Genomic DNA, 121,896 nt, shown 5'->3' with positions numbered 1-121,896 from the left:
ACTTCTGTGGAGTGTGCTTGTTACTGATCCTGCTGTCAGTGTGAGTGCCCTGCACCCTGGTGTTCCTGAGGTAAGAGAGTAAAATCTTTATTCCTTCTCCCTCCTCTGCTGTGTCTACAAGTTGTTTGTTCTTGAACTAATGGTCCTGCTCGGAATCTTTGCTGGTGAACAGGCTTCTTCTGGTTTATCTACTGCCTCTTAAAAAATGTATTTTATTATTTGGTATCAGCACAAATGTCTGAGCTTTAAAGCATCTTTGTAAAGTGATCACACCAAGCTAGACTGAGCATACCAGAAACCTTCTGTGTGAAGGACAGAGTAACATCCACCAGCAAAGCCCAAGTGAATGGTTTGTTTTTTCTCCAAAGGATTTCCTAACAGGAGTCTCCTCCTTTGAGCTTTTATCACAGCATTCAAATGGAAATGATTTAGATGCTTTTGCAAGTTGTAGAATCACCTGTTCTCTGACAGATCTCTTTCAAGAGGTTTGAAAAGTCAAAAAACCTTGGAGAAAAAGGCAATCTAGCTTTGGTAAGCTGTGTGGGTTTTTGCAGAGATTGCTCAGTGAGCAATAATCACTGCTGCTTGCACTTATCAGGACTCTATTACAGAACTCAAGGGCCGAGCCTGGACACAGAATTTTGTGCGTTTGAAAACCTGAGAGCAGGACACGAGGAGATGATCACAGGGCTCTCCTGTGTGACTGCCTCCTGCAGCGCTGGCCCCGCTGGTACCGAGCCCTTGCACAAATGTCAAGGATTTCCATCCGGCAACAGAAACGTCCTGAGGTTTCCTCCCCGAGCCTCTCTGAACACACAAATCACCCAATGAGCTGAGTCTCTACCCTGCTCAGGAGGAGCCTCCGCATGCACACACCACCTCCAGAAACCCGGAGAGGCTCAGGGAAAAAGGACAAAAGGACGAAAAGGGGGAAAAGGACATTGATGGCCTGAGCACGCAGCGAAGCCCATCAGGACCATTTACATCAGGGTACATTGAGTTCTTTGGGATGACTTTTCTCTCCTCTATCCCGTATTCATCGTTTGTGAAAGGTGTCTTTTACCGAAGTCCTGATATTTTTGGTTTCTTATGACTCGCCGCCTCTCTGATGCAGTGCCTTGCTGCAGCACAGAACTGCAGAAGGGCATCAGAGACGTGGGAATTATTTCAGCTCCTGCCGGTCCTGGCTGAATCAGAGGATGGGTTCTATTTGAAACATCACACCTCGTGTTTAATTAGAGCAGCGACTGCAACACCCGCCCGGGAGCCGCACGCCTTCCCAGCAGAGAGCCAAGCACGGCCAGGCTGGGACCAGGAGCAAAGGCACGAACTCAGGGACACAAACTCAAACTCAGGGACACCAACTCAGGGACACCAACTCAAACTCAGGGACACAAACTCAAACTCAGGGACACCAACTCAGGGACTCAAACTCAAACTCAGGGACACCAACTCAGGGACACAAACTCAAACTCAGGGACACAAACTCAAACTCAGGGACACCAACTCAGGGACACCAACTCAAACTCAGGGACACAAACTCAAACTCAGGGACACCAACTCAGGGACTCAAACTCAAACTCAGGGACACCAACTCAGGGACACAAACTCAAACTCAGGGACACCAACTCAGGGACTCAAACTCAAACTCAGGGACACAAACTCAAACTCAGGGACACCAACTCAGGGACACAAACTCAAACTCAGGGACACAAACCGAGGGACACAAACTCAAACTCAGGGACACCAACTCAGGGCACAAACTCAAATTCAGGGACACAAACTCAAACTCAGGCGCACAAGCCCAGGCTTTAGGGACTGTCCAGGTGCAGTTAGGAGACCTGCAATACACATCTTGCACAGATGAGAAATAGCATTGCAGCTGTTCTTGTCCTTTTTCCCCCCTGTTTTTTTTGGTTTTTTTTTTTTTTTTAAGCATTCTTAGCATTTGCACTTTCTAGCTGAGGCTGGCTTCAAGAAATCTGAGGAGTTATCATCACTTTTTCACTGTTGTTGGTTTCCAAAATTTGCTTATGCTCCTCTGCAGGCTAAATATGTTATTTCAAAGATTAATTCAATGTTGAGTCCCCAGCCCCTGTTGCCATTTCGGTGCCTATTCTGATGCTGCTCCACCACGGCTTGTTCTTGCTGCTGCTCACAGCTACATCTGTTGATGGGCTGGCAGCCATCTCCAGCTATGCAAATAACTTTGGAGCACCTTCTCCAGATTTTAATCCTGTTCAGTTAGCTTCTCCTGGAATCCAGGATCTCTGTGGACATGCCAGATGTGCCTGCTGTAACTCGGGTTGGTGATGTTCTTCCTCACCAGGCACAATTCTTTTCTGGACTGAGTTGTGCTTCTGCGTCTTGTAGTTTGTTTTTAAACTTAACTACTGTGGCTTCATGATTTTTGTTTCAAATGTGACAAGCTCTGTAAGCATTGCCTAAAGACTGACAGATGTCAGATATTTAAAATTCACATGGAATAGCGTTTTATTACCTTTCATTTATTTACCTTAGATTGAATAGCTTTCAATCTCATCTCTCCAATAATTTGTCAAACTACCTGATTTTACCTCTGTGTTCAGGTTCCACCTTTCTGTTCTACTGCAAATACCCATCCTATGTTCTTTATAGTAAACTTTATCCCATTTTACATGATCACTAAATGATCTTAATTTTAACTCAGTTCTGAAAGCTTCTATGTGATTAACAGCCATCCTGTTGAGATTTCACCTTTCCCCCTTTATACATCCATAAGTTTAGATTGGGTCTTAGGAAGAAATTCTTCCCTGTGAGGGTGGCAGGCTCTGGCACAGGGTGCCCGGAGCAGCTGTGGCTGCCCCTGGATCCCCAGCAGTGCCCAAGCCCAGATTGGATGGGGCTTGGAGCAGCCTGGGATAGTGCAAAGTGTCCCTGCCATGGCAGAGAATTGGAACTGGATGATCTCAAGGTTCCTTCCAATCCAAGCCGTTCTGTGATATTCCACAGTCCCCGCTGGTCACACAGCTTTTCCTCGGGAGCCAGGAAATCTCTTAATGGAGGTTTAAGGCCAGTTTGTTCTGGTTTATTCTCCTTCCTCACTGGAGGGAGAGTGGCCGCTTTATCCACTCGTTTTTGTCAGTGGCGCAGGAACCCTTTTCCCGGTGTTTCTCCCGTTTTTCCCGGTGTTTCCCCCCTTTTTCCCGGTGTTTTCTCCCCCTTTTCCCGGTGTTTCCCCCCTTTTCCCGGTGTTTCCCCCCTCTTTCCCGGTGTTTTCCCCCCTTTTTCTCGGTGTTTTCCCCCCTTTTTCCCGGTGTTTTCCCCCCTCTTTCCCGGTGTTTTCCCCCCTCTTTCCCGGTGTTTTCCCCCCTCTTTCCCGGTGTTTTCCCCCTTTTTCCCGGTGTTTTCCCCCCTCTTTCCCGGTGTTTTCCCCCTCTGTGGCACTGCTGCCCTCCCGGTTCCCGCAGCCCTTCCCGAGGCGCTGGGCTCTCCCACTCCGTGCGCTCCGTGTCCCGTGTCCCGCCTCCCCAGCCCGCTCCCGTGGGAATGAATGCCCGCAGTGCCCGGTGCCACCGGAGCGATCCCGGCCCCGCCTGAGCCACCCTGCTCCGGCAGCGCCAGCCGGGAGCGGACAGCCGGGATTTGCCCCGGAGCGAGCCGGGGGGACCGGGAGCGCACCCCCGCTATCCGTGGAGCCGCGGGCTGGCATCACGGCATGCCACAGGGCGCCGGGATGCCCGGGGGATCCCAGCCGAGATCCTTGGAGAATTCCAGCCTGGATCCCTGTGGGATTCACAGTGGGATGCCCGGCAGACCCAAGCCGCGATCCCGCCGCCCGACACCGTCCCTTCGCGCGGGGGGCGGTGGCCGCCGCCGCTCCGCCCTCTTCCCCGCGTTGTTTGTCCCCGGGCGCGCTCCGTAGCGCGTGCGGCGGCGGCGGCACGAGCCGGGCCCCGCCCCTCCCCGCCGGTGCGGGTGCGCGAGGAGGGCGAAGGGAAAGGGGGGGGGGGGTGTGGGCCGCGGGAGCGCGCACCGGCCGCGCGGGCGCGCACGGGCCGCGCGCGCACGCCCCCGCCGTGCGCACGCCCCCGCCGTGCGCACGCCCGCGGCCGGCCCCGCGCGCGCGGCAGCGACTCGCAGGCGCCATGGCGGCCGCTCGCTGCAGCGACATGGCGGAGCCCCAGCGGCGCCTTCCCGGGCAGGCGGCGCCCGCCGAGGAGGAGGAGGAGGCGGAGGTGGCGGCCGCCGGCGGGGCCGGATCCTCCTCGTCGTCGTCGCCGCCTTCGTCCGCGGCGGAGCCCGAGCCGCTGCTGCTGCTGAACGGCGAGGCGGAGAGCATGTCGGAGCCGAGCCCGGAGAGCGCCAGCCAGGCCGGGGACGGGGAGGACGAGGACGAGGAGGAGGAAGAGGAGGAGGAGGAGGAGGAGGAGGAAGAGGAGGAGGAGGAGGAGGAGGAGGGCGGCGAGGAGGAGGAGAGCAGCCTGGTGGGCAGCAGCAGCAGCAGCACGAGCAGCGGCTGCTGCAGCGACGAGACCCGCTCGCCGAGCCCCGGCGGCGGCAGCGAGGCCGACGCCAAGGAGGAGCCCAAGGGCCCCCGGGGCAGCCAGGAGGAAGGGCCCGGCCGCGGCGGCGGCGGGGGCGGCAGCAGCTCCAGCAGCGTGTCCAGCGGCGGCGACGAGGGATACGGCACCGGCCCCGGCACGGGCGGCGGCAGCAGCTGCGGCAGCGCCACGTCGGGGGGCCGGCGGGGCAGCCTGGAGATGTCCTCGGACGGGGAGCCCCTCAGCCGCATGGACTCGGAGGACAGGTCAGTCAGCGTCCGGGGGCCCTGCCCGGCCTCGGCAGCCCCGCTCCGGGCCGCGGGGCCGGCACGGCAGCCACAGGTTCCTGCGGCCAACTTGTGCCGGGCCCCCGCCCTGCCGCTCGGCCCGGCCCTGCCTGCGGAGGAGGGGGCGCTCCCCGGGCAGCGCCGGTCCGGGAGAGCCCCGAGCGGCCCCGCCGGGCGCTGCCTCCTCCTCCTCCTCCTGCGGGGCCTCTTTCCTCGGAAGCCGCGGATTTTTCTCAGATGGTGCTCTCGGGGTTCTTCAGGGCCGCGTCTTGTACTGAAGCTTCGGGATGGGAAATGAATCCCTGGATGCGGTTTTACCTGCCCCCGCAACACGGTCTGTGCTCTAGAGGGAGAAAACAGAGTGAAAACCTCTTAAAACATGCGGGGGAAAAAGCCCGAGTTTACTAAAATGAAAAGGAAACCGGCCTTTCCTGCAGTACGTGTGCACAAGTAGTAATCATTCACAGTGTAAAGTGAGGCTCAGAGTCGTCTTCGAGTGAGTTCTGTAATTGTCAATTGCAGGATCTGTAAGGATGGGTTCTTGAGCTTTTGTACGGTAGAGCCACACGTTTCGTTTTAGCAGCTCGGTTCCGGTGAAAAGGCATAACCGAGTTCTCACGCGTGGTTCGGTTCTACCGTTCGGGTCTGTTTCAGCCTACTAAGTCAAGCATTTCAAAGAACGTGGCTTATGTAGTGGCTCTCTTGGATGTTGTATGCGACAGTTTACTCGAAAAACTGAAAATAGGATGGAAAGAGGACGTAAAAACCGTGTGAAAGTGCTGCGTGCCCCATACTAATTAGTCTTTTGAAATAGTTTAAGAAACTTGTACAATTTTTCTGTACGTTTAACAGAAAAAGTATCAGTCTTTCCTGCTAGAGTAGTTCCAGTTAAGTACCAATTAGAATTCTATTTGTATTTTCTTCAGGTAGTTTCACTGTTAAGTGTGGAGAATTACGTGGTTTGGTCCAGAAATGTGCTGTGAATGTATGTTAGATTAAAATCTTTGTAACTATACAAATACCCATATTTCAGAATGAAAATGGGGCATGACTAGACCTAACCTCGAAGATTAAAGCTAGCCCAGCAAACCCTTCGTGAGTCAGAGTTCCCCAAAGCCATGTAATTGGCCTAAAAGTCTTAAGAAAACAGAAAAAAAAAATCAAGTCTTTGGTTTCCATCAGACTTTTGAGACTAATAGAAGTCACATTTTCTTTCTTCTAAACTTATGCAAGTGTAAGGGGGGGGGGTGTGGATGCTGGGGTTTGTTTGTAGGTTTTGTTTGTTTTTTGCTTTTTTCAAAAGCTGAGATTTTATGTGCAGTTGACCAAGTATGGTAGTAGACTTCTGGAAGGACACCAGGTACATAAAGGAGCTTTAAGATAAGAGTTTCTTGTTTCATTCACAGAATGAAAGTCTAAGTCTGATCCTGATCTTATCCGAGTGCGTGTCTGGCTTGAGGAAATAACACAAATAACTTGCAGGGGTTTTCTGGAAGTAACATGGTTCTGCCTTGCCCTGTGCACTTCAGAGCTGGTTGTTACTTTCTTTCTCTGTCATTGTTCTCCTGTCCTGTGGCTGTACATGTTTAAATCCACGTGTGTGGGTCCTTGCTCCTTCCCCCTACCACCAGCACAGGCTCTCTTGCAGGAATGGGACTCTTTGTGTTTAGTGGTTTAAATAAGGACTGTGCCTTGTTTTTAATCTTTGCTAAGTTTTATGGTGACCTTCCAGGATGAAAACTTGGGGTGTTGAGGGTGCATTTTGTGCCGTGATTCTAAGGCCTGCTTGTTGAGTTTGTGGGAGAAGAGCAATGCTACCAAGAGTGCCGTTTGTTACTCCTGGTGTTGGAAAATTTTGTTTGGTGTGCACTTTGCTGCAGCGTGTTAGAATGCTTCATTATTTTTGTCACACGTAGTCCAGCATGTTGCTTGCTTGACATTGTGGTCCAAATGATTGCTGCTGCTTGGAAGGCAGCCACAGCAGAATCCTGTGCCTTTCAGATGATCACACAGACAAGCAGAGTGTTGGAAAAGGTAGGGGATGTGCTGAAGGGCTGGAGTGTGTAAATTGGAATAGTGAAGTACCAAGGAAGAGCTGGAAACAGTTTAGGCTTAAGGGTGGAGGTGCAGGTATACAGTAGTGTATTGAAATCCTGAGAGTATTCATCATTCATTGATTTGGTTACCTCTGAATTAAAACTTAGGTTCCGTGACTATTAGAGAGCAATATTTTGTCTGTGAAGTGTTGTTTTATATGGGATAGTTTATTGTACAGTACTTGATGACCTTTGCTGACTCCCCGTGTCTCCAGCATCCCGAGGAACTCGGTGTCTGACTCTGTGTTGTAAAGCAAGATTCCCTGGGGAGTGAATAGAGAGGAGAGGGAAGAGATGGAGCTAACAGGCTTGACTTTACAGACCTTGGGTTTAGCCAGAGGAAGCTGCTAGGAGAGTACCTGGTAAAGACTCTACTGCTGTCAGCGGGTTTGGTAACATTCAGATCATGCCCCTGGGCTTGGGATTCTTTTTCTTGCTTCCTCTTTAGAAAATTTGAATGAAAAAAGGGTGTGGTAAGAGGGCCTGAATTCCATGAGTGATCAAATTCCCATTTCCTTGTGCATGTTTTTTTTATCATTCTCCACGTTGTGTTATCTCTGATTTTTCCTTTTGTGATATCAATTACAAACGAAGCAGATGAAGGTCTTGTATATGGTCAAAGTAGAGCTACTGTTCAGCAACTTCTGTTTTTAACATTTTATTGTATTTTGAGAGTACCTGCTGACAGAAAAAAATAATTTGTAGGAAATCTGTCAGTATTTATAACAACACGAGAAATGAAAACAGTGGTGACTATCAATGCCCTGAAATTTGGGGTGAATTTTAACCCTCTATTTCCATGCACGGGGATAGATTTTATACTTTGTTACAACATCCTTATCTTCCCTCCCAAGAAACCCAGAAGGGAAAAAGCAAACCCGACTGATACCTAGGATAAGTAACCAAGGTGGCATTGTGAGCTCAGCAGGAGAGTTCAGTGCAGTAGTTCTAGGACTATCCCCTTGACCTGTAGTAGTTCCATTTTTTCCCTGGGAATTGTGCTGAGTTGCCACTGCTGTGCAGGAGTTTGTGTGTGACTTTGTGAGCAGGCTCAGATCAGCTGGCTGGGTAATAATAGTCCGCATTGAAACGCGGTGATCCTCTGGATTTACAGTTGGAACAAAGACTGATATCAGCACGTGAATGCTGCTCATTTTCTTGTGCCTTTCCCTGACTCGAGACCTGTGCTGAAAGGATGGCTGTGTTCCTCCAGAGTCCTCTGGAGCTGCTGGTCTTGCTGTGATGCTGAGAAACGTTCGACAGGACTTGAAGAGAAAAAACGATGGTTCAGTTAACTGTAAGCACTGAAGCTGGACCTAAGCAGATACATGGATTTGGGTATAATAAACCAGCTGAGCTGAGTGCAGTGGAGATGCATCTGCAGCTCCCTGGTGTTGGTATTGCTGAATTATGATATTTTCTTACAAACACTTAGTTTACTGAAATAATTTAAATATGGTTTACTGGAACAATTATTACGGAAATATATTTAAATCTGAAATAGTTTCATCATCAGATTTTGCTGGATTTAGAAAAGAGTGGTAGGTCATGCAGTTTTAAGAAGTTGTTGAGCAGAAATTTGAGTAGTAGATCTGTATGAAGAGCTTTTTTGTTCATTCTTGTGAATTTGTCTGGTGTCTTTGTATCATCACCTAGAAGTTACCCCTGGCATTTATTGTTGTTACATTACCTTTACCCCTCTTAGGAGTTTATCCTTTGCTCCCTCCTCCTCCTGGCTGGGCAAGGAGCATGGAAAAGGTGCATTTCAGCTGTTCTGAGTGACCTGTGAGTGCTGATGGATGTGCTAGTAGGCCAAGTGTAACAGGTTGTCTTTGGACCTGTGTAGTAATCTTTCCCTTAGGCACAGCACTAAATAATGTCCACCTTACTCACAGGCAACTTTCACAGAGCTTGTAAGAATTAATTTTTATTTATTTATTTATTTATTTATTGTTTTGGGATTTTTTTGAGGGGTGGGAATAACCTTTTCATGTTTTTTTGTTATTGAGAGGCCCCGACTCAAGGAATAGTCAATGACAATTTGTGTTCCTAACCACGTAAGACTTGCAAAATACTTCTAGAAATGTTTGTGTTATTATTCTGTTCCTGTTTAATAGATGAGTGGTTTTGAAAACACATTTCAGGTAAGTTTTCAGTGGTAAACTTTTTCGTGCCTCAGATTGTGAAATTTTTTCGTTTTACTGAGTGAAATGGCAGTGTGGAGCTAATGGGTTGAAAGATAAGAGGTTTAGACATGAAAATTCCAGGCTCTAGTCTGAGTTTTTTTAAATCTCATGTGAAATGAAGGCCTTGTCAACCTTTAAGACATATGCTGATTTTAAAATACTAGTTTTAATTATAATAAGTCTTTATTTTGTCTATCTTATTTTAAAATCTTAAAAGGGAAGAACTTTCAAGATTGACTTGGCAGTGGCACATAAGTTGTATGAGTAACATTTATGAAGGCAGAGCAATAAATTTGAAATATAATACGGAGGACATGTGGTACTAATAGGTGTGTTTCATGGATCCGTGTGACCAGATTAAAAAGTGCTTCAGGCCTCTCTTTGCTGCATAGTCTCGCTTGTTCCTATGCAGGAAGTGAAGAATTGTTCATTAGCACTTATGGCAAGGTGGTTAAGTCGTTAATGTGTTTTTTTTGAGTGTGTGTAATATTGCCATGTCACAGTGAGCTATGCAGAAGTTTGCCCAAGTTTCAGAAATTCTCCTGAAAAATTTGTATTTGTAGTATTTCTAACTGCATTTATTGTTGCTGCAGTTATTTGCTTTCAAATTGCAAAATAAACCCCTTGTTCTGGTAATGGTTATGTTCAGGCCTTTCTGGCACAGGAGTAAATGGCTTTTGATGGGAAAACAAAACAGCCCAGATATTTTGTATGGTGAGTATCTTTATTACTAAAGCTGTTGGTTGGTATAATTGAGTGGTTAACATGAGGTCTTTTTGTGAACTAGATGAAAGAGCTTGGTATAATGAGCTGTTATAGTTATTGTAGTAAGATGTAAATATACTTCACAGAATTTGAGAAAAACATTTTCCTATTCAGGCTAAGACAGAAGTAGTTTTTTCTTTTATGTAGGATTTGAACATCCACACTGGTCTGTGTGTGTTTTGTGTAAGCTTGTGACATCATCGAGTCTGGTAACTTCTAAATACAAGGTTTAATAGGTGGGTTTTTTCAGGGAATTTCCTAGGCAGTAATGGAAAAAAACTGCCCTGGTTTTTCAGTTCCTCCCCCCCCCCCTTTTTTTCCCCTTTCCCTGTTTCACTTTCCAGCGAAGTTAAACAGGGTGTTATGTGTAACAGCCATTTGGCAGAGATGTGCCATCACATTCCTGGAGCTGGTCACAGCTAAAACCAACTCTTGGATGATGCAGTGGAAGTGTTCCACCACACCAGATCTGTCCACAGCTTTCTAGAACCCTTCACGTGTTTACATATTTATTTAAAACCCGTGCCCATGTGGAGGAGAGCAGTGGGGGAATGAGCAGTGTGGAAGTACACCTCGGAGCCCTTGCCTTGGGGTGCTTGTAGAACAGTCTGCTGCTGCCTGGGAAAGTGGAATGGAAGGGAGATGAGAAGCAGATGGAGCTTTCGAGACAGGAATAGAGGTTTCTGGCAAGGGGATGATGTGAGATACACACAGAAAACTTCTGGGACGACAGGGAGTGAGATATGTCTGATAGCCTGAGGGGAAAAAGAGAACTTCACCCAAAGGAAGTGAAAAATTGCTCTCTGCTGTAAAGTAGCCAAGTAATTGTGGGGAGTCCTTGAAACAAGTGGGAGTGTGATCTCCAGTGAAGTTGTGCAGGAGAGGGTAAGGAACTTCTTGTATGAACAGTGAGTTTCAGCTGCTCTCCCAGTTGCTGTTAAAAATACAATGGCATGACTTGCAAAAATACAATTTTGTAAGATTCCCTGAGGTAGAGATTTTTTTGGTTATCTGTCCATGTAGCTGATTCTTTTTTATAACTTGCTTTCTGTCTGGGGTTCATTGAAATATGAACATGTTCAAAAAGTATTTGCTTTAGAAAATAAAATACAAATATTCTATGTTTGGCTTGTTGCTTAGCATTGGTTTTGTGATACATGAAGATAGTGATTCCAGTTGTGGGTTTGCAGCATTCAAAACCAGCAAAGAACTGGGGGAAAATTCTGAAGCCTTTTGAGATGCTGAAGTACTTTTTTTTCCCCCCTTAACAATGGTAAAATGCAAAGCAAGAAAGACCTGGGATTTCTTTTCCCATATCTAATTTTCTTCTCCATACTAGAATTTATATTCTTAAATAAATTTTGCTCAACTTCTGTTGTTAATGTTTAATGGACACTTTCTTTCTTTGATAGAGCTTACTTAAGGTATATGCCAAGACATTTTCCAGGGGAAAGCAGAAGATTTGTTATGGTTTTGAAAGTCCTGTTGTCGTCCTGGTGCACCACAGAGGAGTGCTGTAATTCAAGCAGCTTGTGTAATGTCAGAGGGAGAAAACTGCACCTTGGTGGTTTGAGTTGAGACTTGTAAAAAACCATTGGCTCATACAGCAATATTATAATGTATTAAATATGCCTAAATAAGAACCCAGCATAAAGAATTTCCACTTAATATTAATGTAATTCCATGTAGCCTTGTGTATAAAATACTAGCTCCCCTGTAAAATTGCAGTAAAGTCCTTATTTTGATCATTTTACTTTATTGTGCGGTAGTAATGACTTAGATTCCAAATGAAAAAGCAGTATCTTAAAAGTGCAAAGAAAATATTTCCAATATATGCAGACAGAGAAATGTAAATATTTCTTTTTCCTTTGAAATAAAACTTTTTGGCATGTCTTTAAGTAGACTTCCTTAGGTTGACTTGGATGCTAAGTCACAGCTTAGACAGTTGGTACAAGTAGAAGTCAATTCAGTGTCCCAGAGAACAGGAGTCAAACCTTAACTTACGACCTTTTCATTATGAATTAAGCCAGTTAGTGGAGTTGTGCTTTGCTGCTTTCTTTGCTTTTGGTGCCTGGTTAATAGTTGAAGGAGCAAGTATTCACTGAGGTGGGAGTAGGCAAGGCTGCTGCTTCATACACTGCTCTCCTAGCTCTGTATTTTTTTCTGTATTAAGTTGAACTTAACGTGATGTTAACAGAAACTGGAAGGATTTTCTAGATCTCCTCAGTGAGTTTGCATCTTTCTTCAGTCATTTTGTGTTCCACTTGTTTTCTGTGTTTCATGTTCTTGGGTGAGGGGAGGTATCCTGATGTTGGGAGGCTGGGAGGGTAATACCTACAGCAGATGAAATTTCCTTGACGCCACCATCTTCCAGTGCTGATCAGGCATTCGTAGTGATTATGGTTCTCAAAGTGGGAAGCACTGTTTAAAAAATAAGTTCTTTCTGGTGGTTCTGTAGTGAGTGGTTTCCTTCTCTGTTTCTCCTAACCTGTGCTAGTAAATACACTCCTTTATCAGTAAAGACTGAAAATTGTGAACCATTTGTTACTGTTCTCTGACTTTTCAGGGAGATTATCAAGTTGAAGATAACATGGTTCCCAGAAATGAAAGGCAGTTTTATTTGTATCTTTAAGGCAGAATCGAGTACAGTTTCTTGATTTGTGTAATCCTTCAGCAGAATGTCATCTTTGTGCTGTCATACCACAAGGCACATATGTTTAACCTGCTCTGTTTTTGCACTGCTCCTCAGATATTTTGGCATTCCACATTTCTTCATTGTGTTTCCAGTTGCTCTGTGTGCTGCAAATCCTATGATAACCTGGGTTTGTGTTATGCAAATATTATGAGCCCAAATATTCTAGGGCTAACAATCTAAATAATCAAATTAAATGATCCAGGAGAGTGGAAACATCTCTAGAGGTGGTGAATCATAACACACTTTGTCAGTCTTGTTTTGTTTCCTGTGCATGTTTGTTATTTTAAGTTCCTTCAATTCCTCTATCTCAAAGAGCTTTCCTGTCTTCCCTGTTTTTTTTATTATCAGGCTGAAGTGTTTGCAGTGTTGTTCCTTTTCTTAGGTGTTTTTACATTGTCTAGACTCAGCTTTACTCTGAAATAAGCTGCTGCTTCAAAAAGAATTTAAAAACAAGTTTTTAAATGCACTTGCAGTGCTGCATAAAATTCTCTTTCATGGCTGTTTTATTTTTCTCTGTGTTGCTTGCTCAGTAGTCATATAACAATACAAAATAAAGAATTTTGCAGTCTTGTTTTTAAGATTGATTTATGAACACTTTTAAAATCTGCTCATTTTGAGGAGTTTTTGTTAGAATAATGTAATCAGTGTAAAGCATAGCTTTGATAGGTTTGATTTCCAGAAAAATGCTTGTGTGATTCAGAAGCACAAGTGCTTCCAAGTGAGTGGATGCTTTCTTCAAATCGTGCAGTCTTGGAAACGATGGTCTCTTTTATTTTTATATTGCCTTAATGTTGCTTTGACTTATTTTTGCCTATGCTCCTTTGCCCCCCCTTGCCTCTGGAGGGCTGTGGAGTGGTTGTTCTGTCTGTCTGTCTGTCTATCAGGGGTCTTTGTGGATGTCCTGTGCCAGAGCAGATGTGAACAGAAGGTGCTGCCTTCCAAACACAGTGGTGGGCTTTCACTTCATGTACTCCTGGCTTATTGTTCTCATCCAGGTACTCTGAGTTCTTGCTGCCCTGTGAGTAATCTTTCTCTTGGGCAGCCATTTAGTCTTCTGCAGTCTCTCTTTGCTCTTTTGTTTTGTTGATTTGTTTGGTTTTTTTTTTCCGTGGTGGTTTATCCACATACATTGTTTTTTTTTTTCTTAATGGGGGTAGGTTTTCCTGAACTCAGAAAATAATCATTATCAGCCATGAAATTATTTTTGATACTTTCTATTTAAAGGTTTAAATGTAAATGGTTTTCTCAGCAAAATCAGTGAAAAAAACCCCCTTAGATATGCAGGTAGCTGAAGTTGCTTTCTGTCTCCTTTGAAGATTCTCTCTGGGCTGGTTGCTGGTTCAATGAAAAGGAACTGTAAGAACTCTAAAGCATTTTGGTATCTTCATGCCACAGTCTAACTACATGCATTAACTGTTTTGCTTGTAAAACATAAACGTTTGCTTTAGGAAATTAAATTGATAAATTACTGAAATTTAGTAGGAGAAGTTTGTCTGTCACCAATCTAGATGCATCATAAAATACCAAATTTACCTGAGATGGGCAGAGGAGCAAAACCAGATCAGGCAAATCTCAAACTTTTCTGCTCTGTTGCTGGCTCATGGTGATTGCTCATGCTTTGGGAGCTCTGTTTTGCTTAGGACCTGTTTTAATCTTGGTTTTAAATGGGCATGATCATTTGGAGAGCATAAAGCAAGAAGATGAACTGAAATCTCCATGGCCACCTGTGTATGGTTGTCTTGAGCCCTGCATTTCATTGTGTACTGGTAGCCCCATGCAGGTCTTCTGATAGTGACTGCAGAAAGATGTTGGCATTCCAGTTTGCTTAATACTCATTGCATGTCAGCAAAAATTAAACCCTAGTACAAAAACATAGGAATGTATTCTTTCTCTGCTTCTGTTTATGAGCCAGTAGAACAATTTCTGTTATTAACATGTTGTATCCGTGGCTCCTCTGTTTGGAATTGATGGAGATATTTTAAAATGGGACAGGTGGAAGATCCTCCTCTCAGTGGTGGGAGCTGAGGGTTAGTAATTTGATCATTTTGGAGTTTTGTGAGGACTTATCTTCTCTTGATCTTTAATTGCATTGGGAAGTAGCGAGTGCAAATTGCTTTGAGTTTGGTGGTGTTGAAAAGTGTTGTTTTTCTGTAAGTTGTCCATTGGCCAGAGCTGTGCTCCACAATTTTCCACCTCTTATCTTGGAAAATAATAGGAGTAGTGGGGAAAACAGTGAAGTTTTTGATTTCACTCGAGTTTTCGTAGTAAAATGAAAATAAAGAGGTGCTGGGACATGTCACTAAGCATGTCGTTATTCTTTCCTTTCAGTGTTTCTGTTTTGACTCGGTGTTTGTAGTTGAATGCTTGCAGTTGGTGCTGTTTGTTTTCTTTTGGGATTACTACCTAGTTGTGATTTAGTCTTTCAGGTGGTAAAAGCTAATTCTGTTATTTCTAGCTTTTGACCCTTGAAGTTGCTGTGAGATGTGACTGACTGTCCTTGACAGTGTTCCCGTTATTCTGAGGTTGTTTTATCTGCCTGTAACAGCTCGGATTTCTCTCTTAAGCTCCTCTCCTGGGTTGGAGCAATGTAGCAGCAGCTGTAAGGGGAAACGAATGAGTACTCACTGACTAGTAAAAGAGCAAGAAACTGGCGGGGCATTGATTCGGGATTTTAATCCTGAACGTGCTTGCTTCGTTCCAGGAAGGAGTGTAGCATTTGGTTTCAGAGGCAGGGTGCTGGGGGATGTTTCAGGGCTGGATTATCGCTGCGTTTCGGCAGAGCTGTTCTCAGACCCGCCGCGCTGTGTTGTGCAGGTTGATGCTGCTCCCTAGCGCTGCTTTCAGCCGCCCCGCAGCGCTGAGGTTGCTGGAATTGTTAATTCGCTGCTCTCCGAGGGGAGCGGTTCGTGTCGGGGTGGTTTGGTGTAATTCAGCGGGCTGTTGTGGCCAGCCCCGGCCGCATGTGGCCGCTGCGAGGGGCGGAGGCGCTCTGAGGCCGGCTCAGCTCCTGTTGATCCGGCAGCGGGGCTGACCCCGGGGCACGCTCCAAGGCCCATCTGTCAGGGCTGGCTTTGCCTCAGGGAAGGTTACTCCGGTTGGGGTCTGCGGGGACCGTGTTTAGCACACATTAAAAGTATAATAGCAAATTGATTGGGCTTTTGTGCATGTGTTCAGTGCCTGGCTCTGCTCCTGCTTCAAGTGGACAGTTGCTAATGGGACTTGGTGGAAACTGAAAATGCAATTATTTTGCTGTTCTTTCAGCTTTTTTGGTGATATTCCTCCTCGACTCTTACTCCCTGTTGTTCTGCAAGATAACGAAATCAGGGAAAGAATAAATTTCGTGGATTTCATTAATTAAATTTGACAGAAGGTATTACTTGCAGTAGTGAAGAAAACAATCTCCTTGGAGAGTGTGTGTCGGCAGTGATGTGCAGTATACCATTTTATTTAATGCATTAAATCATAGTCCGATTATAGTTTTATTCACAATTAAATGTGCACTAAAATTAGGGCCCAGGTGTGCAATATGTAGTTTAGAATTTGTACATTTTAAATTGTGAATAATTTGGATTTCATTTTTTTCCTTATAGAAAATATCCATATTTATGTGACTCCAGTTAATGGCTTAATTTGGCTCAGATCCTTAAAGGAACAGAATAATCCAGAATTCAAAGTCCTTGAAAAATGCTTTTTGTTTTCTACGAAGTGAAAATGACTGGCAGCTTCTTACAAGTTTTTAGGTATTATTTTTTTGTTTCAGGATTGTTTTTAAATAGAGTTTGAACTAAATTAACCAGCTAGACGTATGTGATTGTGCAAGCACTAATCTTTAACATGAAAGTGCTGCTAAAAATACCTGAATGTCCTTGATAATGAAGATTGTGCTATTTCTAGCCACAGGTAAAATAAGTACAGGTAAAAATAAGACCTGAAACAATGCCTTTGAGGTAATGATTCCTCTAGTTAAGCTTGCATGTTTTTGCTTACTGAACTCGTTTTAAATGTCAGTATCATTTCAAAGCTGTTGATCTCTTGGTAGCAGGAAAATTTGTAGGAGGAGAGAAAAATGTCTGACCCCTGTGAGAAGATTGTGTGTTTTCAGTTCTGCCTTGGTGCCTTTGGCAGACACTGCCAGCGTTTGCAGACTGGGTGAGATGAGGTCTGGCTGTAGTAAGGCATTTCAGTACTTGCCTCTAGACCTGTGATTTTTACATCAGGTTGCTTCAGGTGCTTGGTTAGGTTGGAAATAGGGGCAGCATAAGCTCGAAGATCGTGTTGTGCTTGCTGTAACAGTTCTAAATTTTAGTAATTAGTCAGTCTTTTGAATGGTGCTTCTTAAAAACTGCTATTGTGTATGCAGGCTCTCTCCAGCAGTGACTGTTTTTGATGCTCTATTGTTTGGGATGACCCCTGAGCTGAACTCTCTGAAACTCAAATGTCTAATGTTCTTCATCAGGCCATGGTCTATAGATCCATTACAATGGAGCTGGAGCCTGCCTACAGCTTGGGAGCAAACCCAGACCTGTCTGTCACTGGCAGGAGGGAATGCCACAAGCCTTCAGCTCTGCTCGTGTCATTCTGCTTTGATAGTGGCAGGCAGGCTTTAAACAGATCTGCCTGTGAGAAAGGGGCTTAGCAAAAGGCAGAAAAACTTGCTTTAACTTGGCGAGCTAGAAATCTGTTTCAGTGTCTCTGTTCTATTACCAGGGTGTCTGTGTTTTTCTTGCTCTTTCTCCTCTCATGTACATTATTACTTTCCCACTTTAAGCTTTATGGATTTGGAGTGAGATAGCAGAAAGATGTGATTTCCATTACTACCTTCCCTTTGTTAAGGAACCTTTCCCTCTCTGTCAGATGTCCCAAGCAGATAGAAAGTCCTATGTGATTGAAAAGCCCCATTTCTAGACTGAAACGATACACACACTACTTCTGTAGTCCAGCCCATGGGCTGAGTGTTTGTGCACACATCTCTCTTGTGTGTCCTGTCCTCAGGCCCTTTCTGAAATCCTGAGAAACAGAGAAGTGGGTGAATTGGCAGCTCTCACAGACACAGTGTTGCAGTTAAATCCTCACAGACTTAGTAGCAGGCGCAGCTCTGACTGTAAAACTTATCTTTGTGCTTCATCTCCAAATGGGCAGGTCAAGAGACCGCCCAAGTCAGGCTTTGATGTTACATACACTGCAGACTGTTCTCTGAAAAGCTTCCTGGTATTTTTCTCAGTGCATGAAAGACAAGAGAAAACTACACACACTTGAGCTGTTCTGGGCACTGGTCTCTCACAGATTCTCTTTACCTCTTCAGTGAGGGAGAGAACTTGCTGAGTGAGACACAAACTCATTCTAGATTTCTTAGTACTGGGAGACACCTGATCATCTGAAATCTACTGGATCTGGAGGCACAGAAGAGGAAACAAAAAATATATGTTACATTTTTATTTAACAGATTGTTACTAGAGAGGGAATGGCAGGGCATTGAGTTTCTTGCATTAGAGTCTAGCAAGAATCTATCAAGAAAGTGCATCCAAACCCAGTGATCTCTTGTTGTGTGACTCCTGGTCATTTTGTTTTATAGACCATTGAGTTATTTCTCTAGTTGCTTCTGTTACAGCAATATTTGTCTGTGCTCTTTAATGTCATACTCAAAGTTCTTCAAACTAGAAGAACGGGGGGTCTTCTGTCTTAAATACTAAGTGGTTATTGCTCAACTAGATTTGAGGTTTTTTTTCCCCTTTTTTAGACAGGATTTTGAATAGCTTATATAATCAGAGTCCAATGTAGCACTTCATTCCCAGTATCCAAATTCTATATGATACTACTTGGTTTAAGTGCTATGGGCAGCCTTTTTTTACTCTGGTTCCTCTGATAGAAAGTTTTGATACCGTGTTAATCTGTTAGCCCTTAGCAAACACTTAGGCTATTAAACCTGAACCCAGCAAACATTCAAACAAGAATAGCTAAATCAGCTTGCCAAGCATTACTGGTTTCTTATGTCATTAATAACCCTACTTGTCATGATAGCTTTTGCTGGGATCAGTTGACTTCTACATATTTTCCTCCAGAAGAAGGTAGGATAGCTTATAAAAAAAACCCCACAAAACCTAAGCATTTGCATTCCTTAGGTTGTAAAATTAGAGACCTGTGATTTTGTGTCAAGGTATTTTGCACTGCACCGGCAATGTGAACTGAACTCTCATGCTTTGGTTTGATAATTTTCAGGGATTTTTTTTTTCTCTCTTCTTAAAGGAATTAAGCAGATTTCATGCCTGTGGAACGGAGAAACCACACACACACCTGCACGAGGGTGCACTTCTCCCCTGCCCCAAAGTGCTTTCACAGAACTTGTCCAAGGTCGTGTTTCTCATTCCTTGCCCACCTCAGACCAGACCGTAAACCCAGGGAGCTGTGTTTAATACCCCTCATGCTCTGCCCTGTGGCCAGCACTGCACATCCTGTCACTCACAAGTCTTGTACTGCTTGTGGGGTGTGTGAGACTGGACCTAATGCTGTCTGTGGCTGTAAAACTCCTGACTGCAATAGCTTTGGAGCTTGAACTCCTCCTTGAGAGTCTCTGGGAAGCAGTTTCCTTTGGTACTTTGAGCTGTGGGAAAGGCAGGGTTATTTAGTGACCTGAGCTGGTGTGAGGCAGCTGCTGCACGAGCAAAGGGCTTTGCCATCCTTGGCTAAGCAGCTTCCTGTCAGGACCAGTGATCCGTGTAACTGCACTGTCTGTGGCACCAGTGCTTGGCCTTTGTGCCGTTCTGGGTGTCCAAACCCACTTCTAAGGGTGATTTTGAGAAAGCTGTATTTGGATAGCTTAAACTGAGGGGGAGGTGGGGCAGCAGCACAGTTAAATATAATTAATTATTCAGTTTTTTTAATCATAGTGAATAAATTTTGCTTTCACAGTGCAGTTTTATAGAGGTTATTTTTGGGGATTGTTTTTGGCCTAGACATCAGTTGAGGAAGGACAAAATAGTGCATGTGTTGTGAGCCTGGCACAGTGGAAAAGTTAGAATTACTTGCAACAGGTTTTGCAGATAAAGCTTCTGACAATTTCCTAAAATGCTGGTGCAGCACGTGTGGTTAGGGGCTGGGAGCTTCAGCTCAGTGGAATACTATTTTACTTGCTAGTGATGGATTGGGAGGTTGTATGTCATAAAAGGAATCAAAGTTATTGGGAAGGGAAGGGAGACATGGGGCAGGATCATGGAAAGCTCTGTGTATTCAGGGTGTAAAAAAGGGAAGAAAATAAAAGTAATGGACACATGGAAATTTGCTGTGTAGTAGCAAATAACGTGCATGACTTCAGGGATAGGAGCTATGCCTTCTACTTTGTTAGACCTTGTTTGAAATTGGGAGGGGGTGGAAGAAAGGCATGTGGTGTTTGTGTAGCATTTGGAACTGTGAGTTTGATATGCTTCCATTAAAGCAAAAAGGTGCTAAAAGGTATCTGAAACTTTATTTTTAATTTGGAAAACAAAGGCCTAAAAATAGTTGGTCAGTTTTAAGAACAGATGGAAGCAAATGAATTGGAAGATGGTAAGAGTTCTGTGGTTGGGGTGTGTTGTGTTGCTGGTATCTCTTGAGATAAGAGTTTGTTCATGAAACCAAATTACTCAGCTTGTAACTGGGAGCACTGCTAAAAAGAATCTGTTATTTAGATGATGGCAAGTCACTTTTTATTCATAAATGCACTGGAATCTACATGGTGGGTGAGAATGGGAAATCTAAAGAAAGCAAATATCTGTGATTATTTCAAAATCTGTCACGGAAAACCACCTGCTAGCCTGGTAGTGATCCAGAAAGATAGAGATAACGTGAGAAATCACTTCTAGAGACTCTTAGAGCAGAAGAGCAAGCATGCCAGTGTACCTTCAGATAATGGTGTGTTTTCTTTCATTCATCTCAGTGTGTAATAGAGCAATACTGGGCACGTAAACAGTGATGGTAAAAATAGGGACCAGCACCTGTGCCTTAAAAGCAGAATGGTTTAACAAATGGCAGTTACACATGTCTGGAGAGGATCTGGTGGAGGCTCTCAGAAGTGCTGAGGGTGCTGAAGCAAGTCCAGGGCATGGAGAGGCTGAGTGCCTGTGTTCCTTCAGCTCTGGGAGGAGGAGGGCAGGGTTTTCTGTGCTCAGTGATCTGATAGGGACGTTTAACAATGGAGGAGGCAGAGTCATCTCAACGCTGCAGCTGCCAAGGATGAGAGAAAAGAGACAGAAGTTGCAGCACTGGAAATTCTGATGAGATGTTGGGAAACTTCCCCCTTCCACCACAACAAGGTTAGCCAGCCACTGAGAAAATTGTTCAGAAAGGTAGCAGAAATCCCAGCCTTTGAACACACCCTTTAGCAACTCCACTGGACCAGGACCACAGGCAATCTGATCTCACTCGTTCCTGTTTAAGCAAATTTGACCATCTGGTCTTTGAGGTTCTGTCAAAGATGAGCTGTTCTGTAATGCTGTGGCTTTGTGGAAGAGAAAAGCTTAAAGCCCTCATGGCAGCTGAGCAGGTTAACAAGATTAAAGAAGGTGTATCAGTAGCTCTTTAATGAGGAAGAGCATCCATCTCCATACTTTCAGCTTGTCAATGAAAAGCACGTACTCTCAGCAAGTTTTTTGTGATCGTTTGATGCTTGTCTCTGTATCTGCCGAGGCACAGAGCAGAAGGGCTGATAAAAGTGACCCCTGCTGGCCACAGATTCCCTCTGCTGCTCCTGCCTTCTCTGGAAACGTTCTGCTAAGCCAAAACAAGCAGCGTTCGTTTGGACCACGCACACGATGGGTGCTGTGCTGAGGCCACGTGGGAGCACCTTAAACCCCGTGTGGAACTGAAGTGCTTGTTCTTTTTGAGGCTCTAGTGTTGGCAGGGATGCTGGGCTCCGTTTATTGAGGGTTTTCCATTCTTCCCTTTTGTTCCCAGCGTCCAGAAGAAGTTACACCGTTGAGTTGCAGTAGCTGTTTCCTAACTGTACGTTTATTAATAAACTGATGAGGTACAATAAATAGTCCATTTGTGTCAGGTTCTCTTTTCACCCTGTCTAAATACGTCTGAAACAAAAGAGCTGCAGTTTTGATTTGCTGTGTTAACGTGCAACAAATACAAGCCTGGATTTAGCTGTGCTGTTGTTGTGTCTTGCAGCATAAGCAGCACTATCATGGACGTAGACAGCACAATTTCCAGCGGGCGTTCCACACCGGTCATGATGAACGGGCAGGGAGTGGCTGCCTCCTCTGCCAAGAGCATTGCCTACAACTGTTGTTGGGATCACTGCCACGCCTGCTTCAGCTCCAGCCCGGATCTGGCCGATCACATTCGCTCCATACACGTGGATGGTCAGCGAGGAGGGGTTCGTGTTAACTTTTGGGCTTGCCTTCTTTCTTACCTGCCTATATTTTGCTCTTGAATGACAGTAGCAAATTGTCTGTTTCAAAATTGCAGTTTCGTGACTAGTGGCAGCAAAGTTAGTGGCCTAACTTTAAGAGTGTGGTCAGGTTTTTTCAATGAATTATTTGATACTACCAGGGTTTTGGTAGTGTGCTGGCTTCTCAACATCCTGGAGCTACTGGTGTGTCTTGAAGTGCTTACACTTGGAATTAATTTTCTTAAAACTCTTAGTGTACGTGTTCCTGCATGTGAGCTCGGGTGAAGTCACATCTTAATTACTGTTACCAAAGGAATCTCACTAAGGGTAGAATCTATCCAGAACGTATAATAGAGAGATATAAGACTGACTCAATAGTACAAAGTCTTAACAAAGCAGCTCTGTGTGTAATACTGATGGCAGGTTTACCTTCTATATAATTGCATCTTTTTTTTTTTTTTAAATTGAGTTGCATATATAAGCATGTAAATTCTAGTCTAATCCCTGGTCAAATGATAATTGGTCTCAATTTTAATGTTTAAAAACGTCGTCTAGTAGAGTAATTTCAACTTTGTACTTAACTACCTCCCATCTTCAAGCTCCCAAATTACCTCTGATGCCTGGAATATATCATGTAAACTACTTTTACACCCAGCACAAGCAATCTGCTTGGTTTAGCACTGTGTGTTGCAGCTCTTCAATTTCTGGGAGAGATAATAGCAGTTCTTGAAGTACAATAGTTGTTATCTTTTGACTTTTTGTCTTGTCACTTCTTCAGAAGGAAAATGTTAGGCTGTTGCACTGTATCTTCAGTGAATAAGAAACTTAAATAAAGTGCTGATTTGCATAATTTTAAATAATTTATTATGTAGATATGTCACTGAGACAGCTGTGATTCTGTCTGTATTTAGCTAATATTTTTTTGTCATGATTGAACTTTTCAGCTTCATATTTGATAGCTTTTTTCAGTCCAGTATCTAAGCAGAATCATCCATCCAGTGTAGTGGCTTTTAGGCCACCCATGAGATGATTTCTGAGTTCTGTCCACGGGTGTGTAGAAGTGTTACATGAAACCTGCATGAAACAATGAAATTAATGTGTGTTTGGATCTTGGTTAGCCCATCCACGACTCCTTTACGTTCTTAAAAAGGGGCTGGAAGATTTTGGTTTGGGTTGTTTTTTCCCACCCCTGTATTTTATTTCTTGTCACTTACATTTCATGTGACATGAATTGTAGATATTTTTGTTTGGAAAACGTTGTGTTTGTATATTTGAGAGAGGAGGTTGTTGGAAGCACAAAATGCCTAATAACTGTTGTATTCAGTTCCCACTTTTGAACGCCCTGCTGGAGGTTTTTTTGGGAAGTTGCAGAGTGGTGCTGTGGCATGGGGATGTGTCCTGGGGATGTTCAGGGATTTGTCTGCCACCTGCCGGTGAGGTGTTCCAGCGTCTTGGAAGTTGTCTAGTGCTTTTGATGGCATTTGAGATCTTACTGAACCGTTCTAAATTTGAACGGAAGTGGGGGTTAAGTAGTTGCTTATTGAGAATGGAAAGGACTAGGATAAACATCTTTGCATGGTAAAATGAATTTTTTTCCAGTTAATACCAAGGTCGTGGCTCCAGTCCAAACCAGATGCATCCATGAAGAGCCTGGGAAGCTTTTTGACAAAACAGTTTTGCTTCCGAAAGATGTTATTCCAGAAATATTTTGTGTTCAGCTCTTTGACGGGGATTCCCAAGAAGCCTTGTCTGGAGTTCTGGCAGGTGGTGCAAACCCAAGTGCCTGTATTTCCCTGTCTGTGAGTTCACAGTGACACACCTGAACACACAGTGACACACCTTTGCCACGTGCCCTGCAGGCTGCAGCTGCTGGTGGAAAAGCCAGCACGCTTAGGGACCTGTTGCAGAGCCAGAAATGCCAGAAATTCCAACGGAGTGCTTTTGAGGGGATCTCAGGACTGAGGAGGGGCAGACCCCAGAGGTTCAGGGGCCTGGGCCCTGTGTCAGCAGGTCTGGCTCAGCCACACAGGCACTGAGGGGTTTTGTCTGACTAAAGCTGGGTTATATGTCCATTATCCAGCAAGAACGTAGAACTCCCGTGGCTGCTTTTTCATTTTGAAAATAAAATCTTTTGAGGGTTGAGGGGTTTTATTCTCCAAAAGAGAACAAGAAACTGAAATCCAATTAGTTTCCTGCATTTCTGAAAACCTGTGTTATGAACAGTGCTGTTCCTGGGAACTTTCTTTTGCTGTGACAAATTAAGGCTTTACCTCCCTTCACCCGCAGACCTGTTGAGGAAATTCTAGTGAAAGGCAAGTTCATTGAGCTTTTTTATTCCCTCAGTTACAGATAAACACAATGAGAGGAGAGAGAAAAGCAGCATGAGTAAGTTCTGCTGCTCTTAATGCACTATTGTGCATGTGATTGTTCTGTACACTGGAATCACAAAACACCCATAGATTTTGAATCCCATGAGAAATGGTGGCTTCCTTCAGCAGGAATTGAATATAAGGCCCTAACTAGAGGCATATGGTATTCCAGAACACAAAACTCCAATCTATAAACTACATTGGAATTGAGAGTTTTTTACTTTTTCATGCTCAAGGAATAAAATTAATTGCGTAAGAGAGTAAATTATTTTATTTCTATAACTACTACCCAGAAAATGCAAAGTTTTCATTTAAAATGTTCTGTCTCCATATCTGGTGGATACAGATATTGAGTACAAACACAAATACAGCAGATCCCGTTGCTCTAGGTTGTGCTTATCTGCAGGAGCATCAGTCTGTTGGTATTTTCTTCCAGTGACCTGTTTTTACTCAATAGTTGGGGTTGTAATTATTTTTTTCCTCAGTGAGATAAGAGAAGTGCGTTTCAAAATAAATGGTAATTGTTGAGAATTCTTTGAAGTGTTGTGAAATGTTGTAGAAACAGACTTCTTTTCTAACGTGATGTTTTATTTACTGCTCTCTCTGACTCGTGTAAACTTACCACGTTTTTACTCTATTAGGTGTTTGTTTGCTTGTGGAAAGGTTGCAAAGTATATAATACACCTTCAACAAGTCAAAGCTGGTTGCAGAGGCACATGCTGACACACAGTGGGGACAAACCTTTCAAGGTAAGGCTTATTGTAACATACACCATCTCTTATTTTTAGAAAAATTCTCTTTATTTTTCCTAATATGTCACTTGAAAAATACCATCACAGGAGGATTTTGTAAAAAGTGAGCTGAGCCTTCTTTGCAGTAATAGTGCCCAAAGTTCTGTTCTTTTACAAAAGCAGGTGAAGATACTGTTATTGCTTCTCTATCCCTGTTTCTTTTAATCTGTAAATGGCAGGGAGTGCAAAACTACGCAGTGCTAGAGTTCAGGGGTTTGTGCAGTTTGCAGTTGAGCTGTTCACACTGTAGCAGTGAGATATTTTCTCTCATACTTTGCACTGCCACGTTGAATTTTGGACCATGGCTGATGGTGCACATTCTGTGCCTGAGTAAAAGCTGCTTTTGTTAAATTCAGTAGAAGCACTGGCAGTGACTATTTATGGTTCACTTCTCTGAAAAGAGCAAGTCAGGAATGCAGGACCATTGAGCTAACTGTATTTCCTGCACAGTATTTTCTAACTTTCTCTTTCTTTCTCCCCTTAATGTGTACCTGCAATTCTAGGTATAGTAGTGTTTATCATTCCCATATCCACCAATCCGTTATTAATGAGTTGCTTCATCCTCTTATGGATACAGTTGGGGCAGTTCATAGCTGTCAGTCCTGGATCACTTGATGGTAAGTCCCACCCACACTACTTCAGACTGAAGTTCTTCCATGTAGGATATGAAAATGAAATAGGTTTTGGGTTATTGTTTTTTTGTTGGTGGTGTTTCTTTTTTTGTTGTTGTTGTTTTGTTGGTTTTTTGGTTGGTTGGTTTTGTTTTTTTTTTTTAGTTTAGGTAACATTTTATCCCTCCTTCTCCCTAACTCCACAAAGTTGTAGTCTCTGTCTTCCCTCTCTTCTCTTTCTCCTCAGGTTAATATCTTCCACTTTTTAATAATTTCATTTTAAGGCAGCTTTATTACTAAAAATACTTTTCTGTTATGGGGTGTCCTTCCATAGTTACATTTTCTGTATAGGTTTTAATAATAGTTATGACAGAAAACAAAACTAAAATAAACTTAGAACCAAGAGACTAAAAATAGTGCATTGCATATGAAACAGATCTTTTTTTCCATGCTGAACTGTGTAGTTTAGACTGAAAATTTCTGACTCAGAAAGTAACCACAGGAAAATGAGTTTTAAGGTTTTCATAGCCTGTGTTTAAAGGAATGAGTTTAGCATGCTCCTGGAAGGATAGCTCAAGGATCCTAGATCCCTGCAAGTTTGCAGGTACAAGTTGTTCCAGGAAGTGTTCTAATCTGAAATCCTAATCTCTGATTATTAATAGTAATAGCAGTAGTAGTAGTAAAGGTGGCAACCACCAGTTACCAGAGGAAACTTGTACCTTAGGTTTTTTTTAGTTTGGAATTAAATATTTTGTCTACCTCAAAGTTATGATGGCAAGCTTTGTTCTTGGGTGAAAGTCTTTTCATAGCTAAATCTGGGTTCTTACTTGGTCTAGATCAAAGGAACTCAGTTTTTGAGATGTTGGGGTGAGGAGGTAGGCAGTGATTCTGTCAGGCTTACCTAGCAAAGGCACTTGCAGTTGGTACCCAAGGCTGGTTGCAGCTAGAGCCCTAAATTTGTCAGGGGTTGTTTCTGAGAATAGCAATCTTGTGTTCGGTATCTCTGTACCAGCTGATTTTCTGTACTTTCTGGTCCTACTGAGGAGAGAAGAAAACATTTGAGGGTTGCAGTAGTTAATCATCCTGCCTCGATGTGTGTCACTGCAGCATTTTCTCATACTGTTGTCTCGAGTCCCTCTGTTTGTTTTTTATCCCTGTATTTTTCAATCTGTTCCTGGGAGCTTTGAATGGAGGATAATTGTGGTCTGAGTAGAATATTGTAACATCTTTTGTTCCCCTGTCATTTATGCTGAAATAGGCTTCAGGGCTCACATGAGGTAGCCAAGTATGTGAGTGTCTGTCAGGGCTGAGCATGGCAATCTATTAATTAACTGGCTCCTTTCCTTCATGTGCTGCTGCTTTTTTTTTATCCTAACTTTAGAAATCCGCTCTCTGAGATGAAAAACACTTGAAGTGTTGGATATTAGTCTTGACCAGTCCAAGAAAAGCCTTTTATTAATTGTTTTGTGGCAGTCAGTCAAAAATGGAGCCAATGTATCCATTTAGTGCATTTAACCTCTCTCATAAACCTTAGTTGCTCACCTCACAGGGAAAGCCAGATTTTTTTGAAGTCAGAGTTGGTTTAAAGACCTGTTCTTGATAATTACTGCAGAAAAAATATCTCCCAAAACCTAAATTGCAAATGAAACTTCACTTGCCTCATGAGAATATACTTGAATCCTAACATGAAAAGGAAGGAATCTGTCATTTTAGAGAACTTGCAGAAAGCAAGTCATTCAGTGTTTTAGTTAAAAAATAATGTTGGGGTTTTTGAGGGAAGCTGTAATGGAAATAGTACAACTCTGTGCTGTTGTCTGAACAACTGCTATTTTGGATGTTTTAAAGAAAAACAGTCTTAGCTAGGAAAATGACAGCTAAGAGCATGGAAATCTTACTTTTGTAAAGGTAAAAGAACATTACAATCATAGAGTGACCAGAAGAGAGTAATAAGTATATCAGAGATTGATATGTTCTTACATTTCTAGTGGAAAGAAGAAAGAAATGCATTTTCTGAAATTGAAAAGCACTGGGGACTGTCTCAAACATAACTCTTTTGCCTCAAAGGATACATCCCTGCTCAGTTCCCTTTTACTTGCAAATGGACTCATTTAATGTAGTTGCACATTTTGGGTTTAATTAACCCTTTTCGTGGTACACATGGTGTCCTTTGACTGGAAGCTCTGGTGAGCTCTAAATGAGCTGCTCTGCTTTCCTATTGAAAGGTCTTTGTGGGTTTTACCTGCCCTTTCCATTCATTCCTATCAGCCATGTGACTGTGCACTTCATTTGTCACAGACATGAACCTGCTTCTAAATGGCAAAGGCAAAATGGTTCATATTTTCCTAAGTTCATAAGTTTATCCTGTTTTTTCCTGGTTGTGTGGCTTAGTGTGTCCCTCTCATCATGAACATTGCAGTACCTGTCACAGAAAAGGTAGATTTCCTTATGGGTGCCTGTTTTCGAGACCATTGTTATGCTAGCTCCCTTCTTCTGAGGGGCAGTATCTTGGTAGTATACATCCAGCTCCTCTCTGGGTCATTTCCTTTACAGTCTGATTTTAGCCAGTCCTTGCCATATTTTTCTTGTCATTATGGACATTCATTGAGTATCTGCATTCAATGACACATGACTCCAAAGACACACAGCGTGTTCATCTTTGCGTATGATTTTACGGAGTTGATTAAGAAAACCCTCGACATTATTCTTTTTTAGATCTCTTATTGCCCCATTTTTGCAGCTTCTTAGAATCCAGTGGAATATTGTGGAGTGTCATCAGCATGCAGGGCTGGTCCTGCTGAGAGTTCAGCAACTTGGCTTTCAGACCTATGGACAGGATCTGATGTAGAGGATCTGCTGAGTTAGAAAACATCCTGGTTTCAACAAACTCTCCTTAGCAAGTTGAACAGAAGTGAATGAAAATACTCTTTCTTGCCCTAAACTTGGCTGTTACAAGTAATAAGTATTGGAATAGTTAAAGGTTGTGACAACCTGCATTTTCCAGCACGGTTTCTGTTGTGCAGGGGCAAAAATAAATTAATCAAGTATTACTTGGCACTGAAAGTTACTTGAAGACACATCAAATGAACTCTTAGATGTTGAGCACAATGAAAGGACAAATGGTAGATGAGCACAAAATAGTGGGAGATTTTATGCAAAATAATTGCATAAAATAATAAATAATAAAATAGTAATTGCGTATAGCATTAGGGCTGATGATCTCAAAGGTCTCTTCCAACCCAAATGAACCTGTAAGGTGCCTGTGGGAATGCTAGCAGCTGCTTTCACCTGTGGATTCCAGTGGCTGTGCTCTTCATCTTCAAGAACAGTCATGCAGGGTTTGTTCCTGTGGGGGAAATGTTTTTAGTGACAATGAATGGTAGTGCACAGGTTCGTTGCAGGCTTCTCCTTAAAACAGGGCAAGAAAGTAATCTTAAAAATGAAGTATGGTGCTGCCTGTAACGTCCAGAGTTCAGGAAGGGGTGACTGCATTTGGAAGAACTCTCAGTAGAGTAAAGCTGGTGAAATGTAGAAAATAGTCTTCTTTGGGAATTCGTGTCTGTTACTCTCTTGGCAGAATATTTTCTGTCCATTAGAGCACTGCAGATGCAAAATGTAAAGGTGCTCTGCCCAAGCACTCAGATGTTGAGACAATAAGAAAGTTTACCTAGATCTCTAAACTATTACTGTTAGATTTACTAGAAAAAAATATTTGTTGAATAACCCAAATAGGAGATTCAGTTATTTTGAATTTAGAAGAGAAACCTGCATTGCCAGATTCTTTTATATCCTGTTTGTTAAAGTCACTGGTCATTACTGCCCATTAATAATGGTGGGTATGGGTACACTGGAGAAATTAAACTTCTTACATGTTTACTTACTTTCTCTTGAAGTAACATATCCACCAATCCGGACCCAATCTCTTGTATTGCAAAGTCAATGCAAAATTTTGAGATTTAGGTTTTGGGGGAAAAATGGAAAGATTGGTTTAAAGTTGTGCATAATAGTTGAATTTGATTTATTAGAAGCCCTCTAGAGGTATATAATGATCTGGTGGGAAGCTGATTTGGTGTGACTTACCGTCCAGAGATCCTGAAGTGACAGCCTGAACTGCTCCTTTATCTTTGGAGAGAAGAGACTTTACCCATTAGTAACGGATTGCTGGATATATTATTTTAGAGAAAAAAAAGAACAAACAGGTAAGATTTTTTCATTCTCCTCTTCTACTGTTTCCTGTCCACTGCAAAGGCATTCTCTGTCATCTTTGATCTGTCAGTTGTTGATTGCTTGAAGGCATGATCAGGTAGTCTCAAAGTACACAAAATCTGAATGTAATCATTTCTGCAAATATTTTGTGCTGTGGCTGTAGACTATTAATATGCTTTCTGGAAAAAGACAGTTTCTAGTTGCAGGTTGCAGCTATTGAAGATCTAAGGATGTTGGTTTGGGAATTTTGAAAGTTAAACTTGGGTAGAGCAAGAAAAGTTAGCATTAGCTTCTGTACGTAATCCATACAGAATATTTATGATTTCTGCTCTGTACATGACAAGAAAAAAGTTAAACTATGACATCGTGAGTCAACCTGCAGTTTGTCACAAAACAATGTTTCCCATCTGACAAGAAGCAGCACAGATATGGTCTGAAAAGTTTTAGACACACAGTTTTTGCTTTTCTCCCAAAGGTGTTGCCTTTTTGATACCATATTTAGCTTGGAATATGGCAAAGCATGCACTGTACCAAGGCTTTAGGTTATTTTGGACCTCTAGCAACCATTGGTAAAAGTAAAATTTTAATTTCTCAGTGAATTTCAGGATATGGGCTTTTTTTGAGCTATTTTTTTTTTCTGACAGTGTTTGGTATGATCAGAAAGAGCTGGAATCCGAAGTCAGGACCACATTAGTGAGAGTTAATCCTAAATTTAGATTTTGTAGCTCAGTTTCATGAAGCTGCTTTTGTGGGCAAGACAGCTGTTTCAAGGACAAAACAGAGGAGAGCAAAAAACGTTTAAACTAATGCACACAAGCATTGTGCACATATCTGTTGGTTGTGAGTTAAATCATCTTCCATAAAAATAAGTGGTTTGGGTTTTAGGTCAGCTTGAGGGACTTAGCGATCTAATGTAGTAGATGCTGGCCTTACCCACAGCAGGGGGATTGGAGCTAAATGACTTCCAAAGGGTTTTAATGTTCAGTGTGGATTCAAAGCAGTGCAAATCGTGTTGGAGTTAGCGTAGTGTAAATGAGATCAGCATGCAGGCTGTGCTGGGGTTTCTTCCACTCTGAGTCACTACCATCTAATCAGGCAATTTTGCTGCTCTTTGAATGGGGGAAGTCTTAGGGCAAAGTAAACAGGCACAGGGGGGATTTTGGTAGAAATCTTCACAAGTCCTAAGACGTTTATTAGTGGGGGAGACAGGAGGAGCAAATATAGTGTGAAGGTTCCTCAAGCTTTTTGTCAGGGAATTTTATGTTTGAGTTAGTCCAGTACTTAGAGAACTTTATCTAACTCCCTCTAAGAATTCTTCCCTTTAAAAATCCAGAACAAACACATAAAAAAAAAAAAGGTGAAAAATATCCTTTAATTTTTTTGCCTTTTACTGCCTTGAAATGTATGTAGGTATTTTTAGTCCTATAGCAGGTGATAGCACAGGGGACAGCAGTTTTTTCTCTTCATGGACACTGACTTTTACTGCTGATCATGGAAAACCATTTGCCAAGTCTGAGGCAGAAGTACTTTTCAGTTCTGCAGCCACTGTTAGAAAACACAGTTGGTGTGTAGGGGCAAGAAGTGGGGCATGTGGAGTCCTAAAGCTATTTTCTTATAACTTCCAATCAATTTAACTTCCAATCAAACGTGCAGACATGGGGCAGGTTACAGTAAGCTGGGAAATTCATCCTGAGCCTTCAAAATGATGCAGCACCGTGGCCATGGCTGCAGCAGCATTATTTATTGCCAAGCTCCTGTTGGAGCTGCCTCCTTACTGTGCTGCGAAGGGAGGTGTTAGCAAGAGAGGCAGGTGGAAGGGATGAGCAGCAGGGGAAGGAAAGGGAGCAGCCAGGCAGATGTGGAAGGAGGAGAACTTCCCAGTGGTTCAGACTGGTGATTGGTTTTTGCTACTGGCTGATTTCTCCTGCTGCTATTGTCTGAATCCAAAGAAAAATCAATCATATGGATACACAGCTAATTGCAGCCAGTGATGAAATGCATATTCTAAAATCACTTTTCTGGTACTCGTGTAAGCTCAGAGCACAATAGAAAAGGGCTGTGCTTCCCTCTCCAGTGGTATAATTTAAATACTTACTTTTCAAATGAAATAATTGTAAATATTAACCAGATACTTACAAAAATACAGTAATTGTAACCAGTACTAGCTTAGCTGCTGCTAAAATTCAGTTTGTGTGTTTCTGCTTGATTATTGTTGGGTTTAATTTTTCTGTTTCATTTTCCTTTAAATGAGAGCTACCTTAAATGCTCCTGAAGCATAGCAGCATCCCAAAAATGAATGTATAAGTAATTGTGAATCCAACTTTACCGAAGTTAGTTTTAGACAGAACTGTAAGGCAGCTAGCTGTTCATTGACTTTTTATATCGTTTACAAAGAGCTTCAAGCTGTTACAACTTTCATGTGGGCAAGGATGTACTTGTTACTTCTGCCTTGTCACAAGAAAAGGGGAAGTTGGAGAATGTTACTGTTCCCAAGTGAACACCATTGGAGAGGTGCTGAGAAACAGCAGCAGAGCAGTGTTTTGAAAGGCAAAGGAATGTTGGTCTGTGCAGAGGGAAGTTCTTCAGAAGCCTTTTTTCTATGGAAACTTTCCCAGTACATTGTTTGCGATTAATCTTAATGTATACAATATAAAATACAGTATGGCACAAAAGATACTGTATAATGAAATAATTATTGAGAGTTAAATGCTTCAAACAACTGTGTTTCAGAATACGTTTTTGTTTTTCTTTTTAAGGTTTGCATGGTTTTGCTTTAGTGTGCTGGGAGTCGAGCCAGAAAAGTCAGAGCAAGGTTTGTGAGGTTCCTGTGCCACACAGCCACTGATGCAGTTGTGTTTTTTCTCACTAGTGTGTGGTTGGTGGCTGCAATGCCAGCTTTGCATCTCAGGGAGGACTTGCCCGTCATGTGCCCACACACTTCAGCCAGCAGAACTCTTCAAAAGTTGCCAGCCAGCCAAAGGCCAAAGAGGAATCTCCATCTAAAGCTGGAATGAATAAAAGAAGAAAGTTGAAGAACAAGAGACGACGATCACTACGTAAGTGTTTCACAGAAGCAGGAATTCCTGAGAAGTTTGTCCCAGAGTGGAAGTTGCTCCTTGCTCTGGTGGTTTCTGTGTGTATTTGAATCTGGTAGAGTTGGCATTCCTTGTGACGGGAAGAAAACAATTCCAGATTCTGTCTCTGTTCCTTTTCAGGGTAAATCTCTGTGTGTCAGAGGACACACAGGGCAAAAAACATCATTTCCTGTGAGCAACAACTGGAGTTGCCAGTTGAAAGAAGCTTTTCATTTCAGAGTCACTTTTTGTTTACTGACTGTATTGCTGTTGCAAAGTGTTCTCCTTAGTGCTGATGAGACTGCAGATTAATATAAATTAGAGATAAATGCATGTTATATAAGCTCCTTTTTGAGCACAACATTTCATTATGTTAATGACAATTTTAAGAGCATAACCAACATCTAATTTTGGGCAGAACTGACTTGTTAAGTTTTTTTAAATTTGTCTCCACACAGTTGATGTTCATTAATTGTATATGATGCAATGTGCTGAGAGGTGTTATTTGTCAGTTGAAGTGAGAACTGTTTCCTCTAGCAAGAAATAACCACTTAGCCAGTACCTCTTCTAGTCTTTTTGGATTTGGTAGTTCCTGATGTTCTAATGTCCTAGCATTAGACTAATAAAACATCAAATTTCTGTAGAGATTCTAATCTACGGGAATAGTTAGGAGAGATTAAGCAATAGTTAAAATATTTCACTTTGGGTTATAATAGCTTTGGATGCAACTCTCCAGTACCAAACTGGTCTTTTGCTAATACTAAAATGTTACTCTGACACCTGCATTTTGGAGGAGACAAGAAAAGACACATTTACATTTTTTTCTGCTGGTATATCAACAGCTGAAGAAAAAAAAATGACATGATGTTTTACTTCAAAATCTGGTTTACAGTATTGGAAAGTAGCACAAGATACTTTTTTTGTGTGAACCACTGGGCATTTTCAATCTCATACTGTGCACAATTTTATTTCTCCAAAACTCTTATGTAGCAGAACATCTAACTGTATCCATCTTTTTGTTCCTGTGAAGAAATACAGTTAGCAGTTATCCAAATGGTACTGCAACCATGAATTCACATACTGGTGGTCTTAGGTGATTACTCTTTATCACATTGTTATGATTTATTCTTAAAACCTCACCTGTGTTTTAAGGAACTTCATGGAAATTTGTGAAGCAGTGGTCATGTTTCTGCCTTGCATGCAGACAAGCATGTCCTGGGAAGTTACATTATCCTCTGGAACTCTGAATTTCCTGAGCCTCTGGGAATGCCTGGATAGTCTCAAAATAAATATGAGCAAATTGCATTGTGAAACACATCTTAAAAGTAGAGATTTCTAATTTCAGTTAGATTTCCTCTAATTTTGATTCAACATTTAAAGAAATTGGAAAACTGTTCCTGTCCTTTTCAGAATTTGATTTCCAAAAAGCTTTCCCTTTCACTCTGGAAATGTGTGTAAATGAGAAGGTTGCAGAAGGGAAGCTGATCTGTGAATGGTTTTGGACTCACTTTGCAGTATCTTTTTACATCTTAGGTATAATGGAAGAGACATCTTGAGATAATTGCAACTTCCTGAGGGATCATCGTGATTTGTTGACTGTTTTACTCAAACTATGAATGTCCAAGATTGGTCCCTTCAAAATTTCAATTTTCAGAGGTTGCTGAGCTGCATGTTAGCTTGTTTTTCCACACTGATTTTAAGTGGCTGACTTAATGCATCTTAACTAATTTTAGCCCCAACTATATGTAGAAGTAGTTTTTCAGGTTGGCATTTTATTAGTAATTGATATACATCATATTATATTATTTGACTTAGAGATTTCAAATCAGAGGTTCACAATTAAAACTTCAAATCACTTTAGTTGTAATAAGAATTTGCTGCAGAAGTTATGAGTGAATTTATGGCAAAAATGTAAATAATGATTATTGTGGGAATGTTAAAGACCAGAGTGCAGTATTTGAATGGTGTGCTGTCTTGATCAAGTGTTGCACAGGAGGAAAAATGACAGCTGCTTGAGCAATTTCTTATCTTCTTGCCTCTTGAGACAAATGCAGTGCTGGCTGTAGACTTCTGCCTTAAGGCAGAAATCATCTCTAACTGAATTGGGAACTGACTGCTGTAATGCATTTCTCAAGAGGGTTTGTGACCCAGAAACGTATCCAAAGTTGATGGCATTTTCTGAAAATGTTAAGTATTGGCAGCTTTCCTTTCAAACTTTCTGTGGATTATTGTTGGTGTCGTGAGCCTGACAAAGGGCTGATACGATTTTGCTTGACTTTCTGTTTCTTAGCTTGGTTTTAGTTACAGAATGAAGTGTGAAAGTTCGTGTATTTGTCTTTACAAGGGGAATGGGGAAAGGCAAAACCCTTACCTAAAAAGCCAAAATAACACAATTAACATCATTGAGTGTTTTCAGTCTAGAGTATATAAAGCCAAGAACCTGGATTTATAATTAGTTATTTTTAAGTGCCCAGAAGGAGAGGTGTTTAACACAGGGTTTAAAACCAGGTTCTCTGCAGGTAGGGTTACAAGGACTTAATGACCTGGATGTAAAACAAAATGCCATTATGATAGTGGAAAATCTGTTTCAATCACTTGCAGATTGGACAAAAGATGGTAGTTTTTCAGCACAAAGCAATTTGTCTCTGGAAAAAAATGTTACCAGCATGTTCTTTGTACTTCATGGGTTTATTAGACCCAGGCTTTTTTGAAAGGTGCAAGTGCATTGCTAAATATTTGACAATTAATGGCCAATTTATGCTGTTACTGAAGTACCCTCACGTGTAAATTCTTAGTAGTTTCAGTACAGCAGGTTTATACATTTGCTTCCTCAGTTTTATATCTGCAGGGAACACCCTTCTGTGAGAGAATGTGCAATGAAAAAAGAGACTTTACTGTGGGTGTATGTGATGAGAGCACAATCTTCTAACTTTGACTGTAGAGAGACTTTTTACTGTTACTTAATAGGTTTTTTTAACATCTAGCCATTTTAAAGTGTTTACTTTTCTTTTGTCCTGCCTGTAAATAAGGCATGTTCTTCTAAGTTTGAAGATCAGCCTTTTATGATAAAAGCTTGTTTTACTGGTGGTACCCTTTTGGCTGGTCACATCCATGGTGCTACAGAGATCTTACCTGCCTTAGAAATTCAGATGTGGAATAATTCAGGGTTAGAGTCCCTGGCTTGCTTTCTCCTGTGGATGGCCTTTTCCATGTTCCCTCATTCATACAGAACCAAACTACATTTGAACCAAATCTCTTGAAAGTGGCACCTCTAAAATAGTCACAGTATTGCTGTTCTGAGCTGCCTTTAATCCAGTACTGTCACTTGTTTTTTCATTGCAAAGGTGGCACTGCAGTTATTAACAAGCATGATAATTGAGTTCACAGGAGGAACATGAGAGAGATAAGGAAGATTACTGTTCATGAAGTTTACAGTAGGACTGTTACTTATGTAGGGCTTGTATTTTCATTTGGTGGATTAGTGATGTCGTGATGTAATTTATTTGACTTAAGGAATTGAGGTGTACTTGGAACTTGGATTATTAAGCAGGAAGTGAGATATTTAAATCCATTTCCTCAAAATCATTTTCAGGGTTAAGATGCAGAGAAAATAAAACACTAACACTTAAGAATAAATTAAATCATTCCTACACTTTTGAAAAATTGCACCCTTTCTTCTCAGTCTGCTGAATGTTTTCCACAGTAAATCCTGGAGAGATGTGCTGCATGAAACTGAAAGCAAAAATTTGGGTTTGTTGGGTTTTTTTTTTTCCCCCTTTCTTTCCACCCTCCCTCCTTTCTTCCCTCATATTTCTTTATCAAATATTTAGGTGCTTGCATCACTGACCACCTGCAGCACGAGCTGTGGTCCTGCACTGCCCCTTAGAGTGAGAAAACGTTGCAGGGAGGTGATTGCCTCATTGCAGTGTCCAGCTGGGATGGAGCAGGGACAGAACAGAATGTACCAGTGAATTCTTACCAACAGTCAGCCCCAGGAGTGCTGCAAGCTCCAGCTCCAAGTGCAGTCGGGATTAATTTTGAAATAACAGATACAGGAGTAGAGAAGCTGTTTGAAATGAAGACAGCAGAAGTTTGAATCAGTTTGTGTAGATTTCAGGGTAATACATAGCTGATAATCTAATACCAGTTCCTATTTTTAATTTTTATTTCAATGTGTTATTTAATAAAATAATACTCTCAAGTGAGGCTTAAAAATGTCAGTGTTTTCATTCAGACTTCTTTGCTAATGTAATGTTACTAGAGTTTTATATGGTATATTTAAAAACTTTTCTGTGAAATACTTCTAATACCATGCAAATAGGTTCTTAACAGCAATTATATTTTAGTGTAAGTACTTTTAGTGTAGAATTGGTGAACTTTTTTTTACACCCTAAATTAAAATTCAATAATCTTTCCACTGTTCAAGAAACACTTAACTGTAAAAATCCTTTTCTAAAAGGAAAAGGTCTTTCTAATGCCTGCTGTTTTAATACTGGCTGTAAAAACTCAGAGGGGTATTAGTTGTGCTTTTCTGAATTAAAGGGTAATGTGGGATGCATGCAGTTGGTAGGTGAGGTTCTCAGGTAGGAAATGTTTCCTGCTAGTCCAAGAAGATGGAATGGACAACTTGTACCTAGGAAGAAGTGTGTAATAGTGTGGAGTTTTTCACCTATGTATTCAGCACTATTGAAACTGAAGTGAGTGGATGTGGTTACATTTTTGGGAATAGCTGATTCATCCACAGGGAGTGTGTTTAGACCGAACTTGAATTGTGCTTCTCTAGGAGTAATTTCTCCCTCTCAGTGAAATTAATGCTTGCAGCTCTCTGACAGGGTGCTACTACTGACATAATGGTAAATGATTTCCTGGTCACACTTCACACCTATTTACATGCTTCAGTGTGTTTGAATGCTTCCAGTGTGTAGAACACTAAGGATCTCTTTTCCTTTTTTTCCAGCAAGACCTCATGACTTCTTTGATGCACAAACACTGGATGCTATAAGACATCGAGCCATCTGCTTTAATCTCTCAGCACATATAGAAAGTTTAGGAAAAGGCCACAGTGTTGTATTTCATAGTACTGTAAGTATTATATGATGCATCCTGTTTGTTTAGCTGTGTGTCTAAAACAATCTAATCTTGCAGAAAGATTTCTGCTTTCCTCTTACTGCTGTGGATGTGTAATCAGAAACAAGCAATTAGTGGCTCTTTTATATTGTTGAGTTGTCCACTGCTATTAGTAAATGACGTTTTTAAGAAGTATTGGTGGTAGTTGTTGTAGCTCACAGATTGAATGGAATGCAACATTTCCTGTCTGATCCAGTTGGGGAATGTCTAACAGCAATTTTGTGTTGCAGAAGAAAATTGATTCTGTCTTCTAAATAAGAATGCAGTTCAGATGGCATTACCATGGTCACGAGTGACAGTGCTAATTTATCACAAGAAATATTTTTGGTATATAATTGAATATGTAAAGATGCTGATCTGAAATATGCATTTATTCCCTTTTTTCTCCAGTTTAAAAAATATAATCCTGAATAAATTTATTTTATTCCTGTCCCCGTTACTTTCTTTTAATAAGCTTACCACCAAAATATTGGTGAATTGCTGGAAGGAGGCAAGAACCGAATGGGGAACTTGTGTTTGGATAGGAAAGCCATCAGTATTAATTTAGGAGAGTTCAAAGCAGGAATAAAGTGTACTGAATTGGGGTAGAAGGATCAGAAGTTTAAAAAGTTGAATAATCTCAGGTTTTCTTTAGCATGTTGGGAGATGAGGGCATGTGAAAGGTGGGGACTTGGCTGAAGAAAAGAAGTAGGAGATGTGGGACACCATGGGGAGGGATGGTTTGAAATTGGTGGAATAGTCCAAACAAGGAGTGCTGGCTGACTTGTCTGCAGCTACAGCTTAATCTTAGTATGGGACTCAAACTCTTGAGCTGTCAGTCTCTTTCCATAAAGCAAAGATGATTTTGTGTGCATGAAGCTTACTTCACCTTGTTCTGCACGTCTGATGATTGTTCTGAGTACCTGTGGCCTGTACTGGAAATGTTTTCCACGTTATTTCTGTACTTTGTGTACCTTTTGCACCAGCTGCAGCTGGAGATTGCAGGTGGGTCAGCTGTTGCTGTGTGTAAATCTCATGCTGGTTTCCTTGGCAAGTGTGGGTTTTACAGTGCTCTGAGTAAAGCAGGTTCTCTTCCATTCACAGCCTGCTTTAATCTGCAAGGTTATCCAGGCACTCTGCTCACTTGTGGAAGGGCAGCTCTGGCCATTGGAATAATTAATAAGGAGGTGGAATTGGAGGGAGGAATCTGCTCTAAAAGCACTTGGCATTAACTTGAAGGAAGTGGTGAAAATCCTTTTAGCTCATCCATGCATGTGTCACTTGTCATGGCTGGAGCTTGATGAGATCTGAAACTGCTTAGACCTCCCTTGTGGGAGAGGGGGGGTAGCAGTGGGAGAACTGCTCTGGGATTCCAGCCCCACTCTGCACTTGGCTGCTCTGATTTGGTGTGCTGGACATCAGCTTTGTTGATGAGACTCGGCCTAAAATCAGCTTTAAAAAGAAAAGGTAGGCTAGGAGCTGTTTTGTGGCCGTGCACTGTTATGAGCTAGTGATGCAAACACCCATTTTGTATCACTTAAAGCACGTGGGATTTGAATGGTGACTGCCTAAATGGCATCATAACTTTGTGTGGTCCATCTTCAGATGAAGAAAAAATGTGTAATTATCAGAGACGTTAATTTGAGAGGTGGAAAATAGGAAGATGAATTTGCCATGCTGTCTGAAAACAGACATAAATTATGTGACTTTATTGTTTTACACATCATAAGAGTAATGTCAGCATGATGCAGTATATTTTAGGGCAGATATTCTAATATGAAGAATTTCTAAGCAGTCACTGTAGGTACCTTGCATGTTCTCTGAAAAGGCACATCCTTTCATTTATATATACTTTTTAAAACAACCTTTTCTTGGTAAATAGGGAGAGATTTAGAATGCAGTCATTAATAAAGCCTTTTTGGAGAAATGTGCTTACCATTCAGAATACACCTTTGACTTGATTATGATTTTTTTTCTGCTTGCTTTTTTTCATTGAGTCAAATTCTTTGTATTTTAATTCTCTGAATTGTTAGGTGGAGAAAGCCAAGCACGTCTGGTTAAAGTAAGGAACAGATGTTACACTGATTTAGAAATGTGACTTATGGGTTAGACTGTCATGCCACCCCAAGGCTTTGAAGTGGCTTGGATTAATTCTGTAAAACATTTGAACACTGAACTGTTACTTGGTTTTAGCTTTTTTAGGTATTTCAGTTCAGTGGCCCTGTGTATTTTAAGTAGTTATGTTGTTTCAGTGTGTTGAAACTTTGTAGGCAGTGGATGAATTCTGTGAGATGCCTGCCAGTTTACAGTGTGAAATTGTTTTCTTTTTCCAGAAGAGGTCAGCAAAACTCCATGTCTGGTTTGAGAGAACTTTGATGCAGGTTTCTTTTGCATTTCCTTTTTGTTTCTGGAACAGTGCAGGAAATGTGGATAGTATAGGAAGAATATTTCCAAATAAAGCTGTGTTAAGTGTACATCTTCTGGCTGAATTGTGGTTTTCACTTAAAAACTTAACGGGGCCTCAAGTTCTTTGCAAAACGATTTTAAGTCTTTAGAGCATATTTATTGCAGACACAGCTTTCAAGGAGTGAAACAGTTTGCTTTCTCTGAATGTCTAGTGGGACATGAAGAACCTTTGAGTTAAAAATCTGTGATTTGGTTTTAATTACGATTTTGTCATGATTATAGGTAATAGCTAAAAGAAAAGAAGATTCTGGCAAAATAAAGCTCTTGCTTCACTGGACACCAGAGGACATGTGAGTATATTGCTAGTGATATGTCTTAAATGGGGAAGGATTTACAGTGGGATCAATGAACTGTTGCTAAATTATTTTGTGCCTTTGAATATTTGAGTTAAAGTTAATATTTTAAAAATGCTTTTCAAAAAGTATTTTAGAAGTTTAGAAATTAATAAACAGTTTGAGTTTCACTTTCAAGTCTTTAGTTTCTAATACCAGTTCAGTTAAATTTGCTTCTGTATTTTTATTGCATTTTGTCACAAATTTCAATTCATCTTGAGAGATGAAAACTAAAATATTCTTATAAAATTGGCAGTTTTTTTGATTCCTTTTAGGACAGGTGGTAGTACTATATCTAACAGCATTCAGAAATTACTCTCTTTAAAAGTGTTACAGATAAAGACAGTTGGTTTTATATTAAGATAAGCATTAAGAAGTATGCAACACTGGGAGCATGAAAAATAAAGAAAATAGTAATTTTTTTGTTTTAATACAGAGTCGAATGAGTGTTTTGCTCTTGCAGATATTTCAGTATTAGAATTGGAGAAGACAGGTTGTTCAGTAATGTTAAGACATTCCCAAAGGAATTCAGATTTGGTTGGGTAGGTCAGAGGAATAATGTGTTGTAAATTGTGTTGTTGCATCCTGGTTGGCTTAGGTTAGCTAGAGTGTGTATTCCAGGCACTGAATGATGGAACTTTGAATTACTGAGTGTTCAGTTCATCCTGGTTTTTCTGTGTAAGCAGGGGTGTCCTGGCACACATCCTGGCTGACACTCATTTAAAATCTGCACTGAGTCTTGAGAAATGGAGAAGTTCTCCAGGATATCTATGTGGTTAGGACTTTGGTCAGGAAAAGTTAAAACAAGTGCTCTGCAAGAGGGAAATCACTTCTGGTGGGCTGGAGGGGTGGGGGTTGTTCTCTTGGATTTGGTTTTTGTTAAGAGCAGGAATTTATTTTTGTTGCCAGTAAATCAGCTTACTGAGTTTTGTCTCTCTGTGTATTTGAAATCTCTGCACGGGACAGGTTTTCATTTTTGCTTTGTTTGTATCTTGAGCATACATTTGCTACTGAAAATGTCTTCCCAGTGTTGGTTGTCCAAAAACTGCTTCTTAGCTTTATTTAAAACACTTGTATGATGTTTTTCCACCTTTCGTGATCCATAAGACTTAGTGAATAAGTGGATTGCCTGCTGGGTTGTTCTCCCTACCCCTCTACCCTGTTGTGTTTTTTTTTATTTCCTCCTTCATCTGAAAGGTTTAGTTGGAGAAACTCCTTTTCCTGCTGGGTTAGAGGTTCTGGGTTTCATTTTGTGTTTTAAATGGCTTACCAAAAAAAATTGAATTTGAGTTGCAGCTGACTTTCATACAAAATGAAATCTGCAAAATACAGATTCAGTGAAATAATTTGCAAAAGCCTGTGAAATTTGGTTTTGCAGAGAAAAACCCATTACATTTAGTTTTAAGTGTTTAGCTTCTCAATTTGAAACCTGTTTCAAAAACTTAAGACAAATTACAAACCTAATTACAAACTCATCCCCCAACCTGAAGTTAATTTTTGGCTTCTAGGACATGTAGACAATTTTTAAAACCCCACCAAAAACCCAGAGAAGAGGATAATAAAATAATTAACTTCAGCAATGTTTGGAGCATTTTGTCTTGGAAACCTTTGAGCTTGGAGCAAGCAGATTAGTGTAACTCAAAGCTCAGTGCCTGCAGTGTAGCCTGTCCTTTAATTGAACAGAATCAAAGAATCTCTACCTAGTAAAGTAAATTACTTTCAACAGTCTGGTTGTTCTTTCTGTTGCCCATTTTCACATTAAATTGTTACAGTGGAGAAGGTAGTGCCATTATGATTGAACACCTGGAATATCCTTCTGGAATAATCTAAATTCTGTTCAGTGTCTTTTCAAACTGAGAACCTGAAAAACTTGGAAGTATAAGGTGTAAAGATTGGCTGCCTTTCCTCACTCCAGTGAAGATGCATTTTAACCAGGGAAATGTGAAAATTGCTTCATATGTACTAGTTTACCACATAATTTCATGGTAAGAAAAACAGTTGATCTTTTTTGAATATTTTTATTTTATTTATTTATTCATAGTCTGCCTGATGTGTGGGTAAATGAAAGTGAACGACATCAGTTAAAAACTAAAGTAGTTCATTTATCAAAACTACCAAAAGATACTGCCTTGCTTCTGGACCCAAACATTTACAGGTAACTTCTTACTTTTGAAACTTTCTTTCCTTGAATGTAATCTTAAGCCTCACTTAACTTTTTGACGTTGGAAAATCAGGATTGCTAATGTATTATACACCAGATCAGGGAGCCTTGGTACTGTACACGTCCAGGAGTTAAGTTCTGAGGTCTTAAGTTATTTCAGAGTTACTTCTTGAACTAAACTCTAGTGACTGAGAAACGGGGAATGTGTGTATTTACCAAGTGTATTTTACTTTTTTGTGCTTGGTGTACAGAAATTCTAGTAAAGGAGGTACATACAGTGGAATCCTGAAAGATCACTTCTGTTAAGATCACATACTGGTTTGTATACCAATTTTTTTAAAGTCCAAATTTATCTTTCCATATTATATTCAGCTGTAATACACGCAGTATTACCTTGAAACTTGTACTTGTATTCAAGTACTGGGTTTTTTTTATTATTATTACAAGATTCTTCATAGGGGGACAAAAGGGAACAATCCATGTTACTTATCCTTAAGCTACTTTCACATTTCTGTTTTTAGGCCCTCAGATTGGCTTCTAATCCATCTGGTTTCTAATAATTTCCTGATTCTCCCCCACCCCTTTATTACTGCTCTCCCATGATTGTCAGTACCCACGGTTTTGTGTGTACAGTTTTTAAAGGTAATCTGAAATGCTTCATTCATTCTGAAATTCTGAGCATCCATAGAGACATTTATGTGATTATGTTAAAAATCCACGAAAATGGCTTGTGGAAAGAAAGCTTATCATAACAGAAGTTCAGCGTTCCGATGTTTCTTCCTTAACATCCAGTGAGCAAGAGTCTCAAGGAGTAAATAAAACACTAATCTGAGGTCTTTCAAATAAAGAAATAAAATGCAATAAGCCTTTCAGTTCACCTTTAACATTCCGTGTATTTCACTAATCACATTAATGAAAACTTGCTTTATGATGTGAAAACCAATCCTGCTGCATTTGCTGTCTTTGTAAATGTGTTTTAAATACTTACCTTAGTCTATGAATCATTGCTATTAATGGTAAAATCATAATAATGTTATGGCAAGATTGGATTGTGTGTTTTAAAACTGCTTAACACAATGACTTATATAATCTAATTGAGGTGTTAATAATTCTATATTGATTACCTCTGCTGAGCTTGCTAGATTAGTTTGCTTTGAAAAGAAAAATACAGCTTTTTAAAATAAAAATTTAATGATCTCTGGATTAAGCCCTTGGAGAAGAATTAGCAAACCTTTCTACCTCTCCCAAATGAAATGAAGGTCCCCACATGTAATGTTGTATTCTATTTTTAGCAGTATGGATCAGTCTGTGATTGAAATGAGCTTTTGGGACCAGCTGAGGGAGCTTAATGATAAAAATTTGAAAACCAAAACTTTGCAGGAGATAAAAGGTAGTTAAAGAAATTCAGAGGCAGCTATTATTATCATCATGCTAAAATGTCATGCTTTAATAGAAAGTTTGAAATAATTATCTGGAATGTACACTTTTATGAGATTATCTGAACTGGCTTTTGGCTTTAATCAAATGAAAGCAGATTTTGTATAGTCATGATTTCATAATGCATTCAGCTGACTGATGTGCACATCACAGGGCCTTAATGTAAAGCTGTACCATCTTCTTTTACAGAACAATGCCCCAGAAGAGGTTGAAGAGGTAAATACCAAGCAAGTGGGGACACCTGCAGTCTTAGTCACTGACAATGGATTTAGAAATAAAGTTGCACATTAGTCAAATCCCATCTTTTTTTTTTCTTTTTCTTTTTTTTTTCTTTTTTTTATGTTAGAGAAATATTTATGCTTAGTGTAAACATTCTGTGAATGAAGTTGATGCTTCTGTGGAATATATTAATATATTACTGTATATCCACATTTTCATGGAATGGTACAGTGGGAGACTGAGCAAACACTCTTCTGGCAACTTAGTGGAACAGCTAAAAGGCTTTGCATGCTTGCTTCTTGAAGCTGCTTTTTTCTTTAGTGAATACAGTAGTCTATATTTGATGAAAAGAAAAAGTAACCATCACCATTTCCTCCCGATTCCCAGGAGAACTTGTTGGGCTTCCTGTCCAAGACCCCTGAATGTCCCACAGGGCAGCCAGTAGAGCAGCTGCCCAGGGATTCTCCTCTTGCCCTTTGAGTATGGTGGATAGTAATCATTGGTCATTGTAACCTCGTGTCCTTTTGCAGATCCCTCAGATATGTTGGATTATGATGTTGAAACAGATGTTGATGGAATGCTTGTCTTTTCCAGCCAGCCTGAGTACAGATAGTGCAGTGGCAGGATGTTCAGAGTGTTGCAGTCTGTCTGAGCCCTTTGCAGGAGTCGTGTAGTGTGTTAATCAGATCTGCTTTGATGTGATTCCTATCAGTGGGGGGGTTTGGAAAACCTCCTTGTAAGCAGTCAGTGTTACTGGTGATTTATTTTGCTTTTTTGGCCCTCTAGGATCCCCATTCAATTGTAAAGTATACTTTATTTGGCCTAATGTTTTCTAGATGTAAAGAAAATGGTATTTTTTAAAGAAAGTTAATCTAGAAATTCAATCCTTTATGCACCAAAGTTGGCTTTGAAAAGGAAAGTAAAATCATTTTCTTGCTTAATAAGCAAGGAGCCGTGGATTTTTTTTAACTGACAAATAGAGATGCGTCTAACCTGTTAGTCTTTGTATGGAGACAAAAATGTTGCATATAGATAATAGGACATTGCTTGTAAATATTTCAGCAGATTTGTAATATATTTTTATATTATGAAATGTACTGTAGATGTTTTTCTAGAGGCATGAAAGTTAAAATGTATATATTACGGTAGAAATAATATTGAAGGATATTGTAATTCACTAGTGCTGCCAGAAGAATTGTTTAAAAAAAGCACCTTCCTTAACAGTAAAAAAACCCCTTCTTTTACATACCTGAGGGACTATATACTACTGTTAGTATCTGTTGTAAGAACAAAAATACATTGAACATCCTTCCCAGAAATCTTAGAGGGATGAATAGTACCCATAATTAATTCATGGCACTCCTTTCTAATTATAGTGAACACAGAATTAGTTTTTTCCTTGCTGTCGGAAGGAACTAATATGTAAAATTTGTATGGATATATGCAGTCAAACTGCAGAGTTAGTCCTCCTTATTGGGGAGGAATTTACTACAGTGAAACTAATAACCAGCAGTTTTTACACTAAATTTTTATTAAATAGATTAAAACTTAAAGTAACCCTTTGGTTGCAGAAGTGAGCATATCCTAATGTAATACAAATGCATTCTGCATTGGTACTGACACGTGTCTTGCTTAGCTCCAGTGGGTTAAAAATGTTACTTATATACACAAAAAAATAATCTTATCAACGATATGAAGTGCAGATGAAAAGCACCACTAATATAAGATGTTCTGGAATGGTTGTTTAATAAGGGTATTATTCATAAAATCTGTAGTGACGTGACTTTATTTTTGGAAAAAATGCAGTGTTTTGGTTTTTTATTTTTTTTGCTTGAGCACTTCACCTACTGCTTTTTCTGTACCTATAAAGTAATCCGTAATCTTTGTTTCTTTTTTTTTTTTAATTTGTTATAAAATTGCCAAATAGAAGTGTTTCAGATATAGTTTGTATTTGTATTTTTTTAATTTTATTGCTTCATGAGTTTCTTGTAAGTCATTTATAATTGACAGATGATTGTAGACATTGCCTGAGTATTTTTTCTAATAAAACAAAGCAAACAAACCTCATAAGCTTCAAAATTGTAAGATTTCAATGGAGTTTTCAACAACAAATGCAAAACTGATACCATTTCCTCTGTAAGTTTTATAACACACCTTTACAGAAGGGGGAGTTCATGGATTCAAGTAATGTGGCGTTCATGTAAAATGTGACTTTTCCTGGGTTTCAAAAAACTATTATCTGGTGTTCTCATGGCAGAATTTCTGCTTTGGAAGGAAAAAGCAGTTTAAATAAAAAACATCTGTGAAGACATGGATACATTGGAGTTAATTAAACTTTCCATAATAGTCACAAGGTAAGTGGACATTTGACTGGTTTTTACCTCGTAGTTGTCAGAGTGAATTGCTAAAGCTATTTATGCTTGAGAGTTACTTGCATTGTACAAGTTCTGGAATTCTTGGAGGCGTTTTGTTTCGAATGGCAGTCCTGTTCTCTGAAGCTGTGCTGCAGTTTGTGTGTGCCCCTGGGTGGATTTCCCTTTTGTTGGAACTGCAGGTACGTGGAGCTGCCGTGGTGTGCTGGGGGGTGCTGACCCCTTTGTTCTGGAAATCATCTTCTTCCTACTCTTGAAAAGGTTTTCTGAAATCCTTGGCCTCTCCCCTTTTAAGTAATTCCATGTGCTTTGTTTTGGGATGTTTGGGATGTAACATTTCAAGGTTTCTCCCTGTCTTTCTTGAGAACATTTTTTTAATGTTAGGTTTTCCAGACATCTACAGATTTCATTCCCTCCCAGCTTGAGTGTTTGTTTTCTTTGTAGAGAAATGTCAGCTCCTTGAAAGTCACACTCTTTGGGAGTTGCAGCACACACAGATATGTGTTCAAAATCCCATTCTTTTGAAATGTGTTGGCTTGAATGGTGCAGTTTTCTAAAATGGAATAACAGGATTTTGGAGTGAGGGATTGTGTTCTGGGCTCAAAGAGCAGCTCTGCCTGTTGCTTAAGTGGATGGAAATTCCTGTGTGGGAAAACTTGCTGGCGTTTGGGCACAGCACCCAGCTGATTGTTTGATACTACATCTCACTGTTTGCTAAAGCACATTAATAATCTGTTTATTAAAGACAGAGCGGAAACAAATTGTTTCTTTTTCCTGTTTTGAATGCAATTTTCTTCTTACTTTGAATATAATTTCTGAAATTACTGTGGGTCTCTCGGATTTTGGCCAAAATGTGCAATGGGTTGCACTATATTTTTCCTCTATGGTCCTTGAAGTAATTATATCAGTCATTTCAAATTGAGTTGTGCATTAATTCTGGACTAGCTTCATTTGGAACAAACAGGTGGATTGTGTTCAAACCTGCATTGTTTTTAATGATAAAAATTCAAGTGGTTGATTTCTGTTTCCCTTTAGCTTTTCAGTACTGTGTGTGTACTAATTAATGCAGAAGACTGGTCTTGTTTCATACTTCAGTCTGAAATTGGTGATTTATTCTCAGTTAATGCTTTCTTGCCTCGACATTTTAAATTTGTGAGTGAACCTGTCCTAAGTGTTCCTCTTGTCATATTAATGTATGACAAGTGCAACAGAAGAAAACCATGTGATAGCAAAGTTGGCTATGAAAGAAGCAGCTGAATATATGGCTTCTTTCAGCCATTGATGTTTATTTATTCCAGGCAAAGAATATTCTGGTAAACTTTGTTGAGTCAACTTTTATTAAACATTCTGTATTATATTTTGGGGGAGGGGGAGATAAGCACCACCTGCACTACTGTTGCGAGCAACACAAAAACTTGAACTGCAACCTCAAAGCAGTTTAATTTGTAGTTTCTGGAATTACTTAAAAATAGAAAGCAGTTCTGATGTCTAGCAGCTTGCTGTCCTTGGAGGGGTGATGGCAGAGCTGGGTGCTGGCTCCTGGTGCTGAGCTGAGCTCGTGGGGTGTTCTCTGTTATCAGGGGATGTTATCTGGGCTGCAGACTTGGATAGAGAAGGGAAGGAGGAGATGCTGCTCTTGTGGTTTGGTGGCTGTTGGAAGGTTCAGAGCCCAGCTCTAGACTGGGAGGAACTGGGGTCCAGAGATCTAAGGCTCATTTCCCTCCTCTCCCACATAAACCCATTGCACTTATCTCTGGCTCCTGTCCAGAGAATAGTTAAAATCAGGACGTGTCTGTACCGTGGGGTAAGGAGAGGTAGTTCAAAGAGTAAAGAGAATAAAATCGTGTTGATTGCATACAAAAAGTGGGCTCTTGGTTGTCAGCTGGTTTTGGATAAATTCAAGTCCTGCAGTTGTTTGTGAAGATTAATGTGCTGTGATTGATGCTGCATTATTTGTTTTTCCTAATTCTAAAACTGGCCCTTTGAACTTTTGTTAATCCTCCTCAGTAGTAAAGCAACAAATACTAAGTAATGTGATAAATCTGTTTATTTCTTCCCAAATGAGAGATAATTGCTGATAACATCCCCTTGGCTTGGCTTGTGTACAGGAGATTTGAGTCCTGTCTGTTGGATGCTGTTCAAAAGAATTGTCAGATTGAATATCGTTTAGTCTTGGTGTTTTGCCTGTGTTTGTAGCCTCAGTGGAGGATGAGAGATCCCCCCAGATTTACTGTGAAGAAGTGCCTCTGACAGAGATCCAGTAGCCCTTCTGGCTAATCAAGGGCTACCGACTGTCTCCAAGGGTGAGGCTTGGAGAAGAGGATGAACTTGTGAAATGCTAAAGGAATATCCCTTGGGTCAGCTGCCCTGGCTCTGTCAGGGGCACCCCCAGCCCCTCCCTGGCTGGGCAGAATGAGAAGCTGACAAGTCCTTGACTGAGTGTGAGCTCTGCTCAGCAAAAAGAAAAAGATCAGTGTGATACCAGCACAATCACAGAATTCACAGAATCACCAGGGTGGAAGAGACCTTCAAATCATCAAGTCCATCTCAACTAGACCATGGCACCCAGTGCCACATCCAGTGTGTTTTTTAAACACAGCCAGGGAAGGTGACTCCACCACCTCCCCGGGCAGACCATTCCAGTACTTTATCACTATTCCTGTGAAAATCTTCTTCCTAACACCCAACCTCTGTCTCCCCTGGCACAGCTTGGGGCTGTGTCCTCTGGTTCAGTCAGTGCTGCCTGGAGAAGAGACCAACCCCACCTGAGCACAGGCACCTTTCAGGGAGCTGTGGAGGGTGAGAAGGTCACCCCTGAGTCTCCTTTTCTGCAGGCTGAACATTTGTCATCCCAAATCCAAACCGGCCCTGTACTAGCTGCTAGGAAGGCAATGAACCCCATCCCAGCTGAAAGTAGGACATAGGAGTAGGAATTGAATGCCCCATCCAGATGGTGAGATCTCCTTTTTCTCAGTGTCTTTGCTCAGTCATGTTCCCTGCCTTGTTTCATCGTGGGATGTGGTGCCTGAGCTCGTGTGGCTCAGTGGGATTTGCAGACATACGGAGTCTGACCAATGCCTCGTTGACTTTAGGACGTCGTTCTGGAGGTTTGACTTGTCTGCCTCTGTTCAGATCTCTTGTCTGAAACACACATTGTGAAATCAGGGGGAATGGAACATGATGTTGCATGTGATTCCTTTAAGGCAGAATGCTCAACGTGAGCCACTTAAACATGTCTAGGCACTGAAATAGATGGTTGCATTTACATAATTTCAAGGCCAAAAAATCAGTGAATGTATTTTGGGAGCAAAGCCTTGGAATGTGGGATTCAAGACTGCCCCTAAGCAAAAAAAGTATTTTAAACAGTTCTAACTTTAAACACTTTGCAGCTTTTACTTTCTGGTGAATACAAGGCAGGGGCTTGGACCCTGCTTGCTTTTTCTTTCGTGTCATAAATATTCTTTCCTAGAGCATGGAAAATGAGTCAATTACACTTAAAACTGCTCATTGCAGAGCAGATGTGTGCGTATAGCAACTACAGCTGAAAGCCCAAGTATTTAATTAGCAGTTGCCTGCAGCTGGATTCTTTTTAAACAAGTGAGGAGGTAGTAAGGCAGAAAAGGATGTCAGGAGACATTCTGCTGACAGTGAGCAAGTTCACGTGTAATTACTTATTAAAAATTGTCCTCTGCCTCCGTCCTCAGAGCCACCCTGTGGTGTTGCTGCCTTTCCACTGGGCTGTGCAGTCATCCTTGAGTTTGTGTCCTTGCTGCCCAGGCCCCTGTGCTTCCTCAGTCAGTAACATTTGATGGGGCCTTAGGAAAGGAGGATCGTGTTAGTTTTGTTGTAGCTGTTCCCTCTGCAGTTGTTTTCAGAGTTCGTCATGGATTTGGAGAACGGAGGTTGATGTTACAGTCAGAGCTCAGAGTGTGGAGACTCCTCCTGGGCAGAGCTGTAGGGATTTGCTGCCAGGGCTGTAACAAACCCAGGCTCTGCAGGTCAAGTCCATGCTGGTGGTATGGTAGTTCTTTGTGTGCTTTACATCTCATTGACTAGTTACAAATAGCTTTTAAAATGGGCAGGTGAAGATAACTTGTGTGTGTGTTTTAAAAATTTCAGAGAGCTGGTTTGTGGATAAAAGGTGGCCTCTGTGTTAAACTAAACTGCATTTCTTTTTGCTCAGAAGTGAATTGCTGTGCAGGAAAGGTGCAAAGAAAAGCTTACCTTGGCTGATGTCTCATCTGGGTAATTACTACAAGCTGTACAAACTGCTCATAGTAGTTACTGATGTATTTATCTCCTTGGACCTCTCTTTTTTTCCTACTTGGCTAAAATACTTGTTAATTTTAATCTTAGAAGGTATTTAATCATTTAGTAACTATTGAATGCATTCCAGTGGGAGCTGATTTCAGCAGCAGAGGATTCAAAGATATTTTAAGCTGGAAGACAGTAACTATCAAGTAAATGCCAAGACATGCAGCCACAGACTGTGCAGTTTACAGAAGGTACAAATGATGTTCCTTTGACGTTCCCCACGGTCCTCCCAGGTGCTCAGATCCCACACGTCACAGTACATTTCCACTGTGTGTGTGTTTTAGGATCAAATCTAATTTCACAGTGGTCTGTAACCAAAAGGTGGCAGCAGCCTCCCACACCAAACTGCACAAATGAATACATCACTTGGTGCTGAGACTGCTGAAAGCCTTTGGTTGTTTTTTTTCCAAACCAGCCTCCTTGTTTGCGCTTTGGTTTGTTGGTACAGGATGCAGTTGTGTATCATTCACTACAGCTCTACTCACTGCTTGTCTGCTTGGTCTGTGTCTCAGATGTTGCAGAGAAGAAGAGAAACTGCCTTACCTTTTAATAAAATTGACCCCTGAGACTGAAAATTCTTGAAAGAAGTTATTACCCAAGTATTGAAAAGATTGAACATGATCACATTTTGTAAAGTGTGCCTGGGTAATTGTGGTGCTTGGGCACTTTCTTCTCTGATTAGATTTTCTTTGCCACTGATGCCCAAGACTGCACATTTGACTGCCTGATCGTTTTCCTAAAGGGCAAGGCAGGAATTCTGTATTTTTCGTTCAAGTAGGTTGCATATCAAACGTAAATTGTTTAGGTAGTCAGATTATTGGTGTTTGGGCTTTCCTCCTTCCTGAAATGAAAAATGGGGCGATTTCAGCGTGAGCTAAAAGCAAACAGACCCAAACCAAACAACTTTTATGTTCCTGTAAATTGCAAAGCTTTTCGGATTACTATCCACTTCACAAAAAGTGCTGCTGGAACCAGAACCATGGTTTCTTCTGTATCTGAGTAACCCTTTAACAGGGCAATGAATGTCTTGTCTGTGAGATGGGTAACCATGTGCAAGACAGGATTAAAGCAAACTTCCAAAACTCACAGCTGCAGTTGTCCTTAGAATTGTCTAGTAGCGTTTGTAGAGCTCTGAAAAAAAACCCCAAAAACCTTTCTTCCAAACAGTGGTGTTACTTGGTTTGCTTTCTGCTGTATTTCTTAGTTGCTCTGGGGTCTCCAATGGCTTTTGATGCCCCAACACTTCACTTTGCTGTGCACCTGCTGTTTTGTAGCAATGAACTCCATTCCCTTTATCCTTCAGTGAATGAGGGGTGGTGGGACCTGCTTCTGTTCCCAGGAAGGAAGGGAATTGGTTCGCATGGCTGCATGAATGCTGCAGGATAGTGCAGGAGCTGTGACATGCCCGGGGAAGTGGGTGAGTCACCATCCCTAGAGGTGTTCCAGAAGTGTGGCTGTGTTACCTGGGGACATGGTTTGGGGATTAACAAGGCATTGCTGGGTTAACAGTTGGATCTTAGAGATCCTTTCCATCCCTAACTATTCCGTGCTTCTATTCTGTGCAGTGTCTCTCTTGCCTATGCTTGAAGCCTGAAATTCAAGCTGACACCTCAAAAACTTCTTGTGTGGCTGCATGAGGAAGGGCACAGCGGTGGATAAACTGTGCCCCACACCCCACCCAGGAATCGCAGACCCTGAGCCTTCTCCCATGCCAAGCCCTTTGCTGGGTGCTCCCATTCCCTCATGCAGCAGTGGCCTGGAAAGTGGCCAGTCTGTCCCCACCCTCTGGGACTCTGTAGGGATTCCAGCAGCGCCACTGCCAAGGCTCTGGTGCACCCGTGGTCAGGCTTGGGCTCTTTGCACTTTCAGGTAGAGCTCAGTACACTGTGTGCAGTTGGGTCACGCTTCCGTGTTTCTAGACAGCAGTGAGGGCTAAAAATGCATGATATTAATGGCAGGTAAGTGTGATACAAAGGCAACCCCTCAATCTAGACTTAAACCTTACAATGGCAATGCAAAGGTGGTGAGAGGGAGGTTTCTTACAGAGCCTCTTCTCTCCCTGCAGGTCCAGCTCTCCATTTGAATGAACATGTGTCTGGGGGAAGGAGGGGGTGGGAAACAGCTACATAAGAATTTGTTGAGCCAAATTCAGTGGTGTTGTTCAACTCAGTAGTCAATCAGAACTGGGTGCTAAACAGTGCCAAAGCAGAAATGCAGAATTTGTTTACTTGTTCTGCCATCGTGGGAAAGGCAAGGGATGATTATGAACCTAGAAATAATAATGGGATAGGGGTAAATGAGTCACAGCTGAAAACTGGACTGAGATGTTCTGCGGGGTTTCTTTGCAGTGATACAATATTTTTTTTCCCCTCATTTGTGCAAAATAAGTTGTTTTCAAATGATCCTGTGGTTTTGAGGGGTTTTTGGTAGTAGCAAGGTGCTCATCAGAAGTTGCAGAAGTGATTGGATTGTCTTGTTTGTACTCTACAGTGCAGGTTGTTTTTTCCTTATCTGCAAGCTTTCTCATCTGCATCTTTGTCTAAATAGAAGGTGCATTTACTCACCACGTGGGTTTCCTCCCTGCCCCGAACAGCAGTGGCATCACCTAATAATCTTTAGGTTTTGAGTTCTGTAACTTGGGTAGCTGTTTTGGGTTCATCCCTGAAATGCCTCCTGAGTGTGAGTACACAGCTGCTGAGAAACAAAGTCCCAGGCTGCCTGTGTACCCCAAAGCCAAAGGTCAGCTCATGTAAGGGGTGATTTGAGTCCTAATAATGTGTATTCCACGGTCCTTTGCGTGTTTCATAGGATGTGCTGTGGACTTCATAGTGAGATCCAATGGCCCGTGGTTTGCACAGCCAAAAGGAGCGTGTTTTTCCTATTAGTTTTGTCTTTTAACAAACAAATCCATCGGTTGATGTGTGCTGTACACATGACAGTAATCTGGCAGGTGATGCTGGGTATGTTACTGGCTTCTGGCTGCATACTTAGGAAAGGTTCTGGCTTTCATGGAGCTTAGGAGACTCTTGAAATTATAAGTCAGTTATTGGTGTATCTTTCTTGTGTACGGTCACCATTTGGTTTCAATTATGGATAATTTTTTCCAAAGCTGATTTCATTCCAAGCAGTGCCTAAGCATGAGGTCAGTGAGGAGAAATGATTTCTTGGTAGGTTTTATCTTTCCAGTGGTTAATTTATCACTTCTGTAAATAAAAGATAATCTGAACTCTGCATTCTTTTATATTTCATTGTTAAACTCAAGCTATGCCAAAGAGTAGCGACAGGCAAGATGTTTTGCAGTCCTATAAAGAAAAATAAATTTCCAAGTGATAATCCCATTTTTTATTCCAGATGGATGAGGTGATCCATTTCATATCCACCATAATTACAGTTTATGAAGCAGCCAACTCAATCCACAAGCTGCCATCTGCACTTCATCAGTTTCTTTTCTAACAAGGGACAAAGTTTTAGCTGTCAGTGGGACAGATGATGTGTGTTTTGAGTGATTGTATATTTTAAAAGTATAAATCCAAGAGTCAACATATCCTTCTGTTCTTGCGTGCACTTTCTTCCTCTTTCCTCCTTTGAAGATAAATTGGCTTTAGTTTGGGGCTTTTTATGGTCATACCACAAAAGAAGCTGTGCTGATTTGGTTTTGGTTTGGGGCTTTTTTTTGTTTGTTTGTTTGGTTGGGTTTTTTTTTTGTTTGTTTTGTTTTGTTTGGTTTTTTTTTTCTTTTAAACAGAAAAGGGGCAAGAAAGGAACAAATGGTACACAGGGAAAAAGCATGAAAGGTGCTCTGACACTGCCAGTTTGCTTTTATTCTGACCTTCATCAAACCTCCAGTGCTTAAACATCATCCCTGTCTGGGGGCTTTTCAGGACAAACCTGGCGTGGTGGTAGACCTGGAAAACCACTTCATGTGCACCCTGTGTTGGTGTCCAGCATTTTCTCCTGTGTGGGTTGTCCTGATTCAACATCTACTGCTCTGCTTTCCATGTTTGCCTGCAGCTGCCATCCTCCGAGTTTCCCCAGACTCCTTCTCTGGGGCAGCTGTGCTGGAACTTGCAAGGACAGCAGTGAGCACAAGGAGAAATCTGGGTTCTGCTGTGATGTTCAATGAACTGCAGAGCTGGCAGTGGGATTGCTCCTTCTCCTGGTGCTGGCAACCACAGGGACACCTCACCTGGGCATGACGAGTTTGCCAGAATTGAGGGAATTTGGTCCTGAGATCAACATCACCAACTGAGAATGGGGAGAAGGGAGGAGTGAAGGAATATAGTTCTTACAACCTTCTTCATGTCCATAGCTGCTGGAAGCTGATTCTGCTGATTAACACTGACTGTAAGCCTGTGTTCTCAAGCTCCTGTTCCACACCAGCCCCGTGTTACACTACAGCAATCAGAGACTCCCTGCTGCTTTTAGAAATGGTGCAGAACAGTGGCCACACACACTTAACAGGTGTTGAAATGCCACAGGAGTGTGATGTGGGGATTTGTGTGACCTGATGCACAACTGGCTTCAGAAATCTATATAAAAAGTAAATTGACACCAACACTTGGATATTGTTCCGATGGTCAGCATCTGATAATTTTTATTTCTATTGATTGGCACACACAGCTTTTCCCCCTCTATTTTCTAAATGAAAAAAATAAAGTTTTGATGAAAGAAAATCCATTTTATCTTGAGCCTTCCACAAAGGAAACGGTGCTTTTTTTTACTATTCAGGTGAGTTTTGTCAAGAAGTGACTGCAGAAAGTTTTTTTCCAAGACAGAGGTACAAAGTGTATCTGCTGTACATGAGAGCAACTATCTTAACTATCAGGTTAACTTAATCCTACCTGAAAGAATTACTGTGTAATCATCTGAGTGCTCTGTGGTGAATTTTTTGGAAAGGTGCTCTCTGGAGATGGGCCTCCTTTATCAGTTCTTGTGGGTCTGAATGAGTGAATTTTCCCAAGGTCTTACCCTGATGCACAATGTGAGTTCTGTGCAGTTGATTTTCTGCGGTGGCAGAAAGGATTTTCTTCAGCCAGGTGTACCTGAGAAAGGACATGGCACCAGACTGGAAAGTGCCTGGGATAAAGAAAAAAATCCCTTTGTGCTTGTTATACAAACAGGCTCTGTTTTCCTCAGGGTGTAGTTGTACAACATTTGTTGTTGTACACAAGCTGTTTTCTCAGCTTGTAGTCGTAATCTATCCCACCATACCACATTGCATGTCTTGTTTGGATGTGTAGATTTTTTTTTTTTAAAGAACACTTTTGGAGTTAAAGGAGCAAACAGTAAAGGTCTGCAGACTAAAGAAATCTCCGATTTCTTCATTGCTGCAGAAATTCCCCCTCCACATCACTAAAGAGGAAATGTGCCCACAAACCACATGAAAAAGGCAACTTGTCCTGCTGCTAATGCCTCGTCCTGCCTCTTGTTTGTCCTGCTGGTCAGGGGACTCTCAGTTACCTCTGCATGAACTTTGGGTTCTGGCATGGTCACTGGTTTTGCTACATTCCTGGTCTGTTTAATGCTGTTAGATAAACGACCCCAAATGACTCCAGCCTCCTGGACCTGTTCACTATTATTAGCAAGGTTCCATGAGAAATCCAGGGGCTGATGCATTAAGCAAGTCCTTCAGTAAACACAAGTTATCGGAAAGTCCTGTTTTAGCAGCACAGAGTACAGCATGTCTGGGGCTGCTGCTGGAGTTAGCTCTACTAGAATTTCTAAGTTAACAAAGTATTCACTGTGCTAGGCCTGTTTTATCAGGCAGCTGCCTTTGAGATGATTACGTGAAAGGAAAAATTTAGTAAGATTCTTTTTCAGCTCAGGCTTTGTTTCCCAGCCCTGAGATAGTGATAGATTAACTAGGCTTAGCCTGGAGTGTGTGTGTACATGAGAGACAGCAGGCTCTCGTGTGTGAGTAAGAGTACAAGTAGTAATGACCAGCAGGCTGCTCCTGGTTGTAACACAGCAATAAAATACGAGGCACTGGAAATTGGGTCTGCCTGTAGCACAACACCAAACCACAAGGTCAAATAAGGTTTGAAACCAGGCTGCAAAAGAGAACCTGCGCTGGGACGTGCTGCTCTGTGCAAATGTCTGTCCCTCCCTCCCTCCAAGTGAGACTTGCATTATTGATTGCACTGGCAGCACAAGACAGTTCTCTTTGTGTCTGGGTTCTTAGGAGGAGGCACAGGGTGTGTTTGAAGATGCAGGCACACTAATCCTGCAATTCGTGCATCTAGCTTGAGTTTTGTGCACCTCACCTTATGGCAAACATCAAGCTCTAAGTGCTCCCTTACTGTGGACAAAATACGAGGAGCTACAACAGAGTAGTAGCTGGAAAGGACACGGTGTGAGGCTGGATGTAGTCAGATGTCACATCAATGTCTTTGAAGTCAGGAGCTAAACTGAGGAGAGTATTCTCAGTGACATTATGTGTTATATAATTGAATATCAGAGGGGCTGTGTACACATCTGGGATTTCCAAAACAGCCATAAATCCTTCGAACTGCTGACAATTAAAGGTATGGGTCTCTTAAGCTTCACTGTGTAATAGAATATGGGAATATGGTTGATAGAGAACAGGATATTCTGTATTTATTTACATGTAATACTAAACATATATCCATTATCTATACGGAACACATATGCCATGCTTATCAGTGTCTTTTCAGCATTTTGGTTTAAAGTAGCGTCCGATGTATGTCATGATATAGCAAAATTCAGAAAATCAATGAGAAATTATTAAAAAGAATACAGTTGAAAACTTTACCGTGCAGGAGAGTTAGCAGTGCTGCCAAGGAAAACCAAATCTTGTATGTCTGACTTTTCATAATTTTTCATTTTTAAGGGGCTCTAGGTTAGTTTGGGATTTTTTTAAATTTATGCTTTTATTAATTTTTTTTTAAGACTGTAGTTTAATGTAGACATCTTACATATTACTGGGTGCTGTTGGAACAGGTCTGTTCCTAAGTCTGATCAAATTAAAGGTAGCAGTGTAACACAGCTTTTTCAGGATTGCTACTCCACAGCTGCCTAATTAGTTGTGAAGCTGTGAAAACCTCATTTACTGGAATTTTCCTTTCTCCATCTCAGTTGCTTTCAGAGAGCCACAAGCTGCATTTGTGTCAGACTTCTCAACCCCAACCTGGCTGGAATCCTTGCTGGTTAGAGCCTGGCTTTTCCTGATTTCTCTATTTTCCAAAGTGTAAAGCCATTGTTCTGTAAAATGGACCAAGATTAATGCTTCTGAATTTAGGAGATGGCATGATGTGATGTCTTAGACAGGAAGTCCTTATTTTTCTGGTGGAGTACCAGAAGTTTTGTTATGATTTTTTTTTTTTTCTGTGCAGCTTCGTTAATGATATTTTATGTAAGCTTTTGAATGATGTAATTTTATTAATTGCTGCAGATATGACTGTAACCAGGTGGTTTTTTGGGAATTTGTGTGGAGGATAGGCTTTTTTCATAGGCACCTGAGAGGTAGTCTGAAATGAGACTTTTGGAGCAGGAGGATCTCCACAGGGATGTGTGGATGTGGAAGGGGACATGGGAGTGAGATCCAGCAGAATTCTCTCTCTGACGGATGGTGAGTTTAAGCAGCTGAAAGCAATTGTACTGACAAGTAGACAAGGTTTATTCCAGACCAGGGATACAGCAGAAAAGGTGGAATTGGCAGGCTCAGGGCATTTAGTCTCACGTGAGTTAACGTGAGAGATAAGCTCTGTGTAACCCTAAGGGCTGCTCTTATAAATCCAGCTTAACTTGCAAGTCAAGGTCCGAACATTAAATCTGTTGTTCCTGTTTTATCTGAGTAACTTAATCCATGTTCTGCAATGCTCTGGGATTAGGTTTTGTTCTGTGCTGTTACAGTTTTTAGCTGTGCACCATGGTAGTGGGAGGGGAGCCTGGAGCCCTGCAGTGATAAATGTGCTCCAGGGAGCTCTGTAAGCAGGCTTCAAAGAAGGATGTTACCAGTTTTGATCCTAAAGCAGTGAATGATTTATGAATTTTTACACGTATCAGCAGAGAACCGAGTGCGTAGGACCTGCCTGTGTCCTAGGCTTTGTCAGGAGTGTGGTGCAGATTCCCAAAAGAATTCCACGGAGCCGTGGGCAAAGGCGTCCAGGTGTGAATGTTCTTTTGTGTCTTGGGGTGCCCTGGCTTTGGGCCGTGCTGTTGCAGGTGTGGGTCACTGCAGGGAGAACTGCAAGCCCTTGTTCAGGCAGCGGAGATGGTGAAATGTGGGAGCCCTGCCTGCAGCCTGAGGAGCCTCTGGCAGCTCCCCTCAACAAGAGCCACTTCTCTGGAGCTGTGTCAGCAGGAAATGTCCTTTTCCAGACTATGCCAGGTGCTTGACACTTGCAGAGCTGGAGCAGTTGAGATTCTCTACTGGAATTCTCTAGTAGCAGGAGAGTGTCCTGGCCAATGTTATTGGAGGCTTGGATGTTTCAAAAAATAGAAGGCACAAGTGCCAAAAAGAATAAAAATGCAGTGGGGTATGCCCCTTTGCCCAAAGCAAGTTAAAATTTAAATGTCTTCTTTCATTCAGCTCCTTCCTTCTCGAGTGCTGCATTGCTTTCGCTCTTGCTCATGTTCTGTTTCTTTTTCCTATATTTTTGGGAGCTGTATCCAGTTTCCTGAGCATGATTTAGTGTTTTCTACCGTCATAAAAACTAAGGTTGGTTTACAAATTGGGCCACCCAAGTGTGGACTGTTATGTCAAATGAGATGGTGTGGGAGGTCTGGGCCTACTTTTATTTATTTATTTGTTTGTTTATTCATTTATAGCTTTGGAGGTGAGTATAGCTCCCAGGAGATTGCCAGAGCTCTGTGGAATGGGAATTTTATTTCACGTCACCTCGAGCTATAGTGGATGCAAGCCCAAGAGCTTTGGTTGCTCTTGGTCCAACTGTGACTCCAGCTGTTTTTCTTTCAGTCTAGGAATTATTTTTTTAAAGCAGCTCCATGACAATGATACCTCTGTTTCGTTCTAACAGGACATGCCAATAATTCCATTCTTCAGATGCACAAAAGAGGTTTTTCAAGAAAAGCAGTTATTCAAATAGAAATTAGCGTAGGTGTGCAGAAGCCCCCACTGCAGCAGTGTTGTACTGTGGTCTTCTGAATATTGACCTCCTTTGGAGTGCATTTGTCTCCCTGTGCTTCTCTTCAGGAGTTGTGACCTTCATTTTTGACACCAGCTCTCTTGACAACAAGCTGGAGAGTGTCTCCTCCACTGCTCTTTGTTTCTTCCTCAAATTTCTTTTGAATTTTTTTTTTTTGTTGTTGGTTTTGGTTTTTTGGGGATTTTTTTGTTGTTTTTCTTTGGGGGGGGAATTTTTGTTTGTTTGTTTTTAATTGTTTGTTTTGTGGGTTTATTTTGTTTGTTGTTTATTTTGTGGGGTTTTTTGTTGTTTTTTGTTTGTTTTTTAAATCCAAGTACTCCACAGAAACAGGGGTACAGAGAGTGAGATACCAAACAAACCATACATTCATTCTACACCACCTCCCAAGGTAGTGAGAATTTTGTGCATTTTTGTACATTCATTCCCTGCTCCAAGAACAGGGTCACTTGTTCCTGCTTGTGCTGCTACAGTGTCTGGAGAAAAGGTAAATATTTGTAAAAGAGCTGAGTAGTGGCTCCAAGTGTGGCTACAGAAGTCATCTGTGCACAACAACCACCTAAAATGTCATTTTCTAATCTGTGGGGTATTTGTGTAAAGGTGGTGCAGATCCTCCTGTGCCATGGCTGGAACCCACGTGGGTTGTGCTACCCTGTCCAGAATTCCATGGCACCTGAGTTTTGTCCCCAGAAATAGTGCCCTGATAACTTCTAGAGTTACAGGGGAAGGGTTGTGAAGGAAGGCAGGATGGGGGAGCAGAGGGAACCTTTTCTAGGATACTTGTGTGGTGGATGAGATGGTTCCTGTGTTGAGAACCTGGGGGCAGAGCTCACAGCATTCCCCCTGTGCTGCCAGTGCTGGTCCCAGGAGGACATGGAATAAAGTGATCTACCTCTCCCTTCCCAAAGGCAGTGTGGTCAACGGGGCTGGATGAGAATCCCATCCCAGAAGTGATTTGGAAGCATGCCCTGTTCTCCTTCACATGGGAAGAAGATACAGCACAGGGTATGTACAGTGTATGTGCAGTGAATGCAGTGTTTGTACCTGACTGCTCTGCTTTTCCATGCTCTGCAGGAGTCCTGTTCCTTCCTCTCTGCCTTTTAACATTGTTCTCCACAAAACTGGCTGCTTTGCCTCATTTCAGAGGGAGATTCCACAGGAGCAGATTCTGTGCTTACATGGACATAGGTATTTAAATTTATACATGTGTGCATCTGACTGAAGATACAGGTACAGGGGTGGTTCCATGTCACACATCCTCAGGAATGTTTTTTGACTCTGACCTTCCAGGAAATGCAGATATTTTACAATGACACAGCTCTGACTTACCAGAGAGCAAAATTATTAAAACCAAGTGTCCATCTGCAGCTACAGGAGCAGGTGGCTGGCAGCATATTACAATGGAACTTAATAAAATGGATTTGTGCTCTCACCTGCTTGTTTCTCAGGTGCTGTATAAGTTGAGAAGACAATTCTCTCCCCTGTTACAGCTCCTCCTCTTTCATTCACCAGAGATGAAAGTAATTGCCTTTTCTTATTGCAAGAAAACCAGTGTGTGGGGGGGAAATAATGTGTGATCAGACTTTGACTCCCCAGGAGTGGGTAGGAATTTGTGCAGACCTGAGCAAAAGGAACACCCTGCTTAGCCCGTGGTTTAGAAGTGTCCTCAGCAATCTGCAATAACACAGTGTTTGTTCTATGGTGTGAGGGAATTGCACAATGGGAACCAGAATAAAATCAGCTAAGGAGGGTTTATTCCCATAACAGCCATTATTTAAAGTAGTGCTATAGCTGTGCCTGTAACAATCTGGTCTTTTCTTGCTAATCCCTCTGCTCTTCAGACTTCAGCATCTGTAAATAGTAGTGGAGCCTTAGTTTGGTTATTCTTTTCCAAACTGTCTCATTAATACGATGGTGTATAATAAGCACAGCCTGCTGTTCCTTGTGGCACTAAATCATGCCACTGAATGTGACACCTCGGTGCTGCCCATGTCCAAAGGTGGCTTTTGTGCCATAACGTGTGTCCAGAACACTGTGGGACACCAGCTGGGAACTCCTGCCCTGCTGAAGCTCTCGAGCACTTCTGAGGTTTTTGTGTAGCACAGCTGAAGTAGAGCTCAGCAAGTTCAGCCGCGTCTGAAACCATCCCTGCTGCCGCTGGACCCTGTCCAAATATTTTGGGAACTTAGTATTCTTGGTGTTTTGTGGAAGTCTCTCCATCAGGCTGGGGTGGTGTCCTTGGTGCACTCTGAAGGGATCTCAGATAGGATCAGTGTAGGATGATCTGCTGAGCACCTCTGTGGGATTAAGCAGCCTGTGCTGCTGGATCAGATAATCCATCCACACAAGTGCATCTTCCACCTGCATTTTCCTGTGCAAGGTTCCCCTGGCTCGCAGGGCTCTGGGGGTCTGTGCCCCTCTGAAGGAGGAACAAGTTACCTCGTGGTGAATGGTGATGGTTTGAGAAGCTTCTGCCAAAACCCAGAACCTGCCTCTGCTCTTGCACTTCCAGGCACAGTGCAGTTTAGTAGAAGGTCAGATTGCAGCCTTGGTGTCTCTTTAGTGGGAGGAGGAGACAGAGTAGGACATGTGCTCACCACATGATGGACAAGAGTTTTCCATGGATTCCGGGCTTCCCCTGTGTAAGGGACAAACACTGGTGGTGAAATCTGTGCTGGCTGGTCCCTCAGTGTCATTGCTGGTAGGATAAGTGACCTTTCTTTACTCTGCAAGTACTTGGGGTGTCCTGTGCTTTGATTTCAGACTGCTGGAGTGCAGAGACAATAGTATTTTTTATGGGGTCCACAGGACTCACTCTCACTGTTGCATCTGGCCTCCAAAGCTGCTGCTATCCTGTTTCTCAGATATTTCTGGGATCCCTGTCTTGGCTTTAAGCACAGTCACCGGCTGGGTCAGAAATTGGTAACACCTGAGTACACAGAAGGCAGGGAAATGCTGAAATGGAAGAAAATGTCCTGAGCCTGATCCTTCTTAGCCCGGACTAAGGCAGTTCCAGAGGGGGTCTGGTCTGGGGGTGAGGGGCTGCAGGAGCAAGCCCTGAGCTGTCCAGGAGACGTGCAAAGCTTTGCAGGGGCACTGGTTTGGGCTGTGCTGTCCCAGGGTAGCAGAGTCCTGTGGGGTTTTACTGCAGCACTGCTGTGAGTGTGGATCATGGGGGAAAAGCTGCCCTGCAGGGTGTGGGGCAGAGCAAACATCCCCTTTGTCCAAGCTAAACATGTCAATCACTCTGGACTTTGGTGTTTTTTTTATTTTTTTGTTTGTTTGTTTGTTTGTTTTGTTTTTTTTTTTTAACTAGCTATCCTTTTTCTTCACATAATCTCATGCAGAGGAGCTCAGGGAAGCAATATTGGACTTTATGGCTACACAGTGGACAAGGCATGGCATAAAGCAGAGGGTTCCTGAAATTTGGGCAGCAGTGCAGGTGCTAAGTAGAAAGCTTTGTTGGGACTATAAAGCCAAACCTTGAGGATGGGTTCCAGCCCTGGAATCTCTGGGAGATGCTCTGGGCTGGGTGGTGCCATCAGCAGGGGATGGGTGCTGGTACAGCCCTGGTGGCACATTGCTGCTTTCCTGAGCTCTGAGCTGCTGCTTTCAGGTCTCTGCAGGGCCCCGAGTACCTAAACCCTCTGAGGGTTCATTGGTTTACTCAGTCTAGCTCTGCTTTCTGATCTTCTGGCAGTTCTAAAATAACTGGAGATGTTGAAGCAGAGCTGCTCTTCTCATGGCAGGTCAGGGTGCAGGCAGTGGAGCTGGGGCAGAGTAATTTCCTCTGCTTCCCTGCACCCAAAGCACAGCAGAGAGATCCCTTTTCCATGCTGGGGAGTTCACCTCCCTGTGCCAGCCTCAGGGCTTGGCGTGTCTCCTGTCTGTGTCTAGCCTGCCTCAGCAGGGTAAATCCCTTGATTTTTGACTTGTACTGAGCAGGGCTCCACTTCAGAGCAGAGGGGATGGTGGTTGGTCATTATCTTGTGCTTTATTTGAGAGGTCTCTGCCCTGGCTCACACCCCTTGGAGCTGGATGAGAAGTGTAGGAGTGATGGTGGGTTGGATGGTCAGGATGGATGGAGATCAGAGATCTCTGAAGCCAGGTCTGGGAACTTGTGGTTTATGGCAAAGGGGGTGGGGGAAAGGGCCCTGCTTGGAGCTGCCAGACACAGCTTGGAGCAGGCACCAGAGAGCAGGAGAGCAAGAGTGAGAAGAAGGCTGAGAAAGTGAGAGTAAAGAGCTAAGAGAGAAGGGCAATAGTAAAAGGAAGGGTAAGAGAGCGAAGTTCCCATTACAATACAGTAAATCTTCTGTGCTGAATATTCCAATTTTCACTGACCAGTCTAATACAGGACACAAATCCTACAGCATTTACACACAGCCCATAAGAATCATTACATTACCACGCTGTGTTACATTTCAAACCCTACAAACTCCTCTGTGGACCCTTCTGCCAGGCTGGCAGGGTCTGCTCTGACCCTGGAGCTGTGTGCAGGCAGAGGGAATTGTTCACTCCAGAGGGGATCACTCTCAGCTGCCCACACTGTTGTTTTCAGCTGTTCAGTAACTGAGGTTTGGTATCTCAGAGAAAATGGCTTTCATTTCAATCTCACTTACAGTTTCCATATTATCTGAATCTTTTGCCAGGCAATCCTATTGATAAGGTTTTCCTGATTCTTCTTCCCCAACAAGAAGCAGCTGCTGGGTTTGGGGTGCCAGGAGGACTCGTGGGGCTGAGGTGGGTTCCACCTTGGGTGAAGCTCTGTGCTCTGTGTGTTCTCTGGCAATAAACCCCAGGTAATCAGACTTGTCCTCACCCTGTGCTTGCAGGGGTGGGTGTTTGGCAGCAGGCTGGCTTTGCACACCCCTGACGTTCAGCCCTGACCCTGGGAGCTGATGGGAGCTCCAGCACTCTGCGATTGAGTTGTTGTTGTCTAACTGGACACGTTGATTGGTTTCTCTTGGACTCTTAATCAGCTGCAGTGTTTGATGTGTAGATGACTTCAGTTTGCTTGAAAAAATGGATGTTTTGAATTACCTATTATCTTGCACAAAGTGAAACTATTTGCCCAACCCTGTGGTTGCCTTGGAGACTTGCTGCAAACAACAGATAGAAGCATGAGCTTAATACGAGGAATGTCCAAAGGACAAGCATGTGAGTGTTGAAAACAGAAAAACAGAACAACGTGATTGCAACAGCTGCCAAAGGGTCGGAGACTTTGAAATATTTCAGTTTTATTGTATACGTGTTATAGGTTTTTGGAACCTTAGGTCAGCACCTGGCATTTGTGTTTCTTCCTGAAGGCCTTTAAGTGTTTCAGTCAACATTTAATCCATCCCTTCCTCTCTGAGCCCTCAGACTGCCTTGTGAGAAGGCAGGAAAAATCTGCTGTTTTCAGACAACATGGGGAAAAAAAATTGTTCTCAGCATCTGGGAAATTGAAACCCAAACCCTGGAGTTCAGTCTCGGGTTTTGTTTGGAATCTTGGTCTCTAAAACTACCATAGTTTTAGGAGTTTTATTATTAGTATGTAAAAATTGAAGATCAGAGTTGCTGTTAAGCTTTCATTTATTAAACAGTAAAAAGTAATTATCTAGTGCATCCTGCAAGTTTATAGAAACAGAGTTTGTTATATAGACTTGGAAGCCAATTATTAAAACATCTGTGAATCATTTGATACTACATGTTGCAAACAGAATATTAATGGGTGCAGCAATAGTGTGTGGGCAACTTAGGATCCCACTCCTTTAATAAACTTTGCCCAGATGGAACTTTTGTGTTCATGCATTTCCCTACGTCTCAATTGCTTGTAGAGAATTCCCCAAAGAATCTTGGACCTGCTGCAAAAATCTATTGAAGTGGAGCCTTAGGTGCTGGGTTTAAAAAAAAATTATCTTTTAAAGATACCAGAAAGGAGGTGGTTTTTTTTTTTTCAGAGCCATAACATGGATGGTAGAAAACCTTCTGCTTATCTATGTGTGCAGATGTTGTGTGGTTCTGCTGGGTGCCACGTTTAAAACAGCTGTGGCAGCTGTTACTCTTCACCTGATGAGAATCTTGGGGTTTTCAATCCAGGTTAATTCTGCAGGTCCCTCCTCTCCTGTCCCTGCTGATCCCAATGCCCCAGTTTCACGTTGTATGCTTTGTTTTCCTGTCTTTCATTCCATTAAGTGTAGGTTACATTTCATGTATGTCAGGACAAAAAGTTTCTGGGCTTCACTGGGGGAGGAAATCACTAGTTCAACTTGTATCTCAAAACAGCTAATTGATATCTGTGGAATAATTTCAGATACTGAAGAATATTCTGGGTTTTGAGCTTTAAGGCTTCCCAGAGTAATTCACATGGTGAATAATTGGTGCCAAACAACAGAAATGGGATTTTTCTTCTGAGCAATTTTGTTTTTCTGTGTATCAGGGGGAGTGATCTGGTTACTGTTATATGAAATGCTAAACCTTCAAAATGAAATAAAGGTTTGTTGTGTTGTCAAGGCATCCAGTCAGTAGCTAGGAAAGAGAGCAAACAAAATTAAGTTCTAGAGATAGGAAGTTTTTGTTACTGCAGAGGCCTATCCATGCTTGAGGGTCTGTCCTGCGCAAAGTCAAATTGTTTTTTATTTCATCAGTGTTGCTGCAAAATTCTGAAGTCCTATTGGCACACAAATGATTCATGTTTTCAAACTAAACTTTGTCTGCCTTCCGTAAATAATGGCTGTGCCCTTGCAGGTGAGAACAGGGAGATCTGACTTTGTCTAGCTCTGGTGCACTTGATTTCAGCTGGGATTTCACAGAATGTGTGTCCTGGTGCAGTCAGCATCAGGGCTTGGGACTGCTGCAGCACAGAAGGTGAGTTACTTCCCTGCAAGTGGAATTTCTTCACGATCTGCTGTGTGTGAAGCGCTCCCCAGCCCGCCAGCATTCAGGTTTTGTGCTTTTGTGCCTCCCGCGGGAGGTTTTACAGCCAGCTTTGTTCAGAGCTGCTCACTGGGGTCACCGAGCAGAGATTTTCCTGCTCCCCAGCAATGCTCCTGAGCAGTTTTACACCCAGTTGTCTCTGGGGGAAGCTGCCCAGAGCTGTCCTGCTGGAACGTCCTGTATCCCTGCAGTGCCGTGTTCTGTGCGCAGGGCTTGGAATCACGGAATGGTTTGGGACCTTAGACACCCCCAGGCCCAGCCCTGCCAAGGGCAGGGACACTTTCCTCCAGACCATGGTGCTGCAAGCCCCATCCAGCAGAGGATCCCTGTTTTTGTGAATGCCATTCCGTTCAGCCCCTCCCTGATAGCGAGTTAGGATTCAGTAAATTACTGTACAGAGGCAGAGCTCTTTTGAGAGCCAAAGTAATTTAGCCAAATGCATAACTGCTGCACCGGGAAAAAAAGAAAAAGAGGAAACCAAACAGATGTCTGGTCTGTTCTGACTCCTGCTGCTTCCCAAATTCAATGTTTTCCTATAGGATACTCATCTTGGAAATCTTTGACATGTGCACACCTTCTTTTCCCCCTATCTTTATTAAAAAAAAAAAAAAGAGAGAGAGTATGTATGTGAGCTAATTCCTTACACAAAAAAATCCCCAAAACAACCAACTTCCCACTTCCCAACTTCACTATAATTTATGTGAGGCAGTTTTGTTTGTACGTGTACCTTGTTTCTTGAGAGAGAGAAAATTAGACCAGCTGGTAAGCAAACATTTAAAAACATTGAATTCAAACATCTCTGTATGTGTGTGGTCATAGATAATATCCTTTAAAAGCTCCAGAGGTCTCTGTATGTATATATTTAAATAAGAAACAAACTGGCATTCCAGTCAGGAGAATTTCATAAACCCAAGTGTGGTGTTATCTGCCACACTCTGTGTTTTGTGACTGTGCACTTAAAACCAAAAGCAAGAGTCTGCTATGATGTGAAAAGCAATCGAAAGGTAGCATCATGCCACTATAAAATCTTAAATTTGTCCAGTCAACAATGAGGATTTTTTTTTTAGTCTTAATTTTGGTCTTAACCACCCTGAATTACAGAATGTTCATTGGGAAAAAACCAGCACGACCCCTCCTAAATCTCTAACCCACGTACTCCTGGAAGGAGAGCTGGCCCCTTGTCCAGCACAGAGGGTCCCACAGTGGGAGGGGGACAGGGCAGGAGCAGCGCAGCACGGCCAGCACGAGGGACAAAAGGGACAAAGCCACTCAGGGAACATCAGGACCCTGCCAGAACCAGAGCCTGGCACTGCACAGCTGGAGCTGGGGCTTCTGCCTGTGCTGCTTCCCTTGGAGAGGCAGAGGATGGCAGCCAGGGAGGTTTTCTGAAAGGCTGCTTCTTCTCAAAGGCTCTCTCTGCGTTCCTCAAGAGCCCCGAGGCCACCTTTGTCTCTGGCATGCTGCTGGATCTGTGTGTCCATAAATGTGCTTTTCTTTCATGCATCCCCATCAGTGCAGAATGTATGAATGAGTTACAGCCACCATTCATATACAGTGCAAATTCATAAACAAATGGGAGACCAGCTGAAAAAAAAGAGAGGGAGAAATATGAATGGCTCAAAGAGCTAAACACTGCATTAACATTAAGAAAAAAAGGAAGTTGATTCAACCTCAGGGAAGAGGAGAGCAATGAACTGTGGATTTTGCACGCTTCCTTGGCTTGCTGTTCACAGAAAATTGCACGGCTCCTTGAGCAAATGCCACATCAGATGAGTTCTCTGTGCTCTGTGTCCATGACAGGTCCCTCAGCACTGACCACGTGCTGGGCTCCTCAGCTGGCTTTGCTGCTGGCCCAGCTACAGGGAGCACAGCGTTGATTCCTATTTTTATGTGAGTTTAAAGCTCTACAACATCCCCTGCCCCTGCCTCCAGACTTTTATTTGTAAGGAGAATTACTCACTATTTCTTCTTTCTCCTACTGCTCTCTATTTCTCTGCCCTTGTTTTCTCCAGTGTCCATTCTTCCAGCATCTCTGTTTGGTTAACAAACTAGGAAACCCTCAGAGTGCTCAGATGTTTCTGTGCATACCTAGTGACCTTTTCATCCATCTCTTTCACTCCCCTGATCAACCAAGTCACTGTGGCCTCTTGGTGCCTTGCTCCATCATGAGTTTTATTGCCCACTGGGCACAGGGGAGCTATTATTTCCACTTCCACAAGGTTAATAGTCCCCATCCCAAAATATATGTCTTCCTGCTTTCAGATTTTTTAGGATATACCTTGCCTGTAAACGTGTCTTTACAGATGGGGATGTTTTTTAATTTAGACATTTCAAAATAATCTAATTCATTTAGAGTGGCTTGTGGCCATACGGGGCTGTGCTGGAGCTTTTGGAATCCCATCTTGCTCCTGAGTGAACTCTTACAGTGTGCCAGATCTTCTATTGCTGGATTCTTCCCAGCCCTGCTTAAAGCCATGGCAACAGCAGAGGGTTTCTGCCCCCGCCTTGAGCCTCTGCTGATACGAAAAGAAGAATTTCCATAGCTGTCCATTCCTTTCCTTTTATTATTAGTGACCCCACTTCACCCTGCTCCTGCCCTTGGAAAACAGTGATGGGCACTGGGGAGGTGCGCAGAAGAAAAAATGGCATTACAGTGCTTGACTTTTTCCTGATGTACTTCATTAAGTGTTACCCTGACTGACTTCATGATTGAGGAATCAGCAGAGTGGAAGTGGAATTTCATCCTGTGCTCTTTGTGTCACCACCCAGCATCTTCCATGGGTTGCTTTTGTTTTTCACCGTGGCAAAGGATCACGTTGAGCAAGCACCATCTGAAAGTGAGGAACAAACCTGTTCCTGACTCTCTTGCATCTTAAAGCACACTGCAGGGGCTGACGTGGAAACAGCTGCCAACTCACTAAGTTGTGCTTGAAACAGTGAAGTAGAGACAATATATTTCATCTATCCCATAATTCAGTATATGAACAGGGAAAAGTGAATACAAAGTGTACAGAGTGAAGATATTTACTTTCCTACCCTTGCTTGGCATTTAATGCAAAGATGATAATAAAACTGTGGGTATGGGGTGGGTTTTGTTTGGTTTTGTTTGTTTTTTTTTTCTAGACAGAGATTTGACAGCAAATTTTTGCTGTATCTCCTAACTGGCTTTTCCCATAAAACTGTGTTTCAGAATTTTTCTCCAAAGGTGAACTGCCCCTCTGATGCATGTGAGATGGAGCTCCCTGGCTCACTCCAAACCTGGCTGCCCTGAATCAGCAGAGACATCTTACATCAGCAGCAGTTGTTGAGCACTGCTGAGGGGCTGCTTCAACTGCCAGCTCATAAATCAAGCTATTTTTGGTACAGCTCCCTGAATGGTGCAGCTCCTAATTAAATGAATTCAAGCAAATCTTTTATGTTTTTCAGCTGAGAGAGTGGTGATGATGCACAGAGTAGGCACAGCTTAGCAGTGGGCAGATGGTGAGATGTGAATGCAGAACAAGTAATAGACAGAAGGCAGAGTCACAGTGAGAGATGAGGCTGTGCACCTCTGGGTGAAAAACTACAAATACATACTTGTGCTTTTCCTGATGAGTGAAAATATTCACCCTAAGACTCTAAATCAAAGTGTGAGGCAGGAGCAGTGAAAATGCAGAACTTCCAGGTGTCCACATAGAGAGGTGTAAAGCAGAAGGGCTTTGAGGAGCTGGTGCCACTTGGATTTCTGGTGTTAGGCTGGGCCAGCAGCAGAGCTGACCAGTGCTCTGAGAATTTATTTACACCCTGTGCAGTAGTGCCTAGAAAAACCTCACTCAGCAGTGAGCTCCATAATAGAATGATCATGAAATCAGCAAGAGAAACAATAAAATAAAAAGAAATTTCCAGGCAGGCCAAGATCAAAGCAAAATAGGAACAAGGAACAGAATGCATGTCAAACTAGACAGCCAAGTCACAAAGACCCTGATAAAGCCCAGGCTCTGATAAACCAGGCTTTGAGTTCTGTCTTCTGGGCCATGTAAGAGCAAAGAGGAATTCTGCTCTCTCCCAGGCAGTTTTTGGGAACTGTTTTGCCTGAGCCCTGTTTACAGAAGCAGTTTGAACACCACACAAATCTGAACCTGTGCAATACTTCCCTCTGCTCCTCTCCTCCCCCAGAACATGTTTCAGTGGCAGGAGGGCTCCTGGATGCTGGCCCAATGGCTGGTCCTTTTCCTGGACTGTGGAGTCCAGAGTGTGGAAAACTGCAGGTTCTGGAGTGAGTGTGATGTCCTTTCTATCCTTCCACCACAGGAAAATGCCTTCACTATGGGAGTTGACCAGAAAAATCCTCAGGACTGATGGGACTGGAGAGCAAGACAGTAGGATGAGCAAAATGAATTTTTTGCCTGTAGCCTGGAAAGCTTTAGAGATCCCAACAGCCCTTTGGAAAACAAGAGATGGACCTGCATGCTCTGCCCTGCCTGACCTCATCCCAGAGGCTTGGTTCAGCATCCTTGTCCTTGTCATGTGGCTCTGCTGGTGGTCTGGGCTGGTGATCCAAAAAGGCATTTATTGAAAATAATCTGTGTCCCACCCCTGCCAATGTCTTGCCACTCCCTGACCCAGCCTTACCCAATTTCTCAGCAGAAAGTTATTCAAATCAACAACAGGACTTTAATTGCTTGTAGAGCCAGTGAAGGAGACTTCAGTGTTGGCTTGAGTGATTCTCATCTGGCTTTCTTCTTCCAGGCACATGAAATGCACAACCAGGGCATCAGAAGTGACAGATATTGTCAAACCACAACCAGCTTTCAGCAGAAACTGCTTCTCTCCATTCACCATGGAGGCTGAAATGCAGAGTGAATGTAATAACTACAATGACATTCACAAAGCAATGAGCAATCACAATCTGACACAGGTGGAACTCTTGTCTGGCACCACGTACTGAGCACAGGAGCAATGCAAATGTGCCTAAGCTTTGAGGTGAATAAGAGCTGCTGGCTTCCAGCAGCCTCTGAATGCTGCAGGCATTTCTGAAAGCAGGGCTTAGCTTTCCACGTCACTCTGAAAATGTGAGGTGCTTTTTAAAAGAGCTTGTGGAGAAGGCACTGAGTCATAGCTGGATACTGTACAAGCTACTTTAAGATGCAAAATCTTGGGAAGTTCAGATATTCTGTCTAAGACTACAAAGGAAATACCAGATGTGGTGGTTTTTCGTGAGACTTACAAGGGATAAAATTAATATGCTGTAAAGATAAAAATACTGATAACCTGCTTATTTTGATAATAAAGCAATGCAAGCATGTTATTTGCGGATATCTTGAAGTTTTACAGGTAGGCAGTATCCAAGTTCAATGTATATATTTTATCAATACACTCTTTAACTTTCCAAATGACTTGTGGGAGTCTGGGTAATTTTAACCAGTCAACTTCAGTGAAAATAATATTAGAAAAAATCTCTTTCCTTAGCAGGAAGGAAAACCCTTGATGGAGCATGGATCTTAAAGAGAAGGGTGTGTGTGGGGAGAATTGCTCTCCTCTGGGAGAGAAACTACAAAAGGAATGGCTGTATCTGAGTTTTCTTTGAGATAGAAATTCCAAGGAGATGGCTTGGGGCACAGGTGCCTGAGCCTTGTGGGAGTCTGCCCTGCCTGCAGGCAAAAAGGAATTGTCAAATTCCCTCTGAGCTGTTCTTGCAAGCTGCTGCTGTGAGGCAAAGTCCCTGGCTGGTTGTGGCTCTGGATGGCTCTGGTTGTGAATCTGGATGGCTCTGGATGGCTCTGGGTGATTCTGGATTACTCTGGATGACTCTGGTTGTGACTCTGGATGGCTGAGTCTGGTTGTGAATCCTGTTGGCTCTGGTTGTGAATCTGGATGGCTCTGGGTGATTCTGGATGACTCTGGTTGTGAATCTGGATTACTCTGGGTGATTCTGGATGACTCTGGTTGTGATTCTGGATTACTCTGGATGGCTCTGGTTGTGACTCTGGATGGCTCTGGGTGATTCTGGATGGCTCTGGATGGTTCTGGATGGCTCTGGATGGTTCTGGTGGGTTGCTCCAGGTACAGAGCTGTGAGTTGGTGCTGTTGCAATAATGCAGCATGGGAGCTGGGAGGGATCACAGGAACAGACCAGCTCTGAAGGTGAAACTGCTACTGGAGACACTGATATTTCAGTGACATTTCTGCCTTGACTCTGGAAAAATCCCGTCTGTGGGGGCTGTGTGAGTTGGAATGCTCAGCAAGGGTGGGCAGGGGAAGGTTTGGATGCAGAGAAGGAGTGCAAGCAGTGGGAAGCAAACCTTCAGGTGCTGCTGCCTGTGTGCTTTTTCTCCAGGACTCTGATGAAGTGGTGAGAGTCCTACACCACCACCAGAGAAATGTGTGAGTGAGGAAGCTGTGGCTGAAGACCAGGGGCTGGAAAGGACAGAAGCACCTGAAGAAAAAATGTGAGATAAAGTCACTGACTGAAGGCAGGCACCAGGAGCAGTCTGTGGTTAAACTGGTGTCACCAATGTCACCACCTACGTACCGCAGTGGAATTGTGACATTGCACAACCTCCCAAAGAACTGACCTGCTTCAGCCTACAAGAACATAAATTATGTTAATAATAAATTGATAAATGTCTCCTGCAAGAATCCCTGCACGGGCACCAAACAGAAGGGAGAGGAAACCCATCCTACACTCGTGGGTTTTCTTTAGAAACTTCTACCAAAATCCACTGAGGAACGTTGTGCAGTGTGATGTGCCACGAGAAGCAGCACAAAGATCTGATGCTAGTCTTAATTATCTGCCTCCACCACTGATCTGCTGCAGATGTCAGCATCCAGCTTGAATGCATTCTCTCACCTCCAGTAAAGAGCATTGTTAATGACTTCACGCAGATATTCACTGAGTCATTAGGTGATTTGATAATGAGATACCGGAATAATTGCTTGTAGTTTATGAATATCTTTGATGTGACAGTTCAGTCAGGAACGAGTAAACACAAGGGAACCATCTAAATAAAGAGAGAGTTGGTCATCTTTATTTTCTTTTTTTTTCCTCTCTTTTTTTTTTCCAGAAAAGAGCCCTACAAATAAGTTCAGTGAGAAATCAGAAAATCTGAACTCTAGAAGACAAAGCCAGAATAAAATGACTCAATTTACATATCTTGGCAGTCATATTCTTGTGAAAACGTCAGAGGCTGGCTAAGGCAGGGCTGGATTTGGCAGTTTAAGATTTGTTTTTGGGAAATCTGCACTTTAAAGTGAATCACTGAGTTGTCAGTATTCCATTTTAATAAATGTATTTGAAAGTTTTAGGTCTTTTAACAGTGCAGAAGGAGATCTAAAAACTCTGAATTGCTACAATAAATTTCTAAGAAATGCAGGGATTCAGCAGCTGTCAACAGCCCCTTAGGCTGGAAGAAATGTTTAAGAGAAGAGGTTGGAAAACTGTTGAGAAAGAGAATCTACTTTTAAAGTCTTAAGTAATTGAGTAATTGCCAAATTATGCAAAAAAGACCAAGGAACGTAGAATGCATCCAGAGTTACTAATCAGAAAGTGGAAGAAATCCTCTGTGGAGCACTGAAAGAAAGGCTCAGTATGGACAGACTTGGTGAATAGTTCTTTATGAACAGTAATACATAATACACTGAATTTATAGTTGGCAAACACACAGTTATCTACATTTACAGAGATTCCTGATATGTCTTTTAAAATATATACACAAAACCTCCGTGAGAACTAAATTCTATTTCAGGCATCTCTGATATCCTGGGAACTGAAGATTAAACATGTAAACAGAAGATTTTTTCTGTCTGGTTTAAATAGAGCAATGCTGCTCAACTGTGAACATTCTCAGTGCCCTGCTGAGAGGCACGGATGAAATTTTGCTAGAAAATTTTCTGGATTCTGAAGAGAACTTTTAAAATGACTTCAGTTTGCTGGTGAAGGATCCTCACTTCTGCCAGTGAGGCCTCAGGTCTCTTTAGTTGAGTGATAAGCGCAGGGAAATGATGCTTGTCTTCCATCTGAGACAACACCAGCTTGGAGCATAAAAAATTGTGTATTAAAGATATGGGTGGCTCCTGCCAGGAATGGGGACAGGCAGTAGGGTCATTGCAAGAGCAGGCTCATTTCCTGCTGCAAGGAATAAACTTCTGTCTGCTGGTACACAGGCATACACAGCACCTTCCTTCCTATGGCACTTGTGACAGCAGATCAATCCTGGTGCTGGTCCAGAGCTCTGGGCTTTTATTTTTTATTCAAATTGTTTGCCTCTACATCTATTTTTGTGTATATATGTTTTGTTTGTTTACAGAATATAACGTACAGAGAGCTCCCAAACAAGTGCTGGTGTCTGGGAAATAGAGCCAGCTGCAAAGGCTGCACTGCATGTTACTCCTGAAATCTGCCACCAAACCTAGACAAGAAGGATGGGGAATGTTGAATTCAATACCTTGCACTTCATTTATGTGTCTGGAAATCATCCAGCAATGCAGTGCAGAACTGGGACAGAAGGGCTTTTGAACCACAGAGAATTGACCTCAGCCTGGTGGTCCCAGCACATCACAAAAACAATTATTGCTCTCCTGCTTGTCAATGCACCTTTCAGCTTGCCTTTTGCCAGAATTTTCTCTCCCTGCAGCCCAACTTCCAGAAAAGAGCCCAGAGGTTGCAGCAAGGACACGTTTCCTGTACTGCCTGTGCAGTTTCTTGTGTTTCTGCTCCTGGCTGAGCTGCCCTCTCCTCTCAGCCCACTCTGCTCCCTGGCAGCCCCCAGAGCCAGCTGTGCCCTCCAAAGAACAGCTCTTCCCTTTCAAAGGGTGCATTGAATCTTCTCACACAGCCCTGTTTCTCCAACCCCAGCTATCTGACAGAATGGAGAAAAACCTCAAACTCCAGCAGAACAACATCCAGCCCTAGCTGCAGCACTCTCATCTTCTCCTGGCTTCTACGGGCAAGTTTAAAATTTTCCAGAATTTAATGAAGTACATGGCAGAAATCTTAGGCATCCTCTAGAAGATTGTCCAAGAAAAACAAGAAAAGTCTTGGAAATATTGTGCTTGTCAACACAGGCACTGTAACCATGCCCATCTGGCATACACCTGTATAGACCTTGGCCATGTCCAAGAAAAGCAGACTGAAGACATCAAGCTCCTTCAAAAGCTTTTTTTAACATGTTTTTCTGCTCCTGTGCCTGACTGCAGTGCTTGAGGGAACCAAGCAGATCCACCCTTCATGCACTCTGTGGGGAAAAGACATCCCTGAGGCTTTTGGTAGGGGGGTTCATCCTTCATTTTTAAAAATGTTAGAGGTTGATTTGGCGATAACGTTTCCATTATAAAATTTACCTGTGTGACTCCTAAAGGCTGCTGAACTCCCTGCAGCCCCAAGTCAAGCCATGTCCCTGCCTTGTCTGTCTCTAGGTTGCACTGAACACAGCTGGAACTCCAACATATGCAGTGACTTCTCATGGATGCCATCCTGAGTTTGGCATTTCAAAATCCTCGGAGTGTAACAGCTGAGGACGTGTGTCTGAGGTTGTCTCTGTCACTGGTGTGTGTGATGCCTTCTGCATCACAGCGTGCTTCCAGGCAAGTTCTGCAGGGCTTCTGTGTCAGGATTCCTCAGAAAACCAAACCAGAACAGCAGGAGGCTTGTGACAAGGAGCATATTTCAGTGTGATGCTGAACACATCACCAGCCACTGGGACTCTCAGATTTAATGTGGCAGAACCACAAAAGGCACCCTGTGCTTTGGGTGAGGCTTCCCACAGGTGCTAGGTTTTGCTGACAACACCGGGATAATTTTGCACTATTTTTCCATTCTACTTTCCTGAGATCTGAGGAATATTTCACCTTTATTTTTCTGAAGTTCTGTCAGACCTATTGATCTCTGCTTTTATAAAGGTCAGATAAATCCACACAGCTTAGTACTGCAAGCCCTTGATCTGTTTTTTCTCTCTTTTTTGGTTTCTTTTTAAGACTCTCTTCACAGGAGGAAATTAGTCATCATCTGTGTTTGGACCTTTGATGGAGGCTCTTTTAAAGAGCAGAGGTTTGTCTTTCATTCCTGATGCTTTCCAGAAAGCCAAGGGGCTGCAGACACAGCCCTGACTGCCAGGGTTTGACACCATTTGTGCTTTCAAATTTTGGGTGATGACATCAATCCCATTCTGTACATCTAATCCTTGTTCTGGTTTATGTACCTGAAGTGTTTGCTGTCCTGCTCCAGTGCCAGCAGCTCACCTTCCCCAGTGACTCAGTGCTCGAGAGGGAAATCTCATCTGCACGGGATTCCTTCTAGTTCAGGATCTCTGGGAGCTTGCTCATACACAAGTATCTCTTAAAAACCTGAACCTTTGGCTGGTCTGTGGGGTTTTCTTCTCCCTTCCTCATGGATTAATTAGCCATGCAGGTGGATAATAGCCTATAATGCAAGTACCTAATAAACAAGGACTGAGAAGACAGCCCTTCAGTTTGGCAGGGTCCCTTCTGAGTTCTGTGCTCAGTACCTGTGAGTGTTTCTTATACTTGGTAGGAATTTTTCAGACACTCTTAAAGACTGAGTCATCAAGGGTCTTTGAGGATTCCCTCAGAATCACTGAGGGAACAGAACCACTTGAAATAGAAGAGATGTGACCCCATGTGCTGTGTGGGAGATGGCTTCTTTTTCTTTTGTACATCATAATTGTTGTACATACTGAAATCTGAGAATCCTAAGAAAGCAAGGCTGGAATTTCTCTATTATGAGACAGTTCTGGTATTTTGCTCTGCTGGCAATTACAAGTTAATTGGTGGCTTCACATACCTTACCAGACAATGTATTTCAGAACAATGAGAAAATCTTGTACCTGGTCTCTTGGCTCTGGTTTTACAGGAAATGAGTTGTTGCAGGACTGAAGGTCTAGTGAGAGTTCTGTACTGTTCCAGAAGTTCACAGAATTATGGAACGAATCATAGAATCACAGAATGCTTTGGGCTGAAAAGGTCTTTGAAGATCATTCAGTTCCATCCCCCTGCCATAGCAGGGACACCTCCCACTGTCCCAGGCTGCTCCAATGTCCAGCCTGGCCTTGGGCACTGCCAGGGATCCAGGGGCAGCAACAGCTGCTCTGGGAATTCCGCCTTGTGCCAGGGACTGCCCACCCTGCCAGGGAAGATTTTTTCCTAATACCAATCTAAACCCACCGTCTGTCAGTTTAAACCATCCCTCCTTGTCCCATCACTGCATCTCCTGGAAAAGCTCCCTCTGCATCCTGCTCATCCCTTTTGAGACTACCATGCAAGAGTGCAAATGCAATCATGGTTGGCATTCTCTGACCAGTGCAGAAGTAATGATAGTATCTGGGGAAAGATTGAAACCATTAAGGGATTGAAAAGGGATGAGATTAAAGGTTTCCATCCTCCTTGGAGAACGTGCTCGATTGCTGTTTCCAGTTACTGAGCTAAGGTAAATGGTTTAGAGACCTTAATTTTATAAATTTCGGACAGTTTTGAAGAAAGGGGACACAGGGACCTTGTATAGTCAGTTCACAAAAGGTACATTTCTAGAGAAAAAGGAACCTAGAGTGGGAGACACAAAATTTCAGTATCTGAAAAAGATATAATAAATGGGTTTCATCAATGGCAAAAATTAAACCCAAAGTAAGGATTGGGAAAATTACTTTGACCTGGGAAATCTTTAGGGCAGAGGCTGCTTTTATTGCTCTTTTCTGTGTCTGGCATAATGTGAACCTATTACAGCAGCTCTTCAGTTCTCCCATATTGCAAATAAAATAATTGTAGTTACAAACAAAAGAGCTCTGGCAGACTGTCACTGGGGAGAAGAGCACACAGGGATAATGTAATCACAGTGGTCAAACAGGTAAATATTAAAACTGATTTACTGTAAGCAGTGCAAGCGTGGGGTTTGGGTTATGGAACAAATGATTTTCTACTTGAAGGCAGAGTGAAGTATCCATCCTCTGTGGTGGTGGGATGTGGGTGGGCTGCTTGATTCAGAAGGTTGGTTTTGCTCTCCTGGTGTTCAGAGGTGAATGGAAGGGGTTTGATGGGTGAGTAAAATAATTTTCTGGAAGAATCCTGTAACTGCAATAGCTGCAAGATGTCATGGAGGAAAATCTACCTCCTATGCTGTAGAGAAATACCTGCCTGTGGTGGTTGTTTAGCTGTTTGCATAATTTTCTGCATAATTTTTGCCCTTTCAGACATGACACGTTCCCTCAGTGTGGGTGCTGGTGCTGAAAGTCAGGGCTGCTCTATATGGCACACCTTTGTAAGAGCAAGGTGGGCCTGCACTTTAAAAAATTAACCTGCTTTGCACAAAAATCTGCTAATCTGTTAATGGCATTGACATTCAGAAACAAGGAAAAGGCAATAATAATTAATGTTGTGATTAATTCAAGAAACTGGCCGAGTTCTGGTAGATCCACACCCTGGAGCAGGGTCAGTTTTTAAAGCTCAGCTATGAGAAGTGGAAAAGGGAAGCACTTGCCGGGCACCCAGTTGTTCTCTTTATGGGTTCCTCTGCGTGTGCTTTACTGCTCAGTTCATTTGATATTGTTTTCATTATCAGCTTAGAAATAATCCTGCTGCCCCTTGCTTCCCATGGCAATCCTGGCTGGGAAGCACTGGGGCTCTGACAGGCAGCACCGCCAGGGCTTGGATGCTGATCAGAAAAGATGAAGAGGAAAAAGACATTTTGTTAGAGATGATTTCCCTTTTCATTCTACTGGCATCCACGGCTTTAAAAGCGAGTTGTTTGGGTTCCAGCCTAGCTGACCACGCCGACTCCTTGGGAATGCTCCAGGCAGGAGTGCTGCTGTCTGCACAATGAGAGGGGCTTGCCCATGAGAGAGAGAAGCAGCAGCAGGAGCTGTGATCAGTGCTTGCTTTTCTTTGGCTCCTGCTGGCCCCAGTTCAGTTATTAGCACTTTCTTCAGAGGAATGAGACTCCTGCAAGGTTCCCTGCATGCCTGCTCTCAGTGCACAGCCCTGCCTGGGAGGAGTGCTTTGCTTTCACACTGCCTGCACACTGCAGTCCTTACAGCTGGGAGCAATTCTGCTGGCCCTGGCAGCCAGGGCAGAGCTATTCTTCACTGCTGAAAGGAGCAGAGATCCTTTAAAAAACTTGGGAGCAAGCTCTGAGGTCAGCTCTGAGTAGTTGTTTGTCCTGACTGTGAAAATAACTCGATTGTAAAAAACATTTACGACACTTTCAACTCTATCAGGCAGTATGTGTTGTCAAGATTGTTTTGAAAGATAGAGGACAGACCGGGGATAGAAATATGCCCATTTTTCAAACGAGCTGAGATTAGAGCAAGCATTTACAGTTCTTCAAATCAAAGAAGCCTGGGACTTGCAGCTTTGGAGGCCCTGAAGGGCAGCTCTGTCATCCAGAAAGGAGACAAGGCAGCAGAGCCTTGCTCTGAGTCCCCAGCCCATGGTGACAGGCTGCTGCTGTGCCCCCCATGTGTGCCAAGGATGCTCCCCTGGGAGCAGCAGGACCTCCCCTGCCCTTCCCTGTGCATTTCCCAGAGCACGAGCACTGCCTTGGCTCTGGGGTTCATTTGGAAATGGCAGCTCTGTTTCCTCCAGTGCCCCTCATCCCTTCCTTTTTGCCCATGGAAATGGGTTCACAGACTGATTCCCAGTCTGTGCTGCACACTTGGACCACTACAACCTTGACCAGCCCCCTTTGTTATGGGAGGGAGCAAGAGAAGAAAAAAAATAACCAACAACAACCACTGTTGATTCTGGCTTTGATAGTGTAAATACCACTGAGCTGCAAAATGAAAAACTAAACATGCAGCCTCGATAGCTGACTTTGAAATGTGTGCTGGTGGTAATTCAGTTTATGTTGGTTTTTTTTTTCTATTTCCTTTTTTTTCCCCTTTGAATGTGATTCAATTAAAGAACATTTCTGACCAAATTTGGAGAGAATTGTGTTAAGGCTTTTGAAGAATGCCTTTCTGCTCCAGCTCTCAGTGAAATTCATCCAAATATATGAAATGGAAAGGTTGTTGATATAGTTTCTTTGGAAGCTGTGTTGTATTTTCTCCCCAGTTCAGGCTGTTTTCTTGAAACTTGATTTCTGCTTGTTGCTCTTCTCACTGGACCTGAATCCAAAATAACAAATATTGTGGGGAAAAAAAAAAAAAGTAAAAGAAAGAAAATAAAAAGAAGGAGAATTTCAGGATTTCAGGGTCTGTTTTCAGTTCCCTTCTGTGGCTCCCAAAAAAGCACTCTGCCCTGAGTTCCAGTGAGCACTGTGTGCCTGGGCAGCTGGAGAGCCAGCTGAGGCAGGGGAGAGCTGCTCCAGCCTTGTTCAGAGCCTTCTGTGGGCCCAGGAACTCTGGAAAATGATCCCACTTTGGCTGTGCCAAGCTCCATGTCTTTCAACAAGCTGCAGGATTTCCTTCCAAACTCAGTGTCAAGTTTAAACAACTATTCCTCAGGTTCCACCTTCATTTTTGGGCGCTCAGGCTTAGAAGTTTGTCACTCCTTTTCATGTCTTTGAACACCAACCCCTTCTCTTATAGCCCTTTCTGCCTTTTATGGGAAAATCCTTCAGCTGCAATAAACTGGGCCTTTTTCCTTTGCTCTTGCTATTCTTGTAATTCACTTCTGAGACATTTGAAGCATCAGTGCTGAAGAGTTCAATAAACCAGAACAATAGTGGCCTTCCTTCTGTGCTTCCCTCTTGCCAGTTGCACTCAGGGCTGCCAAGGGAATCCTCAGAGCCAGTCCTGAATCTTACCAATCTCTCCATCTGACATTTTGTTCCAGACAGTGTGTTGTGCTTTGGGACTCTATATTGTGTGTCTCCTTGACCTCATGACTAATTGCATGTCATAAACATGATTAGTAGAATAGTTTTGACAGTGTTCCATGAGAACACTCTGCTAGCTCTCCATTATGGCTTCCCATAACATAAGAAATGATTTACTAGAGATAACTGATCTGGATACCCTTTTTAAGAGTGGTCTAATTTTTGTTCTGTGCTTCTTCACTTATTTTTTTATTACTTCAATTGTTTTAGAGATTGGCAATGTTCAGACTGAGTAAAATTTCGTAATAGTAAAGGATTCCCTATGTCTTTATGGTTCTGCCTTTGCCTTGTCTTTAGTGTGGCATCTTCTGCCTGATCTCCATTTCTATTTCAAGGGGTCTTTGCTTGGAGTTGTTTGTTTTTTGTTTTTTGTTTTTTTTTTTCCCAGTTCAGACTTATCCTAAATTTGGTTTTTTACATTTACATGAGTGTGTTTGGGTTTTTGGAGGGTTGGATTTCTTTCATTTGATCTGTTATAGGTGTATGATCCCCATGCAGACCAGTAGAGGAGTTTTTGACATTTTCCATTAACAAGTCTGTTCCTGGGGAGCAACCACCTCTTCATGGTGACAAGTCACTGTCTAATAAAAACATTATCTTGTTAGAGGACCCCTTTTAAGCATCCTTGGCTACTATGGGAGTCTCCAGGTCAAGGTTTGCAGGTGAAAGGTGGATTAGATTGCTTCCAATGCAGTCTAGAATGGATTAGAGCAATGAAATATAGATTTATTTCCTGCCAACTCTTCAAATTCTAAATCAATGTGTTTTCCATCCACCCATGCTGAATAGAAGTTGTGAACAGCAAGGCAAAGGAGTTTTAAGAGCTGTTGGAAAAAGGCTAAAGAGCCTTTGTCTGAGCACAAAACCAGCCTAATAAACTCACTGTAGGGAGCAGGAATGACTTTGTGTTGTGTCAGAAGCACAAAATGTTGTCAGCATCTCTCTCTCAACCCCAGACCAAATCTGGTACACTGAGAAAGTAACTGAATTTCTTTCAGTGGCACCTAGATTCATTTTTAGTTGAATAAACTGTGGTGGGTGTTCCAAAGTTTTGTATTAATATCCACTTACAGATAGTTGTGCCTAATCATCCAGGTTTAAAGTTGATAATTGTAGTTGCTGATCCATTGCTGACTTTATTTTTTAATTTGTAAAATCACAGTTATGTGTTCTGTCTCCAAAAATTTCTCTTATGCAACTTCATAGCGTAACCTGGGTGGGGTAAGATCTGTGTCTTGGTGTCTGTACAGTGCCTAACAGGATGGAGCCCTAACCTTTGCTGGCATCTCCAAGCAGCTGCTGATTTAAATATGATAGAAAATACGTGTTTGGAGGTTTTTTTAAGCCTTGGCACCATCAGAATGCAACATCAGAAAAGCTAGTTATTGCTACAGTCTATTTTCAGTGATTGCAGTGACGTTAAAAATTGGTGTAGCTCCTCTAGCCACTATCACAAGGGGGTTACCTTGGACTGGGAAACATTGAATTTATTTTAAGTTATGCTTGGCCTTATCTGGTTGTGCCAAAGATCTTTAAAATTTAGTATCCTTCCATGCATAAGAGCAAAAAAGCTGTTCTTGTGTTCCAGTTATTGTTGCCTGCTGCAGTTGGAAGAGATAGGAAACTAAAATGAAAAGGTATTGTAATAAAACATTTATTTTCATATTTATTTTCATTTATTGTTCATTTATACCAGCATAATATTTTTGAGAAGGAAAAGCTTTAGTGATGGGTTAACATTTTTTGCACATGTTATTAAGGGGGTTGTGGGTTTTGTTTATCAAGGCTGTGTTCTCCAAAGCCCTTATTTGTGGGAAGAGAAATGCATTGAGAGAAAAAAACTCAGCCGAAAAACCATGGGACTTCTTGGAATGGAGGAGAGCTGTGAAGCTGTCAGCAGATTGTTCCTGCTCCTGGCATGACTGTCTGCTGTGATTCTTCACTGAAAAGCACATCTACTGGGATTTTAGGTGGCATCTGCACAAAATGCCCAAAGGCAAAATGGACGAGATGCCCAGAACTAATTACCTGCCACAGGATGAAAGTTTAGAGCAATTCCATTTTGAATGGGCAATTCCAATTACTTGGGGACATTTTTAAAGCACTGGCATATTTGATAGAGGGAGGGGGGAAACCCAAACACAGCTTGTCAATGGAATCTGCTGGTGCTGGCATTCAGCGCTGCGGGTATCAGCACCGGGATAACACTTGTAATTCATTTAGCTTGAAAAACAAAAGCAGCCAGAGTAAGGCCAAGGCTGACAAAAAAGCGAGTCTCCAAAGATAAGCTCCCCACTCAATATTTATTTACTTAATAAGGACGAGTGCTTTTAAAAAGTGCCAAGCCCTCACCGACTGCTATTGAACCCAGAAAGCAGAACTGGGGGCAAAGGAACTAACTGAGACTGGTGCCATGATCACAAAGCTGGCTCTGTTCAAGGCTATCTGTGCCTGTGGCCAGGAGCAAGCCAGGGGTTCAGTGTGCAGACTGTGGCCCAGACTCCCCTGCTCTCTGACCTAAACCAACCCAGCAGCCAGAGCCGTGTTACAGGAACGGGCCAGGAGGACAAAGACCCCGCTGGCAGCTCCAGGAGCTTTCCCTGCTGCATGTGCACCTGTGCCTCACCTGCTCTCATCCCCACAGGGCAGCCAGCCCTGCTGGAGGAGCTCACCTGGCAGGGACACCTGGGCTGTGTGCCCTGCCCAGGAGGGGGGTGACGCTGGGGCTCCCTGAGCCTTTGGAGGAGAAGGAGGAGGAGGAGGAGGAGGAGGAGAAGGAGAAGGAGAAGGAGAAGGAGAAGGAGAAGGAGAAGGAGAAGGAGAAGGAGAAGGAGAAGGAGAAGGAGAAGGAGAAGGAGAAGGAGGAGAAGGAGGAGAAGGAGGAGGGACACATTGGACACACATGGCCAGGATGGTGTGAGCTCAAAGTGCAGCCTTGCTGTGAGGGGCCTGAATTAGTTTCAGATGACATCATACACAATGGCTGGTTATATTTAGAATATGTGGTAATGTGTTCTGAGACCTTCCATATGTTAATTATGCATGCTTCAATATATGGCTACAGGAGGCTTGTGAAATCAAGGCAAAATTGCAGGTGGGGAAAACATTTTCTCTAGATGAACTTTAGACACTCTTCTGCAAAAAGCTTTAACATACCACAAACAAATTTATTTTTATTTTAAATTTGATTGCCTTTAATGGATAAGAGATTTGCACGCTTAAATATTCAGGCTTAGTTGATATTTTGGGACAAGAAGGTATTTGGTCCATATTTATCATATGTAGTGGTTTTGTTGAAAAGCAAACATTTCTAATGTATTGAATTATAAAATGAATTTAAAGACTCAAAAACCTCTGTGGAATTAGTTAGCCAGTGTTGAAAATATTGCTTCTGAAATATAACAACAGCTTTGTAGATGTGGGTGAGCTATTGAAAAAAATCACAAACAGCTCTGCCCCTCCCAAACAATAAAAATCCCTCTTGTAAACTTGCATTTTTGCTGTAAGTAGCTTCTCATCCTTCTGCCCATCCTTACAAGTATCTCAGCTGCACAATACCAAACACTTGAAATAATGAATGTTCATTGTGATAAGCAACTTCATGTAGATGATTAGCCTGGACCCTTGAATTTAGGCAAAGGGGTGATTAAATTAATTAAAAACACATTATCACCTTAGGCTGGGCTGGGACTAGGGCACTTTGCTTTAAAAATATTTATGGGTTTTACTCCAGTAATGCATGATTTTTTTTCTTTAATTATTTTTATTTTAGAGAAAAAATGGTGAAAAACTGTCTTTTCTGAGAAAAATGGAACAGGTTTGCCTGTGTACTAAATAATTTGGTTTGAAAACGCTGTGGAAAGAAAGTTTTGGAATTTGTAGATCAGTTTTCTTATGTTCCCAATCTGTCTGGACAGATTTCATAACAAAAATTGCAAAATTTTTGTATAGTTAGGTTTAATCTGTTTGAGGAGCCCAGTTCAGACAGTGTGAAGAACAGTGAGGTTCTGAACTACAACTTGCTATCAAAAGAGATTTCCAGTTTGAGATGCAGTATGCACTTTTCTGCAGCAAGTCTGCACTTCTTTCTCTACTACTCCTCCCCAGCATTTATTAGAAATCCCAAACTTGTTGAATAATTCTTTTAACAGAAAATATTTGACTGAGCATCTTAAAACTTTTTGTTTGAGAAGAATGGTTTATCCAAATCTGTTTAAAGCTGTGATGTAGCTCTGGTCACATGGCAAGGTGCCAGGGCTGGAAGATGTTTTGGGGGAGAATTTCTCTTCTTTGGCTCTGGATTCAGCATCTCCTCTCCCCCAGATCATTTCTGTGTATATGTGGGACTGAACTACTCCTCTGGCTGCAGACAAGAGCACAAATTCTTCTCAGAATATTTTATTGAAGTTGTTTTTGTGGCAGTGTCCCACCATTGGTGTTTGAAATGTGAACCTGCATCTCCACATTTCGCCCGGCACTGCCTTTTCACCAAAACCCTTCAAATATCTGACGTTCACTTCACTGCCATGGTGACAGAGAAGCCCCTGGCAGCCCAAGGGCTGGGACTGACTCTTCTGTTCTGTTCTAATGAAGAAATGGAAGAAAGCAATTTCATCAACCTCACATTTTAGTGCTCTGGTAGTTTTACAAAAGAGAACTTTTCTTTTTTCCTCTCCCCATGGATGAGGCGTAGAACAAAACTTTTCTGTAACTTTACTAAACCAGGTCCCAGAAATGCTCTGGAATGGGCTCCTGCCACGCTTTTTGTCATTTGTTCACTGTCCCTCCAAGCCCTCTTTGGTGTGAAACTGTGGAAAAGACTGAATACAAACATCAAGGGGGCTGAGTAACCCAAAAGGAGGAATTTCTGCTGACAGTGGGGAAAGTGAAATGGGCATTGCAGGGACAATGCAGAGAGGAAAAGCTTTGAATAAAATAGATGTGACTAAAATGTGAAGGGTGTTTGATCTTCACTTAAGGTAGGTGGCTTTGCACCAGGAGATTAAATGTGTCAAAATGTGTCAAAAAGGTCAAAAAATGTGCAAAACGAGAATGAAGAATGGGTTTGGATCATGCTGGAATAAGCTCTGTTGGACACCATCATCTGGGCTGACTGTTAGAAAGAGAGCAGCAGCTGGGCACTGTACTGCTCTGGGAAAGTTCAGCTTCCCACACTGAACAGAGAGTGTCGTAGAGTCCCACGAAAACCAGTGTAATTAATGATGGTTTAGGTTTAATTTTGGTGGGGCATTGAAGGCCCAGACAAAAACAGGCATAGAAATTAACTTTGAAAAATAACTTTGGACTATGTGATTGAGCATAAATGCAAGAGTTACCATGAAACACATTTTCCTACACTTTGTGACTTGTATTATTTTTTATTATATATTTTATTATGTATATATAATATTTATTATAAATATTTTACTATACATTATTATTTTTGCATTATTGTAGTGACTGGATAGATTACTTTCTTTACCAATGTCACATTTCTTCTCTGCCTTTTTTTGTCAGAGTTCTTCCAGAGCTGCAGGCTGTTTCCCCAGGGGTGCAGTGTGATGTCTCATTGTGGTTTAAACCGTCCAGGGGAGTTCACTGCTGCACCTCGGTGTCCAGGTTTGCTGTCTGGATGAACCCAGCGTGCCCAGGGTTTGAGAGCTCTGTCCTGTGCAGTGCTGCAGCTCTGCTGCTTTGGGGTGCTGGATGCTGACTCCCTGCCCCGGGATGTCACTCTCTGCTTTCTTAGGAGACGGGCTGTGGAAGGCTTGGTGCTTTTCTCTTTTAACCTTGTTTTTGACATCTTATAAAGAGGAGGCATGCTTATGGGAGCAGTGCTTTGTAGTTCTGCCAGTCTGAATAAACAGAAAAGCCAAGAGATGACACCTTGGCATAGACCTTAGAAACCCAGGAACTCTTACAAATTGAAGTGTCTCCTGCTCCAGGCCCATCCACTGCTTCTGTCTCTAATCATTTGCTTGTCCAGACCACGACACCTTTGAGCACTCATGCAATATATGATATATCTAATTTATAAAAATATAGTATATACATCCAAATGAAATTTTATATATATATAATTTATATACAATATATATGTCATGCTGGATAATGAGATGAAAAATCCCTTGAGACTCAAAAAATCCCTTTTCCTGTTAGAGAAAAGAACAGGATTCCCTTGATGTCTGTGTACAGTGCAGAGGGGAACTCAATACCCAATTGCTAGTTCACTGCAGGACATTTAAAATCAGTATAATGATACCAAAATCAGCAATCAATTACATATAACTGTGACCTTTCCTTTGCTTCAGAACTATTTTAAATATTCATGGCCAGGATCTTACTGAAAGGAAACTCTGCAGAGGATGGGGCTTTTCCTTTGTTGCTGTTTGCTGGACAGTGATTTTCTCCAAAGAAGGGGAAAAAATTGTTGCCCCTCAGAGAAAGCCACAAAACCTTTGCTCACCTCAGAACAGACTCACCTGAGAGGAGAAGAGAATCAAATAGTGCAGTCTGTCTGCCTGTTATCTGCAATTAGAATGGGATATTGTCAGGAGGAGAAATGATGGTTGAGGGTGTTCAGCTCAATTTCCTTCCCCCTTGTAGTGCTGGGATAGTTCCTGCAGCTCTTTTTGCTTTTGGCTTACAAAGCCAAATGGTTTGAGTCACTGGTGAGACACTGGAAAATGAGTAACTTGGTCTCTGCTTGGGCCCCCAAATGTAAATAACAGCACCAGGTGTTCTGAGGATTCAGGAAGAAACTTGGCTTGGATACAAGGACAAGGGAGACAACAGGAGCAGAACACAATGGGTGGCCCATCTGATCAAGATGGAAAATCATCCATGGTCAAGGTAGCAGGAAGGGCCCTCAGAGCTGCTACACTTGTGTTCTGCCTTTGGACTGAAGGGAAAACTCCTGCATTCCCTGGGCAGCATCCTTGCACTCAGAGTTGGGGACTTTTCCTGAAACAGCAGAAGTGCAGCTCCAGCCAGGTAATAAATCCCTCCCCAGACCCTGACCCTAAGATGTGACACAGCTCTGATGCATTGAGGCACTGCATTATTTGGACAGTGCTGTCCTCCTGATTGCTTCCCAGTGTAGAGGAATGAAAGAACTCAACAATGCTAAAACACACTTTTAATGCCCCTAAGACCTGTTTGGATGGCTCTGGCTGGAGGAGCTGTTGTCTTGTCATTCTTGTGTGACCTCAAATTGTGTGTCTAATGCACACAGAGCAAACAGGATTGTCCTGTGGCAATGCTTGCTGTTACTTCGGGTTTGAAACTTCTGTTATTTCGGGTTTTAGAAAGCTTGAAACTCTCCACTTTGGTCTGGATCTGTATTGCTCGATCTTCACGTTCGGCTTCAAAAGGAGGTTTGGCTAAAGGAGGCAGTGCATAGCTGTGTGCATAGTCACAGATGTGCACAGTTGGGCACAAGCTGAGGCTTTCCCAAATGTGCTTTCATTCCTTTCTCCAGTTCCTGTGTCCAAATGCTTCTTGGGAGAGGTTTACACCAAACACAAGAGGAAATATTTTCCCCTTTCAAGTTTGGATCTCTAAATGTTACTGTTCCCCCTGAGGTCAGCACAAGGTTTTTATTTCCCTCTTCTAAGCAGGATAGAAATTTGCCAGTATCCTTTCCCCCCCCCCAGTCTTCACAGGATTTATCCATGTGCAATCAGTGCTGATTGGAAAGGATTCTCCCTTTTCAGGCACCCAGCTGTGCTTTCTGAATGCTCACCCCAGTGCTTGCCAATTCTGAATGCTTTACAGGTTTGTGTTTTTATCCAAGCCAATCTGAATTGCACATCACTTCAAATGTCCCACTTCAAAACAACAACAACAACAACAAAATCCACATAAAAACCCCACACCAAAAAATCCCCCAAAATCTAAATCCACCCTATCCCCCAAGCCCCAGCCTCAAATGCTTTACATTTCTGGGATATCCCAATGTAGAATGTCATGGTAAGAGATCATCTGAACAGGGATCAAGTCTGGCCTCTCCTGAGAATTTCAGGTGTTGGGTTGCACTTTTTCTCCTGGAATATCTCCCCTTTACTGACATGGAAGAACTCTTAATTTTCAGTCTTCACCTTTGGAAGCTTAAGATGCCTTATGCTAACAAATTTCTTCCAACCACCTTCTGCAGAAAATAATTGAAAAAAAAAGTCTTGTCATATAATGAGTGAAGTTGCAGAATTCTTTGCCCATGTTGAATGCTCCATTATTTTGTACAGAAACTCTTTTCTGTATATATATTCTTCCTCTGTTGAATTGAAAGCTGAGGTACTTTCATGAGCCAGCCCTTTATGAACTTGGAGGAATCAATGTGGATTTTGTGGCTCAGGAGGAGAACCTTTGACACCCAAGGTATCCATGAGCTTTTGGCTACAAACCAGAGGAACTGCAGCAGTTTAAATTTTGATTGCTGTGCCTCAAGTTGCCATTAGAAACAAGTCTCTCATGGAAGAATTTGTCCAAGGTTTTTCTGCCCTTACTCTGTTTGAGTGATGTGTTCTGCTTAGGCTGCTGAGGCTGGGAGGTAACAGATGTGCGCTTGCAGAAGTTGTCATTGTTGGTTTGCTTTTTCCTTTTCTCTGAAGCCATGTGACATTTTTGTCAAAATCAACTCTTAAACAGCCTCTGTTAAGAAGGCTTTAGGGTTCATCAAATACTAAAGCTGATCTTTGAGTAATAATGTATTCAATTCAAAGACCTACTGGAAGTAATGGAAAGCTGACAAAAAGTTGTCATGGAAACCACTAACACCTAAATATGAGTGAAAAAAGAAGCTTTCATTCAGGACCACAATTATTTGCAAAAGAATCTGTAAGTTTCTGAAACATTTTTTTTCTACTCATTTCTGATGGTAAGGCTGCTTTTAATTTTCATAAATGTATGTGTGGATTCACAAACATACACAGATGAGGAACATTGTGCTTTGTGCTGGATGAATAAAAAAGTTCTGGAACATGAAATTATTGAGAATCAAAGAGAGACTAAGGGGAAGATTTTGTTGGCCTCTTGTGTTTGATTATAGCTTTTCCATTTTTGATAAAATGTGTTTAATTCTTGTAAACTGAGCACAAGGGAGAAAACTGTGCATATGAAATAAATTTATGGACAAGATGTGGAAGAGAGAGAAAGTATCTGACAAGCCTGGCATATCAGGAAATAAAATGGCAGCTGAAATTAAGAAAGGAAGGCTGTGTTTATAGCCTGTATTTTAGATATTCTTCTTTTGAGTTTGTCTGGCTAAAGTAACTCAGCTGTTAATTAACATTCCTAGAAAACGTGTGTGTTACAATATTTTTTGAAATGCACCACACTGACATTTCTGCACAGAAGAGTCACACTACATTCTCAAAGGCCTGTTACTGCCGCTGTGCCTGGTCCAGTGCAGACTTTTTAAACGATGCTGTGCTGCTTTTCTCACTGATACTGAGCAGGTCCAGTGGGGGATTGTTTGCTGTTTCGTGCTTGCTCTTGGCTAAGAGATCGTGATGCAACCACCTTGTATCTTAATTAACCAGAATTCACAATGCAGAGTTTAGGCTGACACTCTGCTTTCATGTCAGTGCTGTGTGACTCAGTAAAAATCCCAATACAACAATGAAAAATCTTAATTGGCAAGATGATCACTCTGGGTTTATCATGACAGGCCCTGGAGACAGGGCTAATGAATAAAGATGCAGAGCCCTAGGTACATGGTGAGAGCTGCTGCTGACTCATCTGAGTGATTACACAGAAAGAGCAGACTTTCTTCTGCAGCCTGAGTTTCCCAATGAAACTTTATATTGAATGAGAATGACACAACTGGGCCAGAGCCACGCAGCCCTGTGTGTTTTCTCTGACAGCAGGGGCAATAAAAGGCAGCAGAGAAGAACAAGGCAAAGCTGATCCAAGGATGTGCCCTGGAGGTGCCAAGCCCAGTTCTGCATTTGAGGCAGCAGCTCCTGCCCCTGATTGATCCTGCCCCATTTCCATCCTGCCCCTTTTCCATCCTGCCCCCAATCTATCCTTCTCCTGCCCCATCCTGCCCCTGATCCATCCTTCTCCTGCCCCATCCTGCCCCTGATCCATCCTTCTCCTGATCCATCCTGTCCCTTTCCCATCCTTCCCCTTTTCCATCCTGTCCCTTTCCCATCCTTCCCCTTTTCCATCCTTCCCCTTTTCCATCCTGCCCCTTTTCCATCCTGCCCCTTTTCCATCCTGTCCCTTTCTCATCCTTCCCCTTTCCCATCCTTCCCCTTTTCCATCCTTCCCCTTTTCCATCCTGTCCCTTTCCCATCCTTTTCCTTTCCCATCCTGCCCCTTTCCCATCCTGTCCCTTTCTCATCCTGCCCCTTTCCCATCCTTCCCCTTTCCCATCCTTCCCCTTTCCCATCCTTTTCCTTTCCCATCCTGCCCCTTTCCCATCCTGTCCCTTTCCCATCCTGCCCCTTTCCCATCCTTCCCCTTTCCCATCCTTCCCCTTTTCCATCCTGTCCCTTTCTCATCCTTCCCCTTTTCCATCCTACCCCTTTTCCATCCTTCCCCTTTACCATCCTGTCCCTTTCCCATCCTGCCCCTTTTCCATCCTGTCCCTTTTCCATCCTGTCCCTTTCTCATCCTGCCCCTTTCCCATCCTTCCCCTTTCCCATCCTTTTCCTTTCCCGTCCTTTTCCTTTTCCATCCTGCCCCTTTCCCATCCTGCCCCTTTCCCATCCCTTTCCCATCCTTCCCCTTTCCCATCCTTTTCCTTTTCCATCCTGCCCCTTTCCCATCCCTTTCCCATCCTGTCCCTTTCCCATCCTTTTCCTTTCCCATCCTGCCCCTTTCCCATCCTGTTCCTTTCCCATCCTGTCCCAGCTGGCACCTGGGCTTTGGCACAGCCTGCAGGGTGCTGCCCTGGCACTGCTGCTGTCTGCACCTGGGCATGAGCTCAAGCCTCACCAGAGGAGTCAAACACAATTGTTTGTGATTCTCCAACTTGAATTGTGCCTTTTTCTTGAAATGCTGAGGGCATGCATGAAGCCTGTGGTAGAAATCAGTCCTACAAAGGATTAACTGACTGCTCTGCCTTGCTCTGTTGATGCTGGATAAATCAATTAGAAGTTTAGTAAGGATTTCAAGCAGATAGTCCACACTATTATTTTCACATGAATGATTATATACTCATGTCTATTTAGCTATTCATTGCCTTGCCCTTTGGTACAATTGCTAACTGAAAACTAATTGATTCCTATTTTTATTAAAGCAAGTGGTGCTGTAATGATGAGCAACAGACTAAATCCGTGGTGGAAGAGACTTACAGCTGGAGCCAGAGGGGTTTAGAAGATCAACATAACGTTTTTGGTGGAAGAGAATGGCAGTTTAATAAAATATGAAGCAGGATTAATGCTGTAGATGACCTTAAAATACTGATTAGCAAAGAGTAGAGTGGCAATTGCACATACATGTGTAGCTGTGACTGGCTGATGGTGAGTGCTTGTGTTTCAAAGAGATGATCAAAATGTTATTAAAAACCCTAAATACGGATTGCTTGTGTTCATATAGTTTCAGGTGAATGTCATCTTACCAGAGAAGCAAACAGACCTAAGCTATTTCTGCCATTCTGTGAAAATGAAACGAGTTGGTTTAGGAATGGAAATAGATGGTAGCAGGTTTCCCAGTGTGTAAGTGGGTGCTGTAGGGGCTGGGGCAGACTCAGCAGGCTCTCAGCTTGCTGTCATGTTCTTGGAGCCGTGGGCTGCTGCTGGGGAATGCACAATCTGCCTCCAGCAGATTTTTCCAGACCTGTGGGGTTAGTAAATGATATTTTTCTCCAGGACCTCACTCATTAACTTTATAAATGCTCATTTTTTGAACATAAACTCCAGCAGTCATTTCTCACGTGTCTTGGTCCAGCTGAGAAGTGTAACAGGTCCTTGCCACAGCCTTTTGTGCTAACCTTTCCAATTAATTCACAGCAACATGGGACAAAACTGATAAGGCAACGCTGAGATGTGCTTGCAACACCCAGTGTCAACAGCAAGGCATTGTAAGAATGGTTTGAGACTGAATTTCTTTTCACCTTTTCTTATTGTTGAACCCTAGGCTATGCACTCTGAAATGTCACTTCCACGGGTTTTGACAGATTTTAAAAAAACCCCTATTTTATGGATTCTTAATAATATTTTGGTATATTTTATGACAATGTTGGTTTAGTTTTGTTAGAAATAAATCCATTTTTATTACATATTTTAACACCAGTGATAGCTAGACTTGTGCTATCAGATATTTCATAATAGCTCTGCTTTAGTCCTGTAAATGTTTTTATTTGTTGTAGGCATATCAAGTAATCATATGCCCACAGGCATTAAGGCTTTGTTGTGCTTTCATCCCAAATTGTTTTCCCCAAGTGCAGGTTTTTTTGGTGCTAAATTTGTATTGCAAGGACAGAAGCCTTTGGTGCTCACTTTGAATGCAGACTGGGATGTGGTAAGACTTGTTTTAACTTCTGTGAGGGATTTTTGACTGTCCTCCCAGAAAACTCAGCATCCTGCACAGCTGAACCTTGTCTCTACAAAAAGAAAAGGGGTACTTGATAAAGAGACTGCAGGGCACAGCCCTGCTGCAGCAGGGCACTGAAGGACCCGGGCTGAAATCTGAATCTTTTGCAATCTGAATTAAACCTGTGGAGTAGAAGACCCCCATTGACTTCAATCTAATTTCATAATTAAATGATCCTGTTCTTGAGCAAAAGCGATAGAAAGATAAATGTTCAGTGATTGCTTTGATTATTTTCAGTGAAAATCCTATTTGCTCAGGATAACACATTTCATGTTGGCACAAAAACCACTTCTGTGGTTTCAAACTGTGCAGGAGATGGATATGAAGGTGAGGTCGTGGGCTTCTGGACTTTTCTCTCAAGGTACTCCCTCGTTGGGGTGAATAATTTCCTTCATTTGCTCACTTGCCTGTCTCAGACTGTTGAAATCAAAGATGGCAAAAGGTGTTTAAAATACTTCTGCAAAATCTGCTCTTAAACTAACATTTTAGTCTTTTGTACTCAGGCCTGAATATAATTATTTAGAAGATAAAAGCCTGGGGAAGAAAGATCTGTCTCATCTGAACCATTTCCCCATTATTATTATTCCTTTTGATCTAATTGGCCTATAGCAAAACTCCTCTATATTTTCCATTAAGAGGAAGAAAAAGGACTTTATTTTTCTGCTTCAGGGAGAGAAAATATTATTTGGCAGCCTCTATTAAAAAAAATAGTTTTATTTATTACCTTTGCACTGGATAATAATTTTATATTTGCAAAATTAATCCTAAAGATTTGAAAAGGTTTTTTTTGAATGGGATGAACAGGGTTTTAAATAGAAAAACAGGATAAAAAATAAAAAGGAAAAGTTGCCTGAAGAAGTCCCAGTGCCAAAGAAAGATCCCATTGTTACTGAGGTGTGGGTCACAGCAGGATATGCTTCATATGTTTAATTGAATCTTTTTATGAATGGCACACTTTCATGCATTTTGTATTAAAGGAAACGTAGTGTTTTCATTTAGGAGGAGGTAGGAACAAGGTTGAATTAAAGAGATTAAAGGGTCTGATTTATTCACCAGCAGCTGCCAGGGCTTCCGAGCTGTGAGATGATAGCTTGTGAGAGGGATTTCTGAGGGCAGGAGGGCTGGGGGTCATCCCATGTCCTGAGGAAACATCTCCTTCAAGGACAGGCTCTCCTGCTCCACAGACATCTCCACCCAAGGGCCAGGGGGGTGGGAGAGCACTGGAACCCTCCTCTGCTAAAACTCCACTGGGGGGCTGGGTTCTGCTTTTCCATGCCCACACCAGGCAGGGGAGCACAGCACAGAGGCACAGAGTTCCCCTGCCCAGCTCAGGTGAGTGTTCCACACACAGTTCCATTTCCAGGCAGGGATTCTGGCTGTGTGTGTCAGTGCAGCTGCTGTTCCCTGCCCAGCTCAGGTGAGTGTTCCACACACAATTCCATTTCCAGGCAGGGATTCTGGCTGTGTGTGTCAGTGCAGCTGCTGTTCCCTGCCCAGCTCAGGTGAGTGTTCCACACACAATTCCATTTCCAGGCAGGGATTCTGGCTGTGTGTGTCAGTGCAGCTGCTGTTCCCTGCCCAGCTCAGGTGAGTGTTCCACACACAGTTCCATTTCCAGGCAGGGATTCTGGCTCTGTGTGTGTCAGTGCAGCTGCTGTTCCCTGCCCAGCTCAGGTGAGTGTTCCACACAGAGTTCCATTTCCAGGCAGGGATTCTGGCTGTGTGTGTCAGTGCAGCTGCTGTTCCCTGCCCAGCTCAGGTGAGTGTTCCACACACAATTCCATTTCCAGGCAGGGATTCTGGCTGTGTGTGTCAGTGCAGCTGCTGTTCCCTGCCCAGCTCAGGTGAGTGTTCCACACACAATTCCATTTCCAGGCAGGGATTCTGGCTCTGTGTGTGTCAGTGCAGCTGCTGTTCCCTGCCCAGCTCAGGTGAGTGTTCCACACAGAGTTCCATTTCCAGGCAGGGATTCTGGCTCTCTGTGTCAGTGCAGCTGCTGTTCCCTGCCCAGCTCAGGTGAGTGTTCCACACACAATTCCATTTCCAGGCAGGGATTCTGGCTCTGTGTGTGTCAGTGCAGCTGCTGTTCCCTGCCCAGCTCAGGTGAGTGTTCCACACACAATTCCATTTCCAGGCAGGGATTCTGGCTCTGTGTGTGTCAGTGCAGCTGCTGTTCCCTGCCCAGCTCAGGTGAGTGTTCCACACACAATTCCATTTCCAGGCAGGGATTCTGGCTCTCTGTGTCAGTGCAGCTGCTGTTCCCTGCCCAGCTCAGGTGAGTGTTCCACACAGAGTTCCATTTCCAGGCAGGGATTCTGGCTCTCTGTGTCAGTGCAGCTGCTGTTCCCTGCCCAGCTCAGGTGAGTGTTCCACACACAATTCCATTTCCAGGCAGGGATTCTGGCTCTGTGTGTGTCAGTGCAGCTGCTGTTCCCTGCCCAGCTCAGGTGAGTGTTCCACACACAATTCCATTTCCAGGCAGGGATTCTGGCTCTGTGTGTGTCAGTGCAGCTGCTGTTCCCTGCCCAGCTCAGGTGAGTGTTCCACACAGAGTTCCATTTCCAGGCAGGGATTCTGGCTCTCTGTGTCAGTCCAGCTGCTCAGCTCACACAGGGAGCCACCCTGGGTTTCCCTGCCCTGCATTCCTGTGCCCTCCCAGCTGGAATTCCCTTTGCTTTCACATCTCCCTTGGACCCAGAGGGAAGGCAAGGCTCCAGCCAGCTTGGGAAAGATGCAGAAGGAAGGCACTGCTGCTTTTAGCACTGCAGCACATCCACGGGGGCGGGGTGGGACAGTGATGTTGGCTCCTGTCTGCACTGATGGGCAGTTGTGCAGGCACCTTTTCACTCCATTTAAATGTATTCCCTCTGGTGGCAGGACAACTTCCTAAAAGGAAAGAGCATCTGATTTTGACAGATGTCTGTCATTGTAATTATAAGTTTTCAAGTGGTTAATGACAGCAAAAATGGTCAAAATCATAATATTTAGGCTGCCTCCCATGTGTGTTCTAAATCAGGCTGAGCCCTTGCACAGAAATGTGAAATAAATAATCACATCCTCCCTGGGGCCTCATGCACACACAGATAGCAAATCATTTTTGTTAGGGGAAAGTAAACTGTGTTTGGTAAGTCCAGAAACTGAATCCATACAAAACTGAATTGTAAAATGCATCTCTCCCCTCTGTCACATTAGCATGAGCCCACTATTTCTTTTCCAGTAACACCAGAACTGGGCCACAGCTTCCATCCTGTGCTCCTGACAATAATGACCACAGAAGGGTTCTACAGAGTTAAGGTGTTTGGTTTTAAGATCTCAGGTCTCTGCTGCTTTCTTGTTTTATCTCTCTCCACAAAATACTCAGCTGGTGCTATTCCTTAGAATGGAATCATCTTTGTGTCTTGCAGGGGAAGCAAAATCTTTGTTGTCCCTCCTAGCCAAGTCTCCAGCAGGAAGAGGGAAGGATATTTCCAGAGGCTCTGGAGCACATTCATTGCTTCTGGGGTATTTTCTTCTCCCCAGACATCACTCAAGGCAAGAACTTCTTCCTCTCCAGGCCCCTCTCATTATCCAGGACTCCCTTTCAATACTAAATTAATATTAGCAAGTGTTCATGCAGCTTTCCAAGTGTTACAGGAGAAGGAAGAATTCTTTGCCAGCTGTAAATCTAGGATGTGGAAACACATGATGGTAAAGCCAATCATATGAACTAATTAGTAGGTGATTAATGTGGAAGGAAAACATACTACAAAAAACTGTTTTATTGTATTTCACTTGTTCTCACCATGCACTACACCTGACCTAAGTTACTTCCATATATTTTTTTCCCTTTTTGCATTGAGATTTTAGGAAGGTTTTATCCTAGGGTTGCTAAGTCTGCTTTACTGGTTTTCCATATCTTATTTCAAAACCTGTCACAGGATTCAGTCCATCAGTTACCAATTAAAAAATAAGCTTCTCTCCATTCATACATACATAAGTTCTCTAAATGAGGTTTATTCTGATCTCCCTTAGAGCAGAATTGTTTATAGAAGCCCTGATACAGAATTCAGATTGCTTGCAATTACCTGCAAAGTTGGGATTAACGCAATAGAAGCCTCTTTCACTGGACAAATTATTTTTTTTTTAAATTTCAGTGTAACTCCTCAGACTCACCTGTGGAAGGCTGAAGGATTTTGGTGTTTTGTGTCCTTTCTCATCCCATCTTCTTCAAAACTCAAGCAGCACTGGCTCTCATCCTTCCAGAGAGAATTTGGGTAGGCTGATCATCAGGTCACTGAAGAAAATCCAGAAATGCTGAGCCATGAGCAGGCAAAATTCTTTTGTCCTACATCCCATGCTCTTGACTTCTCACCTCTCTTCTTGTTATTGCTGAAATATGGCTTGCGACAGGTAACAAATCTCCCCAGTTATGGAGTTTCTGCAGGAAAAGCTATTTCCTGTGTACCCATCCATGGAAAATTTGATATCTCCATGTCAGTGACAGAGCAAGGGCCTTGGGTTTGTTTTTTCCCGTTGAAGTCGAGCAATGGGATTTTCTGTTTTGGCAAAGATTCAGAGGTTTTGAAGCTGCACCTGCATGCAACTAAGGTTTCTGTCTGTTTTTGAGGAGTCATCCCACAGCCAAGCCCCAGCCAGCTCTGGTTTCTGTTTCATTCAGGACTTGGTCACTCTAGTCCTAATTCTTCAGTTCCCTAAATTTCAGCCAGGCATTTACACCTGCTGGAAGTGGGTTTGCAGCTTTGCAGCTCTGCTTTTATACCTTTCTTTGTACTTTCCCCAATATCAATAATACTAGAACAGTAGGAGCAATGGAATAAATGCCTGGGAGAGATTGGACACAATAGGAAACCAAGGTGTGATTAATTTTTCAAAATCAAGATCTATTCAATCCATTGCCTATCTGGTTTCTGGGTTCTATTCACTCGATAAGGGAATAAAGTATATTGGAAGATTTTTGAAAATCCATTCCAGAGAGGAAAATCAAGGGCTGCAGCTGTTGACAGATGATTTGGTTTGCAGATACCATGTGCCAGGAGTTGGGATGAGTTCGGTCAAAAGCTTGAATGCCAGGAGGGAATGGCAGGACCGCCTGAGCTCAGCTGATCAGGGTGATGCAGGAGAGCACTTGTCTTTCTCTCTGTCCTCAGGGGTTCTGAAATTAAAGCAAGGTTTTCTGTCGTCTTAGGGAGCTCACGCTCTGTTTCTCTACAGCACTAAAAATCGAGCAGAACATGCAAAGTTAGAATAATTAGAGGTTTCTTAGCAGCAAGTTGTGGCTCTCGACATAACTGGAGAATGTGTTAGTGGAGAACCAGACTGCTCCCTTGGGTGGCTGCTGAGGCATTTCCAGAGCTGTCCCTGGGAGCTTAGGCAGTTGACATACTCCTAAAACAAGCTCATTTCTGATGGAGAATTGGTTGGGCATTCATTTCTCCCACAAGTTCTCACACTCTCAGTGCAGCTGAAGTGATATAATTAGCATTTTAAATAAGGCAGTGCTTCAACAAAATTGTTCTGGTTAAGATGACCCTGTGGATGGGAATCAGTTTGTTTTATGCACTCATAGCAGCTTGCCTCACCTGAAAGGCTGAGGTCTGCAGTTGTTGAGGCTTCTGGTGGAGTCCAGGGACATCTTCAAACCGCTTTGGGTAATGGCAATTTCATCTTGAAACTGATAAAATTTGAATAAGCAGTGTCAAGGACTGCCCTGCCCAGGGGAAAGGTGCACTCTCCAGGTCATCCTAGCCCAGCAGAAATAACACAGTGCCACCACGGGCACCCAGGACTGCAGCAGCAGTGATAAGGTACATCAAAATCTCTGAACCAGTTGGTGGGAGTGCGTAGAACCCTGCCCTGCATAAAACATCGAGTTCTGCAAGAACAACTGCTGGTGTCCTCAGTGGCAGCTGACAGAACTCCAGTGTTCTTTGTCCAGGGCAGCTGGAACGCACAGCAATGCCCCATCCCCACCTCTGTGCTCGGAGGATGAAGTCCTTGTGCTTGTAGCACCCACAGTAAAACAGGGCTGAGATAAAACTTGGACAAGGTAATCCAGCTCCAAGCTGAACTGGGAGAAGCTGATGTACACCTGCATTGCTTTACTGGAGAAAAGGGTGGCTCTGAGCCAAAAGGGTGTGTTTGGGGTCTTGGCAGGTACCCTAAAGGGCAGACACTTTTAGGAGGGACATTATGGCACAAACTCTGCCTTCTTCTTGCCTCCAAAGCAGGTGAGGTAGCCAGTTGAAAGTTTTAAGGTGCCTGAATGTCCCAGTGGTTCCACAGATGAATGGCTGTTGAAGGGAAGGTGAGAGCTCCTGATTAGCCCATGCCTGGTTAAAGCCCTGCCTAATTAGCTGTGCCTGCGTGGCTGAGGTTTGTGAGAGCAAAGAACATGTGGTGCTCATGGAGCCAGGGAGCTCTGTGCTGCTGAGGAGTGTGCATCACTCTGTGAGCACATGGCCACAAGTGTGGTGCTGGGACAGCTCCTCTGGGAGCCCCTGGTGCAGGGAATTGTGTCAGGGCTGCTTTCTGAGCACTGCAGCCCACATCTGCTGCAGGAGCTTCCTGCCCAATCAATGGTTTCCTGAGGCTGACTGCATCTGAACAAAACAGACTTTTGAGGTAGCTTGTTTTCATCCTTGTTTCCATCCTGCCTCGAGGAGATGGCTGGCATGGGTACCCACAGAAACACACCGTGGCTCTGGTGTTATCTTCTGCAAGGGATAATTGGGACTGACACACTGGCCTTGGAACAGGGAAGCTTAGCCTTTTCTCCAGCTTGTTCAAGAAAGTAGTTGTGGTTAAAATAATGAATGAAGGAAAAGGACCCAGGATCCCATTGTTGTAATGTTCTATTTCACCAGACTCATTAATGCATTGAGCTTCAAATGCTGTTACTGCTGGAATGCACATAGCAGACCTTTCACTAGCTCTAGGCAGCCCTGGGTCCCTGGAGCTTTGATAAGCAGAGAGGAAAGACCGAAAGTTCAGCATCTGGGGAAAGAAGCCCAGTTTCCTTTTCTGGTGAAAAATAGCAATGAAGTAGCATTGTTGCTGTGTTCGCCCCAGATCGTGGAAGTCACACAATATTTCCCTTGCACAGCATCATTTGGCCTGTCTGTGCTCTCAGCCTGACTCTTGCAGCTGCCTGGCCCAAATCCCAGATCTCCAGGAGGAGCAGGGTGCTGCAGCCTGCCCTCGTGAGCACCAGCCTCCTTCTCCAGCAATTACAGGGGCTCCCATCTGCTGAGCAATCCAGCCCCCTGCTCCATTTAAAACTCTCTTTGGCAATCTGGATATTAGCACAAAGATGCTGTTTAGCTTGCTCTCGAAAACAAAACACAAAGAGAGGAAAGAATTTTGTTGAAATATATTAGTGAATATTACAAGCTGGAATTTGCTTCAGCCACTGTGAAATGCATCTGACAAAAACAGGGCCTGGTTTATCAATTACAGAAAGCCCCTGTGATCAAAATGTGCTTCAGCTGCTGGAAACCATTATAATTTTCCTTTTGCTCGCTATTTACACCAGGAGAATGAATCCTAATTAATTTTGGTTAGGTACTTACTGTGATTGCTCAGCTTTTCCAAGGGAAGACCGAGGTCAAGAATCAGAGTTTGTGGAATAAGATGTATTTTTTGAGATGTTTTCCAAAGGTTTTCACTGCACCTGGAATTTGTCAGCCATCTCCTCTTGGGCTGTGTGGAGAGCATTATGCATGAACTTTTGGAGCCAGTGAAAGAGGATGCTCCAGGATTAGTTTTAAGCAGTCCCACAGGCTTTTCTTCCTGTTCCCTTTTCCCTTCAGACCCTTCCCAGGTCTGGCTTGCATTTCTGTGGCAGAGATGTTAGTTTGGAGAGAGGCAATGACAAATTTGTGTAGCTAAAATGTAAGCATCTTCTGAGACAAAATTCACAGCTTTGCCCTCATCAGGTGAGATTAAAACTCTACAGCTCAACTAATCTTAAAAATATTTATAGCTTTCTCCTTTTGGCCCAGAGACCTCCTTATCTAAAACAGATGAGAGCATATCCTTGTCTTTAGGTTTCGTTATTCCTAAATTTTATGCTCATAAATGAGCTATCAGAATTTAATGAAATGAACCCCTTTTTAATAACTGAGTCTGTCCTGCAGAGTAGTAAGAAATAAAACTTCCCATTAGTCTCATTCAATGAATAGATAAGCAGCAACTCTTCTAACACATTGCAGTGAGTTTAAAGACATTGGGCTTTTGGTTATGATCTTTGGTTTTCCTTTATTTTCTTTTCCTTCCAATGGCATTGGAATATTTAAATCTTGGACTGCTTGGAAAAAAAGAAGTTTCACTTCTTATTTGGCATAGAATTCAAACAGAGGGTAACGCTGTCAGATCTGGAGGTGGATAAAACATTTCCCAGATTTTATAGAGAGCTTGAACTTGGGATTCTGATTTCATCCATTCCAAGGAAAGAAGCCAGACAAGAAGTTATATGTATAGAAATGTTTTAGATATATTAAAATATTTGTATGGCTCTCATCACCAGTTTCTGAGTGAATAGGTTTGGATCTGGATTTCAGCTCCAGCCAAGGATCTGGAACAAGGCTTTAATTTAGGGCCATCTTTCATTCTAAATGGCTTCTGTGGGTTTATGACCCTGCTTCATTCGTTGTTTCCTTTGGAAACTCAATACATTTCAGACACTTTAGGCAGCTCAGTGATTTAAATTGGCAGAGATAGCAGAGTTGTTTGCAGATAATGAACCTGTAGGTATCATGGGAAGCTGACACCTGTGATTGTCAACCTTGACCTGCAACCATTTTTTCCTTTAAGTAAAATATTTGTGAAAGCTTTAGTCAAAGATCTCCAAGGAAAGGCCAAAACATAAGTATATTATTAATGAATGCACCATAAAAGCTTAAAAATAACAATTTATTTCTAATTATAAAAGAAAAGGAAAAAAAATATATATCCATCTTAAGCTTCAGGATAAATTGCCTGGGGTTATGGGAAAATCTGAAAAGGCAAAAAGTTCTGTGTTGCTTCCTGACATTTGAGCAAACAGGTTTTTGCAGCTGTGTGCAATTACAAGAAGTTAGAGGACTGTTTATTTAACAATGATATATTTATACATTTAGTAGGAAATACAGCATTAGTCAGAGAAGCATTAAAATATCTGTAAAGCTATCCATTATAATATCTGCAGACTGAAGCCCTGAAGAAATAGCATTCTTCCGTAGTATTCTTCCATACAATCATTTTTCACTTTCCTGTAAACACAGCTAGAAAGGCATAATCCAAGGGGGAAGTTCATGGAGGTTCACACAGAAAAAGGGATGTGCACCTTCAAAGTTTATTTCTCTCTCTGATGTAAATGTAACACCTGTTTGCATGGCAGGATTCTGGAGTGGTTTTGGTGAGTTTGTGTCACTTTTGTGACGCTGGGAAGCCGCAGCACCTCCATTCCTCACGGGGAAAACTGAGCCATGGCCTGATAAACTCAAGAGGCAGATTTAGGTGCCCAAACCCAAGAGTGGTTTCTTCCCTGCACTTTGAGTTTGCACAAGGGTCTCGTGTGAAGAGCCTTTGATGTGATGTGAGGCAGTCTCTTCCCTCGGGGACTACCATCCATGGGCTGTAGATGTGCTTTTCTTGAAAAAACTGCCCCAGCTCATCGTTGATGCGTTGAACATTTCTATTCCTCCTTTAGAAGTTCTGTTAAGTTCAGTTCTGTAAAGTTAAAGAGCCCAGGGAACTGCAGCCAGTGTTTCAAAGTCACAGGCCAGCATCTTATGCATTCATATTGAAACCGGAAGATGGAATTTAGTTTTAATATTTTTTCTTGGGTAATCTATCTTCTTTCTTCATCTTCTGAAAAGTACTGAAATTATTTCCTGGACTAGATTAATTAAGACAATGGGAATTGTTTGGTTGACTTCACTGTGAATTAGAACAAGTCATTTATTTAAAGGCAAGATACAGCATGAACAGTAAAGTCAGCTCTCCATTCTCTACAGAGTCACACAGGCACTCTCACTGGTAAGTTCAGCTTTGACCTCTAATCATGAGAACAGACTGCCCTCCAGACCTTTTCATTTTATGGTGGTTTGAGAAGAGGGTGCTGGTGATGATAGGCACACCTTCCTGCTGAAAACTGGATTAATATCAGGAATTCTTCTCTACAAGTTTTATCAAATGAAAACCAGAGCATATCATGGAGTATTTAGAATAGATTTTTTTCTAGTTCAAAGCTAGAAGTTCAAAGTTTTCTTATGGTGTGATGTTCATAATCACATGAAACTAGAATCATTTAGGTTGGAAAAGACCCCTGAGATCTTCTAGCTCCCCACCACATCAATGATGTTTCAATTCCTGGCTGTGCTTGAAAAGGGAGAACCAGTGGGATGAATTTGTTCTCCCACAGCATTTTCTTCTCAGCATTTTACTGGTGGGTGGGGAAGGCTGAACTCCACCTGACAAACTCCCTTGGGACGCAGCAAATAAGAATTTGATGCCAGCAGTTGTGGTTAGAAAACCTGCACTCATCAATGCTGTGACCCTAGAGGGGAGAAAACCCAACCCCCTGACTCTTTTTCTTTTTCTTTTTCTTTTTCTTTTTCTTTTTCTTTTTCTTTTTCTTTTTCTTTTTCTTTTTCTTTTTCTTTTTCTTTTTCTTTTTCTTTTTCTTTTTCTTTTTCTTTTTCTTTTTCTTTTTCTTTTTCTTTTTCTTTTTCTTTTTCTTTTTCTTTTTTTCTCTTTTTCTCTTTTTCCTTTATTCTTTTTCCTTTTTCCTTTATTCTTTTAAGATTTTCTAAGGAGGGATGAAACAACTTGGAGTCAATTTTAAGGAGTATCTTTAAGAATATGCCTTAAGCTTTTTCCTCTTTCTGCTGTGGCAAAGGCTATTGGGAGGGGACACATATTGCTCTTCTAGAACAGTCCTAACTTCACAGTGAATTCAAGTTTCATCTTATTCACTCTGGTGGCAGAGTCTTGCAGAGTCTTGAGCAAGCATGGCTGAATTCAGACAAGGTGCTTATTCAAATATCATGTTCTGCCTTAAAATTGTTGTCTGCTTGTTGTCCTTAATTACAAACATTAAGATGCATTGCTCAATGGCTGCCCTTACCCTGCAAATCAACCTGAAGCTGATTTTAAACCCTCCAGTAATTTTAATAATATGTTAATTTTCATAGTGTTAAGAATCTTTTGATCTCACTCTGCCCTAGGATATGATTTTCATCAGTGGTCTCGTCCTTCTCCCACTGAAGTTAAAAAAAGCTTCCATTAAATCCAAGAGGAGACAGAATTTAACCCTTTCCAAAGCAGTTCCTGGTTCATAGACAGGTGTGCTGCCTGGGCCCTCAGATGGGAAATTACAATTGAGATTTTAGTTTGATAATAAAACCCTCTGTGTGCAGTAACCCAGATCTGGATCCCAGCCTTGATGGTAAGAAGGGGTTCAGGTCCCTGCTTGTCTGATGCTTAGATCTTCTGCAAAATGAACTTGTCACTCTTAAAAGCAAGAGTGCTGTTTTGTAACTCTTTCTTCTCTTTATTGCTCCCATCTTTGCATTCAGTGCAGAAAAAGTCTCCTGTATAATGACTCCAATCTTCTCATAGAAGTCCTAAGATGACTCTTTATTATTTCTCTGTGTTTTCCTGGCTGTATACAGGGATGGGGATGCAGAACATATGGTGGATGGTTATGAGGTGACCCTGCTGATAGCAATATTGCTCCAAAGATGTGTTTTTACAATATATTGTCTGAATCCACATCCCAAATTCACAAGGAGGACATATTAAACTGACTCTTCCCGTAGATTCCAATAATCCTTAAAATCATGGGCAATCTTAGCTTTTCAGTCCTCTTTGGTACCCAGTGGTCCTGTACCTTTTACAAAGAGTTAACATTATTTTTGCTTGATCTCGCTGCTTCTTTCTGGCTATTTTAATTCTGAGATTAGTCATGTATTCTCCATAAATTCCCTGTAAAGGCAGGGGATGAGTTTTGCAATTGGCATGTTTTGATGAGACCATTTGGGACCCTAATGAATATATTAAACAGGCTGGGGGACATGAGAGTCCTTTTGGATTTGTCTGAAGACATCTTTGGAGCCATTCAGTGAAACAAAACAAAATAAGGGGAAAAAAATTGTTTTCAGCGCTTCAGTTGCGACATTGTTTGCTTCAAAATGAAATGCTTCAGTTTTAGGTGACTTAAACTTCAGGCCCAGTTCCAAAGAAAAACATCTTGGTTTAAGAAGGAATATTTTAGCAAAACCTTTTAATTATTTTGATGCAGTGTTCCTTCTTGTGCCTTTCCCTTTTGTGTGTCTGCAGCTGCCAAATTTGTGGCACTAGAGCTATAGGTCATATGTGTATGTATATATATATATATATATATATACATATACATATATATATACACACTCATACATATATTTTATATATGTATATAATATATATTATATAGTATATGTGTATATATACACACACATATACATATTATATATGTGTTATCTTTTGTGTTTGCCACAGCATTTTCTGCAGAGTTCCAGCTGCACTGTCCTCACATCACACCAAAGTGGATCTGAAAGCAGAGCATGGACAGCCAGTTTCCCTCAGTGCCTTCACAGACTTTGGGTCCCATTTGAAGCCACCTCCAAATGAAATAAAGGCTAACAGAATTTACATTCAAGAAAATGGTCCTGAAAGAGGTTTATAAATTCTTGGCTTTAGAATGCAGCCCTGCTGTAACTACTGGAGATGGAAGGGTTAAAACTCCTCTGTGCTTATTTTTTGGTTTCTGGTTCTGCTTCTGGAGCAGCTGTGCTGGTCACTGGAGGCAGTAGGAGCACTGAGCTGGACAGAACTCAGGTTCCAGCTGGTACAGCCCCTTCTAAAAGCACCCCTCGTTAGCAGGATGGTTATAATTAACTGTCCTTCCTGGTGTTTGTGAAGATACTGAAATAAAAGCCCCAGCACTACACAAGAACAAAGGGCTATCAGTGGGTAATGCTGATGAATGCAGTTACTGGTTCAACAGAGCACTTGTGGGAATTTGCCCAGGATTAATTTTGATTTCCCAGCACATTTGCAGGTGAAACATATTCTGAAGTGAAATAAGAGGTTAATCATGAGAAGGCAGCTGACTGCTCTAAGCAACAGCCTTTTTCATCAATGCCTCTGATGCAAATAAAAACCCCAAACAGCCCTAAAACTAAATATAGCATAAAAGTCCTCAAAAGCCAGTCAATAAATAGCAATTATCTCTCACAGCTGGAAGCATGTTTTGCTTTGAGTGCAAGCAACAAACTGTGCTTGACTGTGTGATGATTATTTCAATCAGGTTATAAAGGAGAATTCTATTTTGGAGCCGCTCGCTTGGAAGGTGTTCTTGTAAATGTTTTCCATTTCCAAACCCTCCTGCTCCTTTCCAAACAGACCTGGAGAAGTTGCAAAGCCTGGCTCGTTTGATGCCAAAGCTGGCTTGTGATGCAGATGTTGCTGATGGACAGAACACCACCAGACCATCCCTGTGGTCCCACTCCTGTGTGACACCCACTGGTGTCACCAGGGCAACGAGACTTTCAGTGTGGGGTCAGTGCTGCCAGGATCCACGGGGTAATTCCCTTGGGAGCTGGGCAATCTCAGTGTTTTGGGAGGCAGAGAAAGGAAGGGAAGAGACAAGAAGGCAGCTCTTGGAAGAGGAGTTAAATCCAGGCCTGCCACGTCCCATGGCACAGTGATTTTTGTGTTTATAGGCACCTCACCTGCACTGCAGAGCGGCTTGAACCGTGAGACCTTGACAAACTGATCCTCATGACTGCCTCTCTGAAGATGTAAAACTGAAGGACAAGTTTGAATCAGCTCTCAAAATTAACATGCCAGGAATCAGGTCAGGAAACTGAAAATTATAATGTTCCTGTGAAGAACTGTCCTCGTTGCAGGAAGTGAAATTGCGTTGCACTAGCAAACATCCCGCAGAAAGCCTGGGCTGGTATGGATAATTCCCATTTCAATGAGAGCCACATTTCTCAGCATCATCTTGCAGTTCATGGGACCTGTTTTAGAAACTACATCACCTTTGAGGCTTTCTTTTTGCCTGCTAGAATGTCTAGGCTGTCTTCTGGAAAATGCCATGCATTCTGACATTCAATCTCCATTTCTGACAGTATCTGCATATCCAGGAATTTTCTCAGTGCATAAATCAAATATTGCTGGGCTCTTGTGCACTGCATGTCCATACTTCAAACTCTTACAGACCTCTCTGTGTGCAGTGTGCTGAGTTTTGAAAAATATACAACCTGAGGTGCTGCTGCCTCTTTTACATTAATATTTCACATTTTCTCATCGTCCTTCTTCCTAAATGGGCTGATGGAAATTTTCACATTTTTTTTCATATCACTGGTCAATTTGAGAAAGCAAAGAGGCTGCCAATTGTTTTAGTTATTAGTTAAGCAGATCTCTGTTTTACTAGAATGACAGGCACAAGGAAGAAATTTTGAACTCCCAGGAGGGATATTTTATGTTGTTTGGTTTTTTCAAACTATGGGCTTTTTTTTTTGGAAGCCATTTACATTTGCATAACTAACATTTTAGGATGTCCAGTGCAACTTTTCAGGTAAAAGGACTATGAGTTGGTGCCACTTACAGTGTGCACCTGATTTATCCTTGAGACCCATAAAAATTGCTCTATTTAAGTAAGTGGTATCTTTTTCTTTCCTTTCCTTTTCCCCCCGCCCCCTTTTCCTTTGTTTTGTATTTCAGGATTCATATAAGGAATAGAATTTTTGTCAAACCACTGAGGAACAGGACAGCTGGGGTTGGATGGTCCCAGGTTTGGGTAGCCCTAAGCTTTGCAGAGCTGTGCTGGTGTAGAAGTGAGACAGAGTGCAGAAATCCGTGGCAATCAGAGGAGCTTCTCCCGAGATCAGTGTGCAGCAGCAGACCTTGGTGTCGTTCAGATGCTCTCTCAGGGCTGCATTCTTGGCAGCTGCACACTTTGGCTGGTTTTTTTTGTTTTTCCAACTGTATATGGACTTCTTTTGTTTCAAATTAATCTCTTGATTGGCTGCAGATGTACACCAAGATGTCCTTTGTTTCAGTGTACATTTTCAAGTGACTAATGATTAGCGCCGGTTGGAGACTTTTCCCTTGCAGTGATTTGACAGACATTTGTGGTTACAGCAAAATTGATATTTTCTGTGGAAATGCATCGCTTTTGCCAAGCGAAAAACAGCCCAAAATCCCTAATTTTTTTTTTTTTTTTGTCAAGTCATCCTGAGATCCATGGTTTATTTTAGGTCAGCTGGTTAAACAGCTCAAGGCTGCTGCATTGTTTCAGGGCACTGCTTAAGACTTGCTTGTTATGACCTCTCGTATTTGTTGCTCCAGGCTCCATTAATCAATCTGCTCCATCCATCAGGATCTCTTGTTGGGGGAGGCAGGAGAGAAATCTGGGAGCTGTAGTCGCTGTGATGCCTTCAGAGGGGGAAAGTATCCCACAGAAAATTATGGATAGGAACACAACACCTGTGGGGGAAGTGCAAGAGCACCAAGTTTTACAGCCTGGGGTGCTTTGTGTGCAAAATGTGGCTGTGAGAAACAGTTTCCTTTGGAAAGCAGTTCTAACCAGTCCATCACTGATAACTATTCATAGTTTGATGTTATGTAGAATTAAAATCTTATTCTTTAGCAGTTTATCTCTTTTTCCACTGGTGCTTTTGTGCTCAGTTTTAAGGCTTAAAAAACCAAAACCACAGTAATAATGAATGCTTTTGCTTCTTTTAAGTTGAATTTTGAGGGTATTTTTGTGCAGCCTTTAAAATGCCCTCAAGTCTCATTTTTCAACCCCCTGTCTACAAGTCCAAAGGCTTGAAACATAACCTTGCACTAAGCAAATACAACATCATCAAGTAATTACTTGTTTTGAGGAACTGTGATTCTAAGGAAAAAGAAAAACATTACAAGATTTTCACTGGGTAAATAAGGGATAACAGTTGGAATCTGATTTTTGCAGATTTGGCCGCTATCTATATGACCATAAGTCATTAAATGTTCACCAAAGCCAATGAGCTGCTTGATGTTGTGAGATTATTTCAGACTTTATCTAAAAAAAAAAAAAAAAAAATCCCACAATAAACATGCTCCCAGTTTCTTACACATCTGTCCCAGCATCATAGAATTAGAGCATGGAGGGAGCAGAAGGGACGCCCTAACTAAATGTAATTCTTGAAAAACAGGGACAGAAGGAGATGGGATTGGTACCTGAGCACATCCAGGACTTAATGTTATCTGAATACACAGTCCATGCTTATGCAGGCACTAATTTCCTCAGTTAATTTCTACAATATTCCAGTCATTTGTGGAGGGATTAGGAAAACCTCTCCTTTGTACCCATCAGCGTGCACACACAGGGGCTCTAACTTATTAAAGCTGCTTTTACAATTAGAGAGCACGCTGGATCCTCCCTAACGACAGGAGCACTTGTCACTTGCTGGTGAATGAACACCACAAAATATCAGCAGGGTCCTGTGCAATGCTGTCTCCTGCTTTCTGACAGCCAGCTGCACCTCCCTGATTCAGCCTGCTCCTTCGAACCCCTCCTGGTGTTTGTGTGGCCAGAGGCAGACTGCAGTGGTGACAGAAGGAACCCCCTGCAGGTCCCAACCCCTTCCATCCCACAAACCCTGGGCACACCCTGCTCATTGCAGGCATTCCCCTCCAGGGATGTGGCAAACAGAGAATCAAGGTTCATTCTCCTGAGGCCACTCTTGGACCAAGCCACATGCAGACCTAATCCTAATTACATAATTTTCTCTTGTCAAGCATCATTTCACTGGGGCAAGATGTTATTCATATTTTCACAAGAATGTAATCTTTAATAAGCACTAGGTGAGTTTAAGGCAGAGCTGTGTTTTTCTTGTTCCCACCGCTGTGATACCAGAAAAATCATGTGAAGGTTTGTACAGGATGGGTGAAAGGTTTGAAAATACCTATTTTACTGTGATTCCAAAGAGAAAAGTTAAAACATGATGACTGGGGCATCAAGGGGGAGCAGTCTACAGGTTCCAGGGCAGACATTGCTGCTCTGCTGCTGGGAACCATCCTGTGGCTTTTGTGAGTGTGGTTAAAGAGAGGACAGGGGGGAAGAGTTGAAATGTTATGCATACTGTAGGCATGAACAGTTGGCTGCAAATCACTAAAATGTGCAAAGGGTGAATTGATATCTGGGAGAGGATCTGAGATAACCTGGTGGAAAATCAGCCCTGCAGTGGTTCTTCAGCATCCTCAACACACCTAGAATGCTGCTGCAGAAGGATATTTCTATTTTTTCCCCTTCCTGATGGCTTCATAGCAGAAAGTGTACAGGAAAATTACCACCAAATATCATGTGACAGTTTGGTACTGGGCAGCTTGTAACTGAGAGCTGTTCCAGTGTGAGAGATCCCAAGAGATGGAACTGTCATTCCCAGTGTGCTCCCACATATTACATGGATATGGGTACTCATAAAATCCAGACCTACCTTTTGTGAGCAATCATCACATTGCTTCCCTGATGCCCTGAAAAAGGGAGTAATGTTTTTTGTTTTTTTTCCCCAGGGTACCCTTTGCAGCACTATGACATGTGATGGGAGGGGTTTGAGGTCTGCTGGCCATACAAGCCCTGTTTCCCTCCTTGTTAGGCTCAGTGCAAGGGATTTTGTGAAGCAATTAAATCAAGTGAAAGCATCACGTTCTCTAAAGGAAGAGCAGAAAGCCAGCACAATATTTGCAAACATGTACTCTTGTTGAGCCTCCAGCTGGTTCAGGAGGGCTTTTCTGCTCTCATTCATCTGATCTGCTTTGGTGAGTCGAGCAATTCTGTGACTTCACAAGTGTTCCTGTGGACACAAACACGGTGGATCACGTGTGAGAAAAGACACTGAGTTTTGGAGAAACAATAGCTTGGTTGGGATAGAAGCATCCTGATCCTGTCCATTGAAACACTGAGCTTCAAGCTCTGTGGTTGGCACTCATGACTAATAGTCACCATGGATCATTTCTTATTTTGGAAAGCTCCATTTCCCCTCCACATCCTCAGCCCTGAATGGCTGGGTTTTGATCTTTTGATTCCAAGAGAGATTTGCAGGCCTGATCTCTGGGGCTGAGCCTGTCCAGGGCTGCTGAGGCATGGCAGGATGGGGACATTGCATCCTTGTAGCACACCTGCCTTATCCCTGCTGCTGGGGGAAGGGAAAATTGCTTTTGGTGGCACACGAGTCTGCTTGGTGAGTGCACATGTAAGATCCTGGCTTTTTCCCCAGATGATTTATTTTATAGTAGTTTGCATACACAGTTTGCATCGTAATGTTGGGAAGACATAGGAGGCTTCACCCTGCTCAGACTGCAATCGAACCATTTTGCATTTAATTTTAGTGGAAGCCAGTGAGGTCCCTTAACATCGCTCACTGCGCGCTCCGGCGGGCGGGGTAAAGAAAGCGCTTTTGGAGACCTGTTTTTACACATCTTTAGGGCAAACGCTCAACCATTCCTTGTATTTCGCTTGCAGGTTAAGCGGATTTTCCATCCTCATCCTGTTCCAGGCGGCCCCACGAGAGGGCAGCCGGGACTCGCCGCTCCCAGCCCGGGCATCCCGGGGCGCTCCGCGGCTCGTCCCGAGCATCCTTCACTGTCCATCCCCCACTGTCCATCCCCCTCTGTCCATCCCGAGCATCCCCCTGTGTCCATCCCCCTGTGTCCATACCCCTCTGTCCACCCCCCCTCTGTCCATTCCCCTCTGTCCATCCCGAGCATCCCCCTCTGTCCATCCCCCTGTGTCCATCCCCCACTGTCCATCCCCCTCTGTCCATCCCCCACTGTCCATCCCCCTCTGTCCATCCCCCCATGTCCATCCTGCTCTGTCCATTCCCCCGTGTCCATCCTGCTTTGTCCATCCCCCACTGTCCATCCCCCTGTGTCCATCCCCCTGTGTCCATCCCCCTGTGTCCATCCCCCCGTGTCCATCCTGCTTTGTCCATCCCCCTGTGTCCATCCTGCTCTGTCCATTCCCCCGTGTCCATCCTGCTTTGTCCATCCCCCACTGTCCATCCCCCTGTGTCCATCTCCCTGTGTCCATCCCCCTCTGTCCATCCCCCTGTGTCCATCCCCCTGTGTCCATCCCCCTGTGTCCATCCCCCACTGTCCATCCCCCTGTGTCCATCCTGCTCTGTCCATCCCCCTCTGTCCATCCCCCTGTGTCCATCCTGCTTTGTCCATCCCCCTGTGTCCATCCCAAGCATTCCCCCTCTCTCCATCCCCCCTGTCCATCCTGGGGTGCTCCAGCTCCAAAGGACTGGCCAGCATCAGCTGCTCCATCCCATCCTCCCAGGTGAGGTTTGCTGCTCACCTGCATCCTGCCTGTTAGAACCCACGGTTCCCAGGCAGGCAGCCCAAGGGCAGCAGCCTGTTCTTGTGCATGCCAAAGCCCAAGAGAAACAGCTCTGCAGTAAAGCCGGGGTGCTCAGAGGAGTATTCAGGCCTCCTAAGGCTAAAAAAGAATTGCTTCAAATTTCTAAGTTTACATGATGTTTATTCTCATTTTATCAGGCAAAGTTTAAAGATTTGCCTGGTGGTTCTGTCATACGTGTTATTGGTTCCTTCTTTAACTTCAAGTTTGGATAATACATTTTCAAAGAATAAATACAAATTATAGATCCAGACATCTCTCATGAGAAGCTGTACATCAAATTACTTCAGTCCTCTGCTTTTGGTTTGTTATTTTTTTTTCCCTCTATCTGTGGTTGAAAAACACAACTGCAGGAACCAGAAAGAAGTCAGAAAAATTCACCAGATTAGAATATGAGTCTGCAACCTCCCCCTAATTTCTCGGGAAGGGATTGATGAATCCTCAGATTAGTGCCTAAAGGCTCCAGTGTTAATTAGTCATCAATCTGCCGTCCAACTGTCACAGGAAGAGTGCCTGGATGAAGACCATGGGGTGATTTAGGATGGAAGATATCGCAGAGATCCCCTGTGCCATGCCCCACCTGGGCAGGGACACCTTCGCTGTCCCAGGCTGCTCCAGCCCCAGTGTCCAACCTTGGGCACTGCCAGGGGTCCAGGGGCAGCCCCAGCTGCTCTGGGAATTGCAGCCCGTGCCAGCCCTGCCCGCCCTGCCAGCACAGAGCTTATCCCTCCTGCCTCACCTGACCTCTGCATGTTCGGTTTGAAGCCATTCCTGCGTGTCCTATTGCCACGTTCCCTTTGGAAAAGTCCCTGTCGGGCTCTCCTGCAGCCCCCCTTAGGTACTGAAAGGTGTTGAAGGTGTCCCAGAGCCTGCTCTTCTCCAGGCTGAGCATCCCCAGCTCTCTCACAGTCCTCCCAGCACTGGTGCTCCAGCCCTCAGATCCTTTCTTTCTGTCATGAAATAGTATTTTACAATGGGGAGAACTGCTTCTTTAATATCCTTACGGGGTTTTTTTTGTTTGTTTGATTGTTTTTTTATATATATAATTTTTTGTGGTCTTTTGTTATTGTTCTTGTGGCTTTGTTTTGTTTTGGTTTTTGATTTGTTTTGTTTTGTTCTGTTTTTTTAGTTGGTTTTGGGTTTGGATTTTTTTTTTTCCCCACAGGGAACATTTTTAGATTCCTTCCCTGGCCAAGATGAATGTCAAACCTGAGGACTGCGATGCTTTAGCAATAGGCAGGTGAGGAAAATCTCAGATACCTTTTGTCTCAACAAAGGAATGAGTTGTACATCATGAGTAAGACACCTGCTGTTGCTTTTTCTGATCTTTTTTTTACTTTTGCTAGAAGTTGTTGAAAAACCCCTGGCAGTGATTTTAAAGCTGTGGGAGACTTTGTAACTTCAGAAACAGGAAGGCAAACTTTGAGGCTGTGATAAGGCTGCAGAAACACAGCAGAGAGTTCACAACAGTGAATTTATTGCATTCCTGAAGGCAGGACTGACACTAAACCTTCTACACCTTGTGGGGTCCCCGGGCAAAGCCTTTGTGCTCTGCAGTGATTTGGGGAACACCAGAGGAAACCCAGCAGGGCTGGGACTGTTTGTGATCTTGTAATGGGATCAATAGCAAACCACGTAAATATTTGGTATATTCTCCAGTCCAACAGCATCATGATTATCTTGTCCTGGCTGAGACACAGAATAATTGTAATTAATATATGGAGCTTTACATGAAAAAAGGCCATCAATATGCATAGAAGGTGCAGACATGTAAATAACTCCCCTCCCCTCCTGTTATTTTTTCATTCTGGAAGTTCGATATTTTCAGAAAAAAAACATCATCTAGCCCTTTTTTCATGTTTTCCTAAAGCTTTGAAGCACAAGACTCCAGAGATTTGTAATCACATTTTAATTCATCATCTCCTCTCTGTAGCTTTCAAGAAGCTTTTTTTTTTTTCCCCCAGACTTCTTAGTTTGGTTTCTTCATTTGCAAATTGTAGGTAACCCTGTTAGCAGGAGTGATGTAGGGGAACGTTAATCCATTTAGGATTTTGGGGTCTTCACATTAAGGTTGTGAGGGCCATGTAAGCAGTGAGATGTCAATAAATATTAAACTTTCTGCTGCAAACATCTCTGCTTTTTTCGGTGTGTTTCCTTAGTGAGCACTGGAAGATGACCTCAGTGTTGCACCCTTTTAGATGCTGTTTGAAACAACTGTTGAATGACTCAAATGTTTTAGGAATATTGAAAAATCCCCCTGGCCAGGTTCTTTTCTCCTGTTTGTTTCTTCAGTGAAATTTATAAGCCCATGGTTTTGCCTTGGCATGCTGTCACTTTGAGAATTAGCATGATTTCATAAACCTGAAAATGATGACTTCAGATTAAGAGGGAATGAGAGTGCCAAGCAAACAGAACCTTTTGTGTTGGAAGCAGATGAGTGAAACGTGAACTGAGGATGCAGAATCTAATTTGTGGTGGGAATTTTCCCAGAACTGGAAAGGCAGGAATTCAGGATATGGTCTCCAGGTCTGTTTGTGACACAGTCCTGAGCATGAGGGATATGGCTGGCCCTGCCACAGTCATCTATTGTCTGCATGTTTATTTACAGGGGGAAAAGGAAGTGAATCAGATACAAGTGACACCTGATATTTTCCTTTGAAAATGAAAAATATGTGAGATTTCTGAGATTTGATTTCTTACATGAATCACCATTTTGTTTTCTACATTCTCCTTTTCTCTCCCCCACTCCCTAGCTGAAAGTCTCTGCAATTTTGTCAGAAGAAAAACTGAAAAAATGACAGAAGTGCTCAGACCTGCACCCAAATGAAAATAGAGAGAGCCAGTTGGTCTGGAAAGGAAGAAAATATCTCATCTGGAATAAATGCAAATGCCTCTTTTAAATGCCAACATTAACTATTTTACTGCTGATCAAAAAATTCAAGAGAACCGTGAACATCAATGGAGGAAAGAGGAAAATTTGCATTAGCTCTTATCTTCATGAAGGCAGTGAAAAATCCCTGTAGGTCTGAGTGGATGGCTTCCCTGAGTTTTTCTTTGTTTCTTTACATAGAATGGAGAAGGAGAAAGGAAAAATAAAGAGGAGAATGGTGTATCCTTTGGGCTGACTAATTAGTAGTTGGCACCAAGAACCTGAACACAGCATCCAAACTCAACAGGGAATTCAAAACCCTGACACTCCTAATTCTGCTGAGAGTTGAGGACACAGAAGGCACACCTTTCTCTCAGCTGGCTTCGAGTACTGGAACACTGCAGCAAAAATCACATCTTTATCTGTAGCAGCATTTCAAGCGGGTGGACTGAAGGAAAAGATGGACTTGAATGGTAAAACCTCTTTCCCAAGCTGGGAAGATGAGGGAGGTTGTGTTTCTTCTAAGGGGTTCCTGTCACATGCAGGTTACCCCTGCCTGGACAGAACACTGGGGCAAAACTTGGGAGAGGAGAAGGTCTCAGCCACGATTCATACTTTGCATTACAGTGAAATAATTAAGATAACTGTGGTTTGTGAGAAAGAAATAAGCTCAAATAATGATTCGAATGCCCTTATTAAGTTTTGTTGTTATGATATTCCTCTTTACAGTGGGTTTGGCTGCCTCCTGGGTCACTGTTCTGTTAATTAATCGTAGTTTAGTTGGTTTTTACTGTTGTTGTTGTTATTATTATTGTGGTTGCAAAGCTTTGAAATATGACACAATGAAGACTAATGAGCTGTTGTGAATAAGGTATGAAGGTTACCTGGTTTAAATAATATTTGGGAGGGTGAATTTGGCTCATGAGCTGATATGACCTGGATTTTCACTCAGGGCTCATTTTAAGGTAGCATGAGAGCTAAATGTTTTCTTTAATTCTGGCAAGATACTTGTGTTAATTTGCAAGAACCACCTCAGTGCCCTTTGAGAGAAAAGTTTCTTCATTATGATCACTATGTTTTTATTTTTAAAGTTTATATAATAACCATGTGTGTTTATGTGCATTTAGGAGTTAAAATGTTATTTCTATTGTAAAAATTGGATTTGTGGAAAAAAAAAGAAAAAGAAAAAGTAAGTTCCAGTAGGCCATGAAAAAACAGTACCCAGCAAAGACCATCAAATACATGTCAAGGACATGTTCTTGGATGAGTTTTTCTGTTCTGATCTTACGTTGTGAAAAGTTTGGCAATTTGTAAAGCAGAGAACAAGTGAGTTTCCTGTATTCCTATGAGGTGTCATGGCTATTGGACCACAGCATTTCTTCTAATTACAGCTGAACACATTGGTTCCTTGTGGTCAATGGGACTTAAAAAGCAGAAAATAGAGATGCCAAGTCTTTGTGCATGGTCATCATGAAGAGAGAAGTATTTATGAGAGCATGCTGTGTCACTGAAGTTATCAGTGTTCTTTGTTAGGAGTTGTTTTGGGGTTTTTTTATTTGTTATTTTATTTATTTATTTATTTATTTATTTATTTATTTAGGTTTGGTCTGGTTTGGTTTGGTTTGGTTTTTTTAATTTCTTTTTCTAAAATGCTGCCAGGAAAAGAGATGTTCTGCAACATGGATAATGAGGTATTGCATCAAAATTATTTCTTAAGTGTGAGGGGTTACAGTTAAAATTACCAAGAGTGGTGAGTTATCTGGAACACTTGATTTTTGAAACAACACCTTTTCCCACACCCCCCTAGAATTCTCAAGAAAATGCTGTGGTCCCACTTGTCTGTTTTACAAAAAAGCCAGAATGCTGCCCTGGGTTTCCCCTACTTCTGATTGGGGTTTAGAGCTTGCACAGGCTGCGCTGCAAAGCATCTCCTTGAGCGTAACTTTACCACGCCAAAGAAACTCCAAAAACTGCAGTGGAAAAACTGTGGTTCCTATGGAGTGGTTTGTATTGAAAATTTGTATTTGTATTTTTGTGGGCTCGAATCTGCAGACTGATGCCTGCCAGGAAGCAGAGCAGGGTTTTGCCCGTTTCCCACCAGGTCTGGGTGAAACTGGGACCTCTTTGTGCACGTGGGCTGCAGTGTGGAATTCAGGTGGTCCTTTGAAATCAGCAGCACAGCTGAAGGAGGGATGTGCATCCCCCCAGGATCTGGGCAGAGAGGGGCAGCAGAACCAGCTCAACCACTGCATTTTTAGCCTAAAGGGCTTTTGAGGCACAATTCCCTCTTTTTTGGCTCTGCAGCTGGCTTGGCTTGGTCTCAGCTGGAAAACACGGGGATGGATATCACGTCATTGTCCTCGGAGGAAATGACTTTATAAATAAGTCAAGGTATGATCGCTGTTCAGAATCATCATTTTGTAATAAATTTCACATAGATGCTTGGCTTACATTTAATCTCCTGCTAGTTCTGGGTAGACATTGAGTTCAGGAGTGTGGAGGCAGGTTTGCTGTGCAGTAAGAATGTCCACGTGGTGAGCTGCAGCCAAGCCATTAGTTACAGCCATTTCCCAGTTTTAGACAAGCTCTTCCAGATTTCTCTCCTGAGAATGATAAAGCACACAAATCACCAGAGCTGTCAATCAGCCCCTTTCATCCTATTCATTTCTGGTGCTACTAAAAATGTTTTACTTTTTGATCATGAATTGAGTGTGATGAGCTAAAAGCCATGGTGGAGCCCATGGTCTGAATCTCCACACTGCTCAAGCACCACTGAGGACAAGAACTCCTCTTGCTGCAACCTGCAGTGTGTGTAATTCATCCTGAAAGTGGCACATCAGGAGTTTAGGTGGATAAAGAACTTGTTTATACTGCAGGTCTAAAACACACGAGAAATGGAACCTTATAATGTAACCACAGGTAACTGTAGCTGATGGGAAAACCATTCATTCTGAAGTGGCAGCCAAGAATATCTATCAGAGAAAAAGGTTCTGGTCTTTTCCCATCAGGAATATTGAAACCCATCAAAAGAAGCTTTTCATGTAGCTTCTTTCAAAAATGATTTTGAAGAATGAGATGGGAGAGAGGAAATCTCTTTTTCTATTTCTTTTTTCAAGGAAAAAATATGCCTAAAGAAAAAGGGATTTTTCATTTTATCTCTCCCTACTAATTTCTATTTCAGAGTTTTGCCTTCTTCAGCCTTTCCTTTAAAAAAGAAGGACAAATGAGTGGAAAGGAATAAAATATCATAAATACCATGTGAAAAATTGTAAGGTTTGCATTTCTGCAATATGTGTTTGAAGAATATTTTCAGATGAAATTCAGTGACATCATTTTCTTTTGACCTGTGGTGTCAACTGTTGTTGAAATGTTGAATTTTTTGTTCAAAAACTGGAAGAATTAATCAAAATAGCTTTCTCTCATGCCGCATGTTTAAGTCACACATTTAATCCTGTCAGTTTTTCATTTCTTCTAGTGGCTTGCTATGTGAGGCTTTGTGTATATGCAAAATTTCCTGACTGGCACATCTTGATCAAGTATGGGTAGTGGTTTCTTGTATGCCTTTGTACAACTATAAAAGTGTCAGATTTGGATGTCAAAGTGGGTTCCTTCTTGTTTGTAGCACTGAAAATCTCCTGAGCTGATCCCATGTACAGGAACTATGTCCCTGTGAGTCCTGGAAAATGGCAATGGAGTGATTATCTATTATTTCCTGTGGCACTCACCTTTCTGCTTCAAGGGTAGCAACTTTACTGGCAAATATCTGATGAGCAGAGGTTCCACAAAAGTCAACAGCTCCAAGTTTCAGGAAGGTCTTTGATTCTTATTTGCTGACCCTAGCAGTTTGAAGTTACATCAAGGCAAATTTAATACCAAAATGAATTTTGTTGTGATAGATACAGCTACTTTTAGCTGTGAGGACAAAATTTTTTAGATCCTCAGGTTGGATTTAGTTGCCCAGAAACCCTTGCATAAGTTGGTCCTTAGAGACTGGAACTCATACAAATCCTACACATCCTTCCCCGAGTCTAAAATGCCTTGAGATCCTCTTGATCCTTAATGAGTTTGCATGCAAACAGCAGCAAGACTGAGGGTGGAAATAAAGTCAAAACAAATACAATGAGCACTCTTGGTACTGCAGCACGAGAGAGGAGAGGTGAAGTTCCTGGCTGGATGAGAAGATGGGTTTTGATAAGGGAGCTCAGGAATGTCCTAGGGAGGATATCTTACATGCTGAGAATAGCAGCTCAAGACCTTTATTTAGGAACCCAACAGATTCCTGAGATTATTTTGCATGTTATTGTACGGTCACATTCTTAAAAATGCATCTGACACGGGGTACTAGGAAGGTCAGCTGCCATGCTGCAGTAATTAAAAACTGTCATTTATTGTCAGTAATAGTTAGCTCTGCGTGCTGTTCATCCACTGACCCTGCAGCAGCTCGTGAAGATCTCCAGTGTTCCTGTCCCTGCTGGGAAATGTCATTTTTTTAGGGAAGCCATGTCCTGTAGCTTTTTGCTGTAGTTCTTAACTTGCACAGTTTGATTTCAGCTTCTTGCTCCGCTGCAGAACTTTCTCTGCCCATCTCTCCTTACCCTCTTAGGAGTGAATTCTGTCCTTTTTGACCCTCAGGGCCATTTTTATCTGCTTCTCAGCCCTGTGATTAAGCTACTTTTACAGTATCCAGGCTTAAGTAATACAAAGTCCGATGTCTGTGGTCAAGCAAGCAATATTTAGCCTGGGTAAAAATCCTGTCACAGATGGGAGTGCTTTCTTAATTAATATCTGAGAGGATGAAATGGGGTGAAAAGAGAAGATTCAGTAAAGTTAGCGGTGGA

The 121,896-nt window shown here is 42.6% G+C and overlaps 1 protein-coding gene across 1 annotated transcript; it reads left to right on the top strand.

The window, feature by feature from the left end:
• The first annotated feature begins 4,127 nt into the window (after positions 1-4,127).
• Positions 4,128-46,931, top strand: AEBP2 (AE binding protein 2). The gene is made up of 9 exons (XM_062491576.1): positions 4,128-4,789; positions 21,697-21,904; positions 24,930-25,037; positions 32,763-32,949; positions 37,925-38,049; positions 40,762-40,829; positions 42,913-43,026; positions 43,284-43,350; positions 44,659-46,931. Exons 1-8 carry the CDS (start codon positions 4,128-4,130, stop codon positions 43,336-43,338), a joined length of 1,527 nt encoding a protein of 508 aa, XP_062347560.1. The 3' UTR covers positions 43,339-43,350; positions 44,659-46,931.
• Positions 46,932-121,896: the final 74,965 nt, after the last annotated feature.

This window comes from Cinclus cinclus, chromosome 4 (assembly GCF_963662255.1).
Source record: "Cinclus cinclus chromosome 4, bCinCin1.1, whole genome shotgun sequence".
Taxonomy (NCBI): Eukaryota; Metazoa; Chordata; class Aves; order Passeriformes; family Cinclidae; genus Cinclus; species Cinclus cinclus.
The sequence above is the reverse complement of the archived record's forward strand: the minus strand, read 5'-3'. Positions and strand labels throughout refer to the sequence as shown.

What these genes read in the sequence shown, in the direction of transcription:
- AEBP2 (XM_062491576.1), top strand. Translation starts at nt 4,128, where the DNA reads ATGGCGGCCGCTCGCTGCAGCGACATGGCGGAGCCCCAGCGGCGCCTT. An exon ending in TGGATGGTCAGCGAGGAGGG is followed by an intron (nt 21,905 to 24,929) that starts GTTCGTGTTAAC and finishes TTACTCTATTAG; the next exon opens with GTGTTTGTTTGCTTGTGGAA. An exon ending in GTGGGGACAAACCTTTCAAG is followed by an intron (nt 25,038 to 32,762) that starts GTAAGGCTTATT and finishes TTTTCTCACTAG; the next exon opens with TGTGTGGTTGGTGGCTGCAA.